Below are 110,043 nucleotides of genomic sequence, written 5' to 3'. Positions count from 1 at the left end.
TAACTCAATCCAGCTAATTATAAACAACATGGGTTTTCGCAGAACCTAATTAGCCAGATCATGATTAGCGAGATGATGTAATCTTGGATGTGTCATTTGATCTCGGATGTAATAAGTGACGTACGGAGAACGGGCCCCTGGTGTTCATTGTACTTTCATTGGATTACCTCAGTGTTAACCTGAATGTTATCAAGACGCCAACATTTTAGTGAGAGGAATGTGTGGCAAGCAGGAAACCTTTGGTTCTTGTAATCGTCCAACAACGGAGCCACTGGCACATAAATCAACTGTCACTACATGTTTGTCTGTGTTTGTATGTGTGTGTGCACGTTTTTGTCAAGTCCTTTCCCCTCATTTCCTTTCGACGTGGATTCTGCAGCTGTCCAAACAGGAAGTTCATCAGGTCACAGGTTAAAATGCTACATCTGTAAAATGTATCACCCACCAGTCCCCATTATCCACATTCATTTTGTTCTCAAATGTATTCAGTAGATAGGCTAACCTGGGGGACAGTCTAAGGATGACATGTTTTACCTTTGACCACATGTAATGCCATCAATTCACCACTAGACCACGAATTCACAATGTCAACAACAACATTGATAACTTGGTGTGAAGATATTATTTATTTTCCACTGACAAATAAACCCTCAACATGCATGCATACAAAGCATAGGTTTCAGCCATGATATTCTGAAATACACACTTAAGAATTTATTTTCCTTGCCTCTACATCGGCAAGACATGTCACTAATTTGGTAAAAAAAAACAATTATTAACAGCTAGCAGTGGACATGACAGTACATGAGCAGTTATATGGTCTGCTGACTCAGTACTGATCCTTTAAGGGCATTCACAGGACAAACGTTTTTGTTTAACAAGACATTTTTACACCGAACACTTCTGATAGATCAACTTTGACATACATAGCCCTTTTAGCAGCTGAAGCAAGTCATTGCTAAATCAAAATGTACAAAGTATGCCCTCATTAGTACTGCATCTATTTGAAGCGCCGATCTAGTGCAAACTGAATCCTTCTGAAAACCAAACAGGGAGTCTGGTATGGTCGGTCAGAAAGCACCCCTTTCTGCAAGTCGCTCTGTTGGTCTGGGCGATCATAGAAATATAAAAAAAAATCTGACGGCAGCACCGGAGCTGAGGGCGGGAAAAGACAGGGGCGAGATGGGCAAGAGAGGAACCTGTGTGTGTGTCGGACGTGGCTTAGGTCTGAGGAAGAGGTTAAATGGATGCTGTACGTGTGCATGTATAGTGGGTTAAGGTTGGGCTGTGTATGGTTGTCTAGTGCATACACCACCACATGCCCACAAGAGACACGAGCAGGCCCAGCAGAGGCTTGCCCCCAGAGATGGAGACAGCGCCATTACACAGGTTAGACGTACAACACTTGTAACTGAAGCCTCCTATTTGTGGGTAAGCCAAGCTTAGCTGATCAAAATCACATTCAGAGTTCTTAATACACCGGCGAAAAGTATCACCACCTGAAGGAGTGGGAAAGAGGTGTGGAAAGTAGGGGAGGGGGGTGGGGGTAGACAGAGAGAGAAGGAGGGAGGAGTTAACTCAGGATTGTCCTTCTCTAGGAAGACATTTCTTGACAGAATGAGGGGAACAAAGACAGATGGACTAATGGCAGCAAGAGCGTGTCATGATAATGCACACTGATTGGCTATTGAAATTTAAAAAGTCTACTCAATAGAAACCATTGTTGCCACTGTTTGAGCATTCACAGTTTAATATTGTAGGAAGAATACTTCAGTACTGGTATTGCTTTGAGAAAACCACTCAACACTAAACTGATACTCTTGATTCAAGATTATACAGACGTAGAAAAAAGAACAGGAGTGTTTACCAAGTTTCTATTTAGACTACTGCACGTCATTTAAAGGGAAACTCACCTCTCTGTGTCAGGCTGAGACAGGCATCATCTAAGCTGCAGTCCTGGGTTTTCGTGCAGCTGCCAGTGTAGTCCTGACAGGTGTAACAGCGAATGGCTGAACCTGCAAACAACATCGCTGTCACTCATAACAGTATTACCTATGTAGACAATCAAAAACGTGTCTGCTTGGGTAAATAGACTTTGGCCCACTAAAATGTAAATTATACACTTACCAAGCTCAAAGGTGGCGAAACAGAGCGCCAAGCATAACCCAAATGAGTTCCTCATTGCGATACCTTCTCCCAAGACGTCTGAGGTATACGCTGCATATAATTTTAAACAAGCGTTTAGCTTTGCTATACAATTTATCAAGATGGACAACGTTCAACAAAATACAAGATGAATCGTATTACTGAGGCTATAATTTCCAGACTAACTTTTTATACCGTGCGGGTGGCATTTTCTGTAGTGGATGTGCAATCAGTGTCAGCACGTGGCAACAACAACAACAAGATGGCGTTGAAGTCACAGCCCAGCTAGTTAGCTAACGGGCATTGGGCAATGCACTTTTGTCCAGAAATGTTTGGCAGGGATAAAAGACATATCGTTGATTTGACACCATATGGATTTAAATGTAGCTAGCTAATATTTCATGCAATTCCACAATTTCCGAGGAATAACAAACCCGCATTTAAGGAAATTGCCAGAACAGGTTTGACCTCCAATTTTGAATTGACAGGCCCGATACTGTATACAACACTGAGTATTTCTCAATTAATACATATGCGTTCAACATCTGCGGGTTCACTCCGAGATGTATTCGTGACAGAAGAAAATTAGTCGATATGGCTCTGGGCTGAGACAACAAACAATTTGGCGAACAAGTGTTAGCTGGCCGAATGGCTAGTGCTAACAAAATGGCTGTAAATGTACGTGAACACATAGGTACCTCTTTGGCAAAGTTTAATTAAAAGCTACTTACAATGCTGAGGAAAGTAATGTATTTCTCGGAGTCTGGAACCTGAAGTGTACTTGAAAGTCTGTGACAATCCCAACAACCGCGCCCACTTGTATTGCAAAGCAACAGCTGATCCAGCGTCCCGCCCAACCAATGACAGGAGGGGGCGGGTCTGTATTCCATTGTGGTCAACATACGTACATCATTTGGAGGATAATAAAGATGGAAGCTTTTGTGAAAATGCAGACATTTTGCCATCTCCTAGAACAGGGTTCTCCAATCCTGGTCCTCGAGGGCCGCTGTCCTGCATGTTTTAGATGTTTCCCTGCTCCAGCACACCTGATTCAAATGAATGGTCATTACCTGGCTTCCACAGAGCTTGATAACAACCCATTCATTTGAAACAGGTGTGCTGGAGCAGGGAAACATCTAAAATATGCAGGACAGTGGCCCTTGAGGACCAGGATTGGAGAACCCTGTCCTAGACCATCATCACCCTTGAAAGTGGACGATAACACAGCAGTCTTCTTCTTGGTTGATGTAATGGCAGATTGACACAGCAGTCTACATTTTACTTATACTTTTATAGAGGCATACTGCTGTTAGCTAGAAAGGTCCCTTACACGTTTGGACGCGTGTGGGACACAACAGACCCCAGAGTACTGTCAATATTATTAGCCCCACACTCATATTAACTGTAACCCTTGTGTGAGGGTTAGATAGAAGCACCAGAGGAACAAAGACCCTTTAGACAGTCCACAGGAGGGGTTACTTCAGGCTTATCTGGCAACTAAAATCTGATGCGGAACAATAGAATGATTATTCCTCACACTGTGGCCACAGTGCTGTAAGAACAAATGCCATTTAAATGAAAACATTTGACAGCTTTCATTGTGGATTGTCCTCAGTGCCGACTTTCTAAAACGATCTAAATGGCAGAAACTGATATCAGTGGGAAGGTTGAGCCAGGTGGTGAGTCATAGGGTGCTGAAGCCAACGTTTTTTACATTGTCCAAACAATATACTTATGGATTGATTTATGGGGACAGTATAGCTCAGTCGATAGAGCACTTAACTGCAGACGTTGCAGGTTCAAATCCCCCTCTACCAAATGAAATTTGTTATAGTATGACAACAGTAAGGAAAGCTTAAACAGGAAAATGGTTAGGGGCCCCTCATTCAGCATAAAGTCTTTATTTACCCCAAACATACAAAAAATAAACACAAATTGGCAGTAAAAAACAGTGACATTGAACAAATCAACTGAGGTTTCAAATTAGCATGGAGCAGAGCCAGACGCTGTATTGCACAACTTCCTTACAAATGGGGAAAATAAGCTTAAAATAATCACTTATTACCAAAATAAAACACCCCTGCCTCCCACCACACAGCAGAACTGAGGGCCTGATGCCTATAGAGACTTTATCATCTCTCAAATAATAATCATAGGTAACATACTGTCGTTATACTGTCCCCCAGGTGAATATACAAAAAAAGATACCCCCCCCCCCAAGTGTGTAATGGTCTTGTCCAGAGTATGTCCATGTCCGTTTGTGCAGTAATGTGCTGATGTGACAAACCACTGTTGATGAGCTGACAGGTTTGGGACAACCTGAAAACATTGTCACTCTTCTACATGAGCCCTCGGAGGCACCTAATGCTCATTGGTCAAAAAGGGATCCAATCAAAACACTCAAATCATCTCTATAACACTCTTACACATAATCACAATGTATTATATATGACACTGATAAACGCCGTACATGAATGATTGACAGAGAGAAACCACATTCTTACTGTACCTGTATCACTGCATCACCAGTCTACATTATAGAATACCAGTCTACATTTGTTTAGAGTACACAACCCTGCAGTTGTTTAGGGTAATGGAGGGGGTGTACTATCCTGGTTCTGTCCTGTGGGCTAGCCTGTCTGACAGGGACACCGACTGCCACCAGATGATGGAGCTCAACTTGAGCTGACCGACACTGGGGCCTAGTTCAGGGTCACATCTGAACTTACATAAGGGGATATGAGAAGAGAAATTCCTGAATCCTGTTGTCCCCGTAACGAGCAGGGACACAGGGAGTGTTGAGCAGGGACACAGGGCATCACCCAGTAGTGGCCAGCCGGGTGCTTAGACAATGGAGCTACAGAGAAAGAACTGACAACTGTGCTCTTCATGGCGGAGGGTTGGCGGTTCTCTGTGGGCCAGCACTCCAGATCTCTCCCTGGCTGAAACCAGAGAAGGTAAACAATGGAACCCTAACAGAACAGCCAATCACAATGCTCTGAGTATGCTAGATCTGCCAATCACTCAGTTCCTAGTATCTCCCAGGACTGGGATTGAAAAGTTCACACGAGGGCATGCATTTTCTCTCTCTCCTTCCCACTCTCCCTCTCTCTTTCAGCCACCCAACTGCCATTACATACAGCTTAACAAATAATAAAAACAAATGTTTTAAATCTTCTGTAAATCGTAAGTCTTTTCTCTTGTGGCCTTGCCCCTTCTCCAGTCCAGAGACAAGACGAGGGGGCGCAACCAGAGGACAAAGAGGAGCGTGGTCAGATGTGTCGCGGGCAGCGACCTGCCTGATCGCCAATGTTAATGCCTCTCAGTTCGCCGTCGTCATAGTCATCTGTGTCTGAGGAATTGTCTTCCCGGAAGGACGAGCGAGTCACGTCACTGGCTGAGCCCTGCTGGGGGGGGGGGGGGTTGTGAGGGAGAGGAGACAGTGCTTTAAATCTAGTCCATCTGTTTTTACCTGTTTTACCTTGTTTAACCTCCTGTGTTAACCCACAACTGACTAAGCAGCTCATCATTTGATGGAAGACAAATTACATCTGAGTACAATTGAACCCATTTGGGAGACAGAACTGACCTTCCCCTTCCTCCCCTCTCCTCCAACCCTTCCTCCCTGACTTACCGAGCGTACCATTGACTCGCGGAAGGGCGGGCAGACCATGTGGAAGCGCGGGATGGAGACATGGAAGACCTCTTCCTTGTTCTTGAGGCGGTGGAAAGTGTAGTGGCCCTCCATGAACTCCGACGTGGTGGAGAAGGTGGTGCAGCTGGCATACTCGTGCACCTTCCCAGGGGTCATCACAGGGAACTCCCCTGCAGAGGCAGCAGATCAGGGGTTTGCTTAGTATTATTTGTGTGGCTATTAGGCTAACCCTTGGAACAGAGGGGGGAAGCATCACGTCATTTCAATTCAGCAATTCAATTGTTGTGCACAATGTGCAGGCACTAATGCAACAGTGCAGGGGTGTGTACGTGTGTGTGTGTAGGGCTCAGGGGGCCTCAGCTTGGAGGAGGAGACAGGGGAGTGTGTGTGTGAGTGAGTGAGTAAGGTTCTGCAGGTAGTCAGTTTGAGTTGGTAACATCCTGGAGGAGGAGCTGTTTCTGAGTCTGGTAATACAGGCTCGGAGGCTCCTGTTGCTCCTCCTCCCAGAGGGCAGAACATGTTAAGACCTCTGCGCAGGCAGTGCTTATGATCATTATCTTTCATAGCTTGGTACCGGTGATATGCTGGGAAGCCTTGATGACCTGCTGCATGGCTTCCTACGACCTGTTGCATGGTTAGTAACCTATAGCCATGAGGGGAGTTAGCATCATTCGCATTGCATTTAGGTTAACCCCTAGTACTCAATATGATCCCATCAGCCGCAGGACTCACCAACGACACCAGGGCCACGGACCTCCTCCACATTGCCATTGGCGTTTGTGATCTTCCAGTAACGGCTGTCCAGCTGGCAGGCACTTTCAGGCAAGGCCTCCTGGGACATCTCAATCCTGAGCAGGTCAGAATATGGGTTAGGGAAGGGGAGGGACAGAACATTGACATGAGTCACGTCAACATGAGCAGCGGACTCTGAGGACAGATCAATGTACTTCCAAAGAGGCTATTTTTCTCAATAATATTTAGAATGGGTTCATCAAGCTAATTGATCTACCTTCCTGGGGTTTCAGAAGCCTCAGGAAGTAACTGATGCAAGATGGGGCAGGACAGGGCAAGGCTCATTGTGGGTAAGGTACCTGATCCGGTAGGTGAAGAAGAAATGAGGCGGGTGAACTGAGCTGAGCTCTGGGAGGAAGGAGGTAGACACCGACACAGTGATGTCACCCGTGGTGGCCACACATTGCTTGTCATGGACATACCTAAGGCAGTAACATAAACACATTATTGACATTGTGATAACAATGGCATAAGCAGTAGCAAATGACATACTATTGTGACAACAGTACCGGAAGATCTGGTCGCGGATGATGGGGTACTCTCCTGTCACCACATTGTGGACATATGAGGTAAACCACTCTGTGAAGCTGGACCCTGAAGGATGAAAGAGGAAGAGTCAAACATTGTCTGTAGTTGTATTGCAATACATTGATTTATTGAGGAGAAAAAGAGAACCGACCTGTGATAAACATGTCTATAGCTGACGGATCTTGTGCCATTTGATCCTGAAAGAGAGAAACACTCACTTCCATCAGTTTCCATGATCTCTCTTCCTCTAGTTAAACCCTGCCTGCAGTAGCAGGTGAGGAAGCAGAGTACTCTCCCTAGTGGTACAGGGAGGTACTGACCCAAACAGTTGACAACCTCAGCACTAGCGGGTTCATAACTTTTACAGTAGGATCTTGAACCTGACAGCTGAGTTCTCAGACACAGATCTAGTCTACATCAAGAAATCAGAGACCAAGGTTAAAACTTTGTCAGGAGCACAGAGCACCTACAAACCTTTTCTAAAAAGAAGTTAATATTGTAAATCGTAAAATCAAGAGGGTGGGCGGGGCCTTACTGGGCAGTGGTAGAAGATCTCGCTGCGGCCCCGGCCCTCTGTGGCCTCCAAGGCCATATATTGGCTAAGGCCGGTGTGGAAGCAGAAGGTGAGTGGCAGACACTGCCTCATGCCCTTCCTCTGCTGGAAGCCCCCTGCGGCTGTCTCTATGTCCAGCAGGTCCTCTGACCTGTAGTGATTAGACAGGGCCATGCTGCCCATCAAACTACAGGAGGGGGGAAAAAAATGAAGGAGATAAAGAGAATAAATCAAATTAAACAGTAAGAAAAATTTCTGGAAATAGATAAGCAGAGGGAAAAAAGACCTTCATCTGTGTTCAACTGTTCATACATGTCCAAAGTACAAACAAGCAGTGCTGCCACACCAGCAGCCCTGCTACCCACCCAGGCACCACCAGCTTCTGACCGTTGTGTATCCTGTAAGAGCAGCGGTAGTCAGTGGGAAGCTTGCAGCCAATCTGGGCTTCGATAGCATCTAGCTCTTCCTCCTTCGCACCCTCTGCCCAGGATACAAACAGAGAGACTTTCACTGCCTTGCCAGAGATAAACAATTAACAAGGCAAAATGCACTTCTTGTGCAGTTTTATTAGCCATAAAGATTCTGATTAGACTAGCTGGAGTCCTCATGCACTGTGTGTGTGTTCCAGGCCAGGCTGGAGGGAGTCTCACCCTTGAGTGAGGCAATCATCCTGGGACACCTCTGGTCCAAATAGGCTTTCAGTGCATCCCAGGCTCTCTTCAGGATGACGTAGTGATCCATGTACCGACCCAGTTCAGCATAGAACTCCCGGAACAGATCCCTCCATGAGACAGATCGCTGGCTCCTGTCTGACCTGCTCAGTATACACGCATGAATGCACCCGCACACAAACATCACAGGTGATGTGTAAGAATAATGTTGCAAAGAATGACAGGTTAGGTACTAAAAAAACATACAATCATACAAATGATCAGCACAACAATGTATACTTATATTTAGTAGGGTTAACCCCTAACCCTTAGTTGAGCTTAGTCCAGAAGGTGGAGAGTTTAGTCGTATTTACTCACTCAATTAGGAGCCAGTGTTTCAGACACAGCCCCTTCCATAGCGGGTTGTGACTTGACAGGTCGTTGAGACGACGACTGACAAAAGTGCAGCTGATAAGAAAAATGAGATACCAGCAGAGACTAACTGGTTATGATCGAGTAATCTACTGTGAATTCCCACTGTACACTTCGGCCTCTGAGTAAGAGTTTGAAGTGCCTTCATAACTTCCAAGTTCAAATGTTTTCGCTATTTACAGCACTGTCAACGACAAACTATCACAGTTACATGTCACGTATTATTTATTAATTCATCAATTTATTAAAAACAAATTATGTTTCTAATAGTTTAAACTGTGCGTTCTGATTACGGATGGGATTTTGGAAACTATTGTAACATTAAAAGAAACCTTAGCCAGCAGAAACGGAAAGGTGATAATATCACAATTTGTTTACTTTTTATTAAAGGCAGATGGAAGTTAGCAAGCTGGCTAGTGTTGTGTTTAGCACTGCAGCAATGTTTTGACAGCTACTCGTCTAGCTGTAGCGTCACAGAGCTAACTGGTAAATTAACCTACAAAGACATCGTTACTCATTACATGCTAACTATATCATTAAAATTGTATTTGAAGTATTGACCATTACAACACAATCGTAAGAAACATTCATCTTATATGGATAAGCTTGAAGTTTGTAAACAAAAAGTCTCCCAATACCTGTGCCGCTACCTAGCTAGTTTGCTAGCGCTGCTCAAGCGAAGTTACTACCTTGAACAACATGCACTATATGAACTAATATTAATGGTTTGACGATTACTTTGCGATATGCAACAAACGATATTGACATACATACCTGATAAAGTCTCTGAAATCGAGAAATGACAAAATTAACAATAGAGGATCGGAGGGTAAATCGTTCAAGCTTAGCTCCACGGACGCTGCCATTTTGGAACCTGGAGTTTTGGCCCCAAAGTCCCACCCCATCTCTGTGTCAAAGGGGCGTTCCCGCACGCTTTCTTGTTATCAAATAGTCCCCACATGGAGATGGACACGAAAGGTTCGTCGTAGATTATTAAGACTGCAAAGGGTGTCATGTCAATCTAGTTACAGTTGTATCTTAACAAATGCCTTCATTTCTTGTTCAAATGTGACATAAACAGGCAAGTTTCTTCGACAGAGAAACACAGGAGAATAGAACATGATTATTTTAATATATTATTGTTATTATCGATAGGTTCTCATATGGAACACCAGAAGGTTCTTGTAGCATTCTGTACCTATATGATCTGTCTATTTACAACGAACACAGTGTGATGTTTATTTTTTCTCTCTTCCTCGAGATGGCATCAGAGATGAAGCTATGCTTTTTTAATGTTCAATCAAACAAGCCTCGGCTCGACTGCAGTGCCGAAATGCAAAAAAAGCAAATGTTATTGCCTTCACATAACACAGCTGCATAGCCAGTGAACAATATTATTTCAAAGAGATTATTTCGCCATTAAGAAATTGTACTGCTTTGATCAAAAGCAACACATTCGTGACAGACAAAAAGAGTAGAACTGGGTGCAGAGGTCACCAAACCACCCAGTGCTAAAGACAGCAGAGCCATCATGGTGCTGGCACCGCACCTCCAGAACAAGGGGCACAGACAGGCCAAATTATTGTGCCAGATCTAGACCCCAGTCACACATTCAAGGGGTTTTCTCCAGGGAGGTCACCGTTGCCATGGAAACGCTGCATATCTCGATCTGAAGGGGGGAGGGGGAGGGGGCGACCCAAATATAGCAACAGGAGAAGGTCTTCCCCACCTAAGGAGTCCTGTAGACTAAAGCAAAGCCAGAGTCCTCTTCTCTGACTATTTGGATTATCCCCTGCTGGGTGTTACACAGACACACATAGGCTACCTGGGTCTGTATCCCTAGCGCAGCATAGGCTACAGCTTCCCAGTGTGGAGCAAGGAGGCAAAAAGATGGTATGGTGGAGAAGAGAGCGGCGGTACAGATGCAAGGGGGTTGTCGAAGGGATTGGATGGTAAAGGGGAGGGATGGCGAGAAATAGTTTTTGTCAAAACTCTTTTCAGTTGTAAAGCTAACCACCCACACCATTGAACTGCAAGGTGGCTTTGCAGTATTTTTAAGGGGTGGGGAATACAGGGATAGAGACAGAGAGGTGTTAGAGAGGAAGAGCATCAGGGTTTGTTAGCGGACTGGTTTGTAGAGCAGGGCTCTCTCGTCTGACGTCATACTTTGGTTTCTGGGGGCATGGGAGAGAGGGAAGAAAGGGAACGGGGGGGGGGGCAGCAAGATAGATAAAGATCAGAGAGGAAGAGCAGGCAGGGAGGCATCAATGAACAGCACTCATTCTGTCTAAACCAGTCAATCAAACAGCACACTGACACTCTCTCCCCTCTCCTCTGCATTCCCTCTTCGCTCTACCTTCTCCTCCTCTCTCTTCCTCTTCTCCCCTCTCCCTCCCTTTTCACTCTGCTCTCTCTCCCCCTCCCTTTTTCTCACCATCGTCTCTCCTCCTCTTTTCCCTTCTCCCTCCCTTTCCGCTCCTGAATTGATGCAAGTATTAGAGCCAGTCTGCTGCTCTCTCACTCTGCTCCTCTTTGCAGAGAGGAACACACTCTCTCTCTCTGTAGAAGAGAGATACTGAGCCTCTCTATACCTCTCTCTCTCTCCCTCAGTGGAATGCAAGGAGCCAATAGCAGGACTTGAACCTGGATGAGAACTCTGGTTCTCTGTTTAGGTGAAACCTATTGCTGGAATAGTGTTTCTATCTGCTGCAGGATCTCCTAAGCACCATCCCAAACCACTTCAGTCAGTATGCAGCCTGAGGAGGACTAACATAGCTGTTTTGCACCTTCTCCTCCTCCTCCTCCTCTCCTGTCTCCAGTGGTGGAGGTGGTTAACCAGGATGATCTTCTCCATGGCTGCCATACTGGGCGCCACAATGGGCACGGCCTCGGGCGTGCTCACTCTCTGTGGCCTCTCGCTCTTCTGCCGGTCCTGCCGAAGGAGCAAGCTGGAGGACGGAGACGAGTGTGACCCTGAGAAGCCCGCAGCAGGTGTGCTCACCTCCCTGCAACAGGTAAGCTGCTTTACCAGGTACTCTATGAACATTGTCGCAAAAGATGACCCTCTGTCGAACAAATCTGTATAGAACCTTTGTGGTTGCAGATAGAAACATGAGCATTGCTTGTTTTTGGAACCCCAAACAGTTCTTTCCATGCTGAAAAGGGTTGCAGAACCTCTTTCCAGAGAATTATTATATTGTTAAAGGATTAAACAGTGGGAAAGACTTACTGTACATAGTAGGAATATAAATTATACTTAATGTCAAGGCAGACAGACAAACAGACAGACAGACAGACAGGAGTGTTTGTGATTTGCAGGAAATCCTGGTGAGAGGGGCATTAGACGCAGCTGTTTAATGTTCAGTATTCTACAGCTAGAATACACACACAGCATGGGAATCCTCCCAGCTGCATCTATTTCACAGTTATTATGTTATTTCTTTGCTTAATATTGGTTGACTCATTAGTTGCTAATCATGTGTTGCCTGATTAGTGTCTCTTCACTTATAATCTGTCATGGATGAAAAAAAAGATCAAATCGGTTAGGTTTGTCTCTTTCCTATTAATGTGTCTCAATTGAAGCTAAGGAGAGAAATTGCATCTGATTTTATTTCAGTTCTCCCCATTTCCTTTGCTTTAATACATGGTATGACTGGAAAGAGTGATGGAGAATGGAGGATAATGCAGGGTAGACACTATGTTGTGTACTTAGTTTTGTAGTGAACACACCTGCAGATGAGACATATTCACTCTCACACCTGCATGTGTACATGCTCTTGTGAGTGAATGCCTAGGAAGAAACAACATCAACTCCTGTTATGTTAAATGTATGTGTAGACATGGGTATGACATGTGACCTCTGGCCACCAGCCTGAGCCTTAAAAACAGAAACTAAACCTCACAAATGTGATCAACGTGTCTCCTTCCTCCTTCTCCCTCCTCTTCCCTTTTGTACCCCCCCCCCCCATTCACCCGTCCAGTTCAGAGTGGTGAAGTCCACAGAGTCCATCCAGCCCCAGACTCTGCTGAAGTTCCCCAAGATCTACCAACCCAAACCTTCCGTTACCTGCCCTGAGGTCATCAACTACCCCATCCCTGACCCAATCCCTGATTCCGCCCCAGAGGGGTCACAGCAACTCTCACATCCAGAACCCTCAAGCCAGACAGACAAAGGTGGTAACCAAGCAACCAGCAGTTCTGATGTTGCTGTGGTCCCTAGGCAAGGTACATTTTTGCGTGATCTCTCGTGTAACTCTCTCATGTCATCCACACACATATTGATGTGTTCGGTGGTCTGGATACCATGAATCATTTATTGCCCTGTTCCCATAAGAGAGACTCATGTGCCTCCCCTTTCTTTCAGACTCATGCGGGGAGCCTCAGTGTGCTGATGAATCTGCCAATGACACAGTAGTGAGCTCCCTCTTGCATCCCAAGCTGCACTTCTCTCTAACCTATCACAGCCAGGCTGAGGAGCTGCACATCACAGTCATTGAAGGTGAGCCAATAACAGCAGCGTACTCTGGGGAGATTGTGATTTTCCTCCAAACAGAGCAGTGTTTTAAAGACTGGGTAACCAGAGGGTATTGTCTTGAGTCACTAATGCTCCGTGGCTTGTTAATAGAGACCCTGTCCAAACACACACACCATCACACCTGCACAAATACAGGACAGAGAAGCAATCCATAAATCCTAATAGTGGCAAAGTGATGACACACACACGGACACACATACACAAGTGTGATGTATGCATTGGTGTGTGTGGGGGGGGGCTTGTTGGCTGATTCCACATGGACTCTTGGTCGACTGTAGACTGTGCTATGCTGATGCATCTTCCAATGAAAAGGCCACAAGATGCATTTATTTAGCTCTGAGTCTGCTGGGGTCTCCTGTGAGTATTCATGTGCTCTTTATGGAATATGTTAATGACATTCATGACAATAAAGGATAGCCAGAGCTCCTCTTACGACCAATCATGAGCTGCACACTTCACCTGCCATGGTTTGTTTAATATCTGCAGTGGACTCAATTACAGTTCATTAGCACATACTTAGACACACACCCCCACACTCCGCTAATTTATATCCCAGGATCCCAGTTTGGTGCAGTCAGGTGCAGAGAGAAGTTAATCACGAACAGAGATCCTTCACCACTAATTAATTATCAGACCAGGCACAGAAACATAGAGTAGTGTTACATATCAATGAAAAAATTATATAGTTTTGTAAACGGCAATGAACTGCTCTTTTGGACCAGCACAACAGCTGGGCCAACAAGCAGGCAGTGTGTGGGTTTGGTTGCGTCAGCCTTTTTAAGTGAAGCCGTAATAAATCACCAGGAAGTCTGTGAAGTGTTATTTCGTATGAAAAGCCGATCAACTCAGAGAAAGATGGCATTGTTGATCTGTGGCTTATTCTCTAAAGGCATTTTCATAGACCCAAATACTCCATTACAACTTTGGATATTGATAGCATTGATTGAATGCGTATAGTCTCAGAGGGGGATTATAGGCTACAGTGGTGTATACATGTATGCCTATGAGCTGCTGAGCTAAGGTAATTGCATACAACGTAAATGACGTAAAATGACAATTTACTGGCAGCTCTATAAATATATGTGCTTGACTTACTAATTGATGGAAATATGTTACATAAGAAATCACTGACGAAAAGGCATGAGTAAAGGAGCAATACTGGTGGTATGCGCCGCTCTTCCTCCCAGTCCCAACACCTCCCACACCCATAACTTTCCTCCTCCCTCGCCTTCTCCTTGGCAAACTTTGTGGAATCGACGCAAACACACCTAATAGGTGGCATGACAAATATGAAATAGCCTACCAGGAGCATTACTTATTTGTAGGGGTGTAACAATATATAGTGGAACAATATATCGCAATACAAAATGTTTACAATATGTATCGTAGAGTTATGGCAATATTTGTACAATATGATGTCCGTTTGATTCCATTGGTTGAGCGCGCAACTTACTCTGCACCTGCTTGTATTCATTGCATTCACATAAATCGCTTGGAATGAGTTAACTAAATTGTATGTACAACACAGAAAATTATAAAAAATTATTAATGTTTTCGAAATAAATCTGTTAATTGAATTTCAGTTTCATTTAACATTTTCTTCAAAATCTCGTGATACGTATTGTATCGTGAGCTGGATGTATCGTTACACCCCTACTTATTTGACAGCTGCATTGCACAGGAGCGGGTTATAATCGCGCCCATACAGTGTCTTCGCTCCTCTCTGACTGATCAGTCTCCCTTGGCCCCTATCTTATTTTTCTCTCTATCTCCTTTCATACACAGCGGAGCGCGTGACCATATCTCCAGGTTCCGAGGGCTATGTCTCCGGTGTTCTGACATGTGGCTCGTTCCAGCGGGAGGCGCAGACGTCTCGTCGCCCATTGAGCAAGCGTGTCCGCTGGCAGGAGGGTCTGGTGTTCTCCGTGCCCGGCCCGGGGGGATGCCAGGGGGATGGCGAGGTGGCACTGACTCTCCTCAGCTGTGACCGCTTCTCCCACCACGCCACCCTAGGCAGCATGCGCTTCAAGCTAGCGGACGTGGGCATGATGTCTGACTCAGATTGCTGGGTCGACCTGCAGCCTCCCAAACAGGTAAATACATTTCCTCTGGGATTCTAGAGCTTCACTGAGGTCAACCTGGTTAATAAAGGTTCCTAAAAACAATGTTGTATTACCAACAACATATAGGCAACAGTAGATATAGCCTACTACCATACACAGTCAAAACCTCACGTGCATTGGTCCCCACGCACCTATCACAGCTCTTGCCTTTCAAGGTATCCCCAAGACTATTCTGGTCCATTTCTGTCCATCATTTACATGCTTCCGCTCAGTATCATTCAGCATAATGGTCTGTCAGACGCCAATTTCTTCTCTCACTCATTAATATTCAGAGCTACAGTAGTTTAATAGATAGGTTTACGTTGATGGAGATCATTGAGTCATCTGCATGGTTCCCCAAACACTGACCACTAGGCCGAAAACACATTGCCCAATACCCACAAGTGACACTTGGGCTTGTGAGCAGGGTGCTAATTACAGGGGGGCTTAGGGGGGTTTGACCCCCCTAATTAAGACTTGGACCCCGCCAAAAGAGGTAAAAACAGGTCGGGGGGGTCAATACATTTATATATCGTTCTTACCTGTAATTGTAAATATTACTTTATGCCCTGGAGAAGAAGTTGACCCCCCCAATTGTCAGTCACAGCCAAGGCTACTCATTACACAAGATGTTTCAGCATCAACTTGACTAGCCGCTAATCTGAGTGCTTCTGTTTTTAGAGATAAGCGCTTCATATCACCATGGCACCCGTGGGTCTAGTGACCTTTAAATTCTGCTAATTGGATGCTGCTCTGACTTTTCAGGAAGTGTTGGCATGACGTCCATCAAAGGAGTCACCTGAGAGGAGTATAGTAAAGTGTTTGAGTCATCTGGTGTAGATGATGATTAACATGTCATCAACCCACAGCCCACGGAAGCATCTGCTATGTTGGTGGTCCTGACCAGGAGTGTATAGCATACCATTCATATGTGTTCATATAGCATGATGTGAAGCCCTTGTGAGAGAACAAGATAATATCACAGTCCCCTCTCCATGTTTTCTACACTCAGACTTACAAGTAGGTCCTGATTATACTGTCATATATGACTGTAGGAATGTTCGGTTATCTGAAGATTTGGAGTAGCTTACAGAAGAGTACAGTTCGACTCTGACCCTCCCTCACTTTCCCTTCTCTCCCTTATATCCTTGCTCTTCTACAGTCCCTTTGTCTCTCATCTTTAGGCAGCACATTCTAACAGAAGCTCCTCTCCCCTGTCCCCTCTTCTTGTCATCCTCTCCCTCCCTCCTCTCCTTTCCCCTCCTTTCCTCTCCTATGTACGTCATTAGAAACCCTGGAGGGTAGTGTTCCTGTGTTCCAGGGAAGAGCAGGGAGGCCTGCCAGGAATCACGAACACAGAGGGAGGGAGGGAGGGAGGGAGGAATGTGATAAATAAAACATGCTGGAGATAAAACAGGAGAGCGGAGGGCCGGAGGAGAGGGAAAGGTGCAGCTTGGAGGGGAGGGTCGTGACGCAGTGCAGTTTGGAGGGGAGGGTCGTGACGCGGAGTTGTGTGTGATACCGGCTGTGACGCAGTTCTGTAGAACGAGGTTCATCAATAATGTATCAGACTGAGCTCATACAGAGATGTGATCTCTCCTTTGACTGCTCTCTCTCTCTCTCTTATGATCACAGATGGCCAGGGTACACATAGATTCATATAGAGGTTCTGGAGATTACGTACATACTCATACACTAAGACACACACATACATACACCTAGTTTTGGCAGCAGTGATAATGATTTAGTTGTGTTAGTTGTCTCTGTACAACTGTTAGGAGCAGTTTTCATCTTCAGGAAGATGACGATGAGATCATATCAGAGATGATAACTGTGCTCTCCAGGCTGAAGGGGGAGTGGCTGAACACAGATCTGTATAACTAATCTCGGTCTTTTCATCTGTCTGTGAAAGGTCAGCTCACTATCAAACTACGATCCAGACATCCTCCATTCTGTCATTCTCTGTCTGAACCAGTCTCCTTGTAGTCAGAGCACAAGAGCATCTGGATATAAGAGGGATGTATAATGATAGTTATGATGACAATGACGGGAGTGATGAAGCAGGACTGAACTGACTCACAGACACACTAACCAATCCTTTCATTTCCAGTCAGACTGTGTCCTCCTCAAATGATGATGACTGTAATCATGATGTATACCCTATAATGTAATTGATGAGAGCACAATGTCATCTTTACATTTCTCCTGATGTGTCTAGCCTACGCACCCAGTCCCTTTTCATGTGGACCAATTTAGAATGCATTACAGGACTACACTAGCAGGTGAATTAAATGCAATAACTACAGCTGCAGTTGTGTGGTGTCTCCAGCAGGAGGTGCTGTCTGCAGGGGAGCTCCTGTTGTCCATCAGCTACCTGCCTGCAGCCAACAGACTGGGTGTGGTTGTCATGAAGGCAAGAGGACTGCCGTCTGACAAACTTAAAGATTGCATAGGTACCGTACCACCACTGATTTACACTCACATACGTAGGTAATTAAGTCGATTCGGATTTATAATCCTGAATGTGTCTTCTAACCCTCCCAGACCTGTCAGTCAAGCTGACCCTGAAGCACCAGATCACCAAGCTGAAGAAAAAGCAAACTCGGAGAGTGAAGCACAAGATGAACCCCGTCTGGAATGAGATGATGATGCTGGAGGTTCCCAGGGATCTTCTGACTAGGTCCAGTCTGGAACTTGAGGTCCTGAACCAGGCAGGGCAGGGCCAGGGCACAACCCAGAACCAAGCCCAGTGCCTGGGTAGGTGTCAACTGGGCCTCCAGGCTTCCAGCACTGGCCTGCAACACTGGCAGCAGATGCTAGACAACCCCCGCAAGCAGATTGCTATGTGGCACCCCCTCAACACCTAATAACCTAATCACACACCCCTGACATAACCTCATATATCCCCTTGATCTGAAACAAATACCTCCAACTAACCCCCCCCCCCCCCGGAACAAATACCCCTCTATACATCTCTCACATGGAACACATTTACCTTAATTACCTTCTACTCTTGATACATACACCATAACACACCTAACTAACCCTCTATACCCTATGCGCTAAAATGATGAGACAAACACCACAGTACCTATCAGCTACGGTGCAATATGCTACCCCTTCTCTGTAGCCGGAACCACAACGTTTCCACTCAACCTGGACACCTGAGACAACCTCAACATTGTCCACTGTACCACATCACCTGTTCATCAAACCATACCATTCACTCATGCTGGTGTCATTTATCTTTGATGGCACTTTCAAACATGGGACTTTCATCAGAAAACGGAACTGGACCGAACAAATGGATGGAATCCTATAGACCTGGGTCATGACCGAATACAGTACTTAACACTTCATACATTTCAAGACTGACATTTTATACATTAGTCCTATCATTATCACAGTAGAATACATATGTATACTATATTTCTGTACTATTACTGGCTCTGATGTCTTTGCAGTAGAATCTGTGCGTTGTAGAAGTTTGGTAACTGATGGTCTGTAGATGCTGTAGAACTATCAACAATCAGCTATCCGCTAACCTAAACCTTGACCCCCAGTTGAATATCCACTGAGCTGCTTTTGATAACGTGATTTTACTACATTTGTACACGTCCGCACACTATCAATTGTGCACCTCATTGTCTCAACACGGGTGACGTCTTAATAATGTGATACGTCCTGATGGATGAGCGCTGAGTTGTTACACTGTCTCATCTCAGTCAATATAGGGACCCTCCAAATAAAGTGTGCCTGTTCAGAGTACAGAGAGCTTCGACGTATGTTGGTAGTACTGTATCAGAGCTACAGTGGTCTGTCTGTTTAATATAGTTATGGTTTTACAGATTAGATAAGGTTACACACCAGGTGTCACACTGTTCGTCATGTGCTGTTGCAGTATTCCTTTGGTCATCCTTCTAGTCATCAACAATCCCTCTATATGAGGGTGTACATATTATCAATATATGCTGATTGTATCAATTATAGATTTTGTAATGAGCTTTGTAGTGATGGTTATTTAAGCCTGGGCCTTTCCAGGCTAGTCTATCCATCATGTGGCTGTTTAAATTAGGTGTAGTGGTGGGGAGTGGGAGGGGGGGAGGGGGGTTTAAGCACACTCACTTGATGGATGTGCTTGCCAGCCAATACATTTGCTCTCCCTCTCCTCATCTGAATACTCAATCAGCATGTATATCATCTGTGGCTTTCACAGCCTCTTTGCATGGTTGTTACTTTGAAGTCTCTGCGGTTTACGTAACACGCAGGTCCATTAGGTTAGTGCAGCAACAACAGTAGATGCTTTCTGCTAGTGAAAAACCAACACAACGCTCAAAGCTATGATGACAAAGACATTTAATTTCCATCAACTGACTTTCACCAACTGACTTTCCCATTCTGGAGTAGGCAAAAACAATGAATGTTGTAAGAGGTCAAACTTTGAACAACTTAAAACCCGAATGTGTGAAATTAGAAAAAGCAACCTTCATGCATTTACAAATGGATATAACCTGATGCTTTCTGTCCTCGTTCTGCTAAACTAGTATGAAGACCATTACAGTAGTTCAATGTCTGTTCTAAAGCAAACTGAACAGCTAGCCTAAAAAGGCTGTTATACAGGTAACTCCCAAGTATGGTCTGGTCACTAATATACTGCTTCACTGTTCTGTTGTACAGCATATCAGTGTTGAGTCAGTACTTATCTTATCCTCTGTTACACTGGCATACTCCACTGTCGTCCATCTTGATTTAGAAAACACTGCAGTATCTCAGTTAATAAAAGTGTTTTTAGACCCAACTTGTGCTTCTTTTAATAAAGTGCTCAGTTATAAAACTGTTATATTCTTTTTGATCAGCATCGTGACTGCTACAGCCAACTGTTGTAGAGTGAACATATTATGTGTTTTTTAAGTTACAGTAGGAATGAGTCATCTTTAGTCCGGCCAGGTTGTGTTTCCTGGTAAATGGTGGACAAGTATTGACAACTATTGCAGCATATTGAACAACAACACAGCCAAGCTCTGCTAATGATGACCCATTATTTCCATGTAATGGGTAGTAGGCAGGAGACAGCAGGCTGTAAGAGACAGAGAGCTTCTGTCTGTCTGGTTCTGCCTGTGATCTCTTTTTTCTTCTCTTTTTCTCTCTTTTTGTCTTTTCTGTCTCCTGCTCTTACTGCTGTTGCTGTCTCTCCTTTCGCACCATCTTCTCCCTCTCTGGGTGTCTCTGTCACTGGCCTGCGATCGTCCTCTGCTCCAGCCCATTGTTCTCTCGCCCTTGTTGGGTCTAACTGATGTCTCTCTGTTGTCTTTCTGTTACCATCCCTCTGTCTCTCTCTCGTCGCCCTCTTCCTCCAGAAGCAGACGCATCTGAATGAATAATTAGTGAATCCAATACACATCTTATAAAGTGGAAACTATACTCCAGGCAATCTCCTTCTGTATTTCCCCAGGCTGTGCATGCAGACAAAATAGCATCTCAAAGTCATTGAAATCAAACCGAAAGGTTTATTTGAGCCAATAAGGTCACAGGGGAGTTGAAAAACGATTTATAGACCCGAGGTCAGATTTCAAGGAACCTAGATAAAGTACCACGAGCCAATACCTTGGGTTTAGCGTCAGATATCCTAGCATGTAAAGAGCCTCTGGGTCCATGAACATATCAGTCAAAGTCTCATACTGCGTCTAAAATGTACTGCATGTAAAAACAAACTGTCACGTCAGCAAAGAGTCTGTTTGATGTTCAGAGTGAAAATATGTGAAACAGCTCACACTGTAACATCAAACTACCAAGGGTGGTGTAACCAGGGAGGAAGGGGGAGGAGTTTCACACTTTCTTCTCAGCCTTCATGGTGTGGATCAGCTCCCTCATCACGTTCATGCTCTCAGAATGCTGCTCCCTGAGGAGAGTTCTCAGCTGGTCATACCTTTCCTCCTCTCTCCGCTCTCTCGCTTCTTCCCTCCTCTGCCTCTCCTCCTCCCTCCTCTGCCTCTCCTCCTCCCTCCTCCTGTCCTCCTCCCTGTACCCCTGCAGCACCTCCAGGATGTCCGTCATCCTCCTCCTCCTTTTCTGACCCAGCAGGAGGTGCTGATCCCTGGGTGGAGAGGGCTGGGAGGGCATAGTGGAGCTGGAGGAGCAAGTGGAGGTGGAGGGGGGCAGATAGGGCTCGGTGGGACTGGCGGGTACCTCCACTATGTGTAACAGACTCTGGCTGACTCCATCTTCCTCCACCTCTGTGTCTCCATCTGCCTCTCCATCTATGTCTTCATCTCCATTTGCATCTTCATCCATCTGTCCATCTCCATTTACCTCTCCATCTATGTCACCATTCATTATTGGCTCTGCTTGTCCCTCTCCCTCAGCCCCACCCCCATCTGGCCCTGGCAAATCACCGGACAGTGGGAGGTTGAGGCGGTGGCCAATCAGGTCGTGGAGCTGTTTAAAGCAAGGTGGGGGGCGTGGCCTCCTACGCTTGGAGGCTGAGTTAGAAGCAGAATTGAAGACGGTCCTGTGGGGGTCATGGTTCAAAACATAGTCCCTGTAGGCTCTGGAGAGGTTCCTCCACTTCTGGAAGCATCTCTGGCCCGCCTGCTCTGGCACCGGACTCAAGGGGAACCCCTGCTCCCGCAGACGACTCGCTATGATCTCAAAGATGCGCTTGGTTCTGGTCTTGTTGTCGCGGATCAGCCCTTGGATCTCAGCAGAGGCATACAGCTCCACCAGGGCTTCAGTAGCCTCAAGGTCCAGGCTGGTCACCTTCCCTTCCGACCACACCGACACCACTCCTCCATCTTGCACAGCACCCTCCTCTGCTGCACGGGGAGCGGAAACAATGGGTATAGAGAGGCAGAGGAAAAAGAAAAGGCATTGATGGGAGGGTGGGGCATAAGGGAACCAGACAGGAGGGGAAAAGGGAAGCAATGATGAGTAGAGAGCAAGGCATCAGTTTAAGACACAGACTCTGACTGTAATATTAGCTGAACATGACCCACGGAACTTACCTCTTTCCTCCCCCAGCCACGATCTTCTCTTCCTCTTCTGTTGCTGCTTATTGCCCCTCCCCCTCCCTCGGCCCCTTTCCCCACCTCGCCCAACCCCCATGTCTTCCTGGATGGGTCTGGCTCTGCTCGACTTCCTGGTCTGAGCCTCTGGGTCGGAGGAGCCAGCCTGAACCCTGAGCTCTGCCTCTGAAGATGACGAAGATGATGAAGAGGGAATGCTTAGGTTGACCGTCTGATTGGACGGAACCACAATAGCGTAGAGAGGCAAGGTAGGGGGCGGAGCTACATTTTTGGACTTGACCTTAGCCCCGCCCCAAGCAGAGCAGTCTGCAGCGGCAGCAGCCATCTTGGAGCTGAGCCTCTGGCCCATAAGGGCATGGAACTGCTGGAAGAACTCGGGCTGCTTCCTGCGGCTGCCGTCCAGTTTCTTGTTGGCCAGCAGGTAGTCCCTGTAGGTGCGTTCCATGTTCCTCCACTTCTGGAAGCAGCGCTTCCCTCCCTGCCAGCCTGCCTGGCTCACCACGAAGCCCTGGGCCTCCATCCGACCCGCAATCACCTCAAACACCTGCTTAGTCTTGGTGGTCCGGTCACTTAACAGAGCCTGGATGTCCGGTGAGCCGTAGTGCTGGATCAGTGCCAGCGTGGCCTCGCGGTCCCTCGCAGTCACGTTCCACGGACTGGACCACACTGGGCTGTCCTTCTCTATGGATGGGTGTTGGTGGTGGTGGGGTTAGGGGGGGGAGGGGGGAGATGGTCCTGATCATGCATCTGATTATTTTATCACAGTGTCAGAGCTCCATCTGGTGTCTTGAAAGGAAATTTGAATATTGCATTTTATGAAATGGATAAGTCCATCATTTTTAACATACTGTGTGTATATTATTTGTACGTAGAGGTGTATGCATGTGTATCTATTGTATACAGGTGTGTATGTATGCATATATATGTGTATATGAGTGTATGTTACCTGTGTTCAGGTTGTTGACTGTGTCCAGGGACATGCTGTGAAGTCGGTCCATGTACTCCTGGCTATATCCGACCCTCAGTCTGTCTCCCACCGCTAGCTCACGGCTCACCTGGAAGTAGATGTGCTCGCCATACTGGAACGCCGTCAGGTTACGCTCGCCCTCCTCCGAGGAGGTGCGAACATACCTGCATACAAACACAGTGTTGGTACCTTAGCTAGTAGTGTATGTTTGAGCACATGTGTGCATGTGTGAATGTATAACCCTACCTCATCCAGTTGGCCTTAGTCTCATCACTGCCATCTATAGAGCGATAACAGTTGTTCTCATCCACCAGCTTGAGAGAGGAAAAGTAGAACAACACTTACCTTTCATGGTAAGAGCAGTTAAAAACACACACGATGGAAGGATGGAAGGAAAGATGTAATGAGTAAAAGAAATGATGGGATTGAAAGATGTTCGGCAGTTCACTATCAGCCTTTTGTAAATCAGTGTATATCAGAATTTGTTTATATGATGTATATTTTTTGATTGATGCATTTTCTGTTTCATTTTAATATTATTTTGTGCTATTATAAAAAATATATTTTGTATTGTTATTAAAGTATTTTTTAATGTACAAAGGGGGATATGTTTTTATTCAGTTAATTGATTTGATTAAAAAAATATATAAAGGCAAACTAATTAGTTATCGTCTTTCACCCCTCCTACCAATCTACATCGATATCCGTTGAAAAAAATCTATATTGGTCTACCTCAAAAAGAAACATGCGAATCCAAATAGTTATTTAAATAGTAAATAGTTTTGTCCCAGACTTCAGATACTCACCATCCAGGAGAAGAAGCCAGAGGACTGGTCCTGGGCCACAACCTCTCCTTGGTAAGGTCCAAATAGCACTCCCCGGTGAAGGTCCGGGGAAACACAACACACGTCCACCTCTCCGCCCTCCTGGAGCACCTCCACACCGCAGGGTGCTGTAAGTGCTGCACGGTTAGGCACGCCGACGGGAACCGGGGTGTCTGGCACAAACACCGGGGGGCCGTGAGTGGGGCACTCATCCACAAAGTACTCCTTACAATCCTCGCAGACTGGGCAGAGACACAAAATACATGTAAGAGGTATGTCTGAGAGCAAGTGATGTTGCGTCAAACGTTTCCAGAAAGGTGCTCTCTTCTCCAGCAGGATGTGCTGAAGGTGGTACTCACACCAGAGGTCCAGTCTTTGGTGTCTCTCTATGGTGAGAAGCAGCTGTTCCACCCTCAATCCCTGGTCCTGGTCCTCTGCTTCGTTCTGGAACGACTCCAACTCCATTTCACTGTGGGATGAATTGAGTTGCAAAGAGAAGTTAACTAAACAGATATGATTTCATTAACACACAACCTCGCTACAAGATATGGGTAGGTTCTCCTTACTCTGTGGAGCAGAGTTGTACATCTGTGGAGACATGGTGGTTCCGAACAACTAAGGACTCTGCCATGAAGCTGGTGACTGGTCTCTCCACAACCGGTAAGGTCCCCTCCGGCCCAGCCTCAGTTTACCATGGCATTGCTACCTGGCAACAGAACAGCAATACAGATTATGGAAGCTTTGGAAAATCTGTATTTAAAAAAGATCTATACTAAATCTCACCGTGACCGCAGGAGCGCACACCTGCAGGACGGTGGTCCTGTACATCGCGTACTTACTACTCAGTATTGCTTGAATATGTCTTATCTATAATACACAATTTTTAAAAACCTAAATTGTTTTTGTAACACAATTTAAAGCTTAAATTGCATGCAACTATTAAGTAGTTAACACACTTGCAAGCGTATTTAAGGTTTCGTATGCCAAAAATGAATATAGGACATGTTTCCTTTCGGACTGTTTAAACGGAAACTATTATAACTTCCGGAAATTGTGCTTTTGGCTGGCGAACGATAATATTCCCGGAGTTTTCAAAGGAAAAAACTGTTGCTAAGGACTGATCCAGACCCTGAATATACCCTGGGTTAGTCGAAATTATTTCACATGCTGCTGTCAAGCAAGCAGCCTAATGTAAAGTTAGAGCGATAGTATCTTTATATTGATGCCATGTAAACGTGTAGTGCGGAGTGCTAGCTCGGAAGCTATCTAGGGACGGGTTGTTGTATGCGACCGTTCACCCATTTACACAGCTATCTGGCTGTCGTTACCAAATGAACAATTAATTATTACGTGGTCCAAAGCCATAACTCCTGCCGTTAAACATGGTAGATGCTTGCACATTTAGTCTCATACACATATGTAATCACTTAGCTAGCTACAGAGTAGGCTTGATATCGTAGCATGCTGCTGCTGTGCACTGCTGGCTGCAACTTGTGACTGTATTATTCTGTGCTGGGTGCCGTGCACTTTTTCTGAATGATAAGCTTACCTAACTTTACAGCCCCGACTTCCTCTTTACTATTTTTCGATCCCAGCTATTCAGCTATTTTATATTGTAACTAATGAATTGCAAATCTTAGTGAACATAAGTGAGCCGGGTGGCATTCATATAACCGCCCCATCTCAATGACGCGCATGCTCCTGGTCCTGCGAGCAGATATGACCAGCCAAACAGGATAGTGGCCAACGCAACGACATAAATAAAAAAAAATTGTTCAACTGTCAGTTGCCACCACAACGTTAACCGATAATGAGTAGCCCACATACATGGCTGCATGACTTCACGTTATATGTTTAAGATAAAAGATAAAGTGAAAAATACAGTGTATTTGATTTTATGACTTGATCTATGTTGTGTGTATGTGTTTGATGTATTACAGAGAGCGTGATGGAGTCTCCAGGTGGCACGACCGGGTCATTAGACCAGGCCTTCTACCTCCACAGCATGCTGCGGTCAGTCCCCAGAGGTCTGGCAGTGGGGCCATCCCTGGCCAATGATGGCCAGCTTGGACTGTGGTGTGTCAGATGTGCAGTGCCAACAGGTGCCATGCTGGGGCTTGAGAACGAGGCCCAGGCCCACTGTCATGGGGAGGGCAAGAGGGAAGAAGAGGTGGGTCTCTGTAGGCAAAGACCTTGATAGATTTGTGATCTGTGGAGGCATAATTGATACAATATTTTGAAACATATAAAAGCGTAAATAACAGTTTTAGAGGAAACACTAACAAACGTCTCTTTATATCAACAGTAGGATGTAAATACCAGTACATTCCAATGGAAAAATTGATACATTTAATTTGGTCCTTTTGTGTTTCATAATCTCGTCTTCATAGATGGATGGAGAATGGCAAGGGGTGGTGAATGGGCCTCTCTGGGACCAGTTCTACTGGGTCAGGTACAATTAAGAAACTGGTGATCTAATCCAAACTCAGTAGTCATTCTAAGAGACACAATTTCTGTGATCTTGCCCTGTAGGTTTGCCTGCAATGCCAAGGGGAAGGAGGAGAGGAATGTGACAGTCCACCAGCTGGCTGAAGGTCTCTTTCTGAGGGCCTGCCAGGACATATCCCCAGGGACAGAACTCCTTCTCTGGGTTGGGGAGTCCCAGACTTTGCCTGAACCCCTAGAGAATTCTGGAGGAGGTCAAACTGGGCCAGGTACACCACTAGGGAAACTTCGAAAACAGGAAGCCCCTCGAAGCTCCAGAAAGGAGACAATTTCTGCTACCAATCCAGTGGTAGTGGAGCAACCTTTAGTCTGTGGAGGAAGTGTGTCGTACACCAGTAAAGATGGGGACACTGCACGTTCTTGTCTTGAGGAAGAGCCTGAGAAAGAGGAGGATGAGATGGAAGAGGAGGGGGAGGATGACGATGAGAGGGATGAGCTGGAGAGGGAGGATGAGAGGAGTGAGAAAGAGGGGACGTGTAAAAGCCAGACTCAGATCAGGAGGAGCAAACCTCTTATGTACAGGAGGAAGAGGAGGCCCACGAGGAGGAAAGAGAAGGAGCGGCTGGAGAAAAGTGGAAGGACAGAGGACAACAAAACCACGGCGCAGAATGGAAGAGTGGATGGGTTTAGAAGCATCAAGGTAGAAAGTGTTGCTCTCGACAGAGCTGCTTTTCCAACTCTGTTGCTGCCTGGGGCTGAATCAGGGGATCTAGGTGATCAGGACCAAGCCCAAGGTCCCACAGCTCCAGCCCCTAGGGCTAGTTCTCGCCTGGCAGCCAAACCCAGGAAGGTGCACTCATTACTCAGCCACATCAACCACCAACTCCAGGAGAGTCAGAGTAGGTCTCTGGGAGATCAGCAGGGGACCCGACAGGGTTTACCCAGAGGCAGGGCAAGAAACCAACATCCAGTGAGTAGTCATACAGATAAAGATAGACCAATCTCCCAAGATAAGTCTGTACAGAAGAAGACAGAGCCAGATTCTACGGATCGGTTTCAGTTTGACACCAGGGAAAGGAGGTATAGATGTGACCAGTGTCCCAAGAGCTTCTTCCAGCTGTGCCACCTGAAGAAGCACCAGTTCACCCACTCAGGCTTCAAGCCCTACTCTTGCTCCGAATGTTCAAAAACCTACAGCTCCCAGGAGAACTACAAAGCCCACATACTGATGCATCGTGGAGAGCGGCCATTCAAGTGTCAGCAATGTGACAAAAGCTACGGGGTGAAGAGAGACCTCCGGGAGCATGAGGTGCTCCATACCGGCCAGCGCCCATTTGTGTGTGACATTTGCGGCAAAGCCTTTGCTCGCAGGCCCTCTCTCCGGATACACCGGCAGGCTCACCGGGCCAAGGAGCAGAACCAACCACCCGTCAAAACCTGCTGCCCAGTCTGCTCCAAGGAGCTGGCCAGCTCTGGTTCCCTCAGGAACCATATGCGTCTGCACACGGGCGAGCGACCATACCCCTGCCCACATTGCGGGAAAACCTTCCGCCAGCGTGGAAACCTGCAAGGACACCTGCGCATCCACACAGGAGAGAAGCCTTACAGTTGTGTGCACTGCGAGCAGAGCTTCTCCCAGGCCCCTGAGCTGCGCAGGCACCTGATCTCCCACACGGGGGAAGCCTACCTCTGCCCTGTCTGCGGTAAGGCCCTGAGGGACCCCCACACCCTGAGGGCCCACGAGCGCCTGCACACCGGGGAACGGCCCCATCGCTGCGAGGAGTGTGGGAAAGCATACACCACGGCCACCAAGCTGAGGCGCCACATGAAGTCTCACCTGGAGAAGCGTCCATACAGCTGCCAGACCTGTGGGGCCGGATACACCTTGATGCAGAGCCTGGTGCGACACCAGCTGTCCCATCGCCGGAAGGAGGAGAGGACCGGGGCTGGGGAGCTAGAGGATGCTCTTGCAGCTCTGGAGGCCAGTCATCCTCGTCCTACGAGGGGCCGCCCCAGGAAGACCCCTCGCAGGGCGGTGGACAAGACCTGGGATCAGCCTCCGGATCTGGGCCTGGTGGAAGAGGGAGAGGACCAAACAGTGCTGTATGTCCAGACTCTGGATGACCTAAGTGTGTCCAGTTCAGGACAAGTTATTCTTGGCACGTCAGACTCTGCCCTCTCTGTCAATGGGGTGGTCTTAGAGGAAGGGGCTGGACAGCTCAGCCAGGAATTGCTCGAGATCATTGTCTCAGACTCTAACGAGAAGTGCATTGTTGTCCGGGAGCACAAGGCCCACGGTAACCTGGTCATTCTACAGGGAGACAATGGACTCAGTTCTGTGGCCCAGACCGTCGAGATAGAGACGGGCATCTAGCGTTAACACGTACACTGTCCTCTTGTGCAGTTCTCCATTCAGCTCTGTTTTGGTTGAAAGGTTTTTGTAGTTCAGCTTTGAAGATTGTGAATACAATGTATGAGATGTAAACTGAGAGCCTCTGTGCTGATCAATTTAAACCTTGACAAGCATCGAACAATTTGTTCATACTTTGTTGATCTATAAATGTTGCTACTTATGATTCAAATATATTTTATGAACAAGTTATAAGGCAAATAAAGAGATGTCAAACATCTCATTTACAAATGTAGTCACAAGCCATTTACAGATTATTTAAGCATCAACAAATGTTTGTAAAATGCTTAACATAGAAATACTTTACAAATGCTTCACCCATGTTATTAATCATCTTAAGCAATTGGTCCTAATAAACTGCTGTTCTCTGTTGGAGAACCAGGATGTTACATTGAATCAAATTTACACAGCCCTTTTTTTCCAACAGTATCACTGAGAGATGATCATAGATTGGCATCTAAACCCTCAAGGATGATAAGAAAAAATCCCAGGAAAACTAGAAGAAAAAAAGAAACCTTGGAAGCAGGTGTTCTGCTTACTTAAAGGGATCTGCAAATATTGACTCAAAAGTGTTGAACCTTGTCACCCATTGCTGGTTTGCACCAGATGTTCCTTTTCAGGACAGTGTGATGTCTGAAACTATGACAGCTTTTACATTTCACTTGCCTCAGAGATGCATCATTCAGAATGACTATGTTCTAGTTCTCTGTTGTAAGGGACCAAAATACGGCAGACTTCAGAATGAGCAGGAAATGTTGAAAGCTACATGGCTTCAATTGAGTTAACCACACAGCTTTGATCAACTTGATTTCCTCAAACTTTCATAACTGACAGACATTTCAACCAACAAAATGACATACAAAGAAAATGTTTTTGTGCTTTTATCCATGCATCATTCTGTATTTGAAAGGTAAATATTGAATCTTTTGGACAGGAGTCAGAAGCAGACAAGTCAATAAATGTTTCGGTTTGTGCAATTTGTGTGTGTGCGTGGGTGACACGTTGTGTTAATGGATACAGTACCGTAGCATTGTGAGAACATTAAAATGACAGATATTCTTATTTTCCTCTTTGTTTTTTCATAGTCAAGGGGTATGTAGACAGACCAGAGAAAATAGCTCTTATGTAACTGGTGTAGCTAGCCATGATAGTAGCACAAAGAGTGTTAATTATACAATTATAACCGGGGGGGGGGTTAACTTCTTCTCCAGGGCATAAAGAAATATTTACGATTACAGGTAAGAACGATATATCGACCCCCCCAACCTGCTGTTTCTACCTCTTTTGGGGGGGGTCCAAGTTTTAATCAGTGGGGTCAAACCACCAGAACCCCCCCCCCCTAATTTGCACCCTGGTAGCACATCCATTTCAATACACGTTTGATAGTAGACCCATGATAGAAGTGAGGTTGGTTGACCCCTGAATTGATTCTGTTCAATATTAACCAGCAAGCTCTGGGGGGAGTGAGAGAGAGAGACAGAGGGCAGGGAACAGTAGTCAGACAGAACAGAGGAGACGTGATGTCCTAGGGGTTGCTCCACACACATCATGGCTAATATAACTCCATCTCTACTTTTCACTCTCCTGCTCTCAGTTCTCCAGATTACTCTTTGTGATGACGGTAAGATTGATAATCGAAAACTGTTATGACTGTGACCTGATCAGTCCAGTCAGAAAACATGTAGTAGGATAGGGTGTTACATATGTATCCCTGAGTGTGAGTTACTCTCCAAGAGTGGGATTGTGTGAATTGAATCATCGGTATTGTGATTGTGTGAGTTCCATCTCAAGTTGTGTGTATGCAGTGTTTCTGGACAACAAGAGGGCATCACAGGTGTTGGTGCGAGCCAGGAGGGCAAACTCCTGGCTTGAAGAGGTTAAGCCGGGGAACCTGGAGAGAGAATGCATTGAGGAGATCTGTGACCACGAGGAGGCCAGAGAAGTGTTCGAGATAACCGACCTGACGGTGAGAAACATCACTGGAACTGACTGTACAACGTCTGGGCATGTGGAGAGCATGGGCAGGCTTAACATGATAAAGAATAATTGTATCGTTTTTGGTGCTTCCCTCCTTCTAACTAATCCAATCATGTATTCATCTTTGTTTGCTTCAGACAGCGTTCTGGGTAACTTATCAGGGTAAGCGTGTTTTCCTCTTCTTCTTGTCTATCAAATACTTAACACTCATACTGTGTGCAGGTACTTAGTCATAACGAGCAGAGTAAACATTAGGTATTGAACTAGGAACAAAGTACAGCCGGACTGATTGCCTCACAATAGGCCTTGGTCGATTACGTTTTAGGTAGACTACATTTGTGTTGCTTAATGCAACACAATGAATGTATCCATATCAGAAGAACTAGGTGTGAGACAAATCTGATACACACTGTAGTCAAGAGCCGACAAAAGTAGAGATGTTAACATGCCTTGGTTGATATCAAACCAAAATCAGAGAAAAATGATTACAAATAATTTACAAACATTCATGATGAACGCTAATTCTGTATTGCTAGGATTGGTGGTGGATACAGTAGCTGTGGTGTTTCCTGTTCCTCTGTGTTATGCCGTAATGTGAGTTTACTCATGTACTCCTGTAATCCAAGTACTGTGTTTTACTATGGCATTTCAGACTGTGAAGGCACCTCTCTAAAGAGGACTAAAGACAACATACAGGTGGTGAAAAGATGTGTAGAAGGTAAACAACTTGACCATGACATGGTAAAACGCACACTGCAGAATAAAGTTGGGAAAGTTCAGATTCCTTGTAACAAATTATAAATAATTTGTACATTGTTAAAATAGACAAATTATTTTGTGATTTCTCTATTTGAATAATGTACAGTGTGCACAAAATGTACTTGCTTGAGAGAACTCAAGGTAAGGTTTTCAGTAGCTGAATATGTGTACATGTGTGTCTTCTCCAGGAGAATGTGTTGTAAGTACAGGGCTGAACTACAAGGGCAATGTGAGGTTCACCTCGTCTGGAAAGCTGTGCCAGTACTGGAGTAGCAACTTCCCCCACCTGGTGTATGTCAACTCTATCATAACCTTACCTCCATGATGTAAATCACAGGTGGACACTAACCTGTCATCCATGATGTCTTAAGTAGCTGTACTGTACTAACCTGTCATCCATGATACACGATGGAAGCTCTCCAGGAACATGGTTGGAATGTTCTGGATTAGAAGCTATCCTATTAGAGGCTGTTCTAATTAAAAGCAGTCCTGATGTGAGACCTGACATGAGGCTGTACTTTTGTCTCACTGCAGGGAGTTTAATGCCACTGTGGATACGAATTTGAAAGAGAACTTCTGCAGGAACCCAGACAGCAGTCCTCTGGGCCCGTGGTGTTACACCAGGGACCCAACAGTCAAGAGAGAACCCTGCACTGTCCCCATCTGTGGTGTCTAATTCTGACTTATTCTCGCCTTCCACACTGAACACAGTTGGACATGATACCAAAAAATCTAGAATACCCTCAATGTACCACCGTGGGGAGGATGGGGGTCGATGTTCTTTTCCCTGTGAAGATGCTGTCATATAATTAACATATGGCCTGTTCAGTGTGGGCTTGTGCGAAGAGGGAGGGGCTATGTGTGTTAAGTCTGACTGCTTCTTTCCCTACAGGTAAGGTATTTGTCCCTTCCCCACCTCCGGCTGTGCAAAGCACTAAAATGTATGCTCAGAAGAAGGATTGCCTCTCCAACATTGGGGTGGACTACATTGGCACCCTCTCCACCACACTGCAAGCCCGAACTTGCCTGCCCTGGACTGAGCCCTCTGTCCAGGCTAGGATCAAGGGTAAGGGCTTTATCCCTGAGGTGAAGCTAGACAAGAACTATTGCAGGAACCCTGATGAAGACCCGGAAGGGCCATGGTGCTTTGTGGAGAAAAACGGGACAACCGTAGAGTACTGCGACCTGGAGCTTTGTGGTGAGTGTTCATTTGTCTTCTGATAGTGGGAATCAACATGCGTTCAAGTGTCATTAGAGAGCATGTGTGTGTATGGTACATATCAGAAAACCATTCAACTTATAGTAACCAACCTTTGGTTGGTCCTTGGTCGATGGGTTATGTGTACAGTAAGAGGTCTCACCGTGAGAGTCAAAAGCTGTTTGCTGTGTTTCAGATAACCCCATAGATAACTATCAGGATAGTACAGGAGGCAAGGAGAGGAGTGTTCTTTCTGGCCCCAGGAAGACCTTCTTCAGCCCACGTTCTTTTGGCAATGGAGAGCTGGGTGGGTTCTGAGCTGACATGATTTATTTGGCTTTATTGCCATGGATACAAGTCGATGTTATGTGAATCTGTTATTGTGTGTGTTTGTTTGTTTCTGTGTGATGGGGTGATGGTATGCTTGTGTGTTGGTGTCTTCGTGTGTATGTGGTTTTGTGTTGCTATTTGTGTGTGTGTGTGTTGGTAAGTGTGTGTGCTGCTTGCGTGTTAGTATGTGTGCGCTTTTTAACGGGCATGTGTGTGTGTGTGGACAGTGTGCGGTGAACGGCCACTGTTTGAGAAGGTGAACAAGAAGGACGCTAAAGAGCAGGAGCTGCTGGACTCCTACAGAGGGAGCCGTATCGTCAAGGGGTTGGACGCAGAGGTAGCCAGCGCGCCATGGTAACAACAACCACTCTTCTCCATGTCCTCACATTTAAGATTGAGTTGTTGTTGTCGGTGATGCAAGATTTAAAGGTTCTTTATTGCCATGAAACCCGAATAGGTGGCCCAGCACTGTAGCGCATGAGATTCATCCACTGTAACAATTACAGACACAGTGCTGCTACACATAGTTGTTCCTGCTACATGTTGTGCTGTGTTCCAGGCAGGTGATGCTGTATAAGCGCAGCCCTCAGGAGCTGCTGTGTGGCGCCAGCCTGATCAGCGATGAGTGGATCCTGACTGCTGCTCATTGCATCCTCTACCCACCCTGGAACAAGAACTTCACGATTGGCGACATCCTGGTCCGCCTCGGCAAACACAACAGGGCCAAGTGAGTCCAAAAACACCTGGCCAGAATCACTGAAGATAGTATCTATCTTTTGATTGATTTATCCATGAATTCATCCATCTAGCGATCTAGTTGACTGTTTACTTTGTGGCTGCCAGGTTTGAACGAGGCACCGAGAAGATTGTGGCCATTGATGAGATTATCGTCCACCCCAAATATGACTGGAAGGTCAACCTGAACAGAGACATTGCTTTGCTGCACATGAAACAACCAATCCAATTCACTGATGAGATTCATCCTATCTGCATGCCTAGCAAGAAAGTAGCCAAAACGTAAGTCAGCTATTCTCTTACCTTACCTAGGTATGAGTCTAAGCATTTTGTGTGCTGCATGGCCTACCCCCTCTCTTTGTCTCTTTCCAGGTTAATGTTTTCAGGCTATAAGGGCAGAGTGACAGGCTGGGGGAACCTGAAGGAAACGTGGAGCTCTAACCACAAGAACCTACCCTCAGTCCTCCAGCAGATCCACCTACCAATCGTTGACCAAGACATCTGCCGCCAGTCCACCACCATCCACGTCACAGACAACATGTTCTGTGCTGGTAAGAAACTGAGGACCCATAGAGACAGCTGAGAACTGTTACACAATGCTGCAGTCTTCCTTGACCCAGATCAGATCTACTGATCTGACTCTCATCCACTGGACACTGTTGTCCTCTCCTGACTGTGGGTGTGATGTGTTTGTGCTTTACAGGCTACAAACCAGACGACCCCACAAGAGGTGATGCCTGTGAGGGAGATAGTGGAGGACCATTTGTCATGAAGGTAAGTACAGCAGAAACTTAATCAACACTTAACACCTTCACATGCAGTTATACTTAATGTGGCATATCAGATTGGGTTAGTAATATTACTGTACTATCACCATGCAACAAGTGGCTGCAGGTAACAGATAATCTCTGCATAGTTATATAAAAGCATACACATATAGAACATCCAGAAAGCTTACAAAGCATCTGGTTTTAAAGTCCTATTGGTGTCAAGAGAAGACAGACAGTATACAGATGGTCGTTCCTTGTCTGGTTTCCAGAACCCAGAAGACAACCGCTGGTACCAGATTGGCATCGTCTCCTGGGGTGAGGGCTGCGACCGTGACGGCAAATATGGTTTCTACACCCACCTGTTCCGTATGAGAAGATGGATGAGTAAGGTCATCGATAAAGCAGGAGGCGACGATGACTGATCTGTCTCTCAGATTCGTGATCTCCATCCATCAAAATGAGAAGGAAATAAAACATTTGAATTAGGAAATGATTAAACTGTGGTGTGATTATTTTAACACATTAACATATCAAAGTATTTTCTACTCTGAACTGTGTACTAAATAAGGTGCAAACTTATGACTGTGTAAAGCTTACCCAGGGCTCTTTTACACGTGACAGTTGCTTTATATCGTCTGCTTTACTGCTATTTTATTAATAAATACAAATACATTAAACATATTATCGTGGAATGTCTTCATGTAAGCTTGATTATTTATACAATATACAATGTTTACAGATAATTATAATGTAATGATAAATACAGTAAATACTGGATATTATAATATTTACCGTACATTAAATAGGGATATTTCAGATAGGCTACTATAACACTCGTGCACCTGTTACCGTCACACCTTTGCCTCGATCTCGGTTAGTTTCCATGGAGATACCGCAGCTCTCCATCCGCCGCCGGACAAAACCGGATGTTTGTGACTTGAACACAGCTGTCAAAGGAGAGCCGAGCTAAGCGAACCAGCAGCAATCCTCAGCTCGGTTTCCTTGATTAGAAGGTAAAACAGAATATTCTTTAACATTTTGAAAAATATTAAAGTGATGGTATAACTAAAAGCTTTGTGATATCGATAGCACGTATAGCTAATGTTTTGCTTACGACGTAGCTAGCGTAGCTACGTCGGCTGAGTGTGGACTCGGACTATTTCCTGGAACGCAATGAGTTGTCTGCATATTCTGCGGTTACACGATGTGCAATGTTGCAGTTAATAGCCATGTTGGATGTCTAGCTTGCTCGCAAATCTGACCTCGCCAATCCATTGGTAGTTTTGCGTAACAATTAGCCTTGTTAGTTTCTTGCGACCGTCATGTCGTCCGTTTAGCAATAGATAGCCTCCAGCAATAAGCCTGAACCCGGTGGATTTCAAAATGCATTGCCTGGCAGTCATCTGTTGATAACTCGATTTCACCCTTGTGTCATGCAGCCACATAACTTGGTAGCTGTAGTTAAGTAACAGCAAGGTGTCAGGGCAAACGGTTGTGGGGGAAGCCTAAACACATTTTCAAAAACGGACAAAACATTGTAAAAGCTTGTTGTTTGACAAAGGGTAGACATGGATCTCTACAATGCAGCTCTTCCTGAGAAAATTGATACCTTATAGGAAGCTACATTATCCAAAATAAATTTCGATGATTTCAGCGAAAGTGGCTATTGATGTCATTGCTACGGAATATCAGAATTTGAGTCACCAAGCTATTTCCTGCATTTGTGCGCATCAAAGGAATGTGAGGAGAAACCTCCCTCCTCGACTGGCTAATCCCCCCCTCCTCCTGGAGGGGATGCAGTTGTCCTGCTGTGGTTTTCTAATCTGGCTGTGTGGAGCTGGAAACTGGGGGTTTGCCACAATCCAGCCACGCTCACGTGGTCTGCACATGCAGGAGTGTGTTTCTCCAGTTGTGATATTTAAAGAAGCAGACTGTCATAACAGATCTTATCTGGAGAGAGTGGGAGATGGCTTTGTGAGTGTGTCGCCTTCGAGCATAATGCATAACTGCTGATCCTTCACACACCCCATAGGCTTGGGAGAGAGCGTTGGATCACCCCATCGTGACAACGTGATGTGTGTAACTGTGTACTAGTGGCCTCTCATTGAATTGTATGTGATGGCATTTGCCTATTGTTGCTCTAGCCTGCTGTACCAGCCTAACCTTGTCACAGATGGGAGTAGTGACAATCTGGCTTTCATGCTCCCTTCATGCATTGGGTGGGCTCTCTCTCTCCCTCCCTCTCTGATGCCCTCCCCTGTCCCTTTCTCTCTACCCTAACTGCGTGGTGACTCATCTCTAGCTCTAACTACACACACACACACACACACACACACACACACACACACACACACATGAGCGTGCACACACACACACACACACACAAGGTCTCACAGCTCAGGCAGAACAGCTGTAATTCTGATTGGCTATTGAAGTAATGTTGCAGTGGGTTTTCGTCATGGTTCTCAGTGTTAATGCTATTGTCTGTTCTCTCTGACAGGAACCACACTGCCCCCCCCCCTCTCCCAAGACCAGACCATCTCCCTTTTTAGCCTTTCACGTGTGGAGCCCCCAGCCCTAGCATGTCTTCCGACCTTCTGGTTGACCTCAGCGATGACCTTGGGGCAGACGACCCCTCCAGCAATGCACTGGATCACCTCAAATTGTCCCCCATGGAGGACAAGCAGTGGCCCCAAGACCTTTCCACCATGAGCAAGTCTGGTAGGACAGAGGGTTTGTTCCATGTGGCACTGTGTGAGAAATGGAGAGAAAGATAGTTGAGATCTGCACTCTGACAGCCCTCCACTGTAAACTGTGGTTGCTGTTGTGTGGCTCTGGTTAGTACAGCTTGGTTGGCCATTGCCCCCTCATGCAGTAAGCATACATTAGCAGCGTGCCTCTCATGAGTCAGTGGTGACAGCTAGGAAGGGTTGTGGTGGAGCTCAGATACTCAGCTCTGCAGAGCTGCCCCCCAGCTGGCAGTGGGCAGGAGGGGGTTTAGTTAACGAGAGTGGAGAGGAGGAGTGGAGATTGACAGGGGTGGTTGAAGGATGTGCTGAGGAGAACAGGGGTGAAGGGTTGATGGGAAGAAGGGGAGGAGTGGTGGAGAGGCACAGTGTGTGGGTGGGTGGGTGGATGCGTTGAGGAAGATGACATTATCTTAATAGGGGGTGTGCTTTAACAGAGGCATGGCTGACTGCTGTGCATTAGGTAAAGTGACAGCCTACTCATGGTGACTGTCCAACAAGGGTGATACACAGTAGATGAAAATGTAAGGGTTTGATACAATGCCAACACGTTATTATGAATGCACAAACCCTTAATTATGTTGGAGCTATGCTTTGTATTAGCGATTTATAGTAATTGACGTGCTTTTTCTTCCTGTTGTTGCTATAGAGACAGATATCACACGGCAGTTGGGGGAGGGGTCTCACCTGAGCTGGGATCACCCCTACTATGATATCGCCAGGCACCAGATTGTGGAGGTCGCAGGTGAGCCTCCAGCAATAGACCTGTATACTGGGGTTAATCATTCATGTTTTATATAGATGGGTACGTGACAAGGAAGCTATTTCACAGCCTTCTCTTCCTCCCTCCAGGTGACGATAACTTTGGCAGGAAGGTGATTGTGTTCAACGCCTGCAGGATGCCCCCCCACCATGAGCTGGACCACCACAAGCTGTTGATGTAAGTCCAGCCCCCTTCTTCATGGGGGTGCTTAGGTGTCGAGGCTGGTAAGTGGGAGGATGAGGTGCTGACTGACGCTGAGAGATGCTGGAGCGATGGGGTTGTTCAAAGGGAGGTAAATGGTGGGAGGTGTAAAGATCCAGGCTGTCCGCTGAGCCTCATTCCCCTGTCCCCCCCCCCCTTCCTTGCCCAGGTACCTGAAGGCCACGCTGGACCAGTATGTGGAGAGTGACTACACCCTCATCTACTTCCACCATGGACTGACCAGCGAGAACAAGCCCTCCCTCAGCTGGATAAGAGACGCTTACCGCGAGTTTGACAGGAAGTATGTCACCCCACATAGGCTTTCGTTCTAAACCCGGTTTCTGGTGTAGATCTCCCTGATGCCTCCCTCGTCAGACGAGTCTGAGCGGGCTCCTTTTCACCGTTTCTCCGTTGAGTTCGGTGTGCCGTATTTGCTGCAGGTTTGACGATGACGCTGTTGTTGATGGTGGTGTTCCTCAGGTACAAGAAGAACATCAAGGCCTTGTACATTGTCCACCCCACCATGTTCATCAAGACGCTCCTCATCCTGTTCAAGCCCCTCATCAGGTCAGCAGCCCTCCTCACCAAAGCTGTACCACAGGGTCCAGGCTGACCACCAGGAACTCACACTCCTTGTACCTCTCGTCTCTCCCCAGCTTCAAGTTTGGCCGCAAGATCAACTACATCAACTACCTGAGCGAGCTGGAGGACATCCTCAAGTGTGAGCAGCTGGTCATCCCTGCCCGCGTGCGAGAGTAAGAGCGGCCTGGTGTCTAGGGGCTCAACAGGGAGGTGGGTGCTTACCACCCTGTTCTGCTGGAACTATAACCCCCGCCCCCCCCCCCCCCCCACCTCCTTCTTTTGTCTGTAGCTATGACAACAAGCTGCGAGCCTCTCTGAAGCCATCGGCCCAGGTGCCCATGTCGCCCCCTCGCAGCCCCCCCCTGCCCAACCAGCAGTTTGGAGTGCCTTTGGCAATGTGGGTAGTTACCCTGCATGCAAATTTTTTGATGATGATGATATTTATATTGAGAATGATGATGATTATTTTGGAGAATATTTATATGTTGATATTGATATCATGTTAATATTGATGATGATGATATCGTTGCTAAATGTGTTCCAGTCTGAGAGCGAGGCGGTCGGACGAGGACCCTGTTCCTGTGGTGATGAGAGACACCGTGTCCTTCCTGACAGAGCAGGGTGAGAAACACACCAGAGTAGCACTGATGCTGCTGGGCTCTACCTTGCTTCAGCTCTGTGTATATCTGTGTGACCGGTGTGACTCCTGGTCTTCCTGTTGGCAGGTCTGGAGATTGAGGGCATCTTCAGGCGCTCGGCCAACGTCACCCTGGTGAAGGAGGTGCAGCTCCGGTACAACTCAGGTCTGTTACACACACACACACACATTTACAAGCACATCCCCACCTCCCCACACACACTGCTGAAACATCAAAGGTGAGCTAGACATAGACAAACCCATCTAATATTCCCTCCCTCCCCCCCCCCCCCCCCCCCCCCCCCCCCCCCCCCCCCCCCCCCCCTCTCCAGGTGAGGAGATGAGCTTCTCCCAGATGGAGGACGTCCACCTGGCTGCTGTGATCCTGAAGACCTTCCTGAGAGAGCTGCCCGAGCCCCTGCTCACCTACCAGCTCTACAACGACATCGTCAACTTCCACAGTACGCCACACACTCTACAGCTTCACTGTCCCGCGACCGCACATGCTGCTGACACATTCACAGCCGCACATTCGCTGGTGGTCACAGTCACACACGACACACTCGCTGACGGTCGTGCTGAACGCACTCACTGAAGGTCACAACCACACACGCTCTCTGACACACTCATAATCACACACCACACACTCTTGACACGTTCCCACAAACAGACCCTTACATTGTGATTGTGTGTGTGTGTTTGTGTGTGTCAGACGTGGAGAGCTCTACCCAGGTGTCGGCTATTCGCAGCATGCTGGAGAACCTACCAGAGGAGAACTATGAATCTCTCAAGTTCCTCATCCAGTTCCTGGCTCTGGTATGATGCAATTTCCCCTGCCTAGCAGCTGATTTGTGTATTTTCTTCTTATCAGAACATTTAGCTCATTCTGTGTTTTCTGTGTGTGTAGGTGTCTGCACAGAGCGAGGTGAACAAGATGACCAACTCTAACCTGGCGGTGGTGTTTGGGCCCAACCTGTTGTGGGGGCAGGATGCCGCCATGACACTTAGCGCCATCGGACCCATCAACAACTTCACCAAAACCCTGCTGGACCAGCAACACCTGGTCTTCTCTGCCTGAAGAGAGGGACCAGTACTGTACCTGCCCCTGGCCCTGGCCCTGGCCTAGCCCCTGCCCTTCTCCCCCTCCCTGCCCCTGGCCCTGGCCTAGCCCCTGCCCTTCTCCCCCTCCCTGCCCCTGGCCCTTCCTTCGACCCTTACCCACCCCTTTAGGCAGCTGTCCCTTAGTGACCATCCCCCCCCCCCTCCAGCCCTCTGTTTGATGTTGTCCTCTGACCCCGTCTGTCTGAGAGTTGGTCCGCTCATGTGACCCCTAGGTGTTACTCCTCCCCCTCTCCCAGTAATGTTGCCAAATGCATGAGTGTAGCTGTAACATAAACTGAGGACCAGAGGAGAGATAGAAAAGAGAGAAGGAAAACAAATTCCCAGGGGAGATTGACTAGCTTGGATTGCGTGTCAGCGTCAGGTTTGAGGGCTTTAAGGTCTCCCCTGTTGCAAACTCAGGAAGTTTAACCGTAGAATTCAGCCGTGAACTGGAGTCTCCAGGTACGAAACCATGAGGACAATCTATTCTCCTAAAGGCCAGAGCTCCCCCTCTGGCTCGCGCCTCTTCAGAGCTCTATTAACGGTACTGGATGACAACTGATGTTCTCTGTGATGCGGTCTGGATCACTTCTATATCAAATCAACCATGAGTTCAAGTTTAGATGTCATTAGTATAGACGTCATGGCGTATCAGTCAATATCTCTGATCATGTGTTTGCCTGAGCTTGTCTCCTGAACCAGTGCTTTCTGAGCAGTTGGAGAACAGTTTGATCCCTGCTGTAAACACACTTATCATCCCGAGTGGGAGAAGGCTTTTAGTCACAGCTTGTTTGATACTCACAAATCTGGATGGAGCTACAGAGACCTGTTAAAGCACTCAAATAACAATGAGACATTTGAGTATAAGAGTGTTTGTATTCTAAAGGATATGGCTTTTCCTGTGTTTATACATTTATAACCCGTCGCCTTACTTTTGAAATGTTTACTCATGATCAAGCAGAGCCGTGTCCCTTTAAGGCCTCTGGCAGTCTCCTGCTAGCAGGCTTCTGCTGTGAGGAGCTCCTCGCTCTGTTCTCATCGTTCATTCTGTCCTAGCTGGAGCATGCTCCTAACTCTGTCATATAGCTGGAGCATGCTCCTAACTCTGTCATATAGCTGGAGCATGCTCCTAACTCTGTCATATAGCTGGAGCATGCTCTTAATTGTCAGCATCCTTCTCCTGGATACTGTAATCAGTCCGGTGCAGGATCATTCTGATGCTTATCATCACGTAACCTCTTCATATCCCAGATGAGCTCTAATCACAGTGATAATGCCAAGCGTGATTGTCATACAAGTGATTACATCTAGCGTGAATTTTGCCATGCATGTGATTTTGGTAATCATGTAAATACATCGTGTGATTTCTTCATACATATTTTTCTTTGCTTTAATAACAGTTTGGCAAGTCATCGGCGGCAACTAGCCTGTGTTATATGAATTAGTCTCTTGTGTACCCTGAAAGCCACTAGAGGGCTTTGCAAGGCTCAACTACTGGGTATAGTCACTGGGTTCAACTGCCTGACAGGCTGTTTCTAGTGTTGAACTCTATGACAGGCTAGACACCGTCGCAACAGCCTGACGGGCTGAAGCTGTTTGATGTTAGCTTGTTTTACCGTAGGTCCTGAGTGCATTAACTAACCATCATTGTTCATTATCAATAACATTGTTAATTTTTGTTCAAAAGCCTTATTTAGCTGTTTTAATTGTCCATTTGTTCTGTTTTGCTCTTTTTCAAATCAACCAAAGAATCATGGTTGCATTGGAAACCTCGGATCATTTTCTTAATTTTTTTTATACAATTTATTATTTTCCAAAATTATTTAATGTTTTTGATGGCCAAACATGGGTGTGCTGTGACCCAGAACACAGACTAAGAACTGCTCCTGCCTGGTGCCCCAGACTGGTGCCCCTGCCAGGTGACTGAAGAAGCCGGAGGAGTTAGCCTCGTACTGGGACGCCTGCTCTGCCTCTTGTTATTGTTTACTGTGTAATATGGATCCCTCCAGTCATGTCAATACTAAGATGTTGACATGCATTACCAGTCATGTCAATACTAAGATGTTGACATGCATACCAGTGGCTTAGTAGACCCCCCTGTGTGTCTGTGTGCCTTACTGAAACAGGCACTTCAAAATATATTAGAGACCAACTCCTTGTCCTACTGTCCTGTATTGACCCAGTGCCAGTATGTTCGTCTATTCTAGACTGTATCGTTGCTATTGTTTTCTAGTGGTGACAGTGACAATTCCGTTTCTCTACTAGAGAACTTATCTTCCTCTGTTTGGACTGTTTAACTGCAATCTATCGTTTCCAAGATCTTACTTTTATATATGTTGTGAATACAAAGTATTAAAACAATTAAAGGTGACGGTAATAGTCTCTGTGCTTTTATGGGTGTTTAGAAAATACAAGTAGCACAGTTTTGGAAATAAAACATGTATTTGTTACACAACAGGACCATGCTGCTTTATTGACAATGCCTAGAGGATCCGATTTATGGGACGAGAGACGAAAGTGCAGATCAGGTTTCTTGTCAGGGGTCACCTTTTACTTCATGAGGCGATCGAGGGGGCGAGCCAGGTCTCGATACATAATTAGAGTAGTGATACACAGTGATTAGTCCCAAACTGTGCTCTGGGACAAAACAAGCAGAACATTGTATCCTTCCACCATCCTTTAGAAAATATGATTCAAAACCAAGAGACGGGTGTTGTTGGGCCACTCAGGTTCAGATGTGTTTGTACATGCCCTTGTAGGCAGGGAGTGGGGGTGGGACCAATGGGTGTCTGTGTTCCTTCCACACCCAGTCTATTCAGCTAAAAAGGGGAGTGACGCTCCAGGTGGAACAAGAAAATAGCTAGGCTTGCTCTTAGTCACGCTGTATAGGAGGACACTATTTACACCTCCTGGATGAACACATTCAATTCTACTATACCTCAGAGACAGGGAAGGAAGGAGATAGGGCAGGATAGGAAGTGAAAATCTGGTATTTACACTATAGAAATTCTGTATATGAGCAATTGATGCAGTTCTATTCACACACATCTGTTATACCAAAAACCGCTTATCTTCATGTTCTCTACAGGACGATGTCATTGGATCTTGGTTGCTCTCACACCAAGCAAGTTTGAAGACAGAAAACAACCATCTGAATAGGTAGTAAGAAGGTACAATGAGACAGAGGGGCCGCCCTCAGGTGGGGCCCAGCCAGCCTGGAGGTGGGGACAGTCCTACTGCAGTGTGTCCACAAACGCATCAAACTCATCGATGTTCTTCTCATAGACAGCAAGCTTCTCAGGCAGGGAGTCCTGAGGAGGAAAGAAGAAACCGGAAGCACAAGTCAAGAGGATTCAGACTCTCAAAGAACACGGGTACGCAGGTACGTGGGCTGTGTGTGTGTATGTATCTCACCAAGTCTTCTGCCATGGACTGAGAGCTGACTTCGATGGACAGGCTGGCCAGCTGAGGAGGATTCTGGAACTCTCTGTAGAACGTCCCCAGGTCCATGGGCAGCAAGTCATCCTTGGAGAATGCAGGTTTCTGGAGACCACACATTGCATAGAACAGTAAGGGAGTATTCTACCACACACAGCTAGAGCACAGCTACACAGCCAGCCATAGACAGCATGGGCTGTGTACTTCGTGAGGGAAGGGAAAGGGAGATAGGGAAAGGACAGATCTGCTTACAAAGTCCACCATGACAAAGTCGTCGTGCGGCTGTCCAGTGCTTTCCCCTGAGCCCTGGGAGTGGAGGCTGCCCTGGAGTGGGGAGGAGGAGGTGGGGGAGTCTGGGGGCTGCACCTGGGGGAGGGGGGACGGAAGAGATAGTCAACATAGGAAGTAAAAAGGTCAACTCTGGGTGCATCCTGCTGGCTCACCGGGTACAAGCTAGGCCTTTCCATCCAGCCTGGGCCATGTACTGCGTGCTAGCCCCTCTCTCTCCCCCTGTCTTTCCTGTCTCTCTAATGGTCAATATCAAGAATATAGCCAAAAATGACCCCCAAAATATATGTATATCAAAAAAAAATGTAGTCCAGCTCAAACGTCAACTTCTATTCCTTTATAAGCTCCACTGTATCCCAGGGTTCAAATATGTGTTTGTATAAGTGTCTCACCATGGGGTCATTCTCCTCCAGGTCATATGCCCTGGGAGCAAATGCTGCAAATGGCAGATCCAGACTGGCCATGGTTACCTGACAAGACAACAAACACCCACATGCACACACAGAAAAAGATTAGCCTCCATGTTATGATCCTCTGATTATGCAATTCGTCTGAAGCCATTTTGTGTCTGATGTTATTATTAGCAGTTCTTACCTGCGTGCCAGGCTTGTTGACAAAGGCTCCAACCTTTCTTGTGAAGGTGGTCTCTATGATGTCAGAGGGGGAGGCACTCTTTACTTCTGGGCTCCTGGACAGACCCTCTGTCTCCTCTCCACTGAAACACACACCGTTTGCATCACAGAGGAACAGACATGTTTGTTCTAGTGAGGGACAGACAGGGTCATGTGATAGGCCTGACCTGCTGGAGGGCGTGGCAGGGACGTGGTCAGCAGGCGGGCAGGAGGAGACGCGCACGTGGTCAGCCTGGGCACCGTGGCATGGCTGGACCGGCACCTGGGGGAGCCCGCCTTCCTTCCCAGATAGTGCCACCTACACAGGACGTGGCACAGACAAAAGCAGGGGCCTGTGTTAAGGGCTGTGTGTGTGTGCGTTCTTTATTAAGCTTTTATTAAATAAATACAAAATAAATTCAGGCAAACAAGATGAATCATCCAGTGTTTGTTCAGTCATTTAATTCCATAAAAATAAAATAATGTTTGTTTGTTTTTTGTTTTTCTTGAAAAAGGCACTTTTATTAACGTGATCTGAAAGAAAGTTCCATTCGGTAACAGCTCTGTAAATTACAGTAGATTTGAGGAGATTTGTCTTAGGCCTAAATGGTAAGGGATTTAGGCCTAGGTGGAAAAAATGTATGTGTGTGCACACGGCACACTACTGCACCTGGTGGGGGTTGGCAGCGTTTGAGGCTGAGGGGTGGCAGTAGTCAGCGCCAAGCCCTGGAGGCTGATAGGACATCCGAGAACTGTAGAGCTAGGATAGAGAAACACAGAGAAATATATATATAGAGAGGGAAATCGAAAGAATGAGGTGTATTACACAAGATACACGGTATATGAAGACAAGCCCAATAGATGTGGGTGAGTGTGTGTTAGGATGGCAGCATGTAGCAGGACTGGGGCAGTAGGAGCAGAGTCTGGGGGTGGAGAGGTGGCTGGAGTACAGGAGTAGGAGCAGAGATCTGTCAGACAATTCACCCCTGATCAGACTGCTGGACGGTGGGGGACAGAGAAGTGGGTGGAGTCAGGAGGGGCTGGAAGGGGTCAGTAGGTCTTCCCCACCAGGCTCTGGTTCCCAGGTCTGGCTAGCAGAGCAGGTCATGTTCACATCAACACACACAAAAGCCATGCTCTGTGGCCAAGCTCCGGAACACCATATCCTTATAGCACATGTTAGGAGGTAATAGAAGACAGGCCAGGCAGCGGAGGCACACCAGGCAGTGTGTGTGTGTGTGTCTCTTCATGTGTGAGTGTGTCTTCAAGTGTGAGTGTGTCTTCATGTGTGTGTGTGTGTGTGTGTGTGTGACAGGGAGAAGCTGCTCACTCTCTACTCCAGGACTCACTTGGTGTGAGAGGGCCACGCCCAGCATGGGGACCTTCAGAGTGTCCATCAGTGCCGGTTTAGGTGTCTTAAACTGTGCCTGACTGACAGTGAACACACACTACACAGAAAGAGAGAAAGAGCACAGACACAGGGGGGCACCGACACAGACAGAGAGGGAGGGAGGAAGGAAGGGGGGAGGGAGGGAAATGAAAGCACTGTAACAGAGCATGGATAGGAGAAGACAGCCAGGAGAGGAGAGGGGGAGCTGCTAGTACGAGGTGCTGGCTGCCTACCTGTGAGGGAGGGGAGGTGGAGAAGGAGGTGGTGCAGACCTCCTGGGAGTCCTCCACTCCAGCGTACGCTCCTCCTTCCTCGTCACCTGGGGCTCTGGAAGGAGGACAAGCTGTTGCTACGCATCTTAGAACCATTTAGTTTTGTGAGTATGTGTCTGGGCAAACCCACCTGTAGTTGCATGGGTGCATGTGTCCCATGTTGCTGAAGGGGCGCTCTACGAAGTGGTCAATGATGATTCCCATGATGGGGGCGGAGCGCTCAAACTGCCTGTAGGATGGGGAAAGGATGAGAGGAGATTAGGAAGAGTGGAGAAGACAACACAATATACTGTGTGGTGCAGTGGGTGCAGAAGGGGACTAGAACACATACTGTGTGGTGTACCTGGTGGACATAAAGGCCAAGTTGGTCCTGTAGGCACACGAGAGGGTGATGGTGCCGATGGGCGTTCCTACAATCCCCACACGCACTGTCTGGAACCCTGCAACAGCAACAACAACATCATCCCAGCTAGCAATACTAAGTTCATTTCAATAATGCCAGTGATAGAAGAAATTGTTTTTACCTTCCCCCAATCCTGTTAGCTGAACCTCCCCAAAATATATCCTGCAAAAGCAACAAATGTGTTCGTCAGGTCATCTGTACATAAGATCATGTAGAAGAGGATGCATGTGATGGTTGTGTTTCGTAGCTGACCTGTAGAGGATCACGTAGTCATGGCCTTGCTTCCTAGACAGCTTGTAGGCAGGTGTTACCCTGGTGATGGCCAACAGGGACTTGAGCAGCAGAGACAGGCGGTTGTACACAGTGTAGGACACCTTGATGTCCTTGTCACACCTGAACGAGCCAGGGCAATGAGAAAGATTAACACCAAGAGCAAAAACAACAATAGACAGCAACTGAAAACCAACAACAAAGACCGACTTACTTCTCATTCATTTCTAGACACCATGTCTCCAGTTCCATTGAATCACCCTGTGGAATAGGAAAAATAGCATATGACAAACTGTCCACGCTAGGACATCTTGTCTATCCTAGACATTCGGAACATGGTAGCCCGGTGTGATTACACAGATGTTTGGTGCTCCATGTGTGCAGCGCCTCAGCTCACCTCAGAGGTCTTGAGGGAGATCTCCACGCACATGGAGCGACCAATGCCAGGCAGCTGGCCGGCCAAAGCCTTCTTGGCCTCATGGGTCACCTCAGGGATGTCTTTAATGGCCAGGTTGAACTGAGGAAGAGAGGGATATTGATAATGGTGAATTTATATGCACCAGTAGCTGAATGGGTGCTAGTCGAATGTGTGATCGGTCCCATAGAATAACAACAGATAACAGAGATGTACCATACCCAGTCAGACCCTGTGGGAGAGGAGGAGGAGCGGGTGCATATCTTCTCCCCAAGCCGTGCTTGGACAATCACCTGTACTGTCTGTAGACAGCCAGAGAATGGAACATAGAGCACATAACTATTTTTTAACTAAACATTTATGTCTAGACTGTATGTAAATTAGCTCTATGCATGGTATGATTTGACCTATATCATGATTCTGCAGTCCATATTTTGTGTATCACATTATGACGGCAATAATCTGACTGTAACATTGGTCTTGAATGTGGAGATAATGGTCTGGAGTGCAATCTGGACAGGAAGGAATCAGTTCAGACGTTACAGATTAGAAATCTTACCTTTAAAGCAAAAAACTTGATGAATTTATCCAAGTCTTTTTTATCCTGGGGACTCAGGTCAGTGTCCATAATGGCATGCCCCTGCAATGTCAAGACGTAAACAACGTTAGATTAGCTAGATAAGGTAGCTAGCCTGCAATCTGCTCGATAATTAACATAGATAGCTAACTTGTCAAAGACTGATTGACGTCAACGACTGAACAATGTTTATACATTTTGGTTATCTCTGAGAATATAATCTCACAAGTAAAAAAAAAAAAACATTAAAACAAACTACTCTTTTTTATTGTCGTTTGTACTGTAGCAAGCAAGCTAGCTAACAGTACACCGCGGGTCTGCACACATATAAAGCCAAGGCGTGCTAGCTACGCGTTAGCCTAGCTACAATAACAACGTCCACGCACATACTTACAGCTCATCACAATAATTTATATCACTATTTCTGCTACGTTCAAAGCCCACTGAACACTTTAGAGTTTTTGTAAAAAATGTGCAGCTGCTTATTCCATCACATCGTGCATAATAAGAACAACAGCCTTGTCAAGCTTGCCCATATTTTGTTTATTTTTTTCTTCGGGTCAGCAATGACGTGTTTGGAAATGATGTATTTGTCGTCGCACTTTCACAGAAATATTTTCAATCACAATAACCAATTTAAAGTGTTATTGTAGATATTCAAATAATCAAAACGTTTAAATTGTACAAATGTTAGGGAGTTGTATAACCAACTATATTTGTAGTGTAACACAAATGATTAATACGAAACTGCGTTTCCTAAATTTAAGATACTTAGCAGATTGGTCTAGACTAGAGAGTTCATCATTTTTGTCAACAAAGCAAGCCAAGGTAGGTTTTGCATTGCCTGATTGAAAATATTATGATTTGCACGTTAGAAGCCACTGCTAAATGTATTCTGTTGCAATTATTTTTCCTTTGAAACGAGTTTTACTTCACTCATTCAACCTTTCATTAATTTACGGAGCTAGACAGCCAGTGCTAGCTAGCTGGCTAGCCATACATGAATCATATCGCTGATTTTATAACTAGCTTCGTTGTCTAGACTGCCTCGAAAACTCGCTAGTCACATCACATCAGTGACTATACATTTTAAAACCGTATGACTGAAACATAAACTTGCCTCCAACAGCTGGATATCGTACTGTAGACCTAATAGTGGTGGTTAAAGTGTGCTCTGTCCAGTTTTATTAAATATTGTTGTCTCTACTGAGACATATTGTATAAATCACCATTATCGTTCCCCATATCCTCCAACTCAAGCATCATGACTGTAATATCATGTGTCTCCCCCCCCCCCCCCCCCCCCCCCCCCCCTCTCTTTCTCTCTCTCTCTCTAAGACACCATGGCTATACCCATAGCCATCCTGGACTGCGACCTGCTCCTCCACGGCAGAGGACACAAGACCCTGGATCGATTTGACATTGAGATGGTGTCAGATGAGTTCCTGCTGACAACATTTGGCTTTCCTCGAGAGTTCATCTATTACCTGGTGGAGCTGCTGAGGGATGTGCTGTCCAGACCCACCCAGCGCTCCCGAGCCATCAGCCCTGAGGTGCAGGTCCTGGCTGCGCTAGGTTTCTACACCTCAGGATCCTTCCAGACCATCATGGGCGATGCCATCGGCATCAGCCAGGCCTCCATGAGCAGATGTGTCACCAACGTCACCAGAGCCCTGGTGGAGAAGGCCCCAGAGTTTATAGGTAGCAGACCTGGTTCAATTACAGTTTGCCCATACTATATATTACTTAATATATTACTAGTATTTACTATTTAATTGGCCACTGTAATTGGTACAGATCTGAAAGGCGGGAGAGATGACTGTTTAACATGTGTTTGCAATCACACCATAAAAAAGCTTCTTAGTCCCTTCCACCTCTTGTCTCGTACGTCGTTGTCTATAAAACTGCTTGTATTTTTCTCAGAGTCAGGAAAGTTATAAGAAGGCAACACTCCGTTATCATATCACTGGGAGTCTGATCATCCCTGCGGTTTTTCCCAGGCTTCACCAGGGACGAGGCTACCAAGCAGCAGTCCAAGGATGAGTTCTTCCGTGTGGCCGGGTTCCCTGACGTGCTCGGCGTGGTCGACTGTGTGCATGTGGCCATCAAAGCCCCTAACTCCGAAGACTCCTCCTATGTCAACAAGAAGGGTTTCCACTCAGTGAACTGCCAGCTTGTGTGTGACGCACGGGGCCTGCTGCTCAGCGCAGAGACCCACTGGCCAGGCAGCCTCCAGGACAGCTTGATCTTCTCCCAGTCCTGTGCCAGCAAGCTTCACCAGGAGCAGGACAACCATGGGGGCTGGCTGCTGGGTAAGTCAACATGACTAGTGTCTCATGAGATCCAAACTAGCTACCTGGATCGTTTCCCATGGGATGCAAAGAGCACCGTTGTCAGAGTAAATTGATGTGTCTCTGTTTTCGACTGGGAATTTACCAGGTTTTACTTTTCAAGCTTCATCCTTATAACATACACTTAACCTAGACTTGGTGGAGGCTCTTCCTCAAACTCTCCCTTTACCATATGCTACGATAATGTGATAGTATTGTTATATGTGTGTTTAGCTGGTATGTGAAGACAACTTTGTAGTATGATGACATCAGTCATGTGTTTCTGCTCTCCAGGAGACCGACGCTACCCTCTGAAGAAATGGCTGATGACACCCATTCAGTTCCCAGAAACCCCTGCAGAATTTCGCTACAACCTGGCGCACGGTGCAACTCAGGAGATTGTTGACCGAACCTTCCGGGCCATCCAGACTCGGTTCCGTTGCCTAGACGGGTCCAAGGGCTACATGCAGTATTCCCCGGAGAAGTGCTCCCACATCATCCTGGCGTGCTGTGTGCTTCACAATGCCTCTCTGCAGTCCGGCCTGGATGCCTGGACCTTTGAGAGGACAGACACCCCTGACCAATCAGATGAGGTGGAGGAGAAGCCAGAGGATGTGGACCCTGAGGCCCTTCAGTTGCGCAAGGAGCTTACGCTGAACCATTTTAGCTAGCAGGACCTGGTCACGGCTGTGTGCTGTTCTGTTGCCGTATAAAACCCTAAATGGTTCTGCCTGACCTGAGCAAAATTCCACGTGGGAACTTTATTGCAGAGAACTCTTATGTTCCTACAAATGGTTCTATATAGTCATCATATGTTTTCAGAGTGTAGGAGTCCTGGATGTCTTCATATGTGAAGCTTCAGCAGGTTGTTTGTGGAGCCAAGAACTCAGAAGGAACTGTTTAGTCTCTGAGCAAGTAGGATCAGAGATTCCTCTAGACATATATAAAAGTACTGACTGAGAGTGTACATTATGCGGTGTGTTTTGTATAGAGTTGTTGTTTGTTGAGGATTGTGAATAAAGTGCCTCATCATCATGCTGACTCGACCTTCACTTTTTCTGTAAGTGGTCAGGTGACTTGTGTATGTCATGGGAGGTAGATTGAGAACAATGCACTTTCTGATTCAGGTATTGAGAAACCACCCAGCATTTCCAAGCCAAGATGAACTTCAGGAGGAGCATAACAGAGACCTCTACAGTGCTGGTGCCCCAGTGACAGAGAGCAGTCGATGTCTGCCTGCCTCCATCTCCCCGGACGACCGCCTGTCAGCAGCAATACATCACCCTAACTTAATGAGACTCTAAAGGGGCGTGCCTTCAAAAGGCAAAAATAATTTCACTCTGAAAGGGGAGCTAAGTGCAACGGAGGGCTGGTGGAGTGGAGCATTCTAACCTCAGACAAGAACTCACAGAGAACAAACCCTGGTTTGTTTCCCACATTTTTGTGATTAACTAAAGATCCAGGCTGTGGCGCAGTAAGTAGACAGCAAACAGGTATGCTAAAGTTAGACAAAGAAAGTTTGATAATTGTTAATAATAGCAGAAAGTCTTTTTGTGTTAAATTGAAACCTAATTCATGTAGTTAAAATATACTGAGTTGCTTTGTTTCAGAATCTTAGTTGTTATAATCCAGTAGGAAGATCAAAGCAAAAAGCATGTTACATTGGTTGATCATACTTACAAATGTAAAAAAAAAAAAAAAGGCACTCTGCAAAGGAGGCAACAATGTTGTAAACCAAAGTTATTCTTTTTTTGTTTCTGGAAAGTCTGATTAAGTGGGACACACAAAGTGGGGCACACAAACAACTACAGCTCACTCATGATTTGTATCAAGGACTTTTCTTCTGAAGTACCACCCTTCTGCTCTGCTGGACAGGGTAATGTCACCATCACTACATTCATTGAGTATTCTCTCCCACTAAAGAGGCAACAGCAAAAAAAAAAGCCATGACTGAATCCAGCCAACCCAGAAAGATGAACCGGGCCAAGCTGGTGGTTCTGGGTCGAGACAACTGTGGAAAGACAGGTGAGACCACGGAGAGGGTCATCTGGAAGGGCCACAGGTCACTTTGACGGACTCTGTAAACAAATAAAAAGTGTGAGGTATGGAGAAGCCTTTTATGTATAGGAACAATATCACAGATAAAGAGATGGAAATCCTCTTAAGGATAAGAAACAGAAAAGCTTTCATCTATTGTGGAAAGAGCCTTTTGTAACTTAACAACAGATTATAGCTTATCTGTCAAGATATGGACCGTTGTATATAAATCTATTTGTATAACTAACAGTATTGCTCAACAGACTAGTTGGATGGGCCTCCACAATGTCTGTACACAATGTCTTGTCTACAAAGGGTTCATTCTGAATGAAAGGGGAGGTGTGTATTGTCTCTCCTGCAGCCCTGTGTGTAAGATTCATCACTAGACGCTTCATAGGAGAGTATGACCATAAAAAGGGTGAGGACACACACTATTGTCCCTTATATAATCTTTGCCTGGCCTGTGTCTGTGCTGGGTCCACTTCTCTGTGGTGACAGCCAGCGTGTCTGTGCTGTCTTCTCTCAGAGGTCACCTACAGGTGTCGGAAAACTGTGGACAGCGAGCCAATCGATCTGGAGATGTTAGACACAGCCAACAAGGTACTTTCCAATCACACATCTCCCTTTGTCTGAGGACTGGTTTCTTAAGGCTGGTTCTCTGTCTCTCTACAGTGAATTAGGCTTGTCTCTCCATCTCTCTGCTCCCTGTCAGGTTAGGTTCCTGTGTTCTCTGCTAATCCTTGATGTCAGCTTCATAAAGGCCAGACTGGAAAATGGTCTGAGATGGCATCCAGACTTCTATACTGTCCCTTTCATGATCTTTCCTGAATCCTGGCTCTTAGAGTTCTGCTGATGTGGCTTTAACTGCACGGCTGACATTGATCAAACATAACGAAAGAGAAATCTGAGGTGACAGAGAGAGAGCGCTCTCATTGGGCAAAATCAGCAGCCACAAACTTGACTGTGACTAATGTTGAAGAAGGATGTGGAGGAATAGTCTTACCCGACTTCATCTCAGGAAGAGCTCAATGAAACCCTCCTTGAAAAACTCCTCATGGTCTATCTTGTGTGGTCAAGAGAGAAGGGTTTTGAGTGAATGAGGGTACTGTATGTGAATGAGGGAATGTATACTGGTCATGTAAGGACAATCTATTCCATCTATTCCTATCTTCCTTCTCTTCAGTCTCTGTAACCACAATGCCCCCTCCCCCCAGCAGGAGTGTGTTGGCTCTACAGGGTCATCTCTGGAGAGCTCTATCAGGTGGGGCGATGGCTTCCTCATTATCTACTCCATCACGGACCGCAGTAGCTTTGAGGCCGTCTCACGTCTAAAGAGGCTCATCGACCACATCAAGCAGGCCCTGGGTAAGAGGCCTGGCTAAGAGATACACTAGACCCACACTAGACATTAGACCCCAGCTACAAAACCACTAGACCCGTGCCTAATCTCCCAACACCCTGGTGAAGAGCTGAGCAAGTAGATGAGGCTTTTGTCCCGGGGAGACAGCCTCCCGAACAAAGGGTCTCAGCAGGGGTTAGAGTACTGGTGGAAGGATGAGAGAGTCCCTCAGTCTCATTCAGCCCCACTGCACAGCCTTGTGAGCAGGGTGGCTCGTGTCAACTGTCACTTTTTACAGCGGTGACCTTACACATTCCTCCTCAGATAAACCATCTAGGCTCTAACAATGGAATTTGTGTTAGGGTGTATCTGTTTCCATGTGTGCCTATGCTCAGCATGTATGTGTGTCTATTTGTGTGTGTGCCTAAGCTGCTCTGTGTGTGTATGCCTGTGTTTGGTGCTGCACGTGTGGATGTGAGGGTCGGTGTGCCAGCGGTCTGAGCTCTGTTCTGTTGAATCCCAGGCATCCCTACAGTGATTGTGGCCAACAAGACAGACGTGGAGAACGGGCGGGTTGTGAGAACTGAGGAGGGTCAGACCCTAGCTGCAGACCTCAGGTCACCATCCATCCCTCCATCACTCCCTCCATCACTCCCTCCATCCCTCCACCCATCCATCCATCCATCCATTCACCATACACTTTTAACTGTGTGTGTGTGTGTGTCCAGATGCAGTTTCTACGAGCTGTCGGTGGCAGAGGGCTGTGTTGCCGTGGAGACAGCGGTGGCCCAGCTGGTCAGGGAGGTGCGTTTAGAGTACCAGCGCCACCTGCTGGTGATGGACACGCGCTCCCGCATGCTGCAGATGACGCACGCGCTAAGGAGCAGGCTCACCCGCAGCAAGACCATGCAGTGGTAAATGAACTGGTCCCGATAGGTCACTTGACTCTAACCACCCAGAAGTGCTGAAGACTTTCTACATAGCTAAGCCACACTATTGACATCACTAGGTCCATGGTGGGCAGTACTTTGACAGGACACAGCCCTCTGGACATCCAGGACAAGCCCAGCACAACCTAGTGGAGGAAAGACAAGAGTTCTGGACTGTTGATGGGACTGGGAGCATGTGAAGACAGTGTTGTAATGCACTGGATATGAGTGTGTAGAAGAGACTGATTATCTGGGTGTTGTTTTGCATAATAGAGTCATAATAGGACTCTACAGAATGTGCCATATCCGCCTGCTCTTTGATGTCAGACTACCAGAAAGGTAAGACTCAAAGACACTTGCCTGAACTATGTTCACTGCTACTGTGTTAATGTGTTTGTCATCATGGAAATAAATATATTACAGCAATTGTTTGAACGTTACGTTTGTCTTGATGATTGATGTCTAGTTAATTGTAATGATTGTAGTGCTATTGTGGTAGAGAAAAACATACAGAGCAAGAAGACTTTGTACTTTTATTTAATAAAATGGTAAAATAAATAAATACAAATTGATCAAACGCTCCAAAAATCTCCTCGTTCTGACACTCTGAAAGTGGACTGGCCAGACACTGCATAACAGGTGGGTCTGGGGCAGAGGCTGGGGGTAAAGGGGAGAGGGAGAGAGGGTAGGTCTCAAAGGCAACAAAAAAAGGACCAGTAAACAAAACCGTTGTCAAAATAATCCAACGTTTTCAGAACCCTCTAGAAATAATTGTGAAAAAATACAGTTGACAGTCCATCTTACAAGTGTTGTGTAATAAACTGTTTAGGTGTTCCAGACCAGTTGACATGTCCTGGGGGTGCGACCCGACAGCATCGCCAGCAGATGGGACAAGGGCCCATCTGAACCGACACCGGACACAGTCCCCCTGATGAGGAGTAACACAGGCTTCCACATGCTGTGTTCCACAAGCCACAGACGGATGGAGGGATTGAGAAACGAATGGATGGCGAGATGGCAACACAACGTAACCATCCGGGGAGATGATGTCTGTTTCCGATACTTAGCCAGCATGAAGCAGGATATGGTGTTATAGGAGACTGAGCGCCGTCTGACTTGACACGCTGCTCGTCTGAGATGATGAAGACGATGATGATGAAACTTTGTTGAGAAGAGGAAGGCTGCCTCCCCTCAACTAGAACTGTATGCAGATCTAGTACACTGTAACACACTGTTAACAAGATGGATGGCTGTGAAGAAACTGGAGATCTGAAGCATGAGGTGATCTATTATAACATCCATATAGCTGGTGGTACTGTATTATAATTGAAAGTGAAAGGCTTTTTACTTGGGGTTATTCTTTGGGTGTGTAAAACAAAAACTAATATTCATACGTGGCCCAAAAACAATAATGCTGTCTAACAGTTCCACAGCACAGAAGACAGACGTTACACAGTACTGCTGCTAACCATGCCATGTCGTCACTCCTCAAGTCTCATCTCACACACACACACGCACACGCACACGCACACACACGCACGCACACATCTTTACTGAGGCACTGAGGACCCAGCGAGTCAGAGAGAGTCCATAAGACAGCGAAGGCAGGAAGAGAATGATGATGAAGGTGAGGATGAAGGTGACAACATGAGGTGTTTTGTGAACAGATGGTTGTGGAGCTCGGGGCATTATCCTCTACAGAACACGCATAGGGACACACTGGAATGTTCTGGACACAGTAACATAAAGGCAGAAACATCTCCTTATATGTAGATGTCTTGATGGCCGTCACCCTTGACAACAGCCAGGACACGACTAAGGACATAACACTGTTAAGGGCCTTGAAAAAATATTCAGAAGTTTCCAGAATGGCCTGTTTTAGAAAACTAGATTCTAAACAGACCTGCTGGACAATAACTGGTTCTAGAATGACCTGTTTTAGAATGTCAACAGCTAGTCAACAGCTTTGTTGACATAAATCATCCTAATTCCAATTTCTTTTGTTAGTTTCATAGCTAGGCAAACGTCATGATGACATACAGCTGAGCACTGACAAATCAGAAAATAACTATTCACATTTCAGCCAATCACATCAGTTCTGAGAGAAAAACAACAAACAGTTCCTGAATTGTTACATCATCACAAACAGACAAATACTTCTTGCAGACACTTTAAATGACCAATGTTACAACAAACACAGGTTGATAATGGTCGGACAGGGTTTGTTAAGGCAGTCAGCAGAACAGAGAGAGTTCTATAGATGCGGGGAGGGTGGGTCTGAACACAGCACACTCTACTAGACCATAATCACACACACACCCAGGCTCCCTTTGATCTCTGTGTAGGTGCAATCCAAATTGCATTTTCAAAAGTATCTTGTGCTTTCTGAATCACTTCATCATTTTCAGGCTATAATCATCCAATGATGAGCCTTGTAACCAACTCATTTTAAGTCTGAAGCGACCATTGTCATAGTTACAGGTAGGGAGGGAGTGCTGAGGTGAGCCATGAGATCGTTGATGATTGCTATCTACAGTTACAGAGAAAAGACAAGACTTCACTGCTCTCCGAAACTTTCTAGAACCTTGTGGGACCTTCGGAAAAGTTCTAAACCCTGGCCTGCACCATCTGGTGCACCTCGACACATTATAACACCACATCACATTGGGTCTTTAAGACATGATATGTTGGTACATCTACAGGAACACAGAACTGAACTACAGAGGCTAATACTACCCTCACCCCAACTACTCCTGTTGGACAATGAACTGCATATATAGCATCAAGAGATTAACAGGGTTGTGCTTTTGACGTAGGGATTTGACAAGCTAATGAGCTGAGATCTCAGATCTTCATGACACATACTTTCACCTAGGCCCTTTGTTTGACCAGGGAGGGCAGGAAGCAAACCTTTTCTAAGGTCTAGACCCCTGGATCAGACTCTCCTCTCTACATGGAATAAGAAAACCAACCGTTTCCCTGCTGTATTTGGACATAATAGCATTTGGCAGTTCAGAACTAAACAGACAGAACTCACGTCTTCTCCTATAACACATACCTATTAACAGTGTCATATAACACATGGATTATCAACCAAACTGATATAAAAGAGACTAACAAACATGTATGATCATGTGATCTAGTGAATCTAAACGTCTGTGAAAGGAGGAAGACCTGAATGTGGGCAGACTCCCTCAGATGACAGCTCTCAAGGAGGGAGAAAGACACCTCTTCTCCTCCGTCCCTCTCCCACTCCTCCTCTTCTTAGAGCATATCTGTTGTTTCTCTTGCTCATTTAAACTATATCCTCTGATAGGCCAGGTATTGGGTGTTGTAGGTGAGAACTATTGTAAGACAGTAAGTGTGATTGGGTGCAGGCCATGTTCATCAGGTAATACTTCCCTCTATTGGCTAATACTGCAGAAAACCAGACATGGTGTTCTGGGGCGCCTCGTAACTCCAGCCTGTTTCCTGCTTCTCGGGTGTGTGTGGGTGATAGTGTCGGGTGGTTGTGAGGGGAGGCTCTGGGTGTGTCCGGAGACCTCCCGCCACTGGGGGCGCTGTGGCAACTGCTTCAGGCACACGCTGGTGGGATGGTTATTACTGTTTTGTCATCAGTCAGTCAGTCAGTCAGTCAGTCAGACCATGCAGCCTGAACTGGGGTGGGCAGACCACTGGCCCCTAAGTAATATACTGTACCTCATCTCTTCCCTCTATCTCTACTTGTCTTTCCACCCATCATCTTTCAGTCCGATGCCAATGGCCTCTCTCTGGAACCAAAAATAAGCTACTACAATAATGACCACCAAACACAGATATGTAGGGTTAGGATGAATACAATGATGGGCAACTTTGGGAACAGGATACTTCTCCTCCCGCGCTCTCTTCTTCATTCTCTATCCCTCGCTCTCTCTTTCTCCTGCGGTCCTGGTTCCTATACCAGGGGTGCAGGCTGTTATTCTTTAACACCCACAGGGGGCGGGGCCAGAGTCAGGGGCGGGTCTGAAACTTTACTGAGGCTGCTGAGTCTCTCTGTCTGCTCGTCCTCCACACTCTCCTCCTCCATCCTCTCCTCCTTTTCTTCCTCATCCTCTTTTCCATTGCTCTCATTTCCATTCTCTTTCAGACTCTCTGCCTCCTCCTTCTCCGTCTCTTCCTTTGTCATCTCCTCCTGCTTCTCCTTTCCCTCTTCCTCCTCCTCTCCCCTCACTTCTTCCCTTTTGTTCTCCTTTTCCTCTTCCTCCTCCTCCTCTCCCCTCACATCCTTATTGTCCTCCTTTGCCTCTTCATCCTTGTCACCCCCCTCCTGCCCCAACTTTGTTATATCCTCCATCTCCTGGCCCTCTTCTTCTGTCTCTCTTTCTGTTGTTTCCTCCTCGTCTTCCTCCCCCTCCTTCTTGTTGATTTCAGTGGCTCTACTGTTCAGGTTGTTGATCTTATTGTTGTTTACTATGTTATTGTTAGACTTCTTGGCCTCCTTTTCATGTTGCACCTCCGACCTCTCCTCCTCCAGTTTCACCTCCTCCTGTTTGTGCTCCACTACTTTCTTTTCCTCTTCCTTCCTCTCCTCCTCCTCCTTCTCCTCCTCCGCCGCCGGAGCAGCAGTGGCTCCCTGGTGTGGACTCCTCTGCTCGTCTGGGCTGCTTCTGCTGCGGGCGTTTATGTTCTCTGTGACGTCTTTGTTGTTCTCTGTGATGTCGTTGTTCTCTGCGACGTCATCGTTCTCTGTGATGTCATTGTTGTTCTCCGTGATGTCATTGTTGTTCTCTGTGACATTGCTGTTCTCCGTGATGTCATTGTTGTATTCTGTGACGTCGTTGTTGTTCTCTGTGACAGCGTTGTTGTTCTCTGTGAAGTTGTTGCTGTTCTCTGTGACGTTGTTGCTGTTGACTGTGACACTGTTGCTCTCTGTGATGTTGTTGTTCTCTGTGATGTCGTTGTTCTCTGTGATGTCGTTGTTCTCTGTGATGTCGTTGTTCTGTGTGTCACCTAGCTCCTCAGCGGTGGGTTCCTTGGGGTCAATGCTTACACAGCCTGTTCCTTCATTGGTAGGGTCCTCTGGTGGTGGGAGTGTGGTCTGGGGAGGGGAAAGGGGCTTAAGGCCCTTTATGAGGCAGAGTAAACCTTTGACCTTCTCCAGGGATGTCTGCATGCTCCTCTGACGACTCAGCACGCTGTTCTTACTCTCCATACACCTCTGTAACAAACACACACACACACACACAGAGAGGGGGACAGACAGAGGATAAGGTCTTAGCTCAGGGGGGAGACAGCCAAAGTCTGCATCTTATCCAAGCACTTCAGCTACCCGTACCGTGATGGAGATGTTGAGTTGCTTGACCCTGGTCTCCAGCTGCTCTCTCTCCTGCCTCAGGTCCCTGGCCCACTGCACCTGCCTCTGCTTCTCCTCCTCTTTAGCTACCGGGGGGTTGTGAGAGAGAGGAACATAAACAGAGGAACAGATAGACATGTTCAAGTGAGCGATAGAAAGAGAAAAGGTCAGTATGTCAACATATGCCACATAAAACTAAAAATATCACAAGTCAAATGTAGCATCTGTCCCTTGTAGTGTTACTCACTTAAAATATCTGTGTCACATGTAATATGACAAGCCGGGTCTGATTCTTACCTGCTTTGTAGGCGATGTAGGAGTGAACAATGGCCAAAGTTCCAGGCCACTCCATGGCGTCCTCTTTATCTAGCATCTAGACAGGAAGTGACATGAAATTTAAAGGACAGAACAAATTGAAACAGGACAGATGTTAGCAGGACTTAGTTAGCAGCTCATGTCCGTTTCCCATGTTTTTAGTTACACTTCATTTGGCTGCATTTAGTTACAGGTAAAAAAAATTATCGTTAAAATGTTGACGCCATAATATTAAAGAGAAATATGCAAATTTATGGCTGAGGAATAGAATGTTATTATTTGTACAGTATGGCAGACATGTCAATAAGAAAATGAACCTAAACAGTGTTGCATCATAGCCTGTTAAAGCCCAGACAGACACTCAACAAACAGGCAACATCGGGATGATGGTAAGAGCATGCATCATGTCCAACAGTGATGATGTCATACATATGAGCCATAGTGTGTGAATGGCTTGTGTGTTCAAACGCATAGGAGACCGAGCTTACAAAGTTCAGAACAGTGATGTGTTCCTGTCAACAATAGCTCGAACTGAGACACAAGTGCTTGCGCGTAGCTGTGTGTGCGTGTGTGTGTAACAGTGTTACCTGATCCTGACATGAGGGGCACATCCACATGCCCCTGGGAACAGTTTTCAGGGGCGGAGCCAGGCAGTCCAGGTGGTACACGCGTGAGCACGTGTCACACATGAGCAGCTGCCCGCTGCGCCGGCACACGGCACACAAGTCCTCGTGCACGTCTGCCTGTCAGGAAGAACCACCCATCAACCAATCAGAGCTCAGTGGCTCAGAGCCAATCAGAAAGCAGTATACTGCTTTGCTCCCAGTCGATCTGAAATCTAAATACTGTAACCTAACCACTCAAAGTTGAGTTTGTTTTGTGCTAACCCTACTGACTGTAGAACACACCCACTCTCATACTACCTTGATTTATCATTTCCATACAGTGTATGTGTGTGTGTTGGACTGTTCTCTTTGTAAGCTCATGGATTAACACAGATACATACAGTTACACACGTAAATGAATGAATGGATACATGAATGAATGGGTCTGATGATGTGGCCTGTTCCATTCTGCAGGGGGAACTGGGCTGTTAAGGTCTTTGGGAGAGACCTCTGTGGGGGGTGGTACGGACAGGGGTACACCCTCGGTCCTGCAGGTACAGTGGACTGATCCACAGCTACTTACATCCCCAGGGCCTGGGCCTGGCAGAGGGGGGGTGAGGGGGGGTGCAGGCCGGTGGAGAATGGGGGAGGGAGGGGGGAGGCAGCCGGGGGGGTGAGGACTCAGCTCCACCATGCTGCTGTGTTTGGGGGGGCGACCTGGGTGAGATGAGACACGACAAAAACACAAAACAAGACAAAACAAGGAAATAAAAAGGACTTCCTCTGACATACCTCGGATAATGGATCCTCATTGGCTAGTGGCGCAGGAAGAGGAGGAGCACAGACAGAGTTAGTACACAGTGAGCATGAAGGAGGAGGGAAAAGAAAAGGAAGAAGAGGAGGAGAGAAGGAGGAGAAAAGACAAGAAGGAGGGAGAGGAGGAGGAAGATGAGGGGGGAGAGCCGACGGAAAAATCAAAGCTTAATACCTCCATGGTGATGAAGTATTACAACATTAAGCTCTGAGTTAGGGTTGAGAGTATTCTTTCTCTCTGGCTCCTTTACCATGAGGGCTTCTAGCCATACAGTGCCAGCAACTGCCAAACAGACGGGCTTTCAGCTATCGCCACATATAGCCAAACATAATAAGGCACAAAGACACTCTAACCAATCAGAACAGACTGGGAAAGCCTATCTGACCAAATCAGGAAGTCCCTCTGGCCAGTCAGATATGCTACCTGACTGCAGGGGTTTGAGAGCAGCAGAGAGGATGAAGCTCAGCAGTGTGGGACGATGATGGTGTGCTGCCAGGGCAGAGAGTAGATACTGACCTCTCTTCCTGTTGGGCTGGTGTAGTGGAGAGTTAAGGTAGAGCAGGGTGTTCTTCTTACGCTGCAATAAGCACACACAGCACACTGAGCTAGTGTTGTTTCACTGCACCGCTCTCTGCACACACTCACACACACACACACACATACACTCATATGCACAAACATCCACACGAACCTCGGGTTCAAAGACTGCTCCGCTGTAGACAGGGTTAGCTGTTGTCCTCCTCTTCCTCTCCTGCCTGCGACTCTGGATCTCTGCACATAACAAGGATCAGTTAGGAGACATACTTACACACACCTAAGTACACGCACACACACAAACACACACACAGTGTACGTACCCTCCAGATGGTCATATGTCACCAGGCCCAGAGAAACCATGAAGGCTAATTTCTGTAGAGTGGAAAGACAGGTGGGGATGGGTAGAGAGAGGCCATGAGAGAGAAAAGGATAGACACAAGGAGCAAGAGAGACAGGGTGGGGACATGAGACTGTGGTGCGAGAGAAAGTCGAATCGTCTTACTCATGTATTTCATGAACAGTCCTGTGATTCTACAAGCCATCGCTCCAATGTAAGCTCACCTGAGGGCTCTCCTCCTGCTTGGTCCTGGGGGGGGTCCTGGGAGGGGGGGTGCCGCGAGTGGTGGGGGAGTGTGGAGAGGGGGAGGGAGAGGGGTGTTTGCTGGAGGTGGACTTTATATCACCGGTCTTGGCTTTCACAGTCTGGGTGGAGGGGAGAGATGACACTCACAGGTATTTATCACAAGAAATGCCATTCTGTCAAGTAAATGTCCTGAAGTGATTCCTGCAGATCAGCATGACATCTAATGAGATCTACCAGTCACTCACTCACCTTGGAGGCCGGGCTGTGGCTGCTGCTCAAGTGTGTAGGGGGCGTGGCTAAGGGTGTGATGATGATGCCGGGGGCTGGGCTAGAGCAGGATTGGCCGTTAAGGATGCGCACCTGCCGGATGGGGGTGGGGCTTGGCGGCAGAGACGAAGCTGTGAGCTGATTTGCCAGCAGGATTGGTCGTGGAGGCAGCTGGGGCGGTGCTAGCATGGGGGGAGGAGCCTGGAGGACCGGCTGGGCTGGTCTGGGCCGTACCTGGTAGAGAGAGCAGAGGGATGAGTTAGGAGAAAGACACCGAGGAGGAGAGTGCAACAATATCAACACACGCAGAAACATCAAACTTAACAACGGAGAGGAGAGGGCAGTAGAGTTAAGTAGAGTACAGCAGGAGTGAGCGGAGCAGAGGAGGAGAGGGAATCACCTGAGGTTGACAGGCAGGTCGAGGAGCCAATCTGGGAGGGACAAACTGGGGAACTCTGATTGGCTGGCTAGTGTGCACCTGGGATGACATCAGCCTTATTAGATACATTACATTATTGGATGGTAATCTTCCCAAAAACATGCACGCATGCACACCCACACAAACATTTCTCAATCTTGTACTAGGGGTTATAAGTGACATACTCACCACAACAGTGCTCTTGGTAACTAGTCGCACCGCCTCCAGCCCCTGATTGGTCAACGGGCAGGTAGCCTGAAGGCTGACTGGTGCATTCTGGGAGTTGGAGTCAGGGTGAGTGGCACCAGGCTTGGGGGTGTGGCTGAGGGTGGTAACCATGGCAACTGAAGGCCGTGGGGATGGGATGGCAGAGAGCAGCAGAGGTAGAGACTTGGAGGAGGGGATGGGAGAACCTGGCAACGTGCTCTGATCAAGAGAGGAGAGATCACTCAGGGTCACGATAACAACTATTATATTTTGGTTGCACAACCTGTATGTGCCTTTCATATGTTTCATATGAATACATGGGTGTTTGTGCGTACCTGTAGTGAGCTGAGGTTGTCGGGTGAGGGCAGGGAGGGCGGGGTATGAAGGGGTGGCAGCCCAGAAGCCCTACTCCCAGGCTGAATGGGGTGCTGGGGCTGGGGGAGGAGCTGAGGCTGGGACTGGACCTGGACTTCCAGCTGGAGAGGGAACTGGGCCTGGGCCTGGGACTGCAGCTGGCTTGCAAGCTGTGTCTGGGTTTGGAGGTCCGTCTGGTCCTGTTTCACTAGCAGGTCTTTCCTTAGCTGCTCCACAACCTTCTTCTACACAGCAGACATGGACAGAATGGCAACAGAGAGACAGACAGAAAGGTGGAGTCAGTGACAGAGAAACAGACAGGTCTACACATCCTGTTCGGGAGAGAAGTAAGAGCTTCCCCCACTGGAGACTAGACGGAACGTCAGACTTCCAGAGGCGTTCCATAGACTAAATACTTTATGTCAACCAACACATCCACACACACACACTCACAAATATGCATGAATATCTAACAAGCACAGGGATTGGAATGGTCATGTGCTATATTTTCTTCTGGCAAGCTTCCTGTTTATCTTGTGTATTATACACTCACACTTTCATCCAGCCTTTTAATGTGTGCTGCCTCTGAAAGCTCTAACAGGATAATTGTACATAGAACTCTATGTTTAGTGCAAACGTATTCCAATGATTTCTCTTTGACTTGGCAAGGCCATTCATGCATATGCATGTGGTGCTCTGGACTGGCCAATAGGGGAGGGATGTAGCCAGTCCTTCCTATCTACTTCGCGTGACATCACCCTGATGATGGACAAATCACTACTCATCACCATCATGATGCATACTGCCAAGTGGACACACACACGCTAACTCTCTCCCTTTGTCTATATCGCTCAAAAACACACACACACACACACACATACATACACACACACACACACACACACGGCAGCACCTACTATTAGCATGTCAGGTCCAGGCAGCCAGCCAGACAGTCCCCAAGGCAGACGGAAAGACAGACGGGCAGGCAGACAGACAGGCAGACAGACAGGCAGGCAGATAGACAGGCAGATAAACAGACAGGCAGGCAGATAGACAGGCAGACAGACAGGCAGGCAGATAGACAGGCAGATAGACAGACAGGCAGGCAGATAGACAGGCAGATAGACAGGCAGATAGACAAGCAGGCAGGCAGGCAGTGCAGTAAGGCCTTCTGACAGGCAGACTGGGAGTATCATCCAGGACTCAGCAGGAACCTCTCATATTGTATTCATATCCCTCAACCCTTACAGTTCCTCTCTGTACAGCTGTCCACATAAATGAACCCCCTCCTTCACCCTCCTGGTTAGAGCCTTCAGCCTTCCTTAGATGAGTCTGTCAATCCCTCTACCCTTCTGTCCTCCCTCCCTCCTTCCCTTCCTCCTGCCCTGAATCTGCTCTCTCCTATCATTCTCTTTCACTCCTGCTCTCAAAATTTCGTTATTGAAACAGACTAAACCTACTGGTTGACATCTGGGGCAGCAGGCTGCGGCCCTGCAGCCTATAGGATGGGAGAAGTTTCTCCATGTGGTCCCTTCTCATCCTGGACTGGCTTGTCAAACAGCTGAGCTGTTCTGATTGATATTCCTCTCACACTGCTTCCACTCTCATACAGCCTCATGCTGCTATGTGCCTCCTCTCTTCTTATCCTTCACTTCCTCACTCCTTCTCTCCACCCCTCCTTTCTCTCTTCCCCCTCCCCTCTCTTCATGTCTCCATCCTCAAGTCTCATGCTGCTACCTCTCCCTCTCGCCGCCTCATCTCGTCTCTCCACCCCCCCCCCCAGTCTCTCTCCCACTCCTCCCCCTCTCTTCACTCATTCTCTTCTCTCTCTCCCCATCGTTCCTCTCACTCTAACCCTCCCCTCTATTTCTCTCAAGCCCCCCTCTTTCTCTCTCCGTTTACAGCCCCTTTCTCTCTCGCTACTCCTCTCCAGTCCATGACATTTCTCTCTCTCTCTCTCTCTCTCTCTCTCTCTCTCTCTCTCTCTCTCTCTCTCTCTCTCTCTCTCTCTCTATCTATTTTGCTCCATCTTTCTCAAACTGCCACTGAAGCACCAGGTTTAAAGTGGTCTGTTCATTTTATCCCTCAAAAGTGTATAAATAGTTTGTTATAATAAAACCAGTGTAACAGTTTCAGTAACACTATACATACCCGTACAGCTGTATTATATATACTGTGTATTGCAGCAGTATGACAACATATTTAAACAGCAGTAGAATGCAACCACATCAACATGTTTATTGACTTGCAGCAGGTTGACTACCAAGTTGATAATATTTCAACTACAGCTGGGGTTCTCAGAAAAAAAACGTTTTTTTGGTCCTTTGTGGACTGGCTTTTGAGGGTCCATTAAGCTGGACAATTCTGATAAACCTGGCAACCCTGTCTACTCACTGTGGTTGGTTTTTGACTGACCTGGTAACCCTGTCTACTCACTGTGGTTGGGAATGACCTGTCCCAGACACACATTAACATGTTCCACTGTTCTTCCTCTCCAACTGGACAGATCCACGACACCCTCAGAACAAACCTTGTACTGACTATGTGGCTGCAATACCCCAATGTCTCTTGTGCATACTTGCTCTCCTTCTCCCTGTCTCTGTCTTCCTCGCCCTCTCTCTCTCTCCCTTGCCCTGTCTCTCTTTCTCCTTTGCCCTGTCTCTCTCTCTCCTTCGCCCTTTCTCTCTCTCCCCCTGTCTCTCTCTCCCTCGCCATGTCTCTCTCTCCTTCACCCTGTCTCTCTCTCCTTCGCCCTGTCTCTCTCTCCTTCGCCCTGTCTCTCTCTCCCCGTCTCTTTCTCCCTCGCCCTGTCTCTCTCTCTACACTACACACAGCTAAAGGAGCAGGTACACTCACATAGATGCACATGGTATACATATACAAGATATACACCCATATATACATGTATATCTGCTAGTACAAATACACATTCAAACGTTTGCATTCCATTGCCAGCACACATACACAAATACACACACATTCTCTTGCTAGCGTACACAGACCAACATGTGTATGTTTGCTTGCTGGCACACAAATACACAGACATTCAAACACATTCACACACATCTTGGTTTTTGTCTTTACCTGTTTGTCACTTAGTGTTGTGATCTTGGTCTGGAGTTCATGCAGCTGTTTCTTTAGTTCAGTGTTCTGCACACAGACGGGAAAACGAATTAGTATGTGATCAGTATCTCATTTGCAGGTCAGAGTTGCGGGAGATAGTTTGGTTAATAGCTAGACGGAGTTAGCTGTCCTCTACATTTAGACATGCTATAAACAGTTGTTGTTTTAATTCAAGATTTCTCTCACCTGAGGATCCTGCTTCATCTGGGCCACCAGTTTCTAAAACAGACACAGAGAGTAAGGAAGCACAATAACTATGGCTGTGTACACACACACACACTACAACACACATTAGTAACATAGCAGCCTTGAACTATAGGGTTGTTTACACACATGCATTTAAGCTATATATAGGAAATCTATCTAATGTTTTTCAAGTTTTTTTTCTCCCTCTTTCACCCTTGTGGACCGATAGCTACAGTTTACAGGCTGTGTCACAGCACCCTCTTTAAGCAGCAGCCAGTACTGCAGCATCAGAGCAGAGGCACAATTTCCAAATGTACAGACCAGACTGGAATCGCTATCTGGTACAGGGCTCTTCTGTTCCAAGAAAGATAAACTATTGGGGGTTTGTCTTAAATGTTAACTATAGTGGTGAAGTGCATGATCCCTCTTTCTAGCCAGCTATGGTTGGAGTTCAAACCTACTGGACAGTGGGCTCCCCAAGAAAAGGCTTGGAGTGGAAACCTACAGGAGGAAGTATTTCCAGGAAGAGGGTTGTGACACCCACAAAAAGGGGCCTAGAGGACAGTCCACCTGGTGAACCTGTATCTAGAGGAGAACCCACCTGATGAGCCTTTATCTAGAAAAGAACATACCTGGTGAACTTGTATCTCCATCTTCAGTGCATCCTGGAGGTCCTGGAGCTCCATCATGAAGCCCTTCTGACTGGAGCTCAGACCAGGAGCTCTCTCAGCCTAGGGGGACAGAGACTCATCAGTACACACACATGTACACACTAGGGTTGCCAACTTCCTGAAATGGAAATTAGGCATGTGGGGAGGGGAGTCACAGCCTCTGTTTGGGTAGTGGAACATAACATGACAGACATGCTGAGACAGAACAAGGGTTTCCTGCTATCAAATTGCCCAGTCGTATTAGTCTAACCTGCAATGCTTCTCTCCATAGATTTGTACTCAATTGATTCTCAAATAAAAGGAACAAAGAGCGTCCTGTATCAGTTCAATATGGGACACGGCTTTAAGTTTCCAATTATGGGTTTATTCTGTATTTTACAGAACGGTTGGTAACCTAAGCACAAACACACACACAATTGTTTTACCTTCACACAGTCTTCGGTTTTGAACACCATCCAAGAAGCCTAGAGTGGGTTCCAGCTGGATGATGGGAGAGACAGGAGAAAGAGTGTGAGGGAGAAAAAGAGTAAGAGGCAAAAAAGAGAGAAATTAAGGAAAGAGATTTTTTAAAGAATGAGACATGGCCTGCATTTCACAGCAGTTTATTCCCTGACTCAAGATTTCATTCTAACAGTTATGATTAATCTGTGTTCACACATGGGTTTTATGATTCTATGAAACAATGATTGGCAGGTGGGCAAGAACTCCATGACAACCGTTTTATAAGGGTTGTTTAATACAGCACATTAGTTTGACCCTTCAGACAATAGGGTAAAGCTTCACCTGTGGAATCTACTAACTCACTGCACAATAACATGCTGTGATGTTTTCTAATGAATGTATATTACATCTTTATTTATAATTTATCCTTGTGGTAGGTGATGGCTGGCCAGCTAGAAAAGCTAAAACAGGAAACCTCAGCATGGTAGACAGGTCGTGATAAGGAAATAGAATGTTGACAAGTTTCTTAAAATTAAACGTCACGACCTCTCAGCTGTGTGTCATCCGCATACACTGTAAACAGCGCCGTGAAACAAAATGTCCTTCATGAGACATTTTGGGGAAGGATCTGAAATTGAAGGCCCACAGACTGCCCTCATCGTGTGCGAGTCGCAGTTGTGTTGAATAACTAGTACAAGACTTCAGTCACTTTTCACTGGCCAAAGAAAGGCCCACATTGTCAGCATGTCTATCCAAACTCTTGAGTTTCTCGACTGTGTAGCGGACGGACATACTCTGCATGGTTTGTATTCTAAAATGTAGGCATGCGGGGACAAACTTCGCAGCCATAGAACACTATCCCTGATGCTGGTAGGTTAGGTTATAGCCACATAGCCTACATTAGCGAGCTGGAGTTGTGCATCCAACCGCAAGTTCAACGGCAACCAATCCTCTTACTTCTCTATCTCTCGATGAACAAGCACCTACGGCGAGATTTTCTAAACTACAGTGAAACTAAACACTGTTGTTTTTGTCTTAATCACAGTCATCAATAGAGCCATTTTACACTGGAAAAGCACTCAGCCGCGAGACTGCGTTCCTATACGAAAAAAGAGAAGGGCGAGCAACAAAGCCTTTGATGTCGCCTGAAAACATAAAAATATAAAACATTACGGGCTACTTTATCCAGCCAAAAGCAAGCTCTAACCGTAAATTGCACATTCTATTAAAGGATATAAGTCCGATTCATTAGGCCTATGTTCAGATTTTTCTTTGAGATCGGCTTTTATTGTGTAACTAATAGAGGCGTGAAGCTTGGGCGCAAGTTAGTAGCAGCCCCTTACGCACTACGTCCTATGCCCTCCAATAGCGAAGCACTTGTAAAATATCCCCCAACTCCTAGAATAACGATAAATGGACAAATCACCTCCTCTGCGACGGTTTAGCTCAATATAGATTTGAAAATGTCTCGCGTAAACATATTTTACAACGAAAATAACGACAGAGTTACAGAGAGGAAAGTTGGTGTAATAGAGAAGGATCAAGAGATGCTCTTACCCTCCTCTCTACTCACTTGAGCTGCAGCCTGCTCTCCTCACACAAATTATTAAATAAATATTTACAAACAACACCGGACTTCTTCTTCGCAGAACGTCCAGCGCCTTTGTGTATCCACTTCAACACCAAATACACTCCATTACGCGTAATGTAATTTTATCGATTATTTTTTCCCTGTCTAATTTCAGTATAAAGAAAGAAACTGAGATACAGAACAAGAACTCTTCGTCAATCTCATTCACCCCCCTAACCTCAGCACATTGTACATCAATGCGCGCAGCAAGAGTGAGCGAAACGGGGCAGGGAACAGAAGGGACCGTTACTTTGACAACAACTCACCAACGACTGTAATTGATCGAAGAGTTTCATCTGTGTTTTGAATCGACCATTTATATTTGGCTTATGGGTAGAGATCGATGTGAAATCCTGTTTATTCGACGTACTACTTTGTGTGACAGTGCGGCGAATTAATTTCACTTTGCCTAAGGAACGGAAGTGCTCTGCCTCCATTGCCTAGGGAAAAGACCCGGATGTAGAGTTGATGAAACGCACGGTTCCAGAGTTGCTCAGAATGTCCATTCTGTCGGATTGTTGTATAAAACACCAAGCCCTACAGCTGAAGCGAAGGCTACATCCTATCGCCGAATATAGAACGCCCACTTCAGTGAATACACAACAGACCACTATGCTACAGTAGTAGCCTATGAATTTTACAACGGTAACAAAAAGTTCTTACATTTAATGTTGAGACGAGATTCTCAAAAGTAAAATGTACATTGCAAGCAAAACATCAGCATGGTTTAGAAACAGCTGAGATACAACTGACAAAAGCACAAAAGACAAAATACAGCTTGAGATCTCCACCTCTTCATCGCTGTCATCCCTTCAAAGTCTGTCTGTTAATTAACTTCATTACATTATTTTTCCTCTCACTGTGATTTCTTGATTACAACATTGCTACAATTTTTTTTTCTCATAACAAGCATGTTGACATGAACACCTTTGTGGGTTTGATCTGCTGGAGTTAAACTCTGGTAGTTCTGTAAGGGGTTTTGGTTTCGTTTCATTTGTGTTTGGCCTACAGTCAAAACTCAAAATAAATGAAATTATTTTATCTTCGTTATTTATCCACTGTAAGTGGATCAAATGGTAATTATCTGATTGAGCTTGTCTTAAGTGTGTGTGTTTTAGTGTTGCATCAATGGTTTTAAAATCTATGAATTTCTGAGCCAACCAATGTTTAAAAGGTTGATTAATGTCGCTTAGCAGCAGTGGTTGTGACAAAAAATTGGCAATGCTATTATAGATGATAAAGCAGAGGGTAAACAGTGACAAAATAAGTGGATATGCTCCTTCAACCACCACACTACTGGTTGTTAGGCCATAGTTATTTTACCTCCAATTTATGAGGCCACTCCACAACTGCAAGGATCTGTGTTGTCCAGTAGAGGACACCAGAAGCGCTTCACTCTGACAGACGGTCAGTAACTCCCTGTGGTTTTAGGGGTGCCTGAGAGGGGCGATGAGGCTCTTGAATAACGGTAATGGCTTCTGATGGTTCATACATATAACTATAGGATGTCTATGGGGCTATGCAAGCAGGGCAGTACATCTGCTCTGGGGTGTCTGACGGGAGGTGGAGAGAGGGACAGATGGAGAGACACAGAGCTTTCCCAGCTGACTCCCACCTGGTTGGGCTCAGGTCCATTATGGTGGTCCCCTCTGACACGAGCTTCACTCGGCTGATGCTATGAAAAAAATAAACTTTAGTTTTTCTCCATGGCATTAGTTTGGCTTGGGGAAAACACTGTAATCAACATCTGACAGACTAGAGATCTTTGTTGGTAGAGGTGATGAATACACATATGGGTGCAATGTACTTGAACTTATTTGATTAAAGGCTGTGTGTTCATCATTTTTAAGTTCAGCTTTGAACTCTTCAGTGGAGGTGATATTGCAGTACTGAAAGTGTCCTCTAGGTGGAGATACACTCTTGTATTTAAACCTGGTCAGTGGAAGCAGATGGAATCACTCTCCTATACCTTTATACCCCATGTGTACATGGAGACAGGGAGGCTTATCTGTGTTCAAGTGTTCATTTTGTTTAGCAACAGTTCTGTGATTAATTTGAATTTAAAAAGCAGTTTCTGTCATCCCAATGATCAACAGTGATAACTGCCTGACAGGGTGAGGCACAGTGATGCGGTCTGTGTCGATTATCATTTGTCATTTATCAACAATGACAGACAATCAGATGGACTCTGAGGCTTTGAGAGGATGTTCGATACAAGGGTGGTGGATAGCATCCACCATGTTGACAAAGTATATCAATCTCCAGCCAGTTTCCTTTTACTTCTAGAGAACAGTGATTAGACATCAAGCACTCTGGCTTCAAGCAGCTCAGCCAGGCATTAGCAGGGGATTTAAACAGAGAAAGAAAGAGAGTGTTTGTTTGTTTGTGTATGACATGTGTATATATACATGTGTGTGTATATGTGTGTGTACTATACGTGTGTGTGTGTGTGTGTGTTGAGTGCTGTACATCTAGACGGGAGGGTGATAAAGAGAGTAATGAGTGTGAGGATCAGACTAGTGAGATTATAAGGATGGAGCTGAGGGTCTTGAATCTTGACCCTCTTATCTGGTCTGAATCAGCAGCAAACAACAGGACGCAGCTTAGCTTGGAGCACAACACTGTCATCATAAGACATACGCTAGCACAAATATTCACACATACACACACACACACAAACACACAAGGCTAAATTCGGTATATTTTAGGATGGAAACATTTATTGAAAAATACTCAACACCATACCTTTTTTTGACTCAAAAAATATAAACAGGCATCATTTCACATGACATAATGTGCCCTCTGTCTACAGCAGCTTATTTCAGCGCACGACTCAGGCCTCATATTTCATCTTTTGTGTTTAGAACAAAAGAGCAGGCTCATAAAAACCAAACCTCAATAAAAATAAACTTTAACAAGCTTTTAGTTTGAAACTTCACAGGGGTAGTCGGGTGTGTGGTAGGATTGTGGTTGGGCGTCAGTTAAACTCCTACAGTCTACCTCAGCAGCTCAGTGTTTCAGACTCAGTCACACACACTGTGTTTTTTCTGTAATGTAAAAACCTGAACGTGCCATCAATACCAGACTTTCCATATGATATGGGACTGTGTGCATGATGCAATGGTGTGTAAATCCAGGGGAAGTCAACTATTCTCTCTCTCCGTCCCTTCATCATCCTGTCTTTAAGTCTATCCTCCCCTTAGCGCTTCCACTTTCTCTTCCAGCTGTTTTCCTTTTTCTCCTTCCTCATACTACCCTTCCCCCCTCTCTCTCCCTCTTTCTACATCCACACATCTATTTCTCTCCAGTCTATCCTTTACTCTGCTTGTTGTTTGTTGTGGGTCTCAGTCTCATCTTAATGCCAAAGTGAAGAACCCTTTGTCTCACTCAACCACAGGCTCATTGCAAACTAACCCCATACCCCCATCCCTTCTCTGCACACACAAGCCTAAAGCACCGACTCTATCCCCCACCAGTCAACATGGCGGGTGAAATGATAGGTAGCTTGGGGAGGTTTGGGGGACCAGTGTTGGAGATGTGAGGGGTTGGAAGCAATGGGGAGGTTTGTTGGGAGGTGATAAGTGAGGTTTGGATACTGCTGCCTGAGTTGATTTTGGTGGAGGTTTGGAGTACTTAGGGAGAGGTTAGGAGCACTTTGGTAGAGTTTGGGAGGCAATAGGGTAGGTTAAGAGATTGGGGGAGGTTTGGAGGCCTGCAGCCTCGCCCTAACCCTAACCTCACCCTCCTCAGACAGGCAGACTGGGTGACCCTGAGGGTGGTTATAAATACTCCCTTATTACTGGGTGGCTATGGGCTGCAGCCGGCAAGGCTTTCATTTAGGCCTGTCCCAGGCCGAGGCTGAGGGAGCCAGACTGGGCTGAGGGGAGCAGAGCAGGATCAGAGGATGAAAATAACCCAGAGGGAAGGAATCACCAAAGCGGTTCTTCCCATGGAACAATAGAGAGAAGTTTCACACATGGAGGCTTGCCAGATAGTGGTGAAGTGATGGCTTATGATTCAGCCTCAAAACTATACACTGTGTCATCTCCTCTGCTATGCCTGTGCTGCTTGGATCACACACACATTCCCCCCCCACCCCACGCATAGACATTCTCACATGCACGCACACACACACACACACACCATTTATGTAATTATCCAGTGAAATTAAGTTAATTAATTTAAAATCTATTAACAATTGAGTTGGTGTTTCTGTCCCTCATATCAATATGCCTGTTAGTGTGTTGTCCTTAATGGAGGAGAAATGCCAGCCTTATTAGCAAAAGACACACATTAAAGTAAGTGACTTTGCTCCATCCCTCTCTTTTGCACCATCATGACATGCACGACACGGCACACAGGCAGAAAAATACTGTTATTTTTGGAATGACACACACACAAGATCTTTGTCACTGTTGCATTAATAAGCTGTAGAAACGAGATTCACTGTGATGTCACAGATGAGTCATCCTGTCAGATGTCAGAGCAGGTCTTTACCCCCCCCCCCCCCCACCTTTTTCTCTCTTTCTGTGAACTGAACCTGAGCTGCAGCTGGAAGATGAGTTGTGTTGGTGTTGATCCATTACCCATGCTTTTGAACAATGGAGTTGACCTTTCTGGGGAGTTAACCTTAGCTTTGGCGAGTGCTGGTAAGTGCTGGTCTTTGAAGAGTATGCTTTGGTAAGTTAGTCTTGGTGAGTTACACTTGTCGGGTTAGCTGAGCTATTAAATAAGGCTTGGTCAGTTAGCATTGGCACGTTAGCTTCAGTAGTGAGTCAAGTTAGAATTGTTCGCACCGTTTGTGAGTTAGTGTCAGCTTGCAGCTGACTCATCCAGAGGTTAAAAACAAATGAGGCCGCTTTTGCCGTGTTCAGATCTGATCACCATATCAATGAGTCTGCATCTCTCTCCGCACAGGAAACAGGATGGGAAAGGTCAGTGCTTCAGACAGGATGACTCATGCACTCTCACCCTCATGCATTTGGAGGGGCTGTTTTTGTTATGTTCCGTCCTCAGATGAGGGCGATGTGACCAAACAAGAGAGTCAAGGTTATTAGCCTTGCATCCCACTCTACACACAGACATTAAAGAACAAGCTCTTCAGTTGAGGGACTGATTGTAAACTGACAAGGGACTAGTTTATGGAGGCAGAGAGTTGGAAGGGAGGGAATCAAGGAGTAGAGATGAGGATGCTGTTCATATCCACCCAGGAGGCCTCTGCTTGGACAGAGATGTAGCTGGGGTGATCACCCAGATTCCCTCCTAGGACTACCTGCATGAGACCAGGATCCCCTTACTCCTGTGCAGACGGACAGACCTCAACTACGTCCTGTTACAAGTGGGGGCAGAGAGCAGGGCACAAGGGGCAGAATCAGGGCAGGAGTGGGAGGGGTGGAGGGGGCAGATGTGTCCCTTACACAACCCCTGCTGCTGATGCTTTGTTCCTGGCTTTGGTTCCGGCACAGAACCTCTGCGTTCCATTCCAGCTTGCCAGAACACGGGGTCCAAGAGCCCAGCTCCAATTACCCAGAGTCCTTCACTCCCTACACATTGCTTCAGCCCACCTGGCAACTGCATGCTAGAGCTTTGTCTCCATGACGACCCATCATGACACCCTGGAGCTCATCCAACCGGCTCCAGTGGCCTCGCGGTCCGTGTCTTAGTCTCCTGGCTAAATCCAGATCCAGACCTAGTAAAGCTGGCTTCCTGTGTTGCTTGGCCACAGTTGTTGTTCCAAACCAAATATGTAATGTGTGTTGAGACAGAAAGGTCAGCAGGTTCAATCAGACATCTTTCCTCAACATGTTCCAGAAAACTCTGCTGCTCCTTTTGATGGACCAGACTTATTAATCAGTTTAGAAACCAACCGTTGGTCACATAATCTATTTGAATTCGTAAAGTTGAATAATCAGTGTGAAATTACAGTTTGGCATATAGACAGTGCTAGATTTATGTTGACAACATGCTTTGCAACATTGGTTTGGATGATTTTATCAATGTGTAGTCAACTATGGGTAGGGAAAGACAGTCTGAGACAAACGGGGCAGCTCACTCCCTGCCTCCCTGCCTCACTGCCTCTCCACCTTCCTACCACTCTGCCTCTCTGCCCACCATTTTAATTCATGTGGGGGATGGCTGTGTTTTTCCAATTGACTGATGCTAATTTTCACGTAATGCCAGTGACTGCCACTGTCTGACTACCCCTCAGGGAAAGGTCATTGGATATGTCATAAACCTGCGTCAAGACCAGAGAAACAGGTTCTGTGTTACTGATAGCAGGGTTGGATTGAGAGTGAGAGAAATATAATACATGATGATATAGGATATAAGGATATAATGCAGAGTGAAAAGAGAAAGATGTTGGTAGTTTCAACATGTTTTGGTAGACAATGACAGACAATCATGTTGCTATATTCTTGACAACAAGTGGATTATTTAAAGTGTATTTTTAACTACAGAAATATACTTGTTCCAAGTAGTTCAACCTACGTATATGACAAATGACAATCTACATGCCACCCTCCCCCGCTCATCCTCCTCTTCCTCTCATCCCTTCCCTCCCGTCTCCCTATCATACGTCCATTCATCCACCATTATAAATTATAAATAAGCTATGGTATTCCATGCAGTTGTGTGCGCCTGAGACGTGACGGTAAGTGGACTGACGTGACTGGGAAGCTACAAAAGCTGTATGGTACACAGAGTCTGACCTGCTCAGGGACGCATCCTTTCCCCTCTCCTCTTCTCTCCTCTCCCTCCTCTCCTCTTCTCTCCTCTCCCTCCTCTCCTGTCTCTCCTCTCTCTCCTCTCCACTCCTCTTCTCTTCTCTCCTCTCCTCTCCTCTCCCTCCTCTCCTCTCCTCTCCTCTCCTCTCCTCTCCTCTCCTCTCCTCTCCTCTCCTCTCCTCTCCTCTCCTCTCCTCTCCTCTCCTCTCCTCTCCTCTCCTCTCCTCTCCTCTCCTCTCCTCTCCTCTCCTCTCTCTCCTCTCCTTTCCTCTCCTCTCCTCTCCTCTCCTCTCCTCTCCTCTCCTCTCCTCTCCTCTCTCTCCTCTCCTCTCCTCTCCTCTCCACTCCTCTCCTCTTCTCTCCTCACATTTCAGAGAGAGGTAAATATTTCGGTTAGTTGGGTTAGAGAATTTCATTTGATGCAGGTGAGCGTTGACCCTAAAGTTAAGCACAGTATAACACACTAGATCCAGTAACATGAGTAAGGCTACCTGTAAACCTGCATGTAACCAGTGTTTCACTTTCACAATAAATGTAAAAAAAAAAAACGATGAAAAAGCCAAACTGTGTATCCGTAATTTATATTCACTCCAATTCATACATGCATACAAACATAATATATGTACTGTACCGGCGTCAGTACTTCAATACTACTACAGTTTGTGTTTCCAGATGGCAATCTCTTGGAGATTAGGGAATCAGGACAAAGGCAATCAGGTGGCTTTAAAGCAAAAGGTTATGTAAGACTGTCATGATGGAAGGTATTAATCAACAACTTCTTCGTCTGTGGATGGATCAGATGTCTCTCTCCCTCATCTCCTACCCTGAAAGCTTGACTAAAGGATAGATGGTGGGACTGAACGGGATAGAAACCCAAATGTCTTGGTTAACAGAGGACTGCCCGGTCTCACTGAAACCCATTCTTCAGGGTTAAGGATCCAAGGTAGTAGGACAGACAAGGAAATGTTCTTGGTGGCAGGGTAGGTCACTGTGCACTATGCACAGGGCCTGGTTCTAAACTGTGGGGGTATGGGGTGATAGAACACACACCTGCCTCCCCACAACCACCCACCCACCGTTCTTCACCAACCTCCATCCCTGAGAATAGACCCTCTCCCACCCTGATAAGCATCCAGTGCATCTCCCCAACCCCCTGCCCCCCAGCACCCCACCCAAGGGGAGACAACAGGATGCACCAGTCCTTAGAAATATTGGACTACATTGATTCATATCAGTATCAGGTATGGCTCAGTGTGTTTCTCCACAGGGGGAGTGTTATACAAGCCTGCTTTGTCCCGCTCCTTCTCTCTGCTCCAGCTCCATAGTGCTGCTATTGTAGATCTACTAGCATCCCCTCCCCCTCTCCACTCAGCTCCAGGATCAGGTTAGCCACACCACTCCCTTTCTGCACAGCACCAACTAGCACAACACACATATCAATGTCCTTCATAAGCAAGTAAACAAGTGAAATTAATAGATGACTGAATAAATAAATGAGGCAGGAATTAATTAAATGCTGAATAATGACAGAATGTGTCTATGTGTGTGTGTGTGTTTATGTGAATGTGCACAGTCTGAACCTGCAAGTGATTCTTCAGCTGTAACTCTGTCCTGGTTACACCATATAGTTCATAGTATAAACTAGTTACCGTACAGCTGTAATCATGTATCATTCTCTGATGTGGTCTGTCATTACAGTCAACACACACACTCAGACACACAGACACAGACACAGACACACACACACAATATTGTCCTTACACCAAACAACCGGCTGCATCCCAGAGATGTTATCCTGGAATCTCCTGCTGACTTTAGTTCACTACCAGTTCTCTATTCTTCTCTTGTAAGAATGCTAATCTGACTCACTTTAATGGTGTGATAACAAAGAGAGGCAGGGATACAAGCCTCTCAGAGAGACCCTCACACTAAACACTTTAATTGGCCAGGTCTCTAATTGGAAAACCCTCTAATTGGTCATCCATATTAATGACGTGGACTGCGATTGGTGATGAGGCTTGTTAATGTGGAGGAGAGGAGTGATGGTCACACACTAGTGACATCACACTCGGAAAGGTGCTAACCCCTCTCTGCCTCCGTACTTGCTCTTTTCAACCTTTCTCAGCAAACAGGAAGTTCCATGAGAGGAGCAGAAGTGTTCTCTTTCTCGGTCTCCAAAGAAACAGAAATGTACAGATAATTGGCATAATTAGAGATATTAATATCTAGCATTTACTCACATGGTTCCCTCACTGGTGGATAGATGTTTTATGGAAAACTATAACAAAAAAGAGATGGAAGACATTAGTGTGAATTGCTGTGCTGACTGTCCAGACAGTTTATGGACATACTGGTGGGCTACAATAACAATAAAAAAACTGTGTTTCCATTTCTGCTTTGATCAGATAATCAGATGTACTCTTCCGACTGGATTCTCTCTCTTCCTCCTTTCTCCTTCTTTCTCTTGCAGTCCCCCTTTATGACAATCCCAGGTGTGTGTTTCTCAGAGTCAAGTTTCCTCTTGTTATTACATAAGAGCCAGGCTGTAATTACATAATCAGAGGCTGTCCTATGGATCCTGGGGAGACAGGGCAGGTAGAAGCTCTGAGGGTTTGTTGGAGTTTAGGCCTGTGTGTGTCTTTGTGTGTTGCGCTTATGTGTGTCTGTTTGTGTGTGTTTGAGTGTGTCTGTTTGTGTCTGTGTGTGTTTCTATTTGTCAGATCTGCAAAGTTAAAGAAGATAATTTAAGGTTCTCTGGTGGAGGCTACTCCTGCTGCCTCTCCTGTAGTCTGTGTTTTAGACAAAGATAGTGGCTGGCAGCTGTTGTGACAGAGACACAACCAATGACCTTTACACTGCTCTGTAAAACCTACTGAAGAGAGAGAGGAAATGAGAGGATGGAGGAAAAGAGCGAGGGAATGAAAAAGGGAGAGTGATGGGAAGAGAGAGAAAGGGAGCAAGAAGACAGATAGAAAGAGAGATAGAAAGAAAGATAGAAAGACAGAGAGATTTAGTTTGGTGAGGGAGCAGGAGGACTTGGGGAGGTTATTTTTCTCCAGGTGAGTTGATATTGAAAGGTCAACCGTATACCAAAGGATGTCTCTGTCTGTTACCCTCCCCCTTCCAATCAGGAAATGCTGCTTACAATCTTTAACACAATACTGCTACCTTGTAAAATAATAGGTTCCCCTGTGTTCCTGTCTGCGCAGCCAAAAGCGAGCCACATGACCTTGTTAGCTACCTGCAGAAGAACATGGGAGCCTTTCATCTTTAGTAGCAGCCTATTAAACAGCTTCAGCTGCTTTGATTCTGATTTGACACCCATGGTAACAGGGTGAGAGGTCGTCAAGGCAACCCCAGGAAGGGTTTATGGTCAAGTCTCCCACCGCGTATCATCTGCTCCTGTGATGGGCGGAGTTTATGACCATGAGGAGGTGGGGGGGGGGGGGGCAGGGGGCAAGGGAGTCAGGGGTTAAGAGAGGCAGGGGAAGGTTGCTTTGCTGGGAGGAGGCAACAGGGGGGAGAGATGGTTGAGGCTGAGAGACATTTCAAAGACCAGAGCCAGTAAATGACCTGAGGTGGTCATTTAAACCAGAGCTGGCAGCCAGCTCCAGGCCTGGTATCTGAGTTGTCCATGGCACTCTGTTTTATCTACCACCACTAGAACGGAGGAAGCTGGATGGAGAAGTGGAGATGGTGGAAGAATGAAAGATGCAGGAAAAGAGTTCTGGGTCTTGGTGTGGGCTTGGTATGATCTAGTCTGGGACTGGGACTGGGACTGGGACTTGGTCTGGTCTAGCCCGGTCTGGGTCTGGAACTGGGTCAGGGTAGGTAGCATAGCTTCCATTTATTTCCATTTTGAAACAATTAAGTATAATAAGCTAACTTAGGAAGAAGATGACAGTCAGTAGAAACCACACACAAACACACTCACACACACCTGAAAATAAACCTGTGTCCAGATGGACTCATCAGGGTGTTATTGATGAGTCATTCCTTCCCCCAGGACAGAGATGGAACACAGCAGACCAGGGTTGTAATGGCCACAACTCTTTATACTCCAAGAGCTATTGAGATGAAATTCACCTTTTTATGTAGTTTTGGTTAAGTGGGTATACTCTGTATCCTTCAGAAGTGCGTTAACTCATTGTATACATCTCCTACACCCTCGTCTACACAAATGCAACCAAAGCTATGTCCCTTCAGTCAATGGAAGAGTGGTAAACTGGACAGTTTTTTTTTTATATGACAGGTTTTCTTGATTGCTTTGACCTGCTTAAAGAAACTGGGATCCACTCGGTTTTCATCATCACTGTCTCAGCAGAGCAGAAGACTCCTCTTGCAAATGTATTAACCCTTTCTCATTGGATCGACACATTTTCCCCACTTTTTGCAGAACAGTTAACGCGGATGTCATTCAAGCAGTCCAAACTCCATTGTTTTAGCTATGGTAACCAAACAGAAATCATCTGTTTCTAACAATTAGAAACAACCTACATCAGTATGAAAGCAGCAGTTTGACACTCCTTCACAAAAATCTTCAATTAGCGATCAGTCTGCAGGCTTTAAAAGGTGCAGCGTCTGTGTTGGTCTTTGCCAACATGGATGGAAGAGGTCTAAGGCAGGTGAGAGTGAGAGGAAGAGGTAGAAGGGTCCGAGGAAGAGGAGTCCGAGTGCGAGGCGGAGGTAGAGTTGGAAAGGCTCAGGTTTCTGATGGCATTCGGGCAACTGTTATGGATCATGTTATCAATCATGGCCTTTCACTTCGAGAGGCGGGACAAAGAGTCCAACCTGTTCTGAACAGAAGCACTGTCGCATCCATTGTCAAAATGTTTCGACAGGAAAACAGGTAATGTTGCTGTACAGTATATACAGAAATATCTTCAGTGATGTACTTTATGCCTGTGTGTGTTAACTGTTTTGAAAATGTGGAGTTTGAGCTGACAAAGCAATCAAGAGAAACTGGAACCAAATCTGCAGGAATTGCACTTATTTCACTCATGGGTTACATTTGAGCAAGAATGGTCAAAGTCAAATGTATTCTGGCCTCCACCACTGTGTACTACAGCCCTCTCAACACTCAGAGGAGGAATGAAGGGAGCAGGTTCATCCACTACCTGAGAGTTTAGACCATCTCCAATTTCCAGTGTTGGGTATCTCTGAATTTGGTTACTTAATGCTACACTCTGTGTCAGGCGAAAGTGTTGTTTATCGCTGACTAGATTTGTCCAAACTAGGCCAAATGTGTCGCCTTGGGCAGAGGAGAGGGAAAGATGGAAGAAGAGATAGAGCAAGAGGGAGAGAAGAGAGGAAGATGTGAAGGGAGAGGAGACGAAAAGATAAAGGGACTGAAGAGGGATAGGAGAGGGAAAGATGTAGAAGGTGTAGAGTAAGAATAAGAGTTAAGAGAGAGGAAAGAGATAAAGGAGGAGACATAGAACATGTATCAGTAGGGAGGAGGGTGATGATGGGAAGATGATTACCAGGATTAGGTGTGTGTAGAAACCCCTGCCTCCAGCAGTCAGCTTGATGGGAAGAATGTGGCTATACTGAATGTTTCTCTGCTGCAGGCCTGCAGCTCTGTGGAAGTGACTAGCTGCAATGTCAGTGTCAGTCTGATACTCATAGCTACTCTGTGATTAGACAGGTAGAGTAATGACTGGGTTCACCCAGTGCTCCTCAGAGTGTGAGTGTGTGCATGTGTGTGTGAGTGTCTGTGGTTTGTGTTTAATTGTGAGTTTGTGTGTCGGCATAGTGTTTGTGTATAATAGGCTCTGGGGGTTAGAGCAATGACAACTTGGTTCACCACTGCAGTATATCAATGAAGACAGATAGGATAGGTTGTTTTGGCAGACAAGCTTTATTTTCTCTCTCTCTCCCCCATTCCCTTCCTCTCTCTGTCTTAGTCTTCCCAATCATCATTCACTCTCTTCTCATCACCACTATCACGGCGATGCTAAACTAGCATTCTCCCTAACCCCAGCAGCCCCAGCACACTCTTGATGTCTCTATCTCACTCTATGTCTTCCTGTCCTCTGCTGCGGCCCCTCACAGCCGCTGCAATGTGAAGGAAAACTCTGCACATACTCCCAAGGATCACTGTGGAACCCTCCAGGTATCCCACCCTGGTTTCCAGCCCCAAGCCCAACGTCGGTAGCACAACAGCAGATGAAAATAAAACCGTAGCCTACTAATTTCTTTGGCCAAAATGACGAGACAATAGCTGATTGGTGTAGCTGAAGAGTTGATCGTCTCCCGGTCAGAAAGATACAATGGTTGCTGGCTCTTTAAAAGAAGGAAAGATGGGCGGGGTTTGACGTCTGAGTTTTGGAAAAGGGGGCGGTTCCCTCATGAATATCAATCATCAGATGTTTCCTTAGAGACAGCGCGCTCTTGGATGTCAGTGATTTGATGAACCAGCGAGGAGACCTCGCAGAGTAACGCATACTAATCTATCGTCATATTTATTTTAGCCAAAATTGTGGCAAGGAAAACTAATTCCGACTATACATTGGCAGAACAAGAAAAACTAGTCAAAAACAACTGCTGACAAGGTGTTTCAAGCCTAAAGATAAGATTTCCTATATTTACATTTTTTCTTAATATTTTTTATAATATTTCATTGAAGTGGATCATCTTAACAGCACGCATGGACACCATCATGGACAGTTTTGGGTCGGAGAAACTTTTCCCCAGCGCCAACCTGTTGGACCTTGAGGATCTGAATGAAGGCGATTTTCTCAACAACGTAGTAAGAACAGCTAACACTCATCTTCAGTCATGCATGTGCATTTGTCTATTTCCAGGTATTGGATAATAGCTTACTCATGAAAGAATGACGACTATTGTATCATTTGTAGTAACACTTCATTCATCAAATTGTAACCACAGTCAACGGTGCGTATTAACGCCTATAACTGCATCGTCTGCAGCACTCAGTCAATAGTCTCAGCCCGTTCTTCCTACGTCAGAACCAGATGCCGGCTCCGTCGCATGTGCGTCTGAAATGCAATGTAAACAGCGAGAGGCACGTTACTTTACGGTAGATTTGCTCAGCTGTGTAAATCGAGCAGTATTTCCTAACCCTGCCGGATCTCGGGTGGGCGTGTTAGTTTGCCGTGATCCTGGATCCTGCATCCGGTTCAGGTCATCAATGAGCCCTTTACCAGGCTGTGACAGGCTAAGGATCAATATAGGAGAGGTGGAGAAACGAGTACAATAGAATTAATCAAATTCACTGTTGTCACTTGGAATAACAGGTTTGTAAACGGTTAATCAAGCATGAATGAAACCATCACAAACCATACATAATAACATTTTATCCATGACATTTTACCCATATTAAAAAAGAACACCAGTTTATGTGCAAGCAGTATGCATGCATGCAGAGTATGTCTGTGTGTTGAACAGACATAGGTCAGTGTTGTATTGCTGTTAGGGAAGTGTGGTAAGCAGTCTGGAACAGATTCATAGTGGGGTTTAAATTCATTCCCCTGTGACTCATACTCAGAAAAAAGAGTGGAAGGGGGGGGGGGGGGGTTGACGAAAGAGAGGGATGAAGAGGGAGAGAGAAAATTATAGAGGGTTGGGGGGAGAGAGAGAGTCTAAAGTGAAATACTTCATAACCTAATCTCATAAAAAAGACCAGACTCAGACCGGACCAGACCCGACCTGACCAGACCCAGACCCATGCTCAGGCCCGGACCCAAACCCAGTCCCTGTTCGAGTCCCAGACTAGACCCAGCCCAGATACAGCCAGATGTATTTTCCACTCCAGAAGCTGAATGATTGAGACTATATGGTCTGAAATGTGGACCAGACTGTCCTCCAGGATGTCAATGGGTGTATAGTGTGATAAAGGTCCCAGGTGGCCCAGAGCTGTAGACCACCATACCACAGCTTCTAAGGGTCTGCACTGGCTAGCCCCTCTATGTGAAGCTGGCTAGCAGCAAACCTGAATAGAGGAATTGTGAGGCAAATCTGAGTTTGACAGAAAAAGGCAAGGAGAACACTGAGCTGTGTATAGGTGTGTGCATGTGTGTGTATGCTGGGCAGAGTATGGCTGAGTGATGCTGTGGGTAGGTAGGGGTAGCTTAGGGTGGGGTTTTATGGCACAGTTGAGCTGTTTTCTTTGACTGATTATCATGGGATATAAATAGACCAGCTGGGTCATTTAAAGCATCCCTCCTGTAGGCCTTTTTGTGCTGCTTGTTATAAATAAAGCAGGAATGCTGGCTGACGCAGACTTGTTTGACAGCCTGTGTGTGTGTGTGGTTCATGTCAGCTGTGTGAGTGTCCAGCACACCTGGCTCCCAGCAGGTGGAGGTGCTCCCAGGTGAAGGGATGCGACCGGGCATGTCAGGAAGGAGGAAAAGAGGAGGGGGACAACATTCCTTGCTTGCAGCCTCCCAGGTTCCTACAGGGCCTGGGCCTCCCGGCCTCTTACGAAGCTGCTGTGAGGCCAGACCAGGGTGGGGTTGTGGCCGTAGCCCTCTATAATGACACAGGAACACTGGACAACAACCTGTGTTCAGGTAGCCACTTGGCATGTAGTGGCACAGCTGTGTGCAGAGAGCCTGTCCCTGGTTGTGATGGTCTGCACTGGCTGGACAGAGTCCCACACATCTCTCTCATGTCAGGATCCCCTCTGGTGGTTTCACACTTTGCTGTGATCCCAGCCAGGTCTTAGGGCATTCAACCCAGTGGAGACATCCTGGGAGGCAACCCTACACACCCGGAGTTAACCCCAAAGTGTCTCTGTATTGTCTGCTATTCACGGCAGAATAGAAAACGTGATGCACTTACTGTCAACTGTGAAAGGTCAGGTATGCACTTTAAGGTGTTGTCATGCGTCTCTCTTTTCCCCTCCCTCATACTCCACCTCTCTTTCTGCTTAGCTTGCCAGTAACAAGCCCAGCACATTAGGTGTGGACACACACACACTCATACACACACACAGCCAACACACACTCAACACACACACATAAGGAATGACCCAAAGCCTGTGATACCTGGTAGGTGGGATAACTAGGGTGAGCGTGAGCTGTCAGAGTGGGCAGCTTGTCTCTCTCTGATAGCCCAGCCTGCTTATCTGCTGTCTCGGGAAGCAAACAGAAAACCTAACACTGGCAGCTGCAGTTTCCAGCTCCCAGATATTTAGTTCTCAAGGAACGCCGATATCAAGTTGTAAATAATTTGGCAGTTGTTTTTGCACTCTGCAGTTGTGTTTAGCTGTGGGAGGATCCAGTCCAGTATTGCAGACATGCACCACCTCTCTATCTCTTTGGTTTGGTCTCTCTCCTCCAACACACCTCCCTGTCTCAGATGGTTGCTTCCCATGGACTTTTGCTCAACTGGCAAGAATCTGTTAAAAAATGTTCTCTTGTTTTCTTTAAGAAGGGACAATATTAATGAACATGATCACTCATGGTCAAAGCACATGAGCACAGACAAATAATGAAACAATGACAAAATCACTTCTTTGAATTATGCCAACATGTCGTCCAGTCTGTTTTATAAATTTGGAGAAATAGTTGAGACATGTTATAGTCCTTAGTTCTGTGGGTATAGTGTTCTAGGTATGTGCTGCCCGCTGTCCAAATAATCATTTTCCATATGGCATTTTATGATCCCCTTTGGTAGATGTTAGGTAGATGACTCTGGATTTTGTTTAATTTATTCATTGAGCAGAGGGGGGGGGGGGGGGGGGGGAGGGCGACCATGCATAAGTGTATACATAAGTAAAACATCTGCAAATGTTTAGAATTAAATGTCATAAACATTTTAACATTTTCTAAGAAGGTTTGACACCTCAAATCTGTCACTAACTAGCTAACTAATGGACTAACTAACCTGGTTTCAGCCCTACAGCTTGTAGGACTCTGGCCTACAAAGCTCTCCACATGGCTCACTGTTCCCTTGGTGACAGCTGAAAGTTCAGCCAGTGTTCAGAATTTATTTATTCATCTGTTGCTGCATAAACGTCTGTGGAAAAGTTACCTTAAAGTGTGTGAATCATGTCTCTTCTGTGTGCGTGAGAGAGAGTGAGAGTGAGTGAGAGAGAGAGAGACAGAGAGAGAGAGAGAGAGAGAGAGAGAGAGAGAGAGAGAGAGAGAGAGAGAGAGAGAGAGAGAGAGAGCAGTGTGTGTGATTGTGGGCCAGAAGAAGACAGGAAGAGGAGAACACATTGTCTGGAACACATTGTTAGGATGGAGGTTGGATGATGGAGAAAGGGAGAGGCAGTGAAAGGCAGAGAGAGAGAGCAAAGAGAGGCGGTACAGTTCTCACTGTCTCAATGTCATATTAATACAACACTATCAGTATAGGAGAGAGACCTGAAAGACCTGTAGACCTGAAACACCCAGACACTCCACATTCCATATAGATGTCACCTTGATGGGAGTGAGTCTTTGGTGAGCTCGTTTTTAGACCCACCTCTCTGGTTTTAAGGTCCACCTCTCTTTTTTCCCACACAGAACCCAAACACAGACAAGGTCACACTGAGGCTCTGATGTTCAGAAAGGAAAGTCAGACAGAGAGAGCTAGAAAGAGTCAGAGAAGGGGAGGCAGGAGATCATAGAGGGGTGGGGGTGGGGGTTGGGTGGAACTGTAGGTCGCTTTGCAACAACCACAGCAAAGGGAATCTTCCTCCATGGACTAGACCTTCAGAGAGAATTCCCCCCATACCCACACTAACCTCAAGCAAACCCTAACCCATTACTCTCTCCCCCCACCCTCCCAATCTGATCCTAACCACCAGAGGCTGAGAGTAGGGTTTGCATGGCCGTCAGGCAGCCCTGGTGACAGGGCTAGTTGTGACCCAATGCCCCCCCATCCCCCCGCCCCCCCTTTATTTGTCAAAGAGATGGAGTAAGTAAGTTCACAGAAGGGGCAGACCAGTATCTGCTGACTCAGGATCAGTTCAAAAGGAGAGCAGGTGAAAGACTGTGATGCTTGAGTTTAGCTCACACGTCTGAGATGGAAGAGTTCTGGCTGCATTCTCCTGCCATACATAATTCACACAGACGCACTCCAACCTCTGTCAGGGCCCCAGCGGCGACTCTTACTCTGAAGAGCGGTTGTATACTTCCATGTCCCCCAGAGTGACACGACCGACAGTGAACAGTGCTCATCTCTCCAGCGGTCTCTCCAGTGTAGTTTCTCTCTTGTACAGCCAGCAGTTTGTGTCAATGTTGTTACTGTTTGTAGTTCTGTGTTTCTTAGAGGTTCTCCTCCTCATAGCGTCCTTCAGCAGGAAGACAGGAGTGCTGCCAGCCTCCTGAGGCCATCAGGTGCACACACATACACACATACCACACACACACACACACATGCACACATGCACACACACATACCACACACACACACACACACGCACACACACACATGCACACGTGCACACACACTTACCACACACACACATGCACACACACATACCACACACACATGCACACACACGCATGCACACACACATGCACACACACATGCACACATACCACACATACACACATTCTGGTGCATTCTGGTGAGTCCAGAGTTATAACTGTTCACAGAATTTGTGTGAGTATGAGCGTGTGCGTGCTATTACGATCTTCCTATCTGGCAGTACTTGGTTGTAGTTGTGGCGATGTGAGTGTGTTACTAAATTGACTGTGACATGGCTGAGGTCAGACCAGGGCAGACAGGAGGACTACAGACTAATAATGATAATGAGAACCATATTTCCATTTTATAACGCTTTGAATTTCTTGTAGTGAATATAAATGATTGTGCTATTTTGATGTTGGTTTATGTTGTTATATACTGTTCTTCAGATGTGCTTTTTTGTAAATCATATTCAATCATCCCACTAGGAAACCTAGACCTAGTTCTGCGTCTTATCTTATATTTACTTTGGCCTTCAGTTTATCCTCAGTTAGAAGGAAAACCCCCACCACTGAAATGTCTTTTTCACCTTTTCTCTCAGCCCTGTTCTTTCTCCCTGTCTCTTTTCTTCCTTCTCTCCCACTCTCTCACTCTTTCACCCTCTCTACTCTTCTCCCCCCTCCTCTCTTCCTCTTTCTCATTCTCTCCTTCACTCTTCTCTCACATCTGAGCTGCATAATGTTCATTCCAAAGACTTTCTTGGCTTGAAACTTTTATTGGTTGATTTATTTTTCCCTTTACAGACATCTCTTTCTCCCTCCTTCTTTTTCTCCGTCTCTTTCTTTTCTGTGTCGCTCATAGCTGCACCATGCGAGCCTTGCACTCCAGTTTTCCTCTCCCTGAGCGCCTGGCTAATTTGCATGCTTGACTCTGATTGGTCGTAGAGTGGACTGAGTTTTTGAATCTGGGAAAGGAATGTGAAGCAGCTCAGCAGTCTTACAAAAGAGCTGACTGACGACACACACACACATACATACATAAATACATACATGCATACATACATGAATACATACATACACAGATAGATAGATGTGTTCACACAGAAGGGCAGCTCTAACTACAGTGCTTCACCTACTCGGGAGGTCTGCATGTCAGCACGTCCTTCCTCTTGCTTCCTCTTTCTCATCTCTTCCATCTCTCCCTCCCCCTTTCTCCCAACCTCAGAGAGGTTTAATGAGAGGGTGCCCAGAGTAGGAATCAACCCCCCGCCCCATTGGCCCCTTCCCCTGTCAGTGACTTCCTGTCCATTCCAGACCTATACCACCTGAGACATAGAGAAACACCTGGAACTGGGACCACCTTTCTTCTCCTCCTCTCCTTCTCCCTCTCTTCTGTGTTTCCCAAACACCATAATTGACACAATCCTCCTCTCCTCTCCTCTCTTCTCTTCTCTTCTCCTCATCTCTCGTCTCCTCATCTCTCCACTCCTCTCTCCCTAGACAGACAGTCAGACAGAAAGACAGACAGACAGACAGACAGGACTTCCCCAGGTGTATAATTGTTGTCTACAGAAAGCAGTATAATTACACCCCACCATGACCACCAATAACATGACAGATCTCACTGATTAAGACAGAGAGACAATTGTGTGTGTATGTTTGAGTGTCTGTGTGTGTGTGTGTGTTATGTCCGCAACAACTATAGAGTGTTTAAATGATGATTGAGGGGTGCTCCCCAGGCAGCAGGCTGTCTGTTCTACCCTGCTTCTGTTTCTTGCGGTCGCGGTGCCTCCAGTGAGGAGGGTGGGGTCCTGCTCCACGTTCTGACCCACATTGCACAGCAGATTGCTCTGCCTGTTTAAATGGTCCGTCTCTGTTTAAAGAGCTATTTAAGAACTGTGGTGAAGAATAGGTCTCTGTGTGTCTCTAACCTGCCCCCCCCCTCCCCCGCACCCCTGAGGAATTGGAGAAAGGAGAGGGGGTTGGGAGGGGGAGAGAGAGGTAGACAGGAGAAGGGTGGGGGATGGAGAGAGAGAGTAGAAGACGAGTTGAATTTGGTGAAAGTGTTTGTAAGAAGGTAGAGAGAGAGAGAAAAGGAGTGGTTTGGAGGAGGTGGTCAGAGGGGGGAGACTGGCTATATCTTCAATGAGTCTGTAATTACATCAGCATGAATTGCGTCACTCCCTCTCTCTGCTTGGAGTAGCAGAATGAACCTTAGACACAACCCAGATCCCCAAAACACACACATGCACACACACGCACATTCAGACACACAGACATACACAATGATGTACACATACACACACACACGCACACACACACACACGTGATACAGCATCTCTACTCTGCTAAAACCAAGAGGGCCTGGTCACCCAGCCAGCCCAGGTCTCTCTCTATTTATCCTTTACCCTCAGTACACAACAGAAACCTGGGAGGAACCCAGGAGGAACCTCCCTAAGCTGATGAAAGGGACTGGGTGAGAATGTTTATATTGTTGTGCACACAGTCTAGTCTGTGAGACCTACTGCTGACAATGACAACCGTCATTTAAGAACTGTGATTGCCCAGGATGGAGTTCCCAGGATGCAACTCCCTTTAAATATACTCTCCTTGGCCCCATCCTATCAGCTGCCAGCTTGGTGTCCTGCATTTAGCTGGGAAACATGCTCCACACAACCTGTGTTGAGTGCTGAGGACACTTAGTACACAAGGTGTGACTCAGGACCTGTAAACTCAGCACATACATTGACAGCTGGGCACGTTTCTTGCCAAATTTCTAGCCACACCCCTCACACTCCCTTCTTCTGCAAATATAAATACACTGTCCTTTATTCACTGTCAAATAATGTCCTAGGCACTGATATCCTACACACACCTACACACCTGTATCCTACACACACACACCTGCATTCTAGACACAACTATACACACTTGTATCCTGTAGATAGCCCCCCCCCCCCCCACACACACACACACGTGTCTTAGTCTAAGACTAATGGTCATAGGTCACAGATTCTCAGCTGCTACAGATTAATTCAAATAAAATCATGTTTCATTGTATGGTATTTTTTCACAAGGAATGGGATTCACAGTGCAAAGGGAATTACCAATACCCTTAGATATCAACAGTCAGTTTTAGAGGAAAATAGTTCTGCAAGGAACGGGCTCTATAAGAGTAGGGTTCTGCAAGGATAGGGTTCTGCAAGGTTAGCATTTTTGAAGGATGGGGTTGCACAAGCGTGGAGTTCTGCAAGGATAGGGTTGAATAGGTTAGGGTTCCTTAAATATATAGTTTGATATAGCAACCTCCAAGGCAAGGGTTTTATACAGTATTCGATTAGTTGTATTAATTGGATCAGTTGTATTATTACTCTGTGTTAGCAGAGTTGTGTCATGCTGTGGACCAGTGGGGGTTCAGGGAGCTATTCTGCTCCTGGAGGGCCTTAGAGAACATGTTTCACTCAACATCTCCTGGAGGCTGGTTAGAGCTGGAGCACGCCGCCACAACAATGACTCAGAGTTGTCTGCAGGAGTGGAAACACTGACTGATAGAGGCTCCAGGGGTCTCGGGACTCAAAGATGATATGACTCACACTACACACACACACACACACACACACACACACACACACACACACACACACACACACACACACACACACACACACACACACACACACACACACACACAGAAAGGCCTGTCTTTACACTGAGATGTCACTAATGTCACTAATAGACAACTATTGCTGGTACTGCAGCTATGTCCATGCATTTGTCCTCACGCCCATTCCTCTCTCCCCCTCTCTCCTGCAGCCATTCTCCGAACAGATGGAGGACTTCTCCAGTGTGCTGTTCAGCAGCTTCTTTGATGAGGGGCTGTTGGCAGAGCGAGGCCCCCTGCTAGCCATAGACATGGACCAGCCTCCCAGCCCAGACATCCAGGCCGAGCACAGCTACTCCTTCAGCGGAGACTCTGCCCCCCAAAGCCCCTCCATGTCAATCAAGATGGACGAGGACGAAGGTGAGAGTGAGGGGTTCCGTATCTTGTGTGGTCTAGTCTGGGAGGACTTCTGGGCCTGCCCGGATGTCCTCTTCTGGGGCTCTGGATCGCCGTGACAGCCTGGATTTGCTCTTCTCTGGATCGAAATAATTGTAACAGCCTGGATTGGGTCAACATGTCTTTTGTTTTCCGTTCTGGTTTGGTCACGTCAGGCTAAGCCACGATGAAGCTAATGAGATAAAGATGACAAGGTGTTTGTTGTTAGTAGGCTTGGAGCTTGGTGTCTCACTGAGAACAAGTCATTATCCATCAGTAGGACCACTGGGGCCACAAGGCCTGGAGTTCCTTTACGTGTTTCATTCCAGAACACTTTATATCAATTTAGAAACATGCCTACTGACTTTGATCCCATTAAGTCTTTCATGACAAAGACACATGGTCTTTGACATATGATCATTTTCAGCTGTGGGGTCTTGTCCTCAGTCTCTCTAAGTTCTCTCTATCTTCAAACTATCTTCTCTCGAGCTTTTCTTTCTAGCTCCCCTTATCTCATCTCTGCTCTGCATTCTCCGTGTGTTCTGTGACGGGTTCTCCATTCCTGCCCTATCTCCTGGTGATCCTGCTCCACACACAGAACCACTGAGAACAGCTGAGCCTACTGAGCACGCTCCAGCAAGGCCCTGCCTACCCAGCAAAGGCAGTCCAGGAAGTCTGGGGATTCCAGGCATACAGCCAACACACACATACACACACACACACACACACTCACACACACTTACACACTTATCATTCATACACACACTCATACACACACTCATACACACACTCATAATTATGCACACGCACGTGCACACACACACACACACACCCACACACACACACACACACACACACACACACACACACCCACCCACACAAGCACACATGCTCTGACAAGCCAGTGGCGTGGGCAGCCCTTGCAGTGACTCCAAGCTGAAAATGTTTCTCTTCTGTCTCTGTTGCTGGAAGCCAAAGGAAAAAGAGCCGTCAATAAAAAAGTAAAAAGAAGCTCTGCTTTCCAGTTCAGACAGACAGCCAGGGGAGAGGGGGAAGGAGAGGGAGAAGGGGGAGAGCAAGGGGGAAAGGAGTGAGAATAGAGGCTAGGCCCATAACGTTTCTTCGCTCACTGGGAAAATTGCATCACACAGTTGAGGACAGACTCATGGAGGTTTGACTGTAGGCTAGTGTGTTTGGGGGCTAGAGACTACATATCATATTGAAATTGTGTGTGTGTGTGTTAAGGGAGTGTAGACTTCATGTGGGTCAGATTCACGCTACTATCACCAGGAGTGGAAGAATGCAGTTAATGTGTGGAGAAACTGTGACTGTATAGGAAGGTCACCCTGCAGTTACACAGTCTTTCCATCCCCAGGGTAGGGGGGGTGGGGGTTCTTTACTAGCCCCCCCCCTTCTGAGTGTAAAACAAACATCAAACCAACTCAAAGTGAAACAGTCAGCAGGAGGAGAGAGTGGTATGAGGAGGAGGAGAGAGGGAGGAGGGGATGAAGAGGAGAAAGGGCTTGGAAAAGGAGGATAGAGGGATAGCAGAAGTAAGGGGAGGGTTGCGAGGGGTGCGAGGAGGAGAGAGGGGTAGAGTATACTTTCCTCTTGGCTGTAAACTTCAAAGTCAAACCTTAGGAGGGGTGACGCACAGCATTATGGGTACAGTAGGCCATGCTGGGGTAATCGTGTCTTTTCCAGTTGAGCCAATCAGCTCCAGAGTAGACATGAGTGTGAGTGTGTGTGTGTGCTTATTGAACCCTTAGTTAGAGGCTGAAAAGACTGACGTCTGTTCAGATCCCCTAATGTTGGGGATAGTCTGAGGACATGAAATCCCTAGTGAGAAAAGAATGTGTGTGTGTGTGTGTTTACTCCTTGCTTGTAATCAGCATCCTGCTGTTTCCTTTCCCTTCTTCTTTTCCTCCCCTGCTCTCGGCCCTTCCCACCTTCTCCACCTCAGTCTGTGTTGTGTTAGTTAGCAAGACATGAAAGAAGGAACCGTTCCCTTTAGAACCCTGGAGAAGGGTTGTTCAGCAAGCTTCTCTCCTCTTCCTCTTCCTCTTCCTCTTCCTCTTCCTCTTCCTCTCCTCTTCTTCTTCTTCTTCCTTTCCTCTCCTCTCCTGTCCTCTTTCTCTTCTTCCTTTCCTCTCCTCTCCTGTCCTCTTCCTCTTCTCTCCTCTTTATGCCACTCCACTCCACTCCTCTCCTGCTGTGTTTGTTATTAGCAGACAGGATCTTGTATAGAAGGCAGCTCCAGGCTCCGACATAGTGGGGGTGGAGGGTCAGGTGGTCCGTGTTAGTAGGGAGTCATAAAGAAGGTCCACTCTGGAGATGTGCGTCACTCTCACTCACTCACTCACTCACTCACTCACTCACGCACTCACTCACACTAACACACACACACTCACGCACACACACACACACCCACACACACACCCACACACACACACACACACACTCACACACACACACACACGCACACCACAACCTGACTCAACAGAAGTAGACATGGATCAAGCCTTGCCTTGCCATCTATTCATCTGCAAGCCCTAACCCCTGAGGCCTAACTCCTAAACCCTAACCCCTGACCCCTAACCCATAATCCCACAGAGTGCTCATACCTGACTATATAGGAGCTCATACCTGACTAAATAGGAGCTCATACCTGACTATTTAGGAGCTCATACCTGACTATATAGGAGCTCATACCTGACTATATAGGAGTTCATACCTGACTATATAGGAGCTCATACCTGACTATATAGGAGCTCATACCTGACTATATAGGAGCTCATACCTGACTATATAGGAGCTCATACCTGACTATATAGGAGCTCATATCTGACTATATAGGAGCTCATACCTGACTATATAGGAGCTCATACCTGACTATATAGGAGCTCATACCTGACTATATAGGAGCTCATACCTGACTATATAGGAGCTCATACCTGACTATATAGGATTTGTCCGGAAAAAGGGACACCGGATGGATTGCATATCAACCTCCACCCCTCCCTCTATCTCTCCTCTCCAGAGTTTGAGGGCATGTGGAACTTCAGCCAGGACCTAACTGCCATCTTGGTGAAGCAGGAGCCAGGAGGTCACGGACCGGAGCCTCATCCAGCAGGCCCCGCCGCCCAGCCCCTCACCCTGGCCCCACCCCCCCACAGGAGCACCCCCCAGGATCCGGTGAGAAAGACAGCCTCAGTTTAAGACAGTTTACGCTGCAGGTTTCAGGAAACACAGATAAGAGCCTGCAGTTCACTGACACACTAAAACAGCTGAGAAAAGAGAGGGAGAGCTCAAACTTTGGAGTCCAGAAGTAAAAAAAAAAAGAAAAAAGAAAAAAGAACATATGTGGAGATTCCTGTTTGTAAGGCTGGCTGGAGGAGACCACACTCAAGATGGACTCCTGCTGGACCCTCAGTGAAGCTAGTGCATATGTTGTTGCCTTGTTTGTCTGTAAATGTAAATGTAATGTTTGTTATATTGCTGTTTACATGTCTGTTATGTTGTTGTTTACCTGTCTGTTGGTTGCTTTGTGGGATTAGAGTTGCAGAGACGCTGGTGCGAGTGCTGTCCCCACCATTAAGGCTGAGCCCGGAGAGAACAACCAGTTCCTCAACGTACCAACAGGTGGGAAACAACCGTCTGTCAAATCAAACACTCCCCATCCCCAGATGAAACAACACTGCTTTGGCTCTCTAAATGGCCTTCAGTATCAGTAGGATTAGAGAGGATGAAAGTTTATCTTAACTTCCTAGAGAGTAATCACAGCTGTGGCTGCTGCGGTTTATTTATACCATCAGTTCCTCCCATTCCTCACTGTGTTGTCTGGTTGTGTGTGTGTGTGTGTGTTTCTGTGTGTGTTTTTGACCACTAGAATGACAAGTGTGCCTGAATGGTTCACAGGTGGCTAATGTAAATGTTAAGTATGTGCGTGTGTGTTAGTGCAAGCATTGTTTATTTTGTGTAGGCCTTTGTCTAAATGCTGTGTGTGCCTGTGTCCATGTGTTTGCATGTTGCATTCTGGTAAGTGTTGTCTGTGTACATGTGTTGTGTTAGTGTTGAGTGTCTGTGTGTGTGTGTTTATTTATGTGTGTGTGTTGGATGCAGAATTTAGTAGAGACCAGTGTGCGTCACAGTGATCTGTTACTCGGTTACCCACGCCTCCACCTGAGACCACTCAAACATGCTCTCTCTCTTTCCATCACTCTCTCTGTCTCCCACCATCTCTCACTATTCCTCTTTTTTCTCTCTCTTTACCTCCCTCTATCTCCTTCTCCTTACCTCCCTCCATTGCTCTCCTCACCATTGTCTCTACCTTCCTCCTGTCTTTCTTTCTACCTCCATCCATCTCTCCATATCTGTACTTCCCTCCTCTCTCTCTCTTTCTCTCTCTCTCTCTCTCTCTCTCTCTCTCTCTCTCTCTCTCTCTCTTCATATTCGCCTTCAGAGCAGGAGAATATGAAGAATATTAACAAGTAAACAATATTAAGATCATTTTATATGCTCATTTATATTTACTAGGGCAAACCTGTTAGCAGTGGTTTTGAAAGATTAAATATTACTGCAGTGCCATATTAATGCGTGTGTAATTAATCTATAACACAGACAGCAGTGTCTGTGTAATGATCTGTGATGGTAAATGTTATTCACCTTAACTTAGTGTTGTGCGCGCGTGTGAGTGTGTATGTGTGTGTGTGTAATGACCTGTGATGGTGGTGTGTGTTAATCTCTGCTACTGTGGACTAACAGGCAGATCATTAGAGGAGATAAGTGGCTCTAATAATCCCCCCACACTAACGGCCCCCCTTTTCACTTCCCCTTCATCCCACCTCTCTCTCTCTCTCTCTCTCTCTCTCTCTCTCTCTCTCTCTCTCTCTCTCTCTCTCTCTCCCTCCTTCTTACTCTCTCTCTACGATGGGAGTGCTGATGAATGGACTGAAGGATTGCTGGGCTCATTCAGCTCTGTGTTTAAGATGGAGGGGAAATGATGGGTTTAATATTATACATATGTGTATATGTATTACCATGGTAGCAAGAGCCAATGCTGCTGGGCGTTCATTATGATCAGTCCTTATAAAAAAAACGATATTATGAGTGAGAAGGCGTAGGTGATGAAAGGCATCCTGCAGACGGTGTTCAGCCATCCTGGTGCGTCACACCCAGTGTGACTTTATCAAGTTTACAGTTATGGGATTCTGAACGCAGCTGTGCTAGGCATGGTGACGTCCGTCTGAAGCACCAGGGATAAAAGTGTACAGTAGAGTGAAGTAGGGTAGAGTAGAATCAATTTGGGTAGATTAGAGTAGAGTAAGGTGGATTAAAGTGGAGTAGGGTAGAGGGGAATAGAGTAGACCTACCTGTAGATTATGAAGCACTTTTATTAGTCCTGGTGTTGCTTGGCAGGTCTGGTGCAGTATAATGCTTCATATGACTTCCATCTGTATCTCTATAAATCTTCCAGATAGTAACCTTAGACTAGGCCCAACTCGAATCCTAGTCAAACCTCAGTCTCAGTCCCTACCCCAGCTCAGCCTGTTCATGAAGTTCCACTAATGTCTTCATTGTGTCTGGCTGTCTGTCCCCGCCCGGCCCCCTGCTCTCTTACCAGCCCTCCTCTGCCAGAAGCAACACCATCCACCATGAAGCTCTGGTCCCTGTGGACTCTGGCCCAGAACCAAGCTAAACTCAGCCCAGCCTCACAGTCTCTGGACTGGCCTAGGGCTTGCTTTGGGTTTGCCATCTCTCCATCCCTCTATCCCTCCATCTGTAAGCCTAGCCAACCAGTCAGTGTCACCTGTTCACTGATGGACTGGATTCAGACAGCAGCTCTAGTCTGGCTGTCCTACTGTCCGGATGGATCAGTTTCTCCCACTTTCTCCCTGTCTCCATCTCTCTCTGCCTCTCTCTCTCTCTCTCTCTCTCTCTCTCTCTCTCTCTCTCTCTCTCTCTCTCTCTCTCTCTCTCTCTCTCTCTCTCTCTCTCTCTCTCTCTCTCTCTCTCTCTCTTTGCCTCTCGCTCTGCCCTCCTCCCACCCTAACACAATGTAGGGGAGCAGGTATCAGCAGACATTAAACCAGTTTGAACCAGATCCACGTCGACAGATAATGTTCAACAGACAAAGCAGGTGTCAACCTATCTGAGGATGTCAGCTCATCATACTACCCCCCCCCCTTTCTATTCCAGATGACCAGCTGCAGCTGCCCCCCACCCCTCCCAGTAGCCATGGCAGTGACAGCGATGGCTCCCAGAGCCCCCACTCCCTACCTCCCTCCAGCCCCTCCCGCCTGCAGGCCCGCTCCTCCGCAGCCATCTCCACCTCCCCCCTCCTCACTGCTCCACACGTAAGCACCCTGATTCCCCCTACCTCCTTCACGTCTACCTCCCCCTCTTCCATCCCATCCTCATGCTCCACTTGTACTCTGTCTCCCCCCCCCCCCCTCCCTCCAGAAGCTGCAAGGAACATCGGGCCCCCTGATGCTGACGGAGGAGGAGAAGAGGACGCTGGTGGCCGAGGGTTACCCCGTGCCCAACAAGCTCCCCCTCACCAAGACGGAGGAGAAGGCCCTGAAGAGGGTCCGACGCAAGATCAAGAACAAGGTGGGACACGCCCCTTTCTGCAACATTGGACTGACTCTCCACCTTCAAGAGAAGGCTCAAGACGCACTTGTTCCGGGAGTACAATGGTACTTAGGAATGGTTTGCTGAACCCAACGCTAGTCTCCTCAAGGATCACAATGACTCTTGCTTAGACTGTTGCTCTTGTTGGTTAGTGGTAGCTGGTTTAAACGGTTGTATTCTATTTTAGTTAATCCTATTTTTATTGCTTTTCTACAGGTACACCTGCACTTAGAGATTAATGTTGTGTAATTTAACTTGTTTAACTACATGCTATTATGGTTTCTTCCCTTTAGCACTATTTTTTGGTTGTTCACAATATGTACTTCTTGTTTTTGACTACCCGCAATGCTGTGGGGCTATCTTGTTGTTATTATCAGTGACCTATGCACTTTGTAAAGCTCTCTCTTGGAAGTCGCTTTGGATAAAAGCGTCTGCTAAATGAATAAATGTAAATGTAAATGTAAACATTGGCTGTTCCTTAGCAACAGGCAATTGTGTAGTTCCATGGTTGACCTGTTTCTGTTTGGAATGTGGATATTCCTGTGTTTCGAAGGCAGTATTCAGTCACTCTGTAGCTGTACGTGTGTGAATGTACCTGTGAGATGTGCTTCAGCTCCTCCTCTTCCCTCATCTCCTCCCAGATCTCAGCCCAAGAGAGTCGCAGGAAGAAGAAAGAGTATGTGGAATGTCTGGAGAAAAAGTGAGTAATAAAATCTTCTTGACTGTCTCTCTCTCTCTCTCTCTCTCTTTCTATCTCTCTCTGTATTTCTCTTTCTCCTTACTCAGTGTGTTCCAACTTGTGAAGGCAAATAGTGTAGCTGAATTCTTTTGCTTATTCTTAGTGAGGGCCAATTTTTTTGCTGGTTATTTACGAGGGCCAATGGCAAAACTCCATCATCACTGTGGTCATGCAGGGTCATCTACTTCAGCCAATTAGATAATGTGCTCCTGCAAATCCTGGAAAGGAATATTATCATCACTGTTTCCACCCTCAACATTCATACTGATCTACTCTGGCCTGCTCTTCTCTCCGCACTGCTCTGTTCTGCTGCTCTGTTGCTCTGCTCTCTATTCCTCTGGCCTGGCCTGCGCTGCACTGTTTTGCTACTCTGGCTTGGCCCAGTCTCCCTTGGCCTTTTGCACCTATCTGCTCTGCTCTGTGTGCCTGCGTGTGTCGTTGTCATGGTAACAGTGAGGTGTGTTGTTTGTGGCAGGGTGGAGAACTACAACTCCGAAAACACTGACCTGTGGAAGAAAGTGGAGACACTGGAGAGTGCCAACAGGTGAGGAAATGGATGTGTGTGTGTATCCGTGTGTGCTTATGAACGTGTGTTTTTGAGTGTGGGCTCAGCCTGTAGGGCCTGCATCGAGGTGTGTGTGTGTCCCTGCCTCCACCCTCCAGACTGTCCGCTGTACCAGTCCTCATTAGAGGTGAACATCCCAGAAGCAGAGCCCCAAATGTAGAGCTGTAGAAGTGGCCTGGAGGGCTGGAGTCTTGAAGGCTGGGCCTGGAGGCTGGGGCCAGCGTGTAATTAACAAGTTAGAGATGTGAGGCAGCCGACTGCAGACATGACAGCAGGCAGGGACTTTCTTGAACACACTCTCCACTTTGGAACCCCGGGAGACCAACCACAGCCCTCCTACCATGTCAGAACCCTTGACTCAGCTCCTAGAACACTGAGAACACACACCTAGAACCTTCTGATTCAGCACCGACTGAAGAAACACACGTGCAGATATCCCACTCTCAAAACTCCTATTAACGTTTTTTATCACCTTCCCCCGGCCCCTCTTAGGCTCAGGGGAGCTTTGTGGAGCTGTGAGGTGAGGAGGTGTGTGGTGAGGAGGTGTGTGGTGAGGAGGTGTGCGGTGAGGAGCTGTGAGGTGAGGAGGTGTGTGGTGAGGAGCTGTGTGGTGAGGAGGTGTGTGGTGAGGAGCTGTGTGGTGAGGAGGTGTGTGGTGAGGAGGTGTGTGGTGAGGAGGTGGAGGTGTGTGGTGAGGAGGTGTGTGGTGAGGAGGTGTGAGGTGAGGAGGTGTGTGGTGAGGAGGTGTGTGGTGAGGAGGTGTGCGGTGAGCTGTGTGGTGAGGAGGTGTTTGGTGAGGAGGTGTGTGGTGAGGAGCTGTGTGGTGAGGAGGTGTGTGGTGAGGAGGTGTGTGGTGAGGAGGTGTGAGGTGAAGAGCTGTGTGGTGAGGAGGTGTGTGGTGAGGAGGTGTGTGGTGAGGAGGTGTGAGGTGAAGAGGTGTGTGGTGAGGAGGTGTGAGGTGAAGAGGTGTGTGGTGAGGAACTGTGTGGTGAGGAGCTGTGTGGTGAGGAGCTGTGTGGTGAGGAGGTGTGTGGTGAGGAGGTGTGGTGAGGAGCTGTGCCATGATGCATTGTGGTCATATATAACAGCTTATACCTTGTGGCCATAATGATGATGATGGTGATGATAATTATAGAAATTAAGACGGCTTTGACAACGCTGGTGATAAAGATGACAAAGATGAGACGATGATGATGATGATGACAGTGATGATGAAACCAGACCTCCTATATTGTTAAGTTATAAGTTAAAGTGATTCAAGTTGTGAGTTTTACCTCTACCTGTGTTATAATTACATCAAAACTCAATTCAAAAATTGTTCCATGATGTTTGGAGGAGCCGTGTAGAGAAGCTGTCTGTCCTGATGTTACCCGTGCTGATGGCGCCCCCTTGTGTTGGAGGCTGGTAGGCTCATCCTGCAGCTGTGCTTGTGCCAGAGGAACCAGGCACTCCTGAGCCTCCCCTGCCAGTGATGTTATATCTTATCATGTTCCTGGGACGATCTGGCAGTTGAACCATACAAGTTCTGGTTTTAACTTCTGTTTACTTTCACAAGTTGCTTGTTGATATAGCTTTAGATCAACAGGTCTGTACAGGAATTTAGATTACAGGAACTAGTGAGAGGTGAGAGAGAGAGATCCAGGGAGAGAAAGAGAGAGAGATCCAGAGAGAGAAAGAGAGAGAGAGACAGACAGTGAATCAACCTTGTAAGACTGTTAAAACCTTTCTGTCTTCTGTCATCTTAACATGCATTTATTACTTTAGTTACTTTTCTACAGTCCCCAACTTACTATGCTACTGTTGTTTTGCCATATTACTATTGTTAGAGTCCTTGTTAATTGTTATGTTATATATGTTAAAATGTCCATTCAATATGGACTGCTTTGGCAATACTGCTCAACACGAATTGTCATGCCAATAAAGCAAACTGAACTGAACTGAACTGAGAGAGAGAGAGAGAGAGAGAGAGAGACAGAGAGAGAGAGAGAGAGAGAGAGAGAGAGAGAGAGAGAGAGAGAGAGAGAGAGAGAGAGAGAGAGAGAAAGAGGGAGAGAGAGAGATAGAGAGAGATAGATAGATAGAGAAAGAGAGGAGGAATTGAGAGGGGGAAAGAGAGAGTGAGAAGAAGAGAGTTCTGGTGTGTTTCAGTGTGTGGGTGTAGAAGAGGGTGTCTGCAAAGCCAATGGTTACAGACAGCTATATTAGTCCTGAGCTTCACTGTACTTAGTGGTAGAGTAGGAGGAAGACACACACACAAACACACACAAACACACACTCAGACACAATTGTTATACAATTAATTTGTGTAACTCTGTAGCATATTGTTCAGACGGGCTGGCCAGCGCTGGTGCTGGTGCTGGGGCGAGGGCTGGGGGAGGGGGAGCAGTCTTATTTAGCGAAGCAGATGTGTGATATTCCTCCTGACTCCAGCTGTATTCTAGAGACAGACAGACAGATGGAGGAGGTTTAGTTTAAAAACAAATATTAGAGAATGAGTAAGGCATCCGTGTGTGTGCGTGTGTGTGTGTATGTGTGTGTGTGTTTAGGACAGCTGGAACGGAGTTGGGTTGTTCAGTTAAGAGAGAGAGAGGAGGCTTAAGTTCATCCAAGATGTTGAGAGTGTGTTCTGCAGATGTGTGTGAAGTGTTCTCCTGATCCTTAGCCCTCTAACACACGAGGGCCTGTGCTCTGCCCTCTAGTGACACACTTCCAAAACACCACATTTTGTCATTCAGTTTGTATAAGGTGTGTGTAAAGTGTGTTTCTAACTAGTGTATGTGACATGTGTGTAACTTGTGCGTCTCCAGGTCTCTGCTGCAGCAGCTCCAGAAGCTCCAGTCTCTGGTCACAGGAAAGATTCCCCGTTCCTCCAAGATGGCCTCTACACAGACCAGCACCTGCCTTATGGTACGGTGCCCCCCCCCCCCCCCCCCCCTCCACACACACACACATGCATACACACACTTATACCTTTTTCCTACAGATCACCCTCACAGATATATATCACAGTTCGGTTTTAGAATGATTCCTCTTTATAGCTGAAACCAGCCAGCAGTTAGGATCAGGTGAGTTAGATTGGATGTGGATTGAGAAGCTCCAGCAATGCCAGGCTGTTTAGGGCATGTTGGTGGTGGTAATGGTGGTGGTGGTGGTGGTGGTGGTGGTCCTGTTCTCTGTGCTGATGGTGTGGTTCCTCTCCATACCAGGTCGTGGTGCTGTGTTTTTTCCTGGTTCTGGGCTCCCTGGTGCCCTGTCTGCCTGAACTCTCCTCTCTGTCCCACACCGTCAAGTCCACCTCTTCACCCCCCCCCTCGACTGACCTTTACACCACCAGCCAGGGTAGGTTACCCCCCTACCCACGAACCCTGTTTACCCAGATAGCCAAGGAAGTCCCCCACAGCCCTAACCATCTAGGGTAGATAACCCCCCAGGCCTCACCTCAGACCTGGCCTCAAAAACATTTTTGAGCTTTGCCTTTCAAAGCTCCATAGGTATACACAAAAACAATTTCCACTTGAAACTGCTTAAAACCCACCTGGCTGTTGAACATGCACCTGCATCAGTTACAACCCACCTAATTGTCAGCCTGGCCAAGCCAAGCCCAACCCACCAATCAAAACCCACCATCTCCTCTACTCAGCCTGCCCTCTGAACAGATCAGTGATAGGGGGTAGTCATACCTGCTCATCTCTCATAGGTTGACGAGACAAATTGTTATCTTTGTCTCGTCTGTCTGACTGTCCATCTATCTGTCTTCTGTCTGAACCCTCACCAGTCTGTTCTTCACTTTGCTGTTCTAGGCTGAGTGGCAGTCTCTCTTACCAGTGTCTTCTGTGTGTGTGCAGTCCGTTCCCGCAGCCTGCTCTTCCATGACGAGAGCTCCCAGATGGAGGACAGTCCCCGGAGCGTCCTGAAGATGGAGGCAGAGGGCTGGGAGGGGCCAGGGCCGAGTCTCACCGTCCACCACACCCACCACCATGCCCAGCAGCCCCACGACCACGGCCAGCAGCCCCACGACCACGGCCAGCAGCCCCAGACAAGCCGGTACCGGGCCCAGGCCCACTCCGATTCCCGAGACCTCAATGGAACCAGCGGCCCATTCCACCAAGAAGAGCCGCGGTTTCACAAAAGGTGAGCCGAACAGTGGGGTTCAGATTCAGCCAGAAGACTCTATTTATATAGACTCCACTCATATAGTAGTTTGTAGCCTAACAGCAGCACTAAACAACTGATATCTGGTTATAATACAAAATATATAATACTAAACCCAGGCCTGATCTAAAGTACGGTGAAGTTCAGGTTTATTGTCATGTTTCACGTTAGAGTAACAGTGTTTGGCAATGATGCAATCCGTGCTTGATTGTTTTCGATTTTATCAGTCTTGGGATGTCTGTCCACTGACTTATATTTCCGTGTTCTTTTTCCCCCTTAGAGATCTAAATCCGGATGGGGCGGAATCCTTCTAACCCTTTAGAGGCGGGGCTTCCTCCACTGACCCCTGACCCCTGACTCCTGTAGGGGTGTGGTGGCTCCACGCTGCCCCCTAGTGTCCCTAACTCTCCAACCCCTGGCATGTATCCATCCCTCTAGCCCTGCTGTACCTGACCTCTGACCTCCATCCCGCCCCTTCAGCTAACCAGTCCTCCAACCCACAAGCCCTCCAGCTTCCCCGTCCTCCCAGCCTTCCAGCCCTCCAGGACCCAGATCCTTCCAGCCCTCCAGCTCATCAGCTCCATCCAGCAAATCTGGCCTCAAACCCTTCCAACCATCCCCTTTCAGAGTGCCCTCCCAGCCCCACACAAACCCCTATGTTCACACCTTGCTGTTCCATCCCTGCTGTTCCTGCCACCTTCTGTGGGCCCTACTTCCACCTGTCCCCCCCCACGTCCACCTCCTCGCCGACCAGCTACCCCAAGGACCTCTTGCATGCCTAGCCAACAGAGAGACGACAGAAATAGAGGAGGAGAGAAAACATAGAGAGAAAGCAGGAGGCAAGACAGAGACCTGCACTGTAAAGCCCTACATCACTCATCCATGCCTTACCGTTGGGTTTTATATGGGAGAGAGGTGAGATATGGGGGATCTGAGTGTAATGACTAGTGTGTGTGTGTGAGTGTGTGAGTTTGTGTAAATCTTGTGAAGTGGGTGAGCGTGGGTGCTCTGTGTCTGTGATTCCTGCACAGTTCCACACACTGCAAGTTTCCAAAAATACCATAAAGAGAAGAGGAGGAAGAGGAGAGCAGAGGAGAGGCAGTTTCAGGTGAAGGGTGACAGTAGTTATGACAGATCAGGTAGGAGGAAGAGATAGAAAGAGTTAAGAATGGAGAGGGAGAGTGTGTTAAAAGTAAAATACAATATATATATATATATAGAAATCTTGACATCCACTTTGGGTGTCAAAAACAATCTTTAGTTCTTTTCTCTCCCCTCACCCACTTCTGACTTTATGTAGAAGCCTAAAATGAAAAAAATGAAAAAAGGAAAATATTGTTGCATAAACTCCAAAGATAATCCACCAACATTTATACTCCATGCACTCAGTGCCCAACACTATCGGTCACACACACACACATACGCACACACTCACACACACAGCTTGCCGTTGTATTGCACTTTTCTGGATTGTATTACAAGCTGTTGGATCAAAGTGCCTTCAATTCTGTCATCACCTGCTTTGGGCTTGTGGTCAAGTGGGTTATTTTTGCTTTCAACCCCAAAGCTCTGTTTATGGAATCTAAATCATACAGTATGTAATATATATACTCTGCATCAAAAAGAGCATATTTATTTTATGCAACAAAAAAAGAAAATATGTTTGTGAACATAAATTTGGATTATGATGTCATGTTTACATGATCTTGTTTGTTTTAACTGTTAAACAGTTCCTCAGTTTTTGTATTTATTTCTGTATCAAGAAAAAAAAAAGTTTTTGTATATATTGAACAGGGACAATTGATGTACATAAAAGTGAGAGGTCGCAGTGCCCCCACCCCAGGATTGCCCCCCCCCAATCCTTCCAGGTCCAAACTCTGGCAGCCTCTCTGTCTTCACTATGACCAGCCGTCTCAGAGCCGACCAGACCATGTTCCTACCAGCTGTAGATCCAGCAGCTTTATCTAAACACCTCATTATCCAGATGTGATAAGACACCCAGTGACGATCCTTGAGCCTTAATTTGAATTCAGTGCTGTAATCTACCAGTCCAATTTCCAGTCATGGCAGTACTGAGAAGCAGGAAGAAGATGTGTCAAAGAAACACAAAACCATGAGTCATGTCTGCTCTCTGCCTCTCTATATCCATCTAAACTCTCCTCTTTACCCTGTTCTTCCTCCTCCTTCTTCCCATCCTTTTCATCCGCCTCCTCTTCTTCAACCCCCCTTCCTTCTTCATGCTGTGGGGGAGGGAGAGGGGGAGGATCCGGAAGGATTTCAGAAGGAGAGGTAAGGGAAGTAGGAGGGCATGTTGACCCCAGAGAGAGTGACTCATTTTGGGGTTAGAGGTTGAGTGAAAGAAGTTTTGAGGTTAGGCTAGGTTTACAAAAGAGATGAGACTCCCAAACCTGCCTTACTCACACACAAGTCAATTCTCCTTTAGCCTGGCCCAGCCTAACCTGGCCCAGTCTGGTCTACTCTGGTCCGGTATGGTCTGGTCTGGTATGGTCCTGGAATATATCAAGGCTGCCAAACTTAAAAGAGACAGAAAATCACAATTTCACCCAGACATTCCAAATCCTCTGTTGTTGTTTTGCATTTGATGATGCCCTATTGTACATAACCATGACAACATGAATACTCTTGCTGTAAATAAGGGGAGGTATTTTTGTATTTTAGATGTATTTTGGTATTCACCTTGTGTTCAGGGTTGACCAGAGGAGGGGGGTGTGGGTCTCTGGCCTCTGGCCTCTGGCCCAGCTTCTGGAGCCCTCCACCCCCTGAACTGGACTTCTACATTAATCTCCTATTTAGTCTCGTAGATTTAGAATCAAGCAAAATATAAAATCTGCATCAGCAAAAACATTGTCTTCCTCTGGTTATTCTGTCTGCCTGAGTTTATTTTACATGGTTCATTTACAGTATTCTGCCATTTTTACATGTAGTTCCAGGAATATCCACTAGAGGTCAAACTTAGTCCATTTTCATCACATTTTCTTTTACTTTAACTGAATAACATCCATTACCTTCCTTTCTATATGTGACTTACTGACATAATAGAACACCCACACAAGCCAGGTGCTGGGGTGAATAGAGTCTTGAGGTGACTGTGCAGTTGTGTAAAGGTCACCGACTGACCTTTGGAGCATTTGACTGGTTACGCCATGTCTCTGTGTCAGGATGCCTGGCTCTGTGCTTACTGGAGACAAGCTTCTAGCATGGTATGTTTTAACTACGGTAGCTATCCTTACTATGATGATCCCAGTATGGTTGTAGTATGACCCAGTATGGTCCCAGTATGATCCCAGTATGACTCCAGTATGACTCAAGCATGATCCCAGTATGATCCCAGTATGACCCCAGTATGACTCCAGTATGACTCAAGCATGATCCCAGTATGGTCCCAGTATGATCCCAGTATGACTCCAGTATGACTCAAGCATGATCCCAGTATGACTCCAGTATGACTCAAGCATGATCCCAGTATGACTCCAGTATGACTCAAGCATGATCCCAGTATGGTCCCAGTAATCCCAGTACTGTATATAGCATATATTGGCCAGTCTCGCTTCTTGAAACTGACATCTCTAAATCACATGAACCACAGCCAGCATTCTCCTGTGTTGCAACCATAAGGAAGACCAGCGAATTAGAGATGGCCCTGAGGCCGGCCCGAGGGGAAAGGTCGCAGGTGAGACAAGTTCTGGGCTCTCACCCATTACCATGGCAACGCCAATGTACTGTATGAGGCTGACAGAGCCGTCCAACCTTGCTGCCTCTCTCTTGTGATACTGTGCACATACACATGCACACACATACACATACACAGACCACAAACACACAGACCACAAACACACATACCACAAACACACAGACCACAAACACACATACCACAAACACACATACCACAAACACACAGACCACAAACACACATACCACAAACACACATACCACAAACACACATACCACAAACACACATACCACAAACACACAGACCACAAACACACAGACCACAAACACACATACCACAAACACACATACCACAAACACATATACCACAAACACATATACCACAAACACACATACCACAAACACACAGACCACAAACACACATACCACAAACACACAGACCACAAACACACATACCACAAACACACAGACCACAAACACACATACCACAAACACACATACCACAAACACACATACCACAAACACACATACCACAAACACACAGACCACAAACACACATACCACAAACACACATACCACAAACACACATACCACAAACACACAGACCACAAACACACATACCACAAACACACATACCACAAACACACATACCACAAACACACATACCACAAACACACATACCACAAACACACAGACCACAAACACACATACCACAAACACACATACCAAAAACACACATACCACAAACACATACCAAATCCCACTTCACAAACACCACACACATGCACACGCACTCTCTCTCCCACACACATTTAGATTAAAGTCGTAACAACTATAACAATGACATTTAATCCATTTCAATTTAATCCAACGAGACACAATGTCCTTAGACATTAATGGATATTAATTTTAGAGCACTCAAACAGGTGTGCACATAAACACACACACACCACACACAAAGAAAAAAACGGCAGTGTTTAAAGGTCCAGTCAAGGGGTTTAGAATTAGTGCAGAGTTGGTTTTCATATTGCTGGTATGCATCAACAGCTCAGCTGGTGTGTACTGTTGTTAGTCAATCATCAGAACCCTAGTAGTTTGCTCACGGGTGAGGTGTGCAGGATATTGACACTGGGTGGAAACCTCCCTTGTACTTAAAACAGCAGTATTGATACACTGTGTGGAGAAGCATATAATACTGAAAATACAGGTATATGATAAGCTATGGTACCTGCTATTTCCATGCCACACCAATGTCCTGCAACTGCACAGCAGAGCAGAACGCTGGCCTGATGAGGTAACATCTAGACTGACCCTGGGGGAGAGAATTGATTAGCCGTCCCACATTTGCTAGTCACACACAGATGCAATTGTCACAGTGGACTATGGTAGCATTCACAACCCGTATACAACAGGCAGTATACAGTATTCATGCCACAGAAAACGTGTGAGCCTATAAACCGTGCAAATTAGCGATGTTGAGAAGTTCTCTGATGTTCCCG

General features: G+C 46.6%; 12 protein-coding genes across 25 annotated transcripts; 7 read left to right on the top strand and 5 right to left on the bottom strand.

Moving 5' to 3' along the window:
* Nucleotides 1-603: 603 nt before the first annotated feature.
* Nucleotides 604-2,984, bottom strand: LOC124481554 (CD59 molecule (CD59 blood group)). Its single transcript, XM_047041605.1, has 4 exons — nt 2,877-2,984; nt 2,128-2,217; nt 1,914-2,015; nt 604-1,499 (listed from the first exon to the last, which is right to left on the bottom strand). The coding sequence occupies exons 2-4, from the start codon at nt 2,180-2,182 to the stop codon at nt 1,300-1,302; spliced, it is 357 nt and encodes a 118-aa protein (XP_046897561.1). The 5' UTR covers nt 2,183-2,217; nt 2,877-2,984; the 3' UTR covers nt 604-1,299.
* Nucleotides 2,985-4,016: 1,032 nt separating this feature from the next.
* fbxo3 (F-box protein 3) lies at nt 4,017-9,649 on the bottom strand. Of its 4 annotated transcripts, none has more exons than XM_047041598.1 (11): nt 9,530-9,649; nt 8,702-8,791; nt 8,324-8,487; nt 8,039-8,153; nt 7,656-7,860; nt 7,272-7,317; nt 7,102-7,186; nt 6,892-7,014; nt 6,533-6,648; nt 5,780-5,970; nt 4,017-5,552 (listed from the first exon to the last, which is right to left on the bottom strand). In XM_047041598.1, the coding sequence occupies exons 1-11, from the start codon at nt 9,619-9,621 to the stop codon at nt 5,418-5,420; spliced, it is 1,362 nt and encodes a 453-aa protein (XP_046897554.1). In that variant the 5' UTR covers nt 9,622-9,649; the 3' UTR covers nt 4,017-5,417. The 4 variants fall into 4 exon arrangements, with proteins under 4 accessions (XP_046897554.1, XP_046897555.1, XP_046897556.1 ...); XM_047041599.1 differs by having other exon boundaries at nt 4,017-5,549; XM_047041600.1 differs by having other exon boundaries at nt 5,789-5,970.
* Nucleotides 9,650-9,715: 66 nt separating this feature from the next.
* Nucleotides 9,716-18,706, top strand: syt13 (synaptotagmin XIII). Its single transcript, XM_047041662.1, has 7 exons — nt 9,716-9,733; nt 11,575-11,769; nt 12,736-12,979; nt 13,119-13,253; nt 15,075-15,382; nt 17,721-17,844; nt 17,936-18,706. Exons 2-7 carry the CDS (start codon nt 11,596-11,598, stop codon nt 18,256-18,258), a joined length of 1,308 nt encoding a protein of 435 aa, XP_046897618.1. The 5' UTR covers nt 9,716-9,733; nt 11,575-11,595; the 3' UTR covers nt 18,259-18,706.
* A 1,083-nt stretch (nt 18,707-19,789) lies between these two features.
* LOC124481586 lies at nt 19,790-25,911 on the bottom strand. 6 transcript variants are annotated; one of them, XM_047041654.1, is made up of 8 exons: nt 25,754-25,911; nt 24,771-24,910; nt 24,564-24,673; nt 24,187-24,446; nt 23,627-23,694; nt 23,360-23,544; nt 22,393-23,094; nt 19,790-22,203 (listed from the first exon to the last, which is right to left on the bottom strand). In XM_047041654.1, exons 2-8 carry the CDS (start codon nt 24,833-24,835, stop codon nt 21,218-21,220), a joined length of 2,376 nt encoding a protein of 791 aa, XP_046897610.1. In that variant the 5' UTR covers nt 24,836-24,910; nt 25,754-25,911; the 3' UTR covers nt 19,790-21,217. The 6 variants fall into 6 exon arrangements, with proteins under 6 accessions (XP_046897610.1, XP_046897615.1, XP_046897614.1 ...); XM_047041659.1 differs by having other exon boundaries at nt 19,790-22,200; XM_047041658.1 differs by having other exon boundaries at nt 24,771-24,906.
* znf408 (zinc finger protein 408) lies at nt 25,258-29,437 on the top strand. Its single transcript, XM_047041652.1, has 4 exons — nt 25,258-25,348; nt 26,145-26,374; nt 26,595-26,656; nt 26,737-29,437. Exons 2-4 carry the CDS (start codon nt 26,153-26,155, stop codon nt 29,021-29,023), a joined length of 2,571 nt encoding a protein of 856 aa, XP_046897608.1. The 5' UTR covers nt 25,258-25,348; nt 26,145-26,152; the 3' UTR covers nt 29,024-29,437.
* A 182-nt stretch (nt 29,438-29,619) lies between these two features.
* f2 (coagulation factor II (thrombin)) lies at nt 29,620-35,518 on the top strand. 2 transcript variants are annotated; one of them, XM_047041661.1, is made up of 14 exons: nt 29,620-29,969; nt 30,865-31,025; nt 31,174-31,198; nt 31,689-31,754; nt 31,984-32,086; nt 32,330-32,463; nt 32,688-32,993; nt 33,190-33,300; nt 33,551-33,677; nt 33,883-34,050; nt 34,167-34,340; nt 34,431-34,609; nt 34,762-34,832; nt 35,098-35,481. In XM_047041661.1, the coding sequence occupies exons 1-14, from the start codon at nt 29,927-29,929 to the stop codon at nt 35,248-35,250; spliced, it is 1,821 nt and encodes a 606-aa protein (XP_046897617.1). In that variant the 5' UTR covers nt 29,620-29,926; the 3' UTR covers nt 35,251-35,481. The 2 variants fall into 2 exon arrangements, with proteins under 2 accessions (XP_046897617.1, XP_046897616.1); XM_047041660.1 differs by lacking the exon at nt 29,620-29,969 and adding an exon at nt 30,527-30,680 and having other exon boundaries at nt 35,098-35,518.
* A 226-nt stretch (nt 35,519-35,744) lies between these two features.
* On the top strand, nt 35,745-43,230 carry arhgap1 (Rho GTPase activating protein 1). Its single transcript, XM_047041732.1, has 13 exons — nt 35,745-35,841; nt 37,329-37,549; nt 38,225-38,320; nt 38,428-38,515; nt 38,709-38,840; nt 39,020-39,106; nt 39,196-39,294; nt 39,411-39,518; nt 39,666-39,742; nt 39,847-39,924; nt 40,091-40,219; nt 40,471-40,574; nt 40,666-43,230. The coding sequence occupies exons 2-13, from the start codon at nt 37,411-37,413 to the stop codon at nt 40,834-40,836; spliced, it is 1,308 nt and encodes a 435-aa protein (XP_046897688.1). The 5' UTR covers nt 35,745-35,841; nt 37,329-37,410; the 3' UTR covers nt 40,837-43,230.
* atg13 (ATG13 autophagy related 13 homolog (S. cerevisiae)) lies at nt 43,228-49,088 on the bottom strand. Of its 4 annotated transcripts, none has more exons than XM_047041727.1 (18): nt 48,918-49,088; nt 48,506-48,586; nt 48,168-48,248; nt 47,929-48,048; nt 47,746-47,792; nt 47,514-47,654; nt 47,383-47,423; nt 47,190-47,298; nt 46,989-47,087; nt 46,820-46,913; nt 46,546-46,644; nt 45,867-45,956; nt 45,385-45,515; nt 45,180-45,300; nt 44,978-45,055; nt 44,550-44,663; nt 44,274-44,402; nt 43,228-44,170 (listed from the first exon to the last, which is right to left on the bottom strand). In XM_047041727.1, exons 2-18 carry the CDS (start codon nt 48,572-48,574, stop codon nt 44,093-44,095), a joined length of 1,641 nt encoding a protein of 546 aa, XP_046897683.1. In that variant the 5' UTR covers nt 48,575-48,586; nt 48,918-49,088; the 3' UTR covers nt 43,228-44,092. The 4 variants fall into 4 exon arrangements, with proteins under 4 accessions (XP_046897683.1, XP_046897684.1, XP_046897686.1 ...); XM_047041728.1 differs by having other exon boundaries at nt 47,202-47,298; XM_047041730.1 differs by lacking the exon at nt 46,546-46,644.
* A 181-nt stretch (nt 49,089-49,269) lies between these two features.
* harbi1 (harbinger transposase derived 1) lies at nt 49,270-51,882 on the top strand. Of its 2 annotated transcripts, none has more exons than XM_047042034.1 (4): nt 49,270-49,351; nt 49,862-50,224; nt 50,524-50,835; nt 51,148-51,882. In XM_047042034.1, exons 2-4 carry the CDS (start codon nt 49,867-49,869, stop codon nt 51,522-51,524), a joined length of 1,047 nt encoding a protein of 348 aa, XP_046897990.1. In that variant the 5' UTR covers nt 49,270-49,351; nt 49,862-49,866; the 3' UTR covers nt 51,525-51,882. The 2 variants fall into 2 exon arrangements, with proteins under 2 accessions (XP_046897990.1, XP_046897991.1); XM_047042035.1 differs by lacking the exon at nt 49,270-49,351 and adding an exon at nt 49,362-49,620.
* Nucleotides 51,883-52,214: 332 nt separating this feature from the next.
* On the top strand, nt 52,215-55,528 carry zgc:110699 (uncharacterized protein LOC325371 homolog). Its single transcript, XM_047042428.1, has 7 exons — nt 52,215-52,346; nt 52,777-52,878; nt 53,252-53,308; nt 53,417-53,490; nt 54,105-54,255; nt 54,753-54,846; nt 54,958-55,528. The coding sequence occupies exons 2-7, from the start codon at nt 52,800-52,802 to the stop codon at nt 55,145-55,147; spliced, it is 645 nt and encodes a 214-aa protein (XP_046898384.1). The 5' UTR covers nt 52,215-52,346; nt 52,777-52,799; the 3' UTR covers nt 55,148-55,528.
* A 455-nt stretch (nt 55,529-55,983) lies between these two features.
* phf21aa (PHD finger protein 21Aa) lies at nt 55,984-70,540 on the bottom strand. Its single transcript, XM_047042353.1, has 19 exons — nt 69,558-70,540; nt 68,996-69,050; nt 68,532-68,630; nt 67,900-67,932; nt 67,675-67,740; nt 64,572-64,835; nt 64,219-64,455; nt 64,012-64,089; nt 63,594-63,845; nt 63,323-63,463; nt 63,082-63,133; nt 62,916-62,995; nt 62,741-62,801; nt 61,994-62,127; nt 61,393-61,548; nt 60,788-60,863; nt 60,473-60,576; nt 59,287-60,355; nt 55,984-56,060 (listed from the first exon to the last, which is right to left on the bottom strand). Exons 2-19 carry the CDS (start codon nt 69,023-69,025, stop codon nt 55,984-55,986), a joined length of 3,009 nt encoding a protein of 1,002 aa, XP_046898309.1. The 5' UTR covers nt 69,026-69,050; nt 69,558-70,540.
* A 13,234-nt stretch (nt 70,541-83,774) lies between these two features.
* Nucleotides 83,775-108,718, top strand: creb3l1 (cAMP responsive element binding protein 3-like 1). Its single transcript, XM_047042450.1, has 12 exons — nt 83,775-84,117; nt 92,543-92,750; nt 95,806-95,960; nt 96,323-96,407; nt 98,964-99,121; nt 99,228-99,377; nt 100,040-100,098; nt 100,613-100,681; nt 103,510-103,609; nt 103,909-104,041; nt 104,548-104,833; nt 105,135-108,718. The coding sequence occupies exons 1-12, from the start codon at nt 84,016-84,018 to the stop codon at nt 105,166-105,168; spliced, it is 1,539 nt and encodes a 512-aa protein (XP_046898406.1). The 5' UTR covers nt 83,775-84,015; the 3' UTR covers nt 105,169-108,718.
* The last annotated feature ends 1,325 nt before the right edge of the window (nt 108,719-110,043 follow it).

Source organism: Hypomesus transpacificus, chromosome 19 (genome assembly GCF_021917145.1).
Source record: "Hypomesus transpacificus isolate Combined female chromosome 19, fHypTra1, whole genome shotgun sequence".
Lineage (NCBI taxonomy): Eukaryota > Metazoa > Chordata > Actinopteri > Osmeriformes > Osmeridae > Hypomesus > Hypomesus transpacificus.
Note: the sequence above shows the minus strand (reverse complement) of the source record. Positions and strands in the feature narration are given on the sequence as shown.

Bases quoted from the DNA above. Each gene is read 5' to 3' on its own strand.
- creb3l1 (XM_047042450.1), top strand. From the start codon at position 84,016: ATGGACACCATCATGGACAGTTTTGGGTCGGAGAAACTTTTCCCCAGC. The intron at 99,122-99,227 runs GTAAGCACCCTG...CCCTCCCTCCAG, and splicing joins CCCTCCTCACTGCTCCACAC to AAGCTGCAAGGAACATCGGG. The intron at 99,378-100,039 runs GTGGGACACGCC...ATCTCCTCCCAG, and splicing joins GACGCAAGATCAAGAACAAG to ATCTCAGCCCAAGAGAGTCG.
- harbi1 (XM_047042034.1), top strand. From the start codon at position 49,867: ATGGCTATACCCATAGCCATCCTGGACTGCGACCTGCTCCTCCACGGC. The intron at 50,225-50,523 runs GTAGCAGACCTG...GGTTTTTCCCAG, and splicing joins GAAGGCCCCAGAGTTTATAG to GCTTCACCAGGGACGAGGCT. The intron at 50,836-51,147 runs GTAAGTCAACAT...TCTGCTCTCCAG, and splicing joins CCATGGGGGCTGGCTGCTGG to GAGACCGACGCTACCCTCTG.
- phf21aa (XM_047042353.1), bottom strand. From the start codon at position 69,025: ATGGTGTTCAAAACCGAAGACTGTGTGAAG. The intron at 63,846-64,011 runs GTGATTCCCTCT...TCTCTCTACCAG, and splicing joins GACCTGCCTGTCAACCTCAG to GTACGGCCCAGACCAGCCCA. The intron at 60,577-60,787 runs GTAAGAATCAGA...ACCCCCCGGTAG, and splicing joins CTACATCGCCTACAAAGCAG to CTAAAGAGGAGGAGAAGCAG.
- atg13 (XM_047041727.1), bottom strand. From the start codon at position 48,574: ATGGACACTGACCTGAGTCCCCAGGATAAAAAAGACTTGGATAAATTC. The intron at 47,088-47,189 runs GTATGTGTTCTA...CCCATCCTACAG, and splicing joins TCCACCAGGTACACCACACA to GCAGTTTGAGCGCTCCGCCC. The intron at 44,403-44,549 runs GTAAGCAGATCT...TGTGGTCTCCAG, and splicing joins ACTTTGTCATGGTGGACTTT to AAACCTGCATTCTCCAAGGA.
- arhgap1 (XM_047041732.1), top strand. From the start codon at position 37,411: ATGTCTTCCGACCTTCTGGTTGACCTCAGCGATGACCTTGGGGCAGAC. The intron at 38,321-38,427 runs GTGAGCCTCCAG...TCCTCCCTCCAG, and splicing joins CCAGATTGTGGAGGTCGCAG to GTGACGATAACTTTGGCAGG. The intron at 40,220-40,470 runs GTACGCCACACA...TGTGTGTGTCAG, and splicing joins CGACATCGTCAACTTCCACA to ACGTGGAGAGCTCTACCCAG.
- LOC124481554 (XM_047041605.1), bottom strand. From the start codon at position 2,182: ATGAGGAACTCATTTGGGTTATGCTTGGCGCTCTGTTTCGCCACCTTT. The intron at 2,016-2,127 runs GTAAGTGTATAA...TGTTGTTTGCAG, and splicing joins TTTCGCCACCTTTGAGCTTG to GTTCAGCCATTCGCTGTTAC. The intron at 1,500-1,913 runs GTGAGTTTCCCT...CCACTCCTTCAG, and splicing joins TCTCAGCCTGACACAGAGAG to GTGGTGATACTTTTCGCCGG.
- syt13 (XM_047041662.1), top strand. From the start codon at position 11,596: ATGATCTTCTCCATGGCTGCCATACTGGGCGCCACAATGGGCACGGCC. The intron at 12,980-13,118 runs GTACATTTTTGC...CCTTTCTTTCAG, and splicing joins TGCTGTGGTCCCTAGGCAAG to ACTCATGCGGGGAGCCTCAG. The intron at 17,845-17,935 runs GTACCGTACCAC...TAACCCTCCCAG, and splicing joins CAAACTTAAAGATTGCATAG to ACCTGTCAGTCAAGCTGACC.
- znf408 (XM_047041652.1), top strand. From the start codon at position 26,153: ATGGAGTCTCCAGGTGGCACGACCGGGTCATTAGACCAGGCCTTCTAC. The intron at 26,375-26,594 runs GTGGGTCTCTGT...TCGTCTTCATAG, and splicing joins AGGGCAAGAGGGAAGAAGAG to ATGGATGGAGAATGGCAAGG. The intron at 26,657-26,736 runs GTACAATTAAGA...CTTGCCCTGTAG, and splicing joins GACCAGTTCTACTGGGTCAG to GTTTGCCTGCAATGCCAAGG.
- fbxo3 (XM_047041598.1), bottom strand. From the start codon at position 9,621: ATGGCAGCGTCCGTGGAGCTAAGCTTGAACGATTTACCCTCCGATCCT. The intron at 8,154-8,323 runs GTGAGACTCCCT...TATCCTGGGCAG, and splicing joins GATGATTGCCTCACTCAAGG to AGGGTGCGAAGGAGGAAGAG. The intron at 7,318-7,655 runs GTAAGGCCCCGC...TCTCTCTTTCAG, and splicing joins AGATCTTCTACCACTGCCCA to GATCAAATGGCACAAGATCC.
- LOC124481586 (XM_047041654.1), bottom strand. From the start codon at position 24,835: ATGGCAGAGTCCTTAGTTGTTCGGAACCACCATGTCTCCACAGATGTA. The intron at 24,674-24,770 runs GTAAGGAGAACC...TTCATCCCACAG, and splicing joins GTACAACTCTGCTCCACAGA to TGAAATGGAGTTGGAGTCGT. The intron at 23,095-23,359 runs GTAACATACACT...ACCCATCCATAG, and splicing joins AGTCAACAACCTGAACACAG to AGAAGGACAGCCCAGTGTGG.
- zgc:110699 (XM_047042428.1), top strand. From the start codon at position 52,800: ATGACTGAATCCAGCCAACCCAGAAAGATGAACCGGGCCAAGCTGGTG. The intron at 52,879-53,251 runs GTGAGACCACGG...TCTCTCCTGCAG, and splicing joins AGACAACTGTGGAAAGACAG to CCCTGTGTGTAAGATTCATC. The intron at 54,256-54,752 runs GTAAGAGGCCTG...GTTGAATCCCAG, and splicing joins CCACATCAAGCAGGCCCTGG to GCATCCCTACAGTGATTGTG.
- f2 (XM_047041660.1), top strand. From the start codon at position 30,608: ATGGCTAATATAACTCCATCTCTACTTTTCACTCTCCTGCTCTCAGTT. The intron at 33,678-33,882 runs GTAACAACAACC...GCTGTGTTCCAG, and splicing joins GAGGTAGCCAGCGCGCCATG to GCAGGTGATGCTGTATAAGC. The intron at 34,341-34,430 runs GTAAGTCAGCTA...GTCTCTTTCCAG, and splicing joins AGCAAGAAAGTAGCCAAAAC to GTTAATGTTTTCAGGCTATA.